This window comes from Meles meles, unplaced genomic scaffold (assembly GCF_922984935.1).
Source record: "Meles meles unplaced genomic scaffold, mMelMel3.1 paternal haplotype, whole genome shotgun sequence".
In the NCBI taxonomy this organism is placed as follows: Eukaryota; Metazoa; Chordata; class Mammalia; order Carnivora; family Mustelidae; genus Meles; species Meles meles.
This window is the reverse complement of record NW_025721222.1, coordinates 39-144,217: the sequence shown is the minus strand read 5'-3', so window position 1 is coordinate 144,217 and position 144,179 is coordinate 39. Positions and strand designations below refer to the sequence as shown.

General features: G+C 39.3%; 1 long non-coding RNA gene and 1 pseudogene across 1 annotated transcript; one reads left to right on the top strand and one right to left on the bottom strand.

Annotated features, from left to right (window-relative positions):
* Positions 1–2,844: 2,844 nt before the first annotated feature.
* On the bottom strand, positions 2,845–4,518 carry LOC123936125 (annotated as a pseudogene).
* A 73,445-nt stretch (positions 4,519–77,963) lies between these two features.
* LOC123936124 lies at positions 77,964–143,384 on the top strand. Its single transcript, XR_006817083.1, has 3 exons — positions 77,964–78,088; positions 141,946–142,017; positions 143,354–143,384. It is a non-coding gene; the product is annotated as an uncharacterized LOC123936124 (long non-coding RNA).
* The last annotated feature ends 795 nt before the right edge of the window (positions 143,385–144,179 follow it).

Sequence of the window (144,179 nt, the reverse complement as noted above, 5' to 3'; positions counted from 1 at the left end):
GGAGCAACAGGAATTCTCATTTATTCTGGTGGGAATACAAAACAGTGGATTCACTTTGAATGACTATTTGGTGTGTTTTTTTTTTTCTTTCAAGCTGAACATACTCTTCCCACACAACCTAGTCATTACATTACTTGATATTTACTCAAAGCATTCGGAAACTTATACCCCCACAACCCTGTTCTTAAATGTTTAGAGCAACATTATTCATAATTACCAAAACTTAGAAGCAACTAAGATGTTCTTTAGTGGGTGAATGGAGAAACTATGATACATCTAAACCATGGAATATTGTTCAGCACTATAAAGAAATGACTTATCAAGCTATGAAAAGTCACAGAGGAAAGTTAAACGCGTATTACTAAGTGAAAAAAGCCAATATGAAAAAACTATACACTGTATGATTGTAAAGATATTCTGGATAAAGCAAAATTATGGAGACAGTAAAAAAAGATCAGTGGTTGCCAGGAGTTGGGGGACAGATGAATAGGTGAATTACCAGGATTTTAGGGTAGTGAAACAATGCTGTATGATACTACAGTAGTAAATATATATCATTATACATTTGTCCAAACCCCCAGAACATACACCAAGAGTGAACCCTATTGTAAACTGTGGACTTTGGGTGGTAATGATCTGGGGTCCTCAGTTATAACCAATGTACTAATCTGGGTGGGGGGATGTTGATAATGTGGGGAGGGCAAGGAGTAGAAAGGAAATCTCTGTACCTTTCTCTCATATTTGCTTTAAACCTAAAACTGCTCTAAAAATAGTCTTTAAAAAAATTAAGAATGGCTCATATAATTGAAACACTGACTAAATGGGTCCACAACACGTTATTTTCTTTTTTGTTTGTTTTTTTTTTTTGTTTTTGTTTTGGGTTTTTTTCCCAAAAATTTTATTGGGGGGAAACTACAAAACATTTACAATACAATGTTTACAGTCACAATTTGTAGTGAACTGATTCCCCAAAATATATTACAACTCAAGTTGACGTATCTTGTTACATTCAAAAACCTACTTCTGTCAAAGTAGTCCTGAGTACATACATACATACTGCTCCAACCGTACCTACGTACAAACTAAAGCTACTGCTCATTCATCCACTGTCCAGGAAAGCATTCCTGCCTTTCTACACACGGGAAAAAAAAATATACAAGTTTTGGAATTTTATGTAATTAAAACAAGGCATATTCATGTACTACACCATTCTTAGTACTAAGAGGTGGCCTCTTTAGATCTATATAAGAAAGTGGTAAATATCTTCTCCTTTTGTGCAGTTGAACCCATCCTACATTCAAATTCTCTCAAGCACTGAGAGAAAAATACTTTTTTGGTTGAGGAAGATTTAAGGCAAGTTCTGGCCCTTTCCAAAGGCACTGTGAGACTAACCCCCCACCTCATTATTGCTACATGTCTTTAAACGCAGAGTATGTCACAGTAGAATTGGTGGGATAAACAAAAAACAAAATTTTGCTTCTTGCTAATTTAAAAAGCTGGAATGACAAAAAGCATGCCACATTTAAGCCTGCTTGCAAAGTATGTGGTCAACTTTTTTTTCTTTAAAGTTGGATGGGCTACACCCATTATACATTCTAAGAAAACTCATAAGATATTCCTCAAACTACTTCCACAGCATCAGGATAGATTTCTGTAAAGAAATCATGCAATCTTTCAAAACAAGGAAAGAAATTAATGAAATAAATATTACATACAATCTCTTAAATTAAGATTTTTTTACTCATTTACAATAAAATAACCAAGTGAAGTTACAAAAGGCATATATTACTGTGAAAAGAACATACACTCCACATTTTGGCGATTAATAATGGCAATCATAATTTAACATAATAAAAGAATATATATCTATTGCTTTTCATCATACTTGATAAATACAGTATGAACAAAAATTTCAGTGTATACTTTTCACAAAATAATAAATAGGTTAAATAGTTTTTTTCATATTGAGTTGGGGTGCAGTGGTGTGAATCAACTCAAAACAGCTAAAAATTCAGCAGTTATTCCCCCAAATGATTAGGAACTAAGCTCTGCCCAAGGCTTCCAGAAAGAGCAGAGAAAATGGTTCTAAAATTAAACATCCACTAAGTGATGGCAAAAAAACAGTAACCAGTAGGAAACTTTGGAATGCACGTTTGTTTTTGTTTTTTTTTCCAGACATAAAGAATTTTGTGTCAAACAAAAACCTGTGGAGCGGAGGACTACAATCAAGGCATATTCCTGATAGAATATTGGATTCCAGAAGCTTAGAGGTTTAGCAAGGTGGTGGCTGGCTGTTTGTTTACACTGGTCTGAAGACAAACGACAATTAAGAACTTCTCTCACATAAGAGTTCCCACATCTGGACTGTAACTAATGCTTTTCAAGTGAAGATACGGAATGGTGGTTGGTAGCTGCTGGTGCTGGGTTGATTTTTTTTCCCCCAAAAGTCCCAAACTCTTAGGAGACCTAAAAAAGTTTTAAGTGTTTGGTATCTTGTTCTGTTCGCATCACACCTACCCTGTTGTGAGTATTTTGTTCATCAATACAAAAGTTCATTGCCTTTTTTTTTTTTGCTCAACAAGAATGAAACTTCATAATAATAATAAAAATAATAAATAAAAAAAAAGAGAGAAAACCGAAAGGGGAGGGGTGGGGCCCCTCCCGGCACACAAGTTCGAGTCCAAGTGCTCGGTGGGGCCCGCAGACTCTGCTCATGGCCTGTCACCCCCCACTCCAGCGTCCCTCCCTGCCCGTAACAAGGACTCCAGGTGGCAGGGGCGCCCTCCAACAACCGACAGAACAGCCTTCCCCCTTCCTCCTCCTCCTCGCTGGAGCCCTCTTGCCTCAATCGTCAGAGATGGGCAGGCGGCGGCCAGGGTCGAGGCTGGGGGACTCGGAGCCGCTGAGACTGCCCGAGCTGAGTGAGCCGCTCAAGTATCTGTCAGGGTCCGACAGCGAGTCCGGGGTGCTAGGGGACGCGTCGAAGACGGGCAAATCGGACAGGCGGCGCGGCAGCTGGAAGTTGAAGGGCGGCGAGGGCGGCGCGGTGGCACTGGCAGGGAGGGGCGCGCTGGGCGGCGCCGGGGGCTGCACGGGGGTACCAGGCCCTGCTGCTGCTGCTGCTGGCTGGCTGCGATAATAGGCAGCGGCCACGGAGGCGAAGTTGTGGGTCTGGATGCCAAGCGGCGTGATGAAGCTGCTCAGTTCCGGGCCAAACGCAAAGGCGTTGTTAGCGCACGAGGCGGACCGGCAGGCTGCGCACCGAGCGCCGGGTGCCAGCAGGTCCTCCGCGCCCCCTGTGCGGTACAGCAATGCCGCCGAGGGCCGCAGCCGCCGCCGAGGCACAGCAAGTCCGAGCGCCTGAGGGCGTGGAGGCTGCGGAGGCGCATGAGCAGGACAGAGCGGAAGAGGAGCAGGACGAAGCGGCAGAGGAGCAGGAGGAGGCTGAGGAGCAAGAGGGTGGCGGCGGCGGTGCGCGACGTGGGCTGTTGAGCAGCAGCGGCGACTCGAGGCCCCCCGGGGGCTGGTAGTGGCCCGACGGAAAGCCTGAGAAGCTGAGGCTGTGATGCAGCTTGGGCAGCGGCTTCCGGGGGAAGCCGAGGTGCAGCGCGTCCCGCACGCTTAAGGCGCGCAGGTCCCCAGAGGCGCCCCCAGACGGCGCTGGCCGCCGCTCGTCTGCGTTGTGGATGAAGTGGCAGCGCGGCCAGTAGAGGCAGAAGCTGATGGTGTAGAAGGTGTGGCACAACTCGGTCTTGTACTTGCAGTGCCGGGTCAGGCTGGGTAGCTCCTGGAAGCAGTGCGCGAACTGGCACTTCTCGCTGTAGTTGCACGTGCAGCTCTCCTGGAAGGGCCGGCACAGCTCAGTCTTGTGGAGCATCGAGTTAATCTGGGAGCCGCCACCCCTGTGCTGCTGCTGCTGCTGGTGCTGCTGCGCTGGTGCTGCTGCTGGTGCTGGTGCTGGTGCTGGTGCTGCTGCTGCTGCTGCTGCTGCTGCTAGTGCAAGAGGTGCTGGTGCAAGAGGTGCTGGCTGTGCTTGCCCTTGCTGAAGGAGCGGTACTGAAATTTGTTCTCCTTGTTAAGCAGGGCCGTGCCTCCGCCCCCTGACAACTCCTTGAAGGTCCTGTAGGAGGCGGGGCCGCCCGCCGCCCAGCTGCCATAGTTGCTGCGGTTAGCCCCGCCCAGGAACTTGGGCGAGCAGCTGCTGGGCCTAGGCGCGGGGTGGGCGGAGAAAGCCCGTCGTGAAGCCCGAGCTAGGGGCAGCGGCCACGGGGGTCCCCACCGGCTTCTTGTCCAGCATGTTCAGATTGAGATTGGCCAGGGATTTCTCCGTCTTGCACAGGAAGTCGATATCGTAGAAGGCAGACAGAAGTGTCATCGACATGTTTCTGGATCTTGTAATGGTCGGAGTTGCAGGCACGGAGGTCCGGAGGAGCCCTCCGGGCGGCAAGGCCGGCTGGAGCTACGACGAAGAACGGGTGACCGGCGGGGGAGGGACCGAAAGTTTGCCGGGGGACGAGACAAGAGGGAAAGGGAAGCAGCGCGGCCTGATTTGAGGGTGCCCGGGGGTGCGGAGTGGGGGGAAAGAGGAGAGAGAAAAAAGAGCGCTCCTCCACTCCCCGGGGATGCTCGGCCCGCCCCCCACCACCAACCCGTGCGCGGAGCCGGCGACAGTTCCCAGACTGCTGGACCACAGCACGTTATTTTCATTTGTCATTTCATTTGTTTTCATTAACTTTAATCTAAATAAATGAGTTGGTGCCTAAAAATAAATGTCACACCACAAGGAAAACTGGTGTGAATCTTACCAGAGCTGCCGTTATGTGAAGCTCTTAGTATTTGGTTTAGAAGTTGGAAGCAAGGTAATATGGAAGGTAGAAATTCATTTAATTGATATTTATTGAGAACTAAGTTTGTGTTGGACACTGTACTAAGCTTTGAAATCAGCAGTAAATAAGGAAGATATAGTTCCTGCTCTCATGGATCATAAGTAATATATATTCAGTAGACCTATTTTCCCTTTTCTTAGAATGAAGAGTAGGGCAAATGATGGAATGAGGGCTTTAAACTAAGTCATAGAGAGTACTCTACCACAGTTTTCTAATTAAAGTATAAATGAATAACCTTAAGCAACCAAAATAGGAATCTGAACTTTAAAAATGATGATTTGACTCCAATTTTAACCAAAATTGTGAGTCAGAATAATCCCATAGGATATTTTCAATAATTAATGGCTCTGATGCTCATTAGGGTATCTTCCTTTTCCTTCTCCCCCTACTATCATTTCCCCTTATTAAAAAGAAAGTAAAACGAAACCAAAAATCTCTCAACAAATATTAGTAGTCAACATCTTAATTATTGGCTTGATTTTCAGCTTTCAAAAACTCAGTGATGTGTGATTATAAAAATCTCAGACCCCATAGTCCTGAGCAGTTGCCAGTTTGCATCACTAAAGACTCCTTATTGCCTCAGCAAGTGTCCATCCAAGTCATTCAGCACCAGGCCAATGGTAAAGAATCTGTCTTTTAATTCCACCTCTGATTTCCAGCAGATTCAAAGTTTCCTGAAACCCATTAAAACCCCAGAAGGGGGCACCTGGGTGGCTCAGTGGGTTAAAGCCTCTGCCTTCAGCTCAGGTCATGATCCCAGGGTCCTGGGATCAAGACCCACATCGGGCTCTCTGCTCAGTGGAGAGCCTGCTTCCTCCTCTCTTTCTCTCTCTGCCTGCCTCTCTGCCTACTTGTGATCTATATCTGTCAAATTAAAAAAAAAAAAATCTTTAAAACCCCAGAAGGATAGGCTCATGCATGGAGTGCTCCTTCCTGCTGTTAATCTCAGTACCAGAAAAGACATGTTGCCAGCAGTGGAATATCAAGCAGGAGATTTCTGGAGAATCAGTCTAATATTACTCCATATTTACCACTCCTTCCCTGGAATTGAAAATGTCTGGATTCCTGGGGGAAGACACTGTTACTCAGAACTTTGAAACTCAGGTCAGGGTCAACAGATATGGACTGCACCATTCCCCAAACAAAAGGAATATTAAGCCCTAAAGTCAAATCTCATACCGTGCTCATATTTAATATCACTTCACTTAAAGTGGAGCACAGATTTACACCTTTGAGCTGTCTCCCAACTCCACTTCGTATTCTTATATAGTTTGTACACTCTGCTTCCTCAATCAAAGTCTCTCCCCATGCTTGGACCACCAACTATTACTCTATGTAATTAGTAGATATACCCTTGCCCTCAACTTCCACCTTAAATGTTCCCAATTTAGATGGTATTGCAATCCCAAAGAGCAAATGTGAGCACCCTGAGATATTGGGCCACGAGTAGTTTCACTGGGAGAAGGACGCTTCTGATCCCCTGTACTCCTGGAAAATGAAGCAGCAGTTAGATTCACCTAGAAGCCACACAAGTTCGACTGCCTGCTAGACACTTCAGTCTTGCACACTGACTGACTCACAGGAATACTTAAGTGTCTGGGCAGCTTTATGCCTGTTTTGGTAGGATGATTTTTGGATTCGGTTTCAGGATAACATAATATTATGAAATAAAATGGAAATCTTGTCATACTAGTAAATTTATAAAACTAGGATAGATTTTTCTAAAGTCATATTCGCTTTTATTATAATAATCTATCCTCATATTTAAAAATAATGTCAATTATTATTAAAATATTATGTGATTCTATAGCTTATTGACACAGAAACGTAAGCCCTCAGACAACTTACAGCCCTCATACAGTAGTCATTTCAAGTCAACCAGGTGAGTTGAAGCTTACAGGTTTCTGTGACTCTTGAAATGAATTCATCAAGAAATTTACATTTCATTCTCTGGGTTTCCCTATTGTAATTTTGTGCATAGAAATCAAACGACTTGGTTATCTAGAAGCCCCAGAATATGCCGATCTCAATTTTTTGAGATAATGACCGAAACAAAACATTTAAAACCCTTTTTGAGACTTCTAGACTCATTGAGAATATATGTATGGATCCTTGCAAATTTTAAGAACCTTTCCATAGTTTATTTCTGCACAATCAAGAGCTCCATCTATCCTTGTCAGGATTGAGAGATTCCCATAACATGCCAGACTGATCCACAATCTTGATTGGATGCATGTTCTTACAAATCTTTTACAATTACCAGCTATAAACTTTACTGAAAGGTCTTTTTTCTGGCAGGATATGCTACTATTTAAAACATTACATAAAATACTGCTGCCTTTTTCTGATATTTAGCAATCCTACTCCCACCATCTATGTTAATCTTTGTTACATTATAATTATAGTTAAAATATAATAAAATCCAGTCAAAAATTAACACTAAATAAATCAAAATCCGGGCAAGGTTTTCAAAATGGAAGTTGATAATCTGGCTATAAAATTTGTATGATATTGGGAGGGAGACAAACCATAAATGACTCTTAATCTCACAAAACAAACTGGGGGTTGCTGGGGGGAGGTGGGGTTGGGAGAGGGGTAGGGGGTTATGGACATTGGGGAGGGTATGTGCTATTGTGAGTGCTGTGAAGTGTGTAAACCTGGCGATTCACAGACCTGTACCCCTGGGGATAAAAATACATTATATATTTATTAAAAAAAAATTGGAAGGGGAGGCGAACCATAAGAGACTATGGACTCTGAAAAACAACCTGAGGGTTTTGAAGGGTCAGGGGTGGGAGGTTGGGGGAACAGGTGGTGGGTAATGGGGAGGGCACGTTTTGCATGGAGCACTGGGTGTTGTGAAAAAACAATGAATACTGTTACGTGGAAAAAATAAATAAATTAAAAAAAATTTGTATGATATGCAAAAGGCCAAGAAATGGCATTCTTAGAGAAGAATTAAATAAGAGAAAGTATTATACAGATACCAAAACTTAATATAAAGCTATAAGAAGACAGTAAGAGTGAAACAAGAATAGAAAATAAACCAATAGAAAAGAAGTGTCCAAAAACAGACCCACGCATAAAAGGACACATCATCTATACAAAGGAAGTACTAAAGATTAGTGATAAAAATTAGTGTTGGTGCTAGGTCAATTATACAACCATATGTAAAAGGTAAATCTTGATATCTGTCTTATACCACCTACAAAAATCTATTCCTGAAAGAATTAGCTTGGAATTGTAAAAAATAAATGTTTTATAAGATAAATTATTTTTATAACCTTGAGGTAGGAGAGGTAGGAAATGATTTCTTACCTTTTTTTTAAGATTTATCTACTTATTTGAAAAAAGGGAAGGGCAGAGGGAGAGAAGCAGACTCCCTCTTAATCATGTGGAACCCACACAGGGCTCAATCCTATGACCCTGAGATCATGACCTGAGCCAAAACCCAGAGCTGGATGCTTTAAAAAAAAAAAAAAAAAAAGATGTTATTATTTTGAGAGAGAGAGAGAGAGGCATGAGGTGAGGAGGGGCAGAGTGAGAGTGAGAATCTCAAGCAGATCTAAAGTCTGAGTGCTGAGTGCAGAGTCCAATGCAGGGCTTGATCTCACAACCCTGAGACCATGACCTAAACTGAATTCAAGAGTTGGGTACTTAAACAATTTAACCACCCAGGCACCCTAGAAATGTCTTCTTGTACAGATTTTAAAAAGCAATAGCTATAAATGAGGAGACTGATAGACTAGACTACATTCAAATCAAGGATTTTTTAATCAAAGACACCATGGTGAGAGTGAAGAGGCAAGTAACAGTGTGAGTAAATATATGCAACACATATAACTGACAAAGGTCTCACATTCAGAATATGTAAAAACCTCCTAAAACTTAATAAGAAAAAGTCAAATGATCCAAGAGGAAAATGAATAGAAGATCTGAAATGGTAATTTGCAAAAGAAAGTATGTGAGTGATATTTACTTTCATTAATAAATATATCAGAGCAAATGAAAATCACAATAATGAGGCACCACCACACATACAACACTAGCTAAAATTGAAAAGACTGACAACCCTCAATGTTCACATGGATGCGGAGCAACAACTCATTTGCTGCAGGAGGAAGCACACTGAGTTTGGTGGTGTATTCTAGATCTAAAAATTAGCATACCCTGGAACAGCTGGGAAGATGAAAAGAATAGGAGGGCCCTAAGCACACCTAAACCCATAGATAATACTAAATAACACTTGCATCAATGTAAATAGCCCAGAAAATGACTCCAAGACTGGCAAAACAAACCCCACTAAACTAAGTGTAGAAGAGAGGCCAAATGGAAGAGCATAGGAAGGGCAGAGACATGGTTCCTAAACAGTCCCTTGGGATTATCCACAGCTGGAAGGGATGTCACAGGTAAAGAGAGGAGAGAGAAACAGGCCCTCACACTGGGGAACCTGAAAGGGCAAGACGAATCACCATAATATTTGGCTTAGAAAACCAGAGGGGTCAAATTTTATAAGTACTTATAATCAGTGGGACTTTAACCTGGGATTTAAAAAAATCAGTGGGCTTGGCTCTGGGAAAGATGGGAGGTCCATAGCAAAGAATCCCTACCCTTAAAGAGACAACACAACAAATAGTTCCACAAGATACAGCATAGAAGTAGCAGCTTGAAAAACGTGTGAAGCATATGGGGTGAGAGAGTTGTTTACTCATCTCAGAGCATGTCCGAGAGGGATTAGGTCACTGGCAGAATCCTGCAGGAACAAAGGAAATGGCAGGCACCATTTCCATCCCCATGTCTCCCAGCATAAACACACAGCCACCTCACTACCTAACTTGATTAACAGTGTGCCCCACTCCCTTCATCCAGGTGGGCCTCTGTCCCAGCACTGCAGATACCCTCCCCTAGAAGACACGTGTGAAGACCTTGCAAATAAGCATGCATCCTGCTTCCGTGCACACTGCAGATCTGTCTCCTCCAATACGTCTTGGCCAGAGACCAACCAAAGCAGTATCACAAAACTGGCAATGTGCAAGCAGCCTTGACAAGAGCCAGCACCCCTCCATACTGAGTCCTTCCAAGGAAGAGTGAAAGATAACTACACACAACAGTAAGACCACCCAACCCAGAAGTGGGCTGGTAGCAAACAGCTGGTCTGAATGTAGCCCCACCCACTAATGAAAGCTTCTCAGGGGAAAATACCCTGCAATTTTGTGCTATTATATCTCTGACAAACAACTGGGGTGACTCAACTTCAGCCCAAGGTGGCCCCAGACTAGCCTACTAACACCACAGGGACTGAAACATGCCCACAATAAGCAAAGAGAGCCATTACAGACAACTGGACTAAAGGAAAATTGACACAGCCATAACATCAGGGTACATACAACACACATAGGAAACACGCCTGAAGTATCAGGTTCTGGTGAACAAGGGACAGGACACTGCAGGGCACCATAGGAACTCTTCTTCATAAGGACACTATTTTAAAGAGAAGGGGACATAGCTAACTTTCTTAATACCTAGAAACATACATAGAGAGTTAGACAAAATGAGGAGAGAGAAAAAATATCAAAGAGGACAAAATCACAGCAAGAGAGCTAAATGAAATAGGGATGAGTAATATATCTGATAGAGAATTTAAAGTAATGATCATGAAGATACTGGGTTTGAGAAAAGAGTGGAGGACATCAGCAAGACCCTCACCAAACAGATAAAGAAGAACCAATCAGAGATGAAGAGCACAATAAATGGAGTTCAAAGTACACTAGATAGGATAACTATCAGACTAGAGGAAGCAGAAGAATGAATTAATGGTCTCAGGACAGAGTACAGGAAAATAAGCAAGCTGAGCAGGTGAAAAAAAAAAAAGAAAATGGACAAAAATGAGAATAGACTTAGGGAATCCAGTGACACCAGGAAACATAATGTCATTGACATTATAGAGATCCCAGAAGGAGAAGAGAGAGAAAAGGGGGCAGAAAATTTATTTGAGGAAATAATAGCTGAAAACTTCCTGAATATGGGGAAGGAAAAAAAATCCAGACTGAGAAGGCACAGAGATGGCTCAATAAAGTCAACCAAAAGAGGTCCACACCAAGACACACAGTAATTAAAACTGCTAAAAGGTAGTAGTAAAGAGAGAATTTTTTAAAGCAGCAAGAGAAACCAGTCCCATACAATGGAAACCCTGTTAGGTTGTCAGCCTGATTTTTTGTAAAGAGTTTATTTATTTATTTGAGAGAGATACAGATAGTGAGAGGGAGCAGGAGTGGGGAGGAGAGAGAGAAGTGTGCTCCTGCTGAGCAGGGAACCCAATGCAGGATTCCATCCCAGGACCCTGAGATCTGCTGAAGGCAGATGCTTAATGACTGACGACAGGTGCCCCTGTAAGCCTGATTTTTCAGCAGAAAATTTGCAAGCCAGAAATGAGTGGCATGATATATTCAAAATGCTGGGGGAAAAAAAACCCCAAAAAACAAAAAAAACACCTTGCAACTTAAAATAGTGTATCGAGCAAAGCTATCATTCAGAATAGAAGGAGAAATAAAGAATTTCCCAGATAAAAATTGAATGAGTTCATGACACTAAAACAATCCAACAAGAAATGTTGAAGGTGACTCTTCTAGTGGGAAGGAAAGGTCGTAAGTTAAGAAAAGCAGGAAGCACAAAAGCAGGAAAAGTAAGCATATTTGTAAAAATTAATCAAAGGACTCACAAAAGAAAAGGATGTAAAGTACGGCATTAAATACCTAAAACACGACAGGGAGATGAGGCAAAAATGGGTTCAGACTTAAGCAAACATCAACTTAATATAGACTGCTATATGCAGATGTTATATACAAACCTCTTGGTAAGGCAAAATCAAAGAACTATAATAGATATACAAAAAGTAAGGAGAGATAATCCAAGTAAATCACTAAAGAGAGGCAAATTATTATGAGAGAAGAGAACAAGGAAGAAAGGAACAAAGAAGTTCTATAAAAACAACCATAAAATGAGCAACAAAATGGCAGTAAGTACATACCTGCAAATAATTATTATTAATGTAAATAAACTAAATGCATCAATCAAAAGACGTAGGGTGATGGAATGGAAAACAAATAAAAAAACACCTACACGCTGCCTACAAGAGACTCATTTCATATACCTAAAGATACACACAAACTGAAAGGATGGACAAATATTCATCATGCAAATAAGTGTGAAAAGAAAGCCACAGTAGAGAATCTTATAGCGAATGAAGCAGACTTTAAAACAAAGATGATAATAAGAAATAAAATAGGGCACTACTTGATAATATAGAGGAAAACCCAACAAGAAGGTATAGCAAATGTAAATATTTATGCCCTCAACACAAGAATAAACAAATGCATAATATGGTTAATAACAAACATAAAGGTAGTAATCGGTAATAAATCGATTATAGTAGAGGGATTTAACACCCCACTTACATCTTTGGAGAGATCATCCAAACAGAAATTCAACATGGAAACAGGGAACTGAATCACACATTGGACCAGTGGATTTAACAGATACGCTCAGAACATTTCATGCTAAAACAGCAGAATACACATTCTTTTCAAGTGCACATAGAATATTCACCAGAATATATCATATATTAGCCCACAAAATAAGTCTCAACAAATTCAAAAATATCAGTCATACCATGCATATTTTCTGACCATAATGCTATGAAACTAGAAATCAACCACAAGAAAAAAATCTAGAAAGAGCACAGACGTATCAAGGTTAAGCAACAAGCTATGAAACAATGAATGAATCAACCAAGAAATCAAAGAGGAAATAAAAAATTTCATGGAGACAAAGAAAATGAAAACACAATGGTCCAAAATCTTTAGGATGCAGCAAAAGATGTTCTAAGAGGGAAGTTTATAGCAATACAGGCATACCTCAAGAAGCAAGAAAAATCTCAAATAAACAACCTAATCTTACAATCTAGAAAAAGGAGAACAAAATTGAAAACAAGTAGAAGAAAGGAAACTGTCAAGATTAGACCAGAAATAAACAAAATAGAAACTGAAAACAAACAAACAAACAAACAAAACAATAGCACAGATCAATGAAACCAGGAGCTGGTTCTTTGAAAAGTTCAACAAAATTGATAAAACTTTAGTCAGATTCATCACAAAAAAAAAAAGAAAGAAAGAAAGAGAGACAGATAGAGATACAGAGAGATGAGAAAGAGAGAGAGAGAAAATCAAAATGAAAGAGAAGAAATAACAACCAACACCACAGAAATACAAAGGATTATAAGAGAATATTATGAGAGAAAATTACATGCCTAGACATTGGACAACCTAGAAGAAGTGGGTCAATTTCTAGAAACATACAACCTCCCTAAACTGAATCTGGAAGAGATAGAAAATTGGAATAGATCAATTTCCAGCAATGAAAGAATAAGTAATTAAAAACTCCCAATAAACAAAAGTTCAGAACCAGAGAGATTCATAAGTGAATTCTACCAAATATTTCAATACTTGCAAATCAAACAACATGATACATCACATCAATAAGAGAAAGAACACAAATCATATGATCAATTTAATAGATGCAGAAAAAAACATTTGAAAAAATACATCCAATCATGATAGAAAGCTTGTAGGTTTAGAGAAAACATATCTCAAAAAAGTCTATAAATGAAAAACACATCACTTACCTCGGAGTCAATGGTGAAAAACAGAAAGATTTCCCTCTAAGGTCAGGAACAACAGAAGTATGTGTATTCTCACCACTCCTTCAACCTAATACTGGAAGTTATACCCAAGCAATCAGACAACAAAAAGAAATAAGAGGTGTATAATTGGTGAAGAAGAAATAGAACTTCCACCATTTAACAGAGGACATGATACTATATACAGAAAACCCTAAAGATGTCACAAAAAAACATTAGAACAGATAAATGAATTCAGTAAAGTCGCAGGATAAAAAAAAATCAATATACAGATATCCACTGCATTTCTATACACTGGTCATGAATCAAAAGAGAAATTAAGAAAACGATCCTATTTACAATTGCCCCAAATTAATAAAATACCTAGGAATAAACTTAACCAAGGAGTTCAAAGACCTGTACTGAGAACTATAAAACACTGTTAAAAGAAATTAAAGAAAACAGAAACAAATGGAAGTCATTCCATGCTTATGGATTGGAAGAACAAATATTACTAACATGTCCATACCACCCAAAGCAATCTAGAGATTTAATGCAATTCCTATCACAATGCCAACAGCATTTTTCACAGAACTAGAACAAACAAACCTAAAATTTGTTTGGAATTCCCACAGACCCCAAATAATCAAAGCAATCATGAAAAAAATAAATAAATAAAACAAAGCTGGAGGTAACACATTTCCAGTTTCAAGCTATATTACAAAGCTGTAGTCATCAAAATAGTATGGTACTGGCACAAAAACAGAGAGGATCAATAGAACAGAATGGAAAGCCTAGAAATACATCTATAATTATATGGTAAATTAATTTATGACAAAAGAGGCAACAGTATGCAATGGAAAAAGATAGCCTCTTCAACAATGGTTTTTGGAAAACTGGACAGCTACATGCAAAAGAATGAAACTGGACCACTTTCTTACACCATACACAAAAGTAAACTCAAAATGGAGTAAAGACCTATTTGTGAGATCTGAAACCATAAAAACCCTAGAAGAGAGCACAGGCAATAGTTTCTCTGATATTGGCCATTGCAACTTTTTTTTTCTAGATATGTCTCCCGAGGCAAGGGAAGCAAAAGCAAAATAAAGTATTGGGACTACATAAAACAAAACAAAACAAAAACCTGCTACACAGCAAAGGAAACAATACAACTAAAAGATAACCTACTGAATAGGTAAAGATATTTGCAAATGACATAGCTGATAAAGGCTTAGTATCCAAAATATACAAAAATATCCAAAAACTATACAACTCAACACCAAACAATACAACTTAAAATGGGCAGAAGACAGGAACAGCCATTTCTCCAAAGACGACATCCAAAGGGCTAACAGATACATGACGAGATGCTCAACATCATTCATCATCAGAGAAATGCAAATCAACATCACAATTACACCTCACACCTGTCAGAATGTCTAACATCAAAAAATAAGAAACAGGGGCGCCTGGGTGGCTCAGTGGGTTAAGCCGCTGCCTTCGGCTCAGGTCATGATCTCAGGGTCCTGGGATCGAGTCCCACATCGGGCTCTCTACTCGGCAGGGAGCCTGCTTCCCTCTCTCTCTCTCTCTCTGCCTACCTGTGATCTCTCTCTCTCGCTATCAAATAAATAAATAAATAAAATCTTTAAAAAAAATAAGAAACAGTGTTGGCAAGGATATGGAGAGAAAAGTACTCTCATCTACTGTTAGGAGGAATGTAAACTGGTATACCCACTGTGGAAGACAGTATGAAGGTTCCTTAAAAAATTAAAAATAGAACTACCTTTGATCCATAATTCCACTTCTGGTATTTCATATTCCAAAGAATATGAAAACCCTAACTTGAAAGGATCTATGCACCCCTATGTTTATTGGAGCATTATTTACAATAGCAAAATTATGGAAGTGTGCATTGGTAGATGGATGAACAAAGAAGGCGTGCTTTATACATATAATTGCATATTATTCAGGGATAAAAAAGAATGAAATATTGCCATTTGTAACAATATAGATGGATCTATAGTATATAATGCTAAGTAAAATAAGTCAGCCAGAAAAAGATAAATACCATATGATTTCACTGGTACATGGTAATTTAAGAAACAATATAAATGAACAAAGGGGAAAAAGGACAAAAAAAATACTCTTGGGCACCTGGGTGGCTCAGTTGATTAAATATCTGCCTTTGACTCAGGTCATGATCCCCACATTGTGCTCCTTGCTTGGCAGGGAGCCTGCTTCTCCCTCTCCCTTCTGCGTCTGCCTGCTGCTCCCCCGTCTTGTGCTCTCTGTCAAATAAACAAAATCTTTAAGAACAAACAAACAAACAAAAAACAGACTCAACTATAGAGAAAAAAATAGATGGTTACCATAGGGTAGTTGGCTGTTGGGATGGGTGAAATAAGTGATGCGGAAAAAAGTACACCTATTTTGGTGAGTACCGAATAATATATGGAATTGTCAAATCACTAATTATACACCTAAAACAAATATAACACTGTGTATTAACTGCAATGGAATTAAAATTTAAAGAAAATTATTATATCTTAGTATTCAGTTATTCTACTCTTTTGGTAATGGAAAACAAGGCATAGGTACCCCAAAAGTACGCATGTACAAGAATGTGTGTGTTCTTCTTTGTCTTAGAGAAAAAATACCTTGAAAACTGAATGAGACTTCTGTTTTCCAACTTGGAAGTCATCACTTCCAAGAAGAATGAAGCTGAATGAATAGAACACCAATGACTTTTTCTTAGATTCATCCAAGAGTTGTGTCACAAGGTTGACCAATGCCTCCCAAATTGGTGACAGGTGAATATAGAGAATCACAGCTTACTGGGAACAAAAGCCCTGGAGAAGCTGGCTGCTGGAGTCAACCAAGGTAGGAAAAATTAAATTATAATCAACAAATCCCTGGAAGATCAATATGCACAATGATGGAGAGTTAAAAATTAGGACTGGGAGTCTTAGGGGCCCCACACTTCCATGAGTTACCTCTATGAATCCCATCAGGAGCTCTAACTGAAGATCAGGCAGCTTCCTTTGGGGAAAGGAGAATTAACCATTCTGAAATATGCCAAGAGCATTTTGTACTTCTTAACACAAGCCTACCCTCAAAGGAAACTATTTCACCAGAACCTAACCACTTTGGGTTTTCCAGAGACTTGACAGTACTGGGGGAAGAGAATTATTGAACTCCAGTTTCCTCTAGTCCTCCTGTCTCACCTAAGCAGAGACGGGAAGTGGCTCAGAAGCACTTGGGAAGGTCAAAGCCCAGTGGCATAGGATCACTAAAAGATTGAGACCTAATCATGAGACTATAAAACACTTCTCCTCACCCCAGTCCTTACCACCACCTCAATAATGCTCCTGCACAAAAGATTACAAAGAGAAGACTATAAGCCTTAGTCCTATTTTAAGAAATTTCAAGGAAAAGACAAAGACTGTGAGGGATTAAAAATAAAAAAAGTGACACTGATGAAATTTTGGCCTTTAATACTTAACAGCTACAGCAAATAGCAAACACAGCTCAACTCCTAGCCAGGGAAACATAAAAACTTCTGCTCACGGCTTATTCACATAGATCCTTTTCCTGAGAACATTGTGTCCAGGTTTCAACAAAAATTTAAAAGTCATGCTAAAAACAAACAAAGAAACAACAACAACAACAACAACAAAACATAAAACAAAAAAACACAGCCTAAACAGATAGAGCTGTCAGAACCAGACTCAGATATGGCAGAGATTTTGGAATTTTCAAACTGGAAATTTAAATTAGCTATAATTAATAAAATAAGAGCTTCATGGGGAAAAGTGGACAACATGCAAATATAAGTAAGTAACGTAAGTGGAGAGATAAACTCTCTGAAAGAGAATCCAAAGAAAACAGCAGAAATCAGAAACACTGTTACAGAAATGCAAAATAAATTTGAGGGGCTCATAATTGGACTAGACATAGCCAGGAAAAGAATCAGTGAACTCAAAGATACATCAATAGAAATTTCCCAAATTAAAAAGCAAAGAGAAAAAAATAGTGAAAGAAACAGAACAGAGTATTCATGAATTGTGGAACGATTAAAAAATGTAGAACACAATGGGTAATGAGAATACCAAAAAGAGAAGAAGGAAAGGAACAGAAAAAATACTTAAAGGAATGGCTGAGAAGTTTCCAAAATAAATGACATACACCAATCCATAGATCCAGGAAACCTGGAGAACACTAAGTAGGCAAATATTAAAAAATCTACATTTAGGCATATTTTATTCAAACTTCATAAAATCAAAGACAAAGAGAAAATCTTGAATGAAGCTGGGGGTGAGGAAGAATGCCTACATACAGAGGGACAAGAATAAGAATTACATCAGACTTCTCTTCAGAAACCATGCAAGAAAGCATGAAAAAACCACCAACCTAAAAATCTATTTCCAGCAAAATTATCCTTCAAAAGTAAACAAGAAATAAAAATTTTCTGAAACAAATAAAAATTAAGGGAATTTGTTGCCAGTAGTTCTGCCAAGCAAGAAATGTTAAGAGAAGTTCTTCAGAGAGGAGGAAAATGATATAGGTCAGAAACATTTTTGTGGTAAAGATTTATCTACTTATTTGAGAGAAAGAGAGAGAGAGAGAGACAGAGCAGCAAGGAGGGCAGAGGGAGAGGGAGAGAGAGTTTTAAGCAGACTCTATGAAGAACGCAGGACCTGACACAGGGCTCAGTCTCATGACTCTCAGGACCTGAGCCTGATCACAAGAGTTGGACACTTAACCAAGTGTACTACCCAGGTGCCCTAAAAACTCCTTTCTACATAAAGGAGAATATTAGAGAAGGAATAAATGAAGACCCTTCTCGGTTCCCTCCCTGAGGTAATGGCACCACATCCAGCACCTGGACCCTCCTAATATATGCTGAATAATATGGACATGGAACACCATGGATTGTTGACTAAAAGAAAAAATAGAAGACTTATGCCCCTGACTCATGCTGAAGATACTGAAATGAACATGGTGAGTTCTCAGACTCCAAGAAGAATCTACTCTACAGGAACTGGGTAAAACTGTCAATGAAAAATGAAAATATGATGAAAGTTATTTTACTTTCTGCTTTATAAATGTGAATAATTTTTGTCTTATGCAAAAGAACATTTTGTTATAGCATTGTAATCCTAGTTAAATTGTGGCATTATTTTGAGATTAATCATTAAGAATTTAAAGAAAAGGGAATTGAGTATTTATACTGTGGACACTATGAACCCTTTAAAAGCCAAATATTAGTTTTGAACTGGTCATTTGTGGCTAAAATTAATTAGAATGGTATAGAAGTCTTTAGACAATAGTAAATTGTAGTTTGTTGATATTAATACTATTGTTATAAAACCAGCTCAAGAAAGTGATGGCTAGCGTTCTCTAAGACAAATGCAAATGAGAACTAATTCAACACTTAAAAGCAACTCAGAAAATAAGACAGTAAGTGCTTCCCTATTAAATACTTTTATTGCATTTATTTCTATAGAACCATCTCCCCTCTCCCATAAACATGCAAAAGAAAGGAAGAACAGGTGAAGGGAGAAGTACCCTGGGAAAAATAGTCCACCGTCTGAAGTTTCACCCAGCTGGTGGTAAATGATTGACTTGCAGCTAGTGCTGGCTGGCCCAATAGGCTCCTGTCAGTTCTTTAAACTTAAGTTTAGCAGTTCTTTTAGATACAATGCTTTTGAATTTCATGGGTTGCTGGATACCTTAATTTGAGCTCCATGGCGAGAAAGCAACAATCTGCACACCTCCATCCTCTACTGCTCAAATTATGGGAGAGGGGAGATGGTTCTGTAGAAATAAGTGTCTGAAGACTTCTATACCATTCCAATCAATTTTAGCCACAAATGACCAATTTTCAGACTGGGAAATACATGCTTAGTGAAGCTGAGGACCTTCTTGCAAATCACACAGCTGGTGAGTGACTGAGCTTATGCTGTGTGATTGTTCTCTCAACCTCAGTACTATATGGTTTTCCTCGACTCAGATCTGGAGGCCTCTAGAGTCCTGTTTTAAGGTTAATTATAATTGTGTCTCTCAAATGGACACTTCAAATTCACATGAGCGATGAAACAATCAAATTGCCTTGTGTAGCAATTTTTAGTGCTCTTTGTGAATTAATTTGCCTGCAGTCCCCTAGGTTGGCCTCTGCATAGGCAGGACATAGTACAAATTCTACTTGGAAAATGTGGACAAAAAAATGCAGCTATCCAGAGTGCTGGAAATGCTTAGACAGCATATAGAACCTCACAGTGTTTAAGTTTAGAGGCCCTTTGGCACACAGGTTGGCCTTCTTGGTATTATAGCTTTAGCAGAAGCCTAATCCAGGTCTAAAGCAGAGGACAGTGGCTAGAAAAATGTTCTCCTTCCCCCTCTCCTACTTCATATCAAAAATTTCTTTCAAACTAATTAGCAAAAGTGGAACAATGTCAGGAGGATGAACATTTCATATTTTCTCAAATTCACTTATTATACTAGAAGATTCACCTTTCCCTATCCCAATCCTTTTGTATTAATATATAAATTAATTTATCCAGAAAGTTAATATTTTGACTCTTGTGCAGATGTGAGCAGCTGGATATGTATAGAATATACACAAAATGTATTTTTGAAACTGTTATATTTATTGGATAGCTACTAACTTCTTGCATGGTGCTAGAATAAGAAATATGAGTAAAATATTACTTGTCCTTCAAGAGCAAATATATTAGTTGGAGATTTATTCCCAAGCATTTGTTGAATTACCTTCAAGTTCTAAGCACCAAGCAAGTAATAAAGAAGTATCTATTTACCTTTATTTGCTGAATGCTGAAGATAAGTGTGGATGAGGGACACTTGATCCATCCTGGGGGAGGAGAGAGTTTAGGGCTGGTGGGAAGTAGAGAAGGTGAGACATCCTACAGGACCCAAAAGAAGTGATGACCGAATGGTCTTAAAAGATGAGTGGAAGTTAGCTGGCTAAGGAAAGAGGGTAGGGTAGATCTTCAGAGTGCCGGCACTGAGAAAGACAACAGAGTATACATTTCAGGGGTATATTTCAGCAGTGAACACTGTGTCTATGGTGAAAACAGCACTCCTTTCATTCAGAAAGGTAGAGCAGAAGAAATAAATTCTAAACTGTTGGGGCTAATAAATTCAGAAAGTCCACTTCACCACTTTGTGGAGTTACCTAAAACATAGATATTAATAAGAAGATTTCAAATGCATAAACTCAACTCTTTCCAGAAGATGTTCTATAGAATATAAGATGTTTGTTATAGTAACAAAAAGCACTTAATAAATAGGTCCCAAGGTCAAACCAGTCGGGAAAATGTAAATATTCATTGTGAATCTTAAGAAGGGACAAAGTGTACAGTTTTCCAGGAGGTTTGGATAATTTTTCACCTGAGCATCTTGAGAAACTTGTTCTCAGAATACACACTGGGAAATGACACGTCAGGACATGGATGCTACCTGGCTAGTCTAATAGACGCCATTCTTCGAATACAAGCTGACTCTCCTGAGATCATTCAAGCTAGAAACAGGGTGGAGGGAGGCAGCTATAGATACATTAATGGTGGGAAGACCCCAAAATGCAGAGTGAAAGTTGTCTAGATAACTGGCTTTTGACTTAACTCACTGCTCATCTGCAGTGTGCTATATATTAGGTCCTTCAGCTCTCCAAAGTGCCAGCTTTCTGCTATGGCCAAGAAGCATCTCCTCTTGTCTTCTCTCACTTCTTTATATTTTTCTGACCTCTTTAGGCAGTACAGTGACTCACATGGATATTAGAATCAACACTTGCTTTTATAGCTAACCTATTAGTTGAGAGAAAGTAGGAATTCTGGATAGGGATAGGAAAGGTTGATTGGGAAATAATTTGATCTGTTTTGGTCCCTAGACACTTGAGAAAATTGTGCCCCCCACAAAAGTCTAGTTTTCAGAGTCAAAAGAAGGTAGCTAAAATTTTAAATGAAAGCTATGTAAGAGTTATCTCTCATCTATATTGGAGACATCAGGGTAATTGGCAAGGGCTGGCCTCTTAGAGAGGATCTGAACTACTTTTGGACATCAAAGGGGAAAAAATAATAAATTTGTTCTGATTCCACAGAGCCTTTAGTTTTATATCACTTGCATAAAGTAATTGCCCCATTTATTCTCCTGATGTCAATATGTATCTCCCAAGTGTTAATTTCAATAGGCTGTTCATATTTTTTATTATGCTTATAGATGTGTAAAATCCTATCTTTAAAAAGATCTTTACAGATCACAGAGGATAGTGCAGTAAGTTTGAGTTATTCCATTGTTCGTAGAGGTAGCCTTTATTGTGCATCTATTAGGATGCAGAGGATCTATATATAAGAGGAGGAAATGGTAGAGATGGAGGCACTTGGGGTATGTTGAGGGGAGTAGTTCTTGTGTTTGCCTTTCTCTCATGATTGACCGTGGACTCTGTGCCTTGTGGGACATGAGGTTAGGACAGTGCAGCAGTGATAGGGTGAGAACAATCACACAGGAAAAATGTATATAGAGAAAAATTTTATATTAAGCATGTTATGTCTACTTCACAGGATTGTGCTCGGTGTCAACTATGTCTAGCTTATACCATTAGCATCATTTTTTGTCCATATAGAAATTTATCATATAAATGCTTAACTTTTCAAAGTCACATTGTGGGAGAGGGGACAAAGATTGTAGAGTAGGAGACCCTAATTCAACCAGTCCTCTGAATTGAGTTGGATATCTGCCAGCCCACTCTGAACACCCACAGAATCAGCCTGAGATGTAAGAAGATATATCCAGATCTCTATAAACAGAATATCTCTGGTGGTTGGTTTTGAGGTATGAAGCAGGGAGCCATGGTTTTGAGGGCAAATATTGGAAGATAAATGGAAGGGAGAAGGAGCCTCCAGGATCCTGCACCTCTGGAGCACAAAAGCCTCCCCTCTGGGGACCAGGCACAAAGACCCATTAGCTAGCGGTGGGGAAAGGACTTTAGGGCAGCCCCCAGACTAAATCTGGAGCCGCGGGGGCACACAAGCAAACAGGGGGTGGCTGGCAGTTTTAGAAGCACAAAGGGCAGAGACTTGTCTGGACTTGGAAGTGAGCACTGGGAGTGGTACTGTGGGGTGTACAAACTAGGATGTTGCCCCTTTTAGCAGCACAAACAAAAACAGAAACAGTGTGGCCTACAGAGTTCACTGGAGAACAGAATGCGATTTCTCTGTTTTGAGACAGAAGTTTGGATATGGTCACTTCTGCTCTGACTCTTGGAAAGATGCAGAAAGTTGCCAGGGAAAACTGGCAGAGAACAAAAGCCCCTTAAAACCAGTTTTCGCTGAGCCTGTTCAACTCTGCCTAAACAGGGTTGCCTTAGTAATGGCATTACCAGTTCCAGTCCCAGAAGAAGAGGCCTACAACCTTAAAGTCCCTATAAAAGAGGTGCATATTGTTTGGGTTGTGCAATAATTTCAACTCTGTACATTAAGCCTAACCCATGCATGAAAAAGGAAATAATTAAGATTAGAGCAGAAATCAATGAATTAGAAACCAGAAACACAACAGAACACACCAATGAATCTAGAAGCTGGTTCTTTGAAAGAATTAATAAGTTCAATAAACCACTGGTCAGACTTATAGCCAAAAGAAAAGAGAAAGGACCCAAATTAATAAAATTATGAATGAAAGGGGAGAGATCATGACTAACACCAAGGAAATAGAAACTATTATCAGAAATTATTATCAATAGCTATATGCCAATAAGTTAAGTGACCTAGAAGAAATGGATGCTTTCCTGGAAACCTATAAACTACCAAGACTGAAACAGGAAGAAATTGATTAGAGACTGATTAGAGCAATAACCAGTAAGGAGATTGAAGTAGTGATCAAAAACCTCCCAATAAACAAGAGTCCAGGGACTGATGGATTTCCTAGAAAATTCTACCAAACATTCAAAGAAGAAATAATACCTATTCTCCTGAAGCTGTTTCAAAACTATAGAAACAGAAGGAAAACTTCCAGACTTTCTATGAAACAAGCATTACCTTGATCTCCAAATCAGACAAAGATCCCATTAAGGAGGATTTCAGACCAATATCCCTGATGAACATGGATACCAAAATTCTCAACAAGATCCTAAATAATAGGCTCCAACAGTATTTTAAAAGTATCATCCACCATTATCAGGTGGGATTTATCCCGGGGATGCAAGGGTGGTTCAACATTCACAAATCAGTCAATGTAATAGAACACATTAATAAAAGAAGAGAGAAGAACCACATGGTCCTCTCCATGCAGAAAAAGCATTTGAGAAGATACAGCATCTTTTCCTGATTAAAACTCTTCAGATGTAGAGACAGAGGAAACATTCCTTAACTTCATAAAATCTGTGTATTAAAATCCCACAGCAAATATCATTTTCAATGGGGAAAAGCTGAGAACCTTTCCCTTGAGATCAGGAACACAACAAGGATGCTCAGTCTCGCCACTATTGTTCAACATAGTACTAGAAGTCCTAGCAATAGAAATCAGACAACAAAAAGAAATAAAATGTGTTCAAACTGGCAAAGAAGAAGTCAAACTCTCTGTCTTCAGAGATAACATGATACTTTGTGTGAAAAACCGAAAAGACTCCACCCACAAATTACTAGAATTCATATAGCAATTCAGTAATGTAGCAGTATATAAAATCAATGCACAGAAATAATTTTCTTTCTTATACATAACAATGTAACTGTGGAAAGAGAGAATTGAGGGGCACCTGGGTGTTTCAGTGGGTTGAGGCCTCTGCCTTCTGCTCAGGTCATGATCCCAGGGTCCTGCGTTGGAGCACCACATTGGGCTCTCTGCTGGGCGGGGAGCCTGCTTCGTCCTCTCTCTCTGCCTGCCTCTCTGCCTACTTGTGATCTCTCTCTCTGTCAAATAAATAAATAAAATCATAAAAAAAGAAAGAGAGAATCAAGAATTGATTCCATTTATAATAGCACCAAAACCCATAAGATACCTTGGAACAAACCTAATCAAAGAGGTAAAGGATCTATACACTAGGAACTACAGAACACTAATGAAAGAAATCGAAGAAGACACAAAAAGATGGAAAAATATTCTGTGCTCATGGATCAGAATAATAAATATTATTAAAATATCTATGCTGCGGAGAGGAATCTATACTTTCAACACCATCCTGATCAAAATACCAATGGCATTTTTCCAAGTTCTGGATCAAACAATTCTAAAATTTGTATGGAACCAGAAAAGACCCAAATCACCAAGAAAACGTTGAAACAGAAAAACAAAGCTGGGGGCATCACGTTGCCCAATTTCAAACTATATTACAAGGCTATGATCACCAAGACAACATGCTACTGGCACAAAAACAGACTCATAGACGGATGGAACAGAATAGAGAGTCCAGATATGGACCATCAACTCTATGGTCAAATAATCTTTGACAAAGCAGGAAAATATATCCAATTGGAAAAAATCAGTCTCTTCAATAAATGGTGCTAGGAAAATTGGACAGCTAAATATGGAAGAATGAAATTTGACCATTCTCTTATATCATACACAAAGATAAACACAAAATGGATGAAAGACCTCAATGTGAGATAGGAATCCATTAAAACCCTAGAGGAGAACATAGGCAGTAATCTCTTTGACATAGGCCACAGCAACTTTATTCGACACATATCCAAAGGCAAGGAAAACAAAAGTGAAAATGAACTTTTGGGTCTTCATCAAGTTAAAAAAAGCTTCTTCACAGCAAAGGAAACAATCAACAAAACAAAAAAACAACCTGTTGAATGAGAGAAGATATTTACAAATGACACTATGAAGGGCTGATATCCAAGTTCTATAAAGAACTTCTCAGACTCAACACCCAAAAAACAAATAATCAAGTTAAAAAATGGGCAGAAGACATGAACAGGCACTTCTCCAAAGAAGACATATGGATGGCTAACAAACACATGAAAAAATGTTATTGGCAGCGATCAGGGAAATTCAAATCAAAACCACATTAAGATACCACCTTACACCAGAGAGAATGGCAAAAATTAACAAAAGAAGCAGCAGCAAATGTTGGCAAGGATGTAGAGAATGGGGAACCCTCTAACACTGTTGGTGGGAATGCAAGTTGTTAAAGCCACCTTGGAAAATAGTGTGGAGGTTCTTCGAAAAATTACCCTATGGCCCAGTAATTGCACCACTGGTTATTTATCCCAAAGATACAGATGTAGTGAGAAGAAGGGCCATATGCACCTCAATGTTCATAGCAGCAATGTCCACAATAACCGAACTGTGGAAAGAGCTAAGATGCCCTTCAACAGAAGAATGGATAAAGAAGATATGGTCCATATATACAGTGGAATATTACTCAGCCATCAGAAAGGATGAATACCCAACTTCTGCATGAACATATATGGGACTGGAGGAGATTATGCTAAGTGAAATAAGTCAAGCAGAGAAAGTAAATTATCATATGGTTTCACTTATTTGTGGAACCTAAGGAATAGCATGGAGGATATTAGGAGAAGGAAAGGAAAAATGAAGGGGAGGGGAAATCAGAGGGGGAGAGGAACCATGAGTAACTATGGACTCCAAGAAACAAACTGAGGGTTTTAGAGGGGAAGAGGTGGGGGGATGGGTTAGTCTGGTGATGGGTATTAAGGAGGGCACGTATTTCATGGAGCACTGGGTGTTATATGCAAACAATGAATTGTTGAACATTACATCAAAAACTAATGAACAAACAATCCAATCAAGAAATGGGTAGAGGACATGAACAGACATTTCTACAAAGAAGACATCCAGATGGCCAACAGACACATGAAAAAGTGCTCCACGTCACTTGGCATCAGGGAAATACAAATCAAAACCACAATGAGATATCACCTCGCACCAGTCAGAATGGCTAAAATTAACAAGTCAGGAAATGACAGATGCTGGAGAGGATGTGGAGAAAGGGGAACCCTCCTCCACTGTTGGTGGGAATGCAAGCTGGTGCAACCACTCTGGAAAACAGCATGGAGGTTCCTCAAAATGTTGAAAATAGAACTACCCTATGACCAGCAATTGCACTACTGGGAATTTACCCTAAAGATACAAACATAGTGATCCGAAGGGGCACGTGTACCCAAATGTTTATAGCAGCAATGTCTACAATAGCCAAACTATGGAAAGAACCTAGATGTCCATCAACAGATGAATGGATAAAGAAGGTGTGGTATATATACACAATGGAATACTATGCAGCCATCAAAAGAAATGAAATCATGCCATTTGCGACGACATGGATAGAACTAGAGCGTATCATGCTTAGTGAAATAAGTCAATCGGAGAAAGACAACTATCATATGATCTCCCTGATATGAGGACATGGAGAAGCAACATGGGGGGGTAGGTGGATAGGAGAAGAATAAATGAAACAAGATGGGATTGGGAGGGAGACAAACCATAAATGACTCTTAATCTCACAAAACAAACTGGGGGTTGCTGGGGGGAGGTGGGATTGGGAGAGGGGGAGGGGGCTATGGACATTGGGGAGGGTAAGTGCTATCGTGAGTGCTGTGAAGTGTGTAAACCTGGCGATTCACAGACCTGTACCCCTGGGGATAAAAATACATTATATGTTTATTAAAAAAAAAAAATTGGAAGGGGAGGCAAACCATTAGAGACTATGGACTCTGAAAAACAACCTGAAGGTTTTGAAGGGTCAGGGGTGGGAGGTTAGGGGAACAGGTGGTGGGTAATGGGGAGGGCACGTTTTGCATGGAGCACTGGGTGTTGTGCAAAAAGAATGAATACTGTTACGCTGAAAAAATAAATGAAATGGAGAAAAAAAAAACTAATGATGGGGGGGCGCCTGGGTGGCTCAGTGGATTAAGCCACTGCCTTCGGCTCAGGTCATGATCTCAGGGTCCTGGGATTGAGCCCCACATTTGTCTCTCTGCTCTGCAGGGAGCCTGCTTCCTCCTCTCTCTCTGCCTGCCTCTCTGCCTACTTGTGATCTCTCTCCTGTCAAATAAATAAATAAAATCTTTAAAAACAACAACAACAACAACAACAAAAAACTAATGATGGGGTGCCTGGGTGGCTCAGTGGGTTCAACCTCTGCCTTCAGCTCAGGTCATGATCCCAGGGTCCTGGGTTGGAGCCCCACATCAGGCTCTCTGCTTGGCGGGGAGCCTGCTTCCTCCTCTCTCTCTGCCTGCCTTGTGATCTCTGTCTCTTAAATAAATAAAATCTTTAAAAACAAAAAAACTAATTATGTACTGTATGGTAATTAACATAACATAATAATAAAAAAAGGAAAGTTACATTGTCTTGAAAACAAAATCTGGATGAATGTTGAAACCTTCAACTACCAACCCTTTCTCCCTTGTCCCCTAAAATCTCTCATATATATTGAACTATCCTTGAGAAGTGAGGTAATATTGTCCTGGAATTGGTAGTAAAGATTAATTAGATACTTCCTTGGTTGCTGAGACATGTGTATTAAGACACAAAAAAAATAGAACTACTCATCGTTTATTGTGTAAAGAAATGTCTTGCATTATTTTTAAGTAACAGTGTTGAAACATTGCAGTTTTTGGTGTCTCTCAGATGTGAAGTAAAAGATCTGAGACATTCATTAGTTTTAAAAGTGTCATTTACAGGAGAAGAACATAGAGACTCTGTACTTAAGAGAGTGATAATTCACACATGTATTTTTGGATTGTAATTTGAGGGAATGGGAATAATGTTTTTATTTAGGGCATGTATTTCTAAGAATAAGTACAATATGTTAACAAGGCAAGAGAGACCCAGAACACTACTTTCTCTTCCCTTTCTCCAGAATAGGCTAATGACATCATTTAGGGCTTACTCCTTTGCATTATCCCCTCTTTGATAATCAGAGCCCCTCTTTGGTAGAGTAGTATAGATGTTACTTGAGTGCACCCACTCCTGAGATACTGGCTCACATTCCCTATATAGTGTTCAGACAGTGCTGTTGACCCCTGAGCTCTGATGTGTGCCAGGCTTCTGTCCTCAGGTGTGCCCTGTGTCCCCAGGTGGAGGGCACAGAGATCTCATTTAGCTTGAGACTTTTGAGCTTCTTCAAGAGTAGGACTGTTGATGAGGTCATTGAACAGTCTTGGAAGGGTCCTTGGCTGAAAATTTTGTGGTATGCTTTCTTTCTGTATGTTCTCTAGACCAAGGAACAATGCTTTGACATGGACTTCCCTCTCAAATATTTCTAACAGAGTGCCTGGCATGTAATAAAGCTCTTTTTCCTGCATGAAACTTATTAAAAGAAAAAAAAAAAGAACTACAGGGAATTTTTAGGAAAGGGAGAGTCCATGTCTACCTGAGGTGAGGATGAGAAATGTTTTGTGGATGAGGCTGATTTGAACCAAGAACTGAAGAACAGGTTCACTTATTCATTTGACAGATGTGAGAGCCTACTTAGTACATTTCAGGTACTGCCGCAAATGAGAATATGATGGTAACCAAAAACAAACACAAAAGGTCATAGTCTGAGGAGGCAAATAAACATTCATCAAATCAGCACATAGATAAACATAAATTTTTATGGCAAGTGACCTAAATGTCCAAACTAATGCTGCAACTTAAATGTCAATGTAAATGGTGAAATAAATTATGTTCAACTTCATCTATGAAACTGCGGAAAATGCTTTAAATGATGTAAAATGATTACAATACAATGGATATTTAAAAATAGGTCACAAGGGGGCACCATGGTGACTCAGTCAGTTAAGCATCTGCCTTTGGCTCAGGTCATGATCCTGGTGTCCTTGGATCAAGTCCCAAGTTGGGCTCCCTGCTCATCAGGAAGCCTGCTTCACTCTCCCTGCTCTTGCGTCTTGCTCTCTCTCTCTCAAATAAAATCTTTAAAAATTAAAAGTGGGACATAAAAGTATAGGATATAATCCCTATTTTATAAAACAAATGCATGTTTGCCCATGCATAGGAAAGTTGATTATATACCACATTGAGATTTTGAAGCATAGAGGATGTTCTCATTGAAGAGTAATGTTTTGGAGTCCTTGGGTGGCTCAGTCAGTTAAGCAGCTACCTTTGGCTCAGGTCATGATCTCAGGGTCCTGGGATTGAGCTCCACATCAGACTCTCTGCTGAGCAGGAGCCTGCTTTTCCCTCTGTTTGCTGCTGCCCCTGCTTGTACTTTCTCTCTCTGTGTGTCAAATGAATAAATTAAATCTTTAAAAACAAGTAAAGAGAGAGGGATGTTTTTGCCAGGAGACAAGTAGACTTGTTTTACCATTGTTTGAATTTGCATTTAGAGCCTTTGCATGCTTCAATGAGGAACTAAAGTTTTAACATATATTCTTTCTCTTTTCATTGCTTCTTTTTGGTTTTGATGGGGTAAGGAGTAAGGTGAAGATCCTTGAGAGAACAAACATTAAAGTTGTGAATACAAATTCAAAGGGGTACATGCACCCCAATGTTTATAGCATTATCAACAATAGCCAAGTTATGGAAAGAAACCAAATGTCAATCTACTGATAAGTGGATAAAGGAGATGCAGTATGGAATATGACTCAGCCATCAAAAAGAATGAAATCTTGCCATTTGCAATGATGTGGATGGAGCTAGAGTGTATTACACTAAGTGAAATCAGTCAGTCAGAAAAAGACAAATACCACATGATCTCACTCACTTGTGGAATTTAAGAAAGAAAACAGATAAATACATGGGAAGGGGGAGAAGAAAAAATGGAGAGGGGCACCTGGGTGGCTCAGTCATTTAAGCGTCTGCTTTGGCTCAGGTCATGGTCCCAGGGTCCTGGGATTGAGCTCCGCATCAGGCTCCCTGCTTGGTGGGAGTCTGCTTCTCCCTCTTCTCCCCACTCATGCACTCTCTCACTATCTCTGTCTGTCTCTCTCTCTCAAGTAAATAAATAAAATCTTTTTTTAAAAAAGAAAGAAAAATGGAGAGAGGAAAACAAGCCATAAATGACTCATAAGGACAGAAAACAAACAGGGTTGCTGGAGGGATATGGGTAGGAGATGGGATAAATGGGTGATGAGTATTAAGGAGGGCACTTGTTGTGATGAACACTGGGTGTTCTATATGAGTGATGAATCACTGAATTCTCCTCCAGAAACCAATATTGCACTGCATGTTTACTAACAAAATTTATATTAAAATAAATAAATAAAAAGAATTAATGAACAGGGGCACCTGAGTGGCTCAGTGGGTTGGAGCATCTGCCTTCGGCCCGGGTCATGGTCCCAGGGTCCTGGGATCAAGCCCTGCATCGGGCTCTCTGCTCAGCAGGGAGCCTGCTTCCCCTCCTCTATCTCTCTGGCTGCCTCTCTGCCTACCTGTGATCTCTGTCTGTCAAATAAATAAATAAAATCTTAAAAAAAAAAGAATTAATGAACAAATTTAATAAACTTACAGGATACAAAATCAACATTCAGACAAAAATTAAAAAAAATTTTTTAAATGAATTGTAAATAAAACATTCTTTCAGTGGTCTTATTTGTGTAATAATGAATTAATACATTATTACCTGGAATTTTGTCTGAGAAAACAAAGGAATGTCAGATTTTACCTTTGGAAGAAATCCAGCTTCAAGAAAATTATGTTTTGGTGAATTTTTCCTTTGAAACTTGAATGGATATGACAGATACTACAATGTTCTGTTTCCATTCTTCTTCTGGAGCACACTCAGGGGAACTGTTCTTTCCTGACTGCTTATAGTTAGGTGTGTCCCTGGACCTAGTTCTGCCCAATGCTGAGGATCCTTTCTGATTTGGATTGTACAAAATGCCAGTAAGAGACCCACCTGCTCTGCTCATCCTTGTGAGGCAAATGTAGAAATACGTGTTAACATAAGACTCCTTCAACTCAGGTCCCTGAGTGACTACTGAGCAGAGACTCTTCAACCCTTCCTACCACCCCCACCTAATACCACCCCAGGCCCATGTTGGACTTGTTAACATAAGTGAAAGATACACCTTTGTTGTTTAAGCCACTGAGATTTGGAGCATTCAGTGTTTCCACAGTTAGCCTATCCTGAATGACAGGGACAGCAACTTGAGCTCCTTACTGACACTGGCTCGTCCAAAGATCAAAAGAGCCTTCTAAATATCCAAGTTTTCTATTATGACAGATTTCCATGATGTGGCCATTTTCAGTGGACAGTGGAACTTTCTTTTAGAACAGTACACAACATTGTAGTAGGGAAGATTACATGAAAATGCCTGGAGAATTATTTCCTTCTGTGATTTCTAAAGACCATGTGTATTTAGTGCCAAATGAAAAATTGCCAGATGACAAATGAAAAACTCAATCAAACATCTATGTGTTTTCAAATAGTATCTGGATCCTTCATATCAGACAAAACATCTGGTTGACTGCTGAACTGGAATGTTTTGCAGTGGATATTTAGCATTGTCCATAAATAGGACTAAAGTCAATAATGCAGTCCAAGTTTGGGCATAGAAATCCTCTGTTTGGTGAAGTGAACAAGAAATAGACATAAGCAGAAGCAGAAGCATTAGATGTTTTGTTAAATGCTTTGTAGCTCTAGAAGTTGGGAGATTTGTTCTCCTGATAAAAGATATCTCTTAAAAGTCCACTGTCAATAATAGACTAGTTCCTTTTTTTAAAACAGAAATTTTCTCTCTCTTAAAATGCAAATATGACAGAGGTAGTCACAACAATTTGTCAAATACATGAGCAAATAGGGGCACCTGGGTGACCCAATCATTTGAGCCCCTGCATTTGGCCTCAGGTCATGATCCCAGGGTCTGGGATCAAACCCCACACTGGGCTCTCAGCTCATCAGGGAGCCTGCTTCTCCCTCTCCCTCTAGCTGCTGCTTCCCCTGCTTGTGCTCTCTCTCCTCCATTCTCTGTGTCAAATAAATCAATAAAATCTTTAAAATACATACATGCAAATCATGGAAGGAAAGTTGTCTGGGCGTTTAGGCTAGAGTAAGCTATAAACTAGGAAATGGGTAATTAGAGAAAAATATGAAGAGGGAAAAGCAATTTCAGGAAGTAAGCAAGACCTCTTCAAATTAAGTAACACAGAGATTTCTCAAAGTTCTATTCTTCCTACACAGACAAACACTTTATCTTTTTTCTCCTAAAATGAGATTTTCATATAAAACGTGCAAATGGATTCTGGAATTCCTGAGAGAGGCACACACACACATAGATGCACAAAGACAGAGACAGAGACAAAGAGAGGTGAACTTTTTTCATAATCAAAGACACAGCAAGTATGCTATGAACAAGAAAACTGATAAACGGTACTTTTGCGGGGGGAAAAAAAGCATTGATGTTCACATGTTTATTTGGGCCACTTTTCCACAGTTAACTGTGTTTTAGTGCTAGCCAATGATTTCTACTTTTTAATGTACTGTTTTCCATAAATTGATACAGTTTAGAGAGGCAAGGAGTCCTGGTCTGCTTCATAACTGTGAGCCTTGTGTCTGCCTGATGTCAGCTACATTTGTTCTGGGAAATTTGCTGCTTCATTGCTGTTGGCCTCACAACAGGATCACAAAATACTTCAAGGTCATGTACAGTGTCCTCTGGAATGAAGTAGAGGAAACCCGATTTCCTGCTAGAATCAGTTGAGCTTCTTGTACAAAACGTCACTATTGGCTACAACCTCTCGTGTGGCTCTGGAACTCTCTGAGGGAACTGGTCCAACGAGACATGGGTATGGAGCAGGAATTGGCCTGTCGTTAATTTACTTGGCCTCATGCTGATGAATAATAATGAATTATATGTCATAGATTCTTATCTGATGGGAGCATAAAAGGTTTTAAATCCCCATACTCCCATCAACTCCTTTGCAACTAACTGAAACTTAAAAAACCGGCATTTTTCCCCCCTATTGTTGCTTAGGATGGCTATTTAATAGAAAATATGTAGAAATGTCTGGATGGAGATAATACTTCAACTGACTTGATAATAATCAGATTCCTGCATCCCTTCCTTCAAATCACTGAGGACAATTGTTCAGATTGATAGTTTTACATTGTATGTCTCAGTGTAGTTAACCCAATCTCATCATCATTATTAAGTATTAAAACTCCTGAAGACCCATTTCTCCACCTCCTCCTCTTCTCGCTTTGTTTTTCCTTGTGAGAAACCCACTGCTGCCTATAGACTTAAGCTGGTAATAAATATGTTATTATAGCCAGCAGTCATTTTTTTTCCTTTTTTGTTTTTTTTAATAGCCAGTGTCAGTATCAATTCCCCACCTTAGGTCACCTATTACTTCTGATCTCCAAACTTCAGTGTGCTATCACCTATATCGATCATTTGGCTTCCTGCCCATGGGAGATAGTCTTATTTGAGCTACTTGAGTTTCTACACGTCTTGCTGGGTGAGCCAAGACTGCAAGTCCCTATTACCCAGGCCATTTCTGATGTTTGTTTATGCATCTGGGAGCCTTCGAGATGAGTAATATTTGGGCATAGAGCAGAATAGCTTGTTTCTTGCTAAAAAATAAATGGATTCTTCAAGCTCCACTGATGTTTGCCGTGTTGTGAATAATAAAGCCCTTTGTTTCTGACCCAAGATCTTGTGTCTTCTGCTAAGCACCTGGGAAACTGTTATAAGCTAACTTTATAGCCTCTAAGTGGAATAAAACCAAATCCATATCCACAGTCTATACCACCTGGATTGCGTTTATGTATGTGCTTTTGCCCCCAAATAGTAAGCCCTTCAAGATCAAGAGTCCTCTTTGCACTGCCTTTCATAAACTTCAATAAACACTCAGAAAGTGTTCAGTGGCTATGGTGATATCAACTTATATCAGGAGGGGATGGAATTTTGATATCAACACAACAAGAATATCATTGTGGCAACTTGTAATGCCATAAGAGGATGCCACTTCTTTCTTTCCCCTTACTCATCATAACTCATGAAGTAGATGATGCCATGTTGTGGAGAGATTTTTCTGTAGGAAACAGATGTGAGGAACTAGACTGTAATGGAAAGATGCTGGGAATATCACAAACATGGTTACTCCACACTTCTGTCCCCGCCCTAGTAACAAAAAGCTTCAGCAGAACAGCCATTTGCCATGAAGAAGAAAAGCTCATGTCAGGAAAAAACAAGGCACAAAAAGAAAACAAAAAAGAAGAAGGAGGAGGAGGACAGGGAATGGAGCTGCTTCTTCTCTATATTAGTACAATAGCAAATCTTTGTCTCTCTCTTTACCGTTTACTGAGGAGGAACTGACAGCTTTCTTTGAACTGAAAACCATCATATGGCTTCCAAAGGAGTCCAGTAGGTGCAAAGATTCTCTGAGTAATAAGTTCCTTTATTTTTTTGAGGTAGGAAAGTCATTTCCCTGTCAAGTAAATATATGAACTAATTTCCTTCTCATTTAACCAGACATATTTGTTTATTTTTTAAAGATTGTATTTACTTCTTTGACAAAGAGAAACAAGAAGAGAGGGAATATAAGCAGGGGCAGTGGGAGAGGGAGAAGCAGGCTTCCCATTGAGCAGGGAGCCCCATGCAAGGCTTCATCTCAGAACCCTGGGATCACAGCCTGAGCCAAAGGCAGACATGTAATGACTGAGCCACTCAGGTGCCCCTGAACTGACATATTTGTAAGGCTAAATGATGCACCAGTAAATGCGTTGTACTGATTCTATGCCTGGGAAGGTGTTCCCAGGAGAGCAGACTCATTGGTGTGACCACCATAAGAATTCATGTTTCATATCTCCCATGGCAGGAAGCATCACTGACCTAAAGCCCAGCCACCTTCCTTTGACATCCATTTCTCTGTTTGGACAAAGCTCATGCTTCTCAGGCCTTGTTCTTGGACACTGAGTGTGGCAGGAATATTATAGCAGGTCCATTCCTTGGATGTGTGCTACTGTTCTGATGGGTGACTTTGGTTCAAGATGTCCCAGCAGCGTGTGGAACTCCCCTTACAAGTGAACTTCTACATGACTGTCTTTCCTTGTTTCTGTTCTTCTCTTGAGGTCAGACTTGCACCACAGTCTAATAGCTCTCCTACCTTCCCCCAACTCCCTCCCTATTTTCTCCTTAGGGACATTAGCCCTAATAAATTTCTAGCATGTTCAACCCTGTCTTGGTATTGGCCTCTTGAAAGATGGACTAACTAATGTGCCTTAGAAATTAACAATGCTATTTGTTGAAAGCATGGAGATTCTTAGAGCGGTTTGAGATGAACATAGTGTAATCTGAAATTATGAATATTCAGCTCATTTATAACAATAAAACTGAGAGTTCTAGGAATTTTGGAGGAAATTATAATAAAATGGCATTTATGCTGTGTACTTAGTATTTCAGCAGCTTTAAATTGTTTATTCTAACGCTGGTTATTTTTGTCAGGATAATGGTCTCCCAAATGCATCCTCGGTTTCTCAGACCATTCTTTTGGTTACAGAGGTGGTGTGCCCCTAATCCACTTGCTTTGTCTTCCTACAGTCTTCAATCCTTATTGTCTTATTCATCCTTTAAGATTGGTTCCCATTGTCTGTGAAGCCTTTGCAGCAGCCTCTTCCCAAGCAGAGTATTTCTCTGTGTTTTCCTTGCTTACAAAGGACTTTTATTTAATATGTTACTGATTTTACTCACTTCCTGTCATATTTGTTATATTACCATGAGATCCTTGTGCTATCTCTTGTGGTGGAAGTGTCTTTTGGGTGGGTTGCATTTTATGAATATGTGGGTCCCTCTCCTTTCAAGGAGAAAGATCAGTGCCCACCTCACAGGACACATTCTGTGCACACTTAGAGATCTGAGTGTAACTACTTTCTCAGTCATGGCTATTTAATAGGGAAGCACTTGAAAGTTTTGCAAGTTAGATCCCACCACTGGGGACTATTTTCGCTTTTTTTGCCTGACTCTTGACTGCTGAAAAATAATGTTAATTATAAAGTTACATGATGTTCTGTACTGATACTTTTTAAAAAGACAATAATGATTTAAGACCAGTCAATCGAATCTCTGAATGTGAAATTATAACTTCTTTCTAAGAGCCGGACAAATCTCACCTTTGACTTTTCGCTCTAATTGCTTCCAAAGTGAATGCTCAACTCCATATTCTGTTATCCTCTTCAATATGTTACAGCATTTTTTGGGTCACTTGAGTGGCTCAGTAAAGTGTCATGATCTCAGGGTCCTGAAATCAAGCTCTGAGTCCGACTCCCCAGCTCAGTGGGGAGTTTGCTTCAGGACTCTGTTTCTCTGTTCCTCTGCCTCTTTCTCTATATCAAATAAATAAATACATCTTTTTAAAAAATGGTACAGAATTTTCTATATTATCTCAATATACTGCCCCTCATACTGGAGTTGTTAGGAGCCATCAGAATGATTTGTGTTTCTGTGGAGAAAATCACCTTTCTTCCCCTGGGATTCTCATCAGTTTTCATGAGCCTTCTGCTAAAGGCCTGAGACTGTTAAAGATTTAATATCTGGACCCCTTTAAATTCAGAACGAGATCAGGTCCCGTCCTTTCATCTGGGCACCTATAAAGCTGGGATGTGAAGAGAGAGACTTCTGACTTTTGCCAAATTTTTGTTATTCTCCAGTCTCTTCCCTCTTGCCTACATCTGCCTGTCAAATTGCACTGGAGATAGAAAAGATTAGAGAATTTATTTGCATATAACAGTCTCAAATGACCATTTTGTTTTATGGCTTTGTAAAAACATCACATGAAAATATTGGTGTTCTTTTAAAATATCATGATCTAACCCCCAGTGAGTGCATTCAACTGTATTTGGTTGGCAACCATTGTAGAAAAGTTCAAATTGGGCTAATCTTCCAAATTAGAGAATGGTGAAATTTGGTAAGAAACTTTCAGCCATAAAAGTTTGCTTTGAAGCAAAGCAAAAAGAAACTTCACCTGTGTCTTCTCTATTCCCCCAAAATGCAATAGCTCCCTATTGAATGTATAAAATTTTATTAGACATAATTGAATATGTTTTGAACTTGATTTTAAATTCATTCATTGTAATAGAAACTCTGTATTTTTAGGGTGATTTACAATGTTTCATGTAAGTAGTTCAACAGTAATCCAGGCACTGTGTAAGGGTGGCTCAGCGAATATTTCTGAAGTTCTTCTCTGGCCCATATGCCTGTATATATATGATACCCTATATAGTCACCTACTCTACTATTTTTCAGGGTGAGAATGCATGAAAATTTCAGTGGGTTCTGTAGTTACCATGAGTAGAGAGGTAGCAAGCATAATACTCGGCCTTTTGATTTCAGACCCCCAAAATATGGAATTCTATCTCACTCTTGCTGGAAATTAGCCTGGAGGTGAGCATAGATTTCCTTTTTCTGAGACCCTCCCTGATCTAAAATCTCATTAATCTCCCTACTCTATTGAACTAGAAGCATTTTATCAAGTATGGGGAAATGGTGTGTTATAGATGACAGGGAATGTAAGCTTTACCCAACTGAAACTTGCAATATTTTTTTTCTTCTTTTTCATCTGAAATTAGTCTTCTGCACTAAATAGCCAGAATTATTGCTTTCTTCCCTGTTTCCTTTATTGCTCTTCCCAATTTAGAGTAATTATTGGTAGCTCACTGAGAAAAGATGACTTTGTGTGTCTTGGGGGAGTTCCTATAATAATCCACATGTCACCTTGCTTATGTCAAGATATAATCTTCAAAAATAAACAGGTAACTCATACCATATGCAATTAATTCAAAATGAATCAACTACATAAATATAAGGGCTAAAACCATAAAAGTCTTAGAAGAAAAGACAGTGTTAAATCTTCATGACCTTAGATTTTGGCAATGGATTCTGAGATCTGACACCAAAAGCAATAAGAGAACAGTAAGAGGAAAAAAATAGATAAACTGGATTTCGGTGAAATTTTAAAAATTGTGCATGAAAAGATATTATCAAAAAAAAGTGAAAAGATAACCTACAGAATGGGAGAAAATATTTATAAATCATTTATGTGGTAAGAGTTTAATATAGAGTGTATATAAAGAACTCCCAAAACTCCAGAGAAAAGACAAAAACCAATTTAAAAATGGGCAAAGACTTGAATAGACATTTTTCCAAAGAATATTTACAAATGGGTCATAAACACATGAACAGATACTCAACATCACTAATCATTAGGGAAATACAAATCTTAATGAGATACTTACTAAGATATACTACCATAACTTCAAGAAAATGGAAAAATAACAAGTGTTGGGGAAATTGAAACTCTCCTCCATTGCTGATGACAATGTAAAATGGTGCAGCTTTCCGTGAAAGAGTCTGATAGCTCCTCCAAAAGCTAGATGCAGAATTATAAGACCCAGGAGTTATGCTCCTATGTATATACCTCACATCATTAAAACAGGGATTCAAACAGATATTTGTATGCCAATGTCCGTTGGAACATTATTCATGATAACTGAGTGGTGGAAACTACCCAAGTGTCTATTAACAGATGAAAGGATAAACAAAATACAGTACATACCTCTGATGAAATACTATTAAGCCATAAAAAGGAATGAAGTTCTGATACGTGCTACAGCCTGGATGAACCTTAAAAATATTATGCTTAGTGACAGAAAGCAGATGGAGAAGGACAACTATTGTATGACTCCACTTAACATGAAATATCGAGAATAAGCAAATTCATATACAGAAAGTGGTCTAGGGTTTACCAGGATGTAGAAGGACAGGACAATGGGGAGTTATAACCTGATTATATAATCTCTATTTGGGGTGATGAAAAGGTTTTGGAAATAGATGGTGGTGATAGTTGCATAATATTGTAGATGTAACTAACACTGCTACATCATACACTTAAAAATGACTAAAATGGCAGTAAATAAATAAATACGTGGCTTTGTTCCCCTATACCAAATAGACAAACCAAATTTGGAAGATGGGTTTAAACATTAGTTTAAGCCTACTGAAAATTGATATTTATTCCCAGAAAAATAATTTAGAGTAGAAACATCAGTGTTTCATAAGAACCATGAGAAAAAATAAGTATTTAACCCTTTGTTCAGTAGGTTTCCTGTTTGTAGAAGAGAATTCTCTGAAAGAGGGACAGAAGTTTCCTTAAGCCTTGTTGTCATTGACATCTGATTAAGACAACCCACATTATTTGGGTTGGTGGAGTTTTCCATTAACTTCGTGTGAGTTTTTCTACAGGAATTTTAAATAAAAATTTTCCTTTAAAATTCTTATATATGCTTGTCTTAGTTACTAAATCTTGTAGTCTGTCACTATCAACAAAACATAAGAGCTCTCACTAAGGCAAGTCTCTAGTCAACTTTTCTTTCTTCTTATTTTTTTCCTGTATGAAATTAGTAATAGGATCTACTAATACTTTTAAATAATTACTTTATTTCTGCTTGGATGACCACCTGGATTAGGACTAAACCTTTCTAACTGCATAACACCTTTCTTCAGGGAAATCTTAAATCCTTGGACTTATTTCCATTCTAATTTGTTTTGTAATCTTAACCTTTTTGGAGGGTAAGGAAGATGACAAGAAGTGAAGAGAAATAGTAAGAAGCAGCCAATACCTAACTTTTTATCTTCTTACATGGCAACTGACAACACATTTAAAAAATTTCCAAAATTGTGCTTCTTGATGCCAACATACCCTTAGTTTGGATTTGCAATAAAATTTTTGCTGGAAGTAAAAAATTATTTGTAAGCTCAAGTTTGTGTAATCATATAAAAGTTTCATAATATAAAGTGGTATCTAGAGATAAAAACACACACACAGAAACAAATATAGGCACATCACAATCCCAGATTTTCTGGGACATGATAAGGGCCTGAGGGAAAGAGGGGGGTGCATTTTTAAACATAAAGTATACTTAAGTAACTTAAGGATAAAGTATTTATGATGTCAGAACCTAGGTAGGATAAGTAGAATTCAGTGACATGATAAGGGGATAAGATAAGGGCCTGAGAGGAAGGGGGGAAGAGATATATGTTAAACATAAAGGATACTTAAGTAACTTAAGGATAAAGTATTTATGATGTCAGAAATTGGGTAGGATAAACAGAGTTCAGTGACTTTGATTAGTCCTAGAAAGAAAACAGCTATAGTGAGCAGAAAAGAAGGGTGGATAAAGAAAGATGAGTCCAAAAAAATGGGATTCTTGGAAGAACTACATAAAATAAGTGGGAGTGGGGACACTGGTGACTTACTCATTCACTTTCAAGTGGCCAGGATGTTGTAGTGTTAGATTACCTGGGTCTTTTGCTTTTCAAGACTATTTCTTCACTTTCTTACCCCCACATATTCAGGGGGTATAGGTGTTCATGTTCGTGTCCCTCTAGTTTCTGCTATAAAGTTGTTGAAAGCCAGAATGAGGACTCCATCATATTCTAAGTGAAAAACTCCTCAGATACCTAGCCTCTGTAGCAACTTAAACATTTCAGAGGAGATTTTAACTGTTACAATCAAAACAACTTCTCCTTCAGAAGCAAATGACCAATTTGACCATTGCTTTATATGATCTTCTAATAAGACTGTTATGGGAATAGTGTTTTGTCATTGACTCATTCCTTGATTGATGCTACCATGCTGCTATACCTTACCTTATGAGTTCTTAACTAGTGACTTTTTTTAAAAGTAGGCTCCACATTGAGTATGGAGTCCAATATGGGGCCCAAAGTCACAACCCTAAGATCAAAACCCAAGCTGAGATCAAGAGGCAGATGCTTGACTTACTGAGCCACCCAAGTGCAACTACTTAGTGGTTTTTTGACATAACATATCTGGGAAAATTATACTACTTTTCAAACAATGACCTTTTCTCCCCAGAATAGCACAATTTTCACCATGAAGCACACTGGATAATCATGCTCTTAAGAAGTGGTATTTTGGGGCACCTGGGTGGCTCAGTGGGTAAAGCCTCTGCCTTTGGCTCAGGTCATGATCCCAGAGTCCTGGAATTGAGCCCCGCATCAGATTCTTTGCTGGACGGGGAGCCTGCTTTCCCCTCTCTCTCTGCCTGCCTCTCTGCCTACTTGTGATCTCTGTCTGTCAAATAAATAAAATCTTTAAAAAAAAGTGGTATTTTAACATTATGATTTCAGACAAAGACATGCTTATCAATTCATTCAAAACAAGTTTTTAGACAGAGTACAACATGTGGAACAAATTTAAATTGCATACTGTGAAGGATGCACCCAAAATATTTTCCTCTGTGTATGCAAGACAAGCGAAAGAGATGAGAACACAGCATCTTCAGCTAGTTACTCACATGGGTGATTTTGAAGTGTTCTGAAGCATTCTCATGGTTATTTAGTCTTTATTTCACCCTAAAAATATATTTCTGGGCTATAGCTTTGAGTGTAGATTTGTGTACTAGACAATGATGTACCAAAGAATGGTTGAAAAATTGTCAAAGAGAAAGATGGAGAACAAACCCTCCAAAGAATATATTTCCTACACCCCTCCTCTAAAACCCACCATCCACTATAGTCTTTTATTACATTTTAAGTATAAACTATATTTACTTTAAACTAGTTATTAATTACAAGAAATTATTTTCTTACAATTCAATTCATGTATTTTTCTAAGAAGATTGTTTGGGTATCTTTCCTTTGGTATTGATATAAAACATCATAAATTTCCTTGTTAAATTTAATAGATTTTTAATTGAATTGTCAAGTTGCTTCACTTCTCTGAGACTTCCTTTCTTCATCAAAAAGAGGGTTAATAAAACTGGTGCTGAAAGTGCTGTGGGGTTTTTAAATAATTAATTAATTAATTAAAAAAATAAATGTCATGAGTAAATAGTTTCAAGCACTTTCACAGCATTTATTTATTTACTGATAAATGTTTTGTTACTAATGAATCGCTCCTGGGCATCTGGGTGGCTCAGTCAGTTAAGCATCTGACTCTTGGTTTCAGCTCAGGTCATGATCTCATGGGTCATGATCTCACGGGTCATGGGATCAAGCCCCACATGGGGCTCTGTGACCAGTGGGGAGTCTGCTTGAGGATACTCTCCCTCTTCCCCTCCCCCCTAAAATAAATACATAAATCTTAAGTAACAGTAATAATAAAATCACACTTATTTACACATTAAAATGGTTATTTAGCATATGAGATATTCAAACTGCATTCTTTGAAAATTAAAAAAGATAAATTTAATGGTTTTCTTTTTCCTTTAATGACTCTTCACATGGTGGCAGCATTTCACAAATGAAGTAAAATCAGTAAGCAAAGGAAGACATTGATGGAATAAAAGATCCGAGTAAGTTATAGCCTCAGCCTTGAAGGAAATTGTACATAAGAATGTGCAGAATGTAAAAGTTTATGTACATTATAAAGAAATAGGACCACATTTTAAAAAACAAATAAGCATATCTGAGTTTATACACCAAAACTACAGTTATCTCCTTTAAAAATTTCCCCTGGAAAGTATACACTGTCATTCCTCAAAAACTTATTTGGTTGAAAGATAAGTTATGATGATAAAGTAATGGGAATGGTATCACAGAGAAGCACTAGGATATAAAATGCCCAGAACATAGATAAGCGATTTTTCTTTTTTTTTTTTTTTTTTTTTTTTTTTTTTTTTTTTTCCATTTTATTTATTTTTTCAGCGTAACAGTATTCATTCTTTTTGCACAACACCCAGTGCTCCATGCAAAACGTGCCCTCCCCATTACCCACCACCTGTTCCCCCAACCTCCCACCCCTGACCCTTCAAAACCCTCAGGTTGTTTTTCAGAGTCCATAGTCTCTTATGGTTGGCCTCCCCTCCCCAATGTCCATAGCCCGCTCCCCCTCTCCCAATCCCACCTCCCCCCAGCAACCCCCAGTTTGTTTTGTGAGATTAAGAGTCATTTATGGTTTGTCTCCCTCCCAATCCCATCTTGTTTCATTTATTCTTCTCCTATCCCCCTACCCCCCCATGCTGCTTCTCCATGTCCTCATATCAGGGAGATCATATGATAGTTGTCTTTCTCCGATTGACTTATTTCACTAAGCATGATACGCTCTAGTTCCATCCACGTCGTCGCAAATGGCAAGATTTCATTTCTTTTGATGGCTGCATAGTATTCCATTGTGTATATATACCACATCTTCTTTATCCATTCATCTGTTGATGGACATCTAGGTTCTTTCCATAGTCTGGCTATTGTAGACATTGCTGCTATAAACATTCGGGTACACGTGCCCCTTCGGATCACTATGTTTGTATCTTTAGGGTAAATACCCAGTAGTGCAATTGCTGGGTCATAGGGTAGTTCTATTTTCAACATTTTGAGGAACCTCCATGCTGTTTTCCAGAGTGGTTGCACCAGCTTGCATTCCCACCAACAGTGGAGGAGTGTTCCCCTTTCTCCACATCCTCGCCAGCATCTGTCATTTCCTGACTTGTTAATTTTAGCCATTCTGACTGGTGTGAGGTGATATCTCATTGTGGTTTTGATTTGTATTTCCCTGATGCCGAGTGACGTGGAGCACTTTTTCATGTGTCTGTTGGCCATCTGGATGTCTTCTTTGCAGAAATGTCTGTTCATGTCCTCTGCCCATTTCTTGATTGGATTGTTTGTTCTTTGGGTGTTGAGTTTGCTAAGTTCCTTATAGATTTTGGATACTAGCCCTTTATCTGATATGTCGTTTGCAAATATCTTCTCCCATTCTGTCAGCTGTCTTTTGGTTTTGTTAACTGTTTCCTTTGCTGTGCAAAAGCTTGTGATCTTGATGAAATCCCAATAGTTCATTTTTGCCCTTGCTTCCCTTGCCTTTGCCGTTGTTCCTAGGAAGATGTTGCTGCGGCTGAGGTCGAAGAGGTTGCTGCCTGCATTCTCCTCAAGGATTTTGATGGATTCCTTTCTCACATTGAGGTCCTTCATCCATTTGGAGTCTATTTTCGTGTGTGGTGTAAGGAAGTGGTCCAATTTCATTTTTCTGCATGTGGCTGTCCAATTTTCCCAGCACCATTTATTGAAGAGGCTGTCTTTTTTCCATTGGACATTCTTTCCTGCTTTGTCGAAGATGAGTTGGCCATAGAGTTGAGGGTCGATTTCTGGGCTCTCTATTCTGTTCCACTGATCTATGTGTCTGTTTTTGTGCCAGTACCATGTTGTCTTGATGATGACAGCTTTGTAATAGAGCTTGAAGTCCGGAATTGTGATGCCACCAACTTTGGCTTTGTTCTTCAATATTCCTTTGGCTATTCGAGGTCTTTTCTGGTTCCATATAAATTTTAGGATTATTTGTTCCATTTCTTTGAAAAAAATGGATGGTATTTTGATAGGGATTGCATTAAATGTGTAGATTGCTTTAGGTAGCATAGACATTTTCACAATATTTATTCTTCCAATCCAGGAGCATGGAACATTTTTCCATTTTTTTGTGTCTTCCTCAATTTCTTTCATGAGTACTTTATAATTTTCTGTGTATAGATTCTTAGTCTCTTTGGTTAGGTTTATTCCTAGGTATCTTATAGTTTTGGGTACAATTGTGAATGGGATTGACTCCTTAATTTCTCTTTCTTCAGTCTTGTTGTTGGTGTACAGAAATGCAACTGATTTCTGTGCATTGATTTTATATCCTGACACTTTACTGAATTCCTGTACAAGTTCTAGCAGTTTTGGAGTGGAGTCTTTTGGGTTTTCCACATATAGTATCATATCATCTGCGAAGAGTGATAGTTTGACTTCTTCTTTACCAATTTGGATGCCTTTAATTTCTTTTTGTTGTCTGATTGCTGAGGCTAGGACTTCTAATACTATGTTGAATAGCAGTGGTGATAATGGACATCCCTGCCGTGTTCCTGACCTTAATGGAAAAGCTTTCAGTTTTTCTCCATTGAGAATGATATTTGCAGTGGGTTTTTCATAGATGGCTTTGATAATATTGAGGTATGTGCCCTCTATCCCTACACTTTGAAGAGTTTTGATCAGGAAGGGATGCTGTACTTTGTCAAATGCTTTTTCAGCATCTATTGAGAGTATCATATGGTTCTTGTTCTTTCTTTTATTAATGTGTTCTATCACATTGATTGATTTGCGGATGTTGAACCAACCCTGCAGCCCTGGAATAAATCCCACTTGATCGTGGTGAATAATCCTTTTAATGTACTGTTGAATCCTATTGGCTAGTATTTTGGCGAGAATTTTTGCGTCTGTGTTCATCAAGGATATTGGTCTGTAGTTCTCTTTTTTGGTGGGATCCTTGTCTGGTTTTGGGATCAAGGTGATGCTGGCCTCGTAGAATGAGTTTGGAAGTTTTCCTTCCATTTCTATTTTTTGGAACAGTTTCAGGAGAATAGGAATGAGTTCTTCTTTAAATGTTTGGTAGAATTCCCCTGGGAAGCCATCTGGCCCTGGGCTTTTGTTTGTTTGGAGATTTTTGATGACTGTTTCAATCTCCTTACTGGTTATGGGCCTGTTCAGGTTTTCTATTTCTTCCTGGTTCAGTTGTGGTAGTTTATATGTCTCTAGGAATGCATCCATTTCTTCCAGATTGTCCAATTTGTTGGCGTAGAGTTGCTCATAGTATGTTCTTATAATTGTCTGTATTTCTTTGGTGTTAGTTGTGATCTCTCCTCTTTCATTCATGATTTTATTGATTTGGGTCCTTTCTCTTTTCTTTTTGATGAGTCTGGCCAGGGGTTTATCAATCCTATTGATTCTTTCAAAGAACCAGCTCCTAGTTTCATTGATTTTTTCTATTGTTTTTTTGGTTTCTATTTCATTGATTTCTGCTCTGATCTTTATGATTTCTCTTCTCCTGCTGGGTTTAGGGTTTCTTTCTTGTTCTTTCTCCAGCTCCTTTACGCGTAGGGTTAGGTTGTGTACTTGAGACCTTTCTTGTTTCTTGAGAAAGGCTTGTACCGCTATATATTTTCCTCTCAGGACTGCCTTTGCTGTGTCCCACAGATTTTGAACTGTTGTGTTTTCATTATCATTTGTTTCCATGAATTTTTTCAATTCTTCTTTAATTTCCTGGTTAGCCCATTCATTCTTTAGAAGGATGCTGTTTAGTCTCCATGTATTTGGGTTCTTTCCAGCTTTCGTCTTGTGATTGAGTTCTAGCATCAGAGCATTGTGGTCTGAAAATATGCAGGGAATAATCCTAATCTTTTGATACCGGTTGAGACCTGATTTGTGACCCAGGATGTGATCTATTCTGGAGAAGGTTCCATGTGCACTAGAGAAGAATGTGTATTCTGTTGCTTTGGGATGAAATGTTCTGAATATATCTGTGATGTCCATCTGGTCCAGTGTGTCATTTAATGCCTTTATTTCCTTGTTGATCTTTTGCTTGGATGATCTGTCCATTTCAGTGAGGGGAGTGTTAAAGTCCCCTACTATTATTGTATTATTATTGATGTGTTTCTTTGATTTTGTTATTAATTGGTTGATATAGTTGGCTGCTCCCACGTTAGGGGCATAGATATTTAAAATTGTTAGATCTTCTTGTTGGACAGACCCTTTGAGTAGGATATAGTGTCCTTCCTCATCTCTTATTATAGTCTTTGGCTTAAAATCTAATTGATCTGATATAAGGATTGCCACCCCAGCTTTCTTCTGATGCCCATTAGCATGGTAAATGGTTTTCCACCCCCTCACTTTAAATCTGGAGGTGTCTTCGCGTCTAAAATGAGTTTCTTGTAGGCAACATACTGATGGGTTTTGTTTTTTTATCCATTCTGATACCCTGTGTCTTTTGATTGGGGCATTTAGCCCATTAACATTCAGGGTAACTATTGAGAGATATGAATTTAGTGCCATTATTAGCCTGTAAGGTGACTGTTACTGTATATTGTCTCTGTACCTTTCTGATCTACTACTTTTAGGCTCTCTCTTTGCTTAGAGGACCCCTTTCAATATTTCCTGGAGACCTGGTTTGGTGTTTGCAAATTCTTTCAGTTTTTGTTTGTCCTGGAAGATTTTGATCTCTCCTTCTATTTTCAATGATAGCCTAGCTGGATAGAGTATTCTTGGCTGCATGTTTTTCTCGTTGAGTGCTCTGAATATATCATGCCAGCTCTTCCTGGCCTGCCAGGTCTCTGTGGATAAGTCTACCGCCAATCTAATATTTTTACCATTGTATGTTACAGACTTCTTTTCTCGGGCTGCTTTCAGGATTTTCTCTTTGTCACTAAGACTTGTCAATTTTACTATTAGGTGACGGGGTGTGGACCTATTCTTGTTGACTTTGAGGGGGGTTCTCTGCATCTCCTGGATTTTGATGCTTGTTCCCTTTGCCATATTAGGGAAATTCTCTCCAATGATTCTCTCCAATAGACCTTCTGCTCCCCTCTCTGTTTCTTCTTCTTCTGGAATCCCAATTATTCTAATGTTGTTTCGTCTTATGGTGTCACTTATCTCTCGAATTCTCCCCTCATGGTCCAGTAGCTGTTTGTCCCTCTTTTGCTCGGCTTCCTTATTCTCTGTCATTTGGTCTTCTATATCACTAATTCTTTCTTCTGCCTCATTGATCCTAGCAGTGAGAGCCTCCATTTTTGATTGCACCTCATTAATAGCTTTTTTGATTTCAACTTGGTTAGATTTTAGTTCTTTAATTTCTCCAGAAAGGGCTTTAATATCTCCAGAGAGGGTTTCTCTAATATCTTCCATGCCTTTTTCGAGCCCGGCTAGAATGTTCAGAATCGTCATTCTGAACTCTTGATCTGACATAGTACCAATGTCTGTGTTGATTAGGTCCCTAGCCTTTGGTACTGTCTCTTGTTCTTTTGTTTGTGGTGATTTTTTCCGCCTTGTCATTTTGTCCAGATAAGAGGATATGAAGGAGCAAATAAACTACTAATAGGGTGGCAAAGACCCCGGAAAAATGCGCTGTAACCAAATCAGAAGAGACCCCAAATTGTGGGGGGGAGAAAGGGGATAAAAAACAGGTTCTGAAAAAAAAAGGAAAAAAAAGAAAAAAAAAAAAAAAAAAAAGAAAAGAAAAAAATTTAAAAAATAAAACAAATAAAAAAATATAAAAAAGAAAGAAAAAATATATATATTTAGATGAACTAGTCAAAAAATGTTAAAAAAGAAAAGGGTAAAAGTTTTAAAAAAATTTAGCAGAAGAAGAAAAAAGAAAAAAGAAAAAAAAATTGAAAAAAGAAAAAAAAAATTGAAAAAAGAAAAAAAAAATTGAAGTAGCCGCAAGACTAAAGAATCATGGGGAGAAAGCCATGAGTTCTGTGCTTTGCTTTCTCCTCCTCTGGAATTGCTCTGCTGTCTTAGGAATTGAATCTGCTTTCTCCTTGATAGATGAACTTCGTCCTGGCTGGATATTTTGTTGATCTTCTGGGGGAGGGGCCTGTTGTAGTGATTCTCAAGTGTCTTTGCCCGAGGCGGGATTGCACCGCCCTTACCGGCGGCCGGACTAAGTAATCGGCTCGGGTTCGCTTTTGGGAGCTTCTGTTCCCTGAACGCTTTCCGTAGAGTTCCGGAGGACGGGAATGAAAATGGCGGCCTCCCAGTCTCCGGCCCGGAGGAGCCGAGAGCCTGGGGCCCCACTCCTCAGTGCGCCCCCAGAGGACAGCACCCAATCACTCCCGTATCCCCAGCCTCTAGCCGCGCTCCGAGCTCACCCAGCCCGCGACCAGTTCAAGGTAACCCCGAGCTGAGAGTTCAGTCCTCGGCTCTGTCTTTGCAGCCGGTTTTCCGTTCTAATACCTGCAAGCTCTCCGACACTCTGACACCCCCGATCCTTCTGTGACCTTGCGGGGCCTGGGGCCACGCTGGCCCCGCGTGGGCTTCACCCCGGTTTAGCCCCTGGAGCAATGTCCCTCAGTGGAACAGACTTTTAAAAGTCCTGATTTTGTGCTCCGTTCCTCCGCCGCTTGCCGGGAGCCGGCCCCTCCCCCCGCGGTCTATCTTCCCGTCGTTTTAGATTCACTTCTCCGCCAGTCCTACCTTTCAGAAAGTGGTTGATTTTCTGTTTCTAGAGTTGCTGTTCTTCTTCTCTTCACTCTCCCGTTGGATTTGTAGGTGTTTGCAATGTTTAGATAAGCTATCGAGCTGATCTCCTGTTACCTGATGTAGTCTCAGGCTGCTACTTCTCCGCCATCTTGACTCCCTCCCCTCGATAAGCGATTTTTCTAAAGGGGTGACTATTCTTAAGGATCTTTCCATGATCTATTCTCCTTTCAACATTTTCTTTATCTATCTATCATCTATCTATCATCTATCTATCTATCTATCTATCTATCATCTCTATATTCTTTATATATATATATATATATATATATATATATATTTCTTAATTTTTATTCTAAGTAGACTCCATGCCCAACATGGGGCTTGAACTCATGACCCAGAGATCAAGAGTCACATGCTCTGCAGACTAAGCCAGCCAGGTGCCCCTCAACATTTTCTACATAAGACTATAACAAGGTTCAGAAATGCTGATCCAAAGGAGCATTCAATTGTTAAAGTCCCATTCAGGAAAGTAGGTCAAGCTTGGATCCAACAGTGTGGACATTTTTGCAATGGGAAACAACCAACCACAAAAGGAACTGACTTTGAATACCAAGTGAATAGACTCATTCTAGAAGATACTCTTTTTCTTGCTTAAAACTGTTGTCGGGAGGCAATGGTGGGAGTAAGGCGTAGTCTCATACCTTCCTATAGAGCAGAAACAAGAATTTTCAGAGGATATTCGTGGACATACAAGAATATTCAAAAGGAGTTTATATGGCAAGAGAAATAAGGCTAGGGGGACCTGGCAGGCTCAGTCAGTTAAGTCGCTGTCTTAGCTCAGATCATGATCTCAGGGTCCTGAGATCAAGCCCTACGTCAGGCTCCCTGCTCAGTGGGAAGTCTGCTTCTCTCTCTCCCTCTGCTGCTCCCCCTGCTTATGTTCTCTCACTCTCATGCTCTCTCTCTCTCAAATAAATAAATAAAATCTTAAGGAAAAAAATGAAGTAAGGTTAATGAACTTTGTGTGTCTGGAGGGGTCTACAATCAACCATAAGCATGGTACATGTAAATGGTCACCCCATATGAAACAGGTCAAGATCCTAATTAAGTGAGATCAAGAATAACAGTGAATCAGGACACAAAGGAGTTCCTGAAAGTCATTCTAGAAGCTTCTGACCAGGTTCTTCAGTGTGCCCTATGATAATGTTTTGGTAATAGCTTCATTGCCATCAAACCCACTCATATATGACTTGGTATGTTTATTCCATAATGTGGGTTCATTTGTGTTCAACCAATTCTTTTTTGTCCCAAGTTAAAAAAAAAAAACAACCCAAAAGGTTTTATTAAGGGGGATTCTGAAACTGAAAGGACATTGTGTTTCTGATCCAAATGGACACTGTATACACTTAACACCCTGATTTGTTCACAGGTAGATAGAGTATCAGTCCCATTATAGAGTAAGCAGGGCCATTTGGTAAACATCCTTACATTAACCAAGGATTGTACGTGGTTAGTGCTTAAATTTGATTCCTTCAAAATAGACATACAGAGGTTTCTTTAGTACTATACTGACATATACCTCTATGTCAACATTATCATAATTCCTAAATGGGTCACAGTGGGGGAACTCAGACTTTGTAAGGTCCCCAGTGAGGCTGGTTATTCTGTGTGTGGGCCTCTTGTGACATAGCTTTTGCTCTTCCCCATCCTGCTTCATGCCCCAAGAAGCAAACCTGGAAGTCTGCGTTATCCAAATTCGTCTGCCCTCTGTCATTTGGTTGGGTTTGACAAATGCAATGCAAGAGATTAGAGAGTGAGAGGAGGAAGAGGTCAGAAATTTATTCCTGCTGCTCTCTGCCTGGTTCAGGAGCACCCATGTTCCTTTACAGATGGCCTCAGCACTTGGTCGGGTGGCTTCTCTCCAAGGGATACAGCCCTTACCATGCCCCAGTAGAGCTCTCCTTTGGGACTTCCTGCTGTCTCCTCAACATCCTCTGTTGGTTCCTTATCCTTGACAATCAGTCCCTACATCAAATCCTCTTTGATTTCCCCATTGGAATGGCTTCCTGCCTGAAATGTATATCTTCCATGTATTATTTTCTTATATATTATTTTTTTCTCATTAACACAAATATTTATTAACACTATTTATACACCAAAATAGGTTGAGTCTGAAGTTTGGATAACTTGAAGTCACCATTTGCTTCTGCACAAAGGGATTTTCTTATTTATTAATGAACATTTTTCTTTGTCATCCTTTAGTTTTTGTCCAGATATTGGCCACTGTCAAATATTTAAAAATTAGCTTAGTTTCTATTAAACAAAACTAAAAGTGATTCTGTGACAGTGACTGTATGGTAACCAAATACATCTGATGTCAAATGTCATTTAGAACGTTTCTTGGGATGCCTGGAGGGCTCAGTCTGTTAAGCATCTGCCTTTGGCTCAGGTCATGATCCCAGGGTCTTGGGATCCAGTCTTGCATCAGGCTCCCTGGAGCCTGCTTTTCCCTCTGCCTGCCACTCCCCCTGCTTGTGCTTTCTCTTTCTGAAAGATAAATAAATAAAATCTAAAAAACAAAAAACAAAACAAAGCAAAAAACCAACTTAAAAAACCCCCACCAAAATTTAGTAAACAAAAAACAAACAAAAACCAAAAACACCCCTGATTCTTGATCATCTCTGTCAGTTTGTGCTACTTATGACAGAGAGGGCTGGGATTTTATAAATTCCAAGCCTTATCTGAACAGTGTGCATATAAAAGTGGTCTTTTAGTTTATTAAAGGGGTATCCATGAAGCTGTGGACCTCTGCATTCTTGTCTCTACTCATCAATAACAGCCATCCTTCCAACTATCTTCTTTCAGGCAACCACAGGTTTTAGGAGCTGGCAAGGATCCACAAATAGGTTGTGCAAGTTTACTGTGAGGCACTGGTATACCCCCAGAAGAAGGGGAAGTGGGTCTCAGCAAGCCACTTCTCACAGTGGTTGTTCCTGCAGATCTGGTTGAAGGAGGGCTGTTGATATTGTTGGGAAGATTTGCTGGGACTGTGTACTCTGAGCCATGGGAGGACCCGGCTGGGGAGGGGGTTGGTATGAGCTATTGTTTCTTTGGTACCTGGAGAATGAGAGCCATGGTTTCTTTTGGTACCTGGAGAACTAGAGCCATGGTGGCTAAATGCTTTTACTGGTTGCTGGCAAGCCAGAGGAGAAGATACTGTAGGGAAGCAGAATTTGCCTGGAGAGATATGGCTGAAGCCTGAGGTTGTGTATGAGGTATTTCTCCATTTGACACTTGAAAATTTAAGTCACTTCTGCTGCTTTTCACTGAGTCAACTTGCATATTCGATGTTTGGGACTCTCATTCATTATTTAATATAATTCCCACAATGCGCTTGTTAGAAATATCACTCTAAAGATCACCAAAACAGAATCATACTTACCACAAAGTTGTAACTTAGAAGTAAATCTATATTTGACCATTTCTGAGCCTTTCTCCCCCATTTCATACAGTTTCCTTCTAGAAGGTTTGTTAATACTTACTTAGCAAATCATCCATAAATATGCTATTATTATTCCCGTTTTGCAAATGGAAACTAAAAATCAAAACCATCTACTCACTCCACCTCACATACTTGACTATTCACATTATCGTGATTTTACTCTGCCACTGTCTTTATCACAATGTCTTAACTAATGCAGGAAATTTTTGTCCAGAGAGCTAAAAGTTAAAAATAACTTCAATGTTCCTTTCAGGAACTTCCTGAAAAAGTCCATTTTTAATGAACATAAGATTGTTTGGCTTTTCAATAGATAGCATCCAATAATTCTTTGCTTTCCGATTTTTCCATACCTTTACCTCAAAGCCCTTATTTTTCTGTACCCACAAATCCTAAAGCATTCTGCTTTGATCTTTATCCCATCCTAATTAAAAGTCACCCCTTGCCTTGAAAGACTTGCCTTAAACCAAATACCGAAACTTCATATCACAACTTTGCTCTCTTCCTTCCAAGATGCTACTAATTTCATGGTCAAGCAGTGTTCTCCCTTACTGAGATAAGCAATAAATTCAGATTTACCTTTTCAACAGGTTATTTTGGTGGAATTTTTGAGGATCCAGCATTTGCCAACACTAACACTTAGGGACTTAAATAATCACCCAAGTTTAGCTAGATAGGAAGACGTGGAGCTGAGATTCAAACCGAGGCCTTCTGACCCTGGAGCCCTCCCATAAAGAGCACACATTTTTGCCTCTAATAAGCTATACTATTAAAAGAAAATGTGACAAATCACATAGCATAAATGTTACTAATTGGTCACTAGAGTGTTTAACACAGTCCCTGATGGCTTTGTATAACAGCACTATCTTTTCAGGTATTCAGAAAAAAATTATTAAAAATTAGTCTTTTTCTTTTATCATTCCCCAAAGCTTAAATTTTTAAGACTTGTGTTACTTAGATTCACAAATATATCAAGGTAATTAGCAAAAGTAATAGTATTTCTTTATATATCAACTTTTCATATGAAAATATTGAGCTGTGTTTTATCACGACATATAAGTAAAAATGGGTCTTGCCTTTACATGGCATTATGCATCAAAGTACTGATTTCCAATTTGTCTTCACTGTGCAGCACTGATTATTTTATCATCTGAATGAAATAGAGCAGAATTTTACTTGTTCTAAAAAAGTAGTTGTCATAATAAAAGTGGGCATTTCAATAAAACAGCGTATGATTTTACTCTTGAGATACCAAAGGCAATAACTCAGAGAGACTTGAGTAAGAATTATCATTTTTAAATTACATATTTGAAAGCAATTATGAAAATAGGAACTGATGAATAAACCAAAGGAGTCAAGAAAGTTACTAGAAAATTCTGGAAATAGATTCTCTTCCTCTTGTTTATTTTATTTTTCATGGTGACCTTTGGAAACTCTCAAATAAATCTGATGCAAACGGATGTTAATGTTTAATGTCTTTTTAGCCTGATAATATGGGAAGCAACTCACTAAGGCTTCCACTGAGGGGACTCTCAGGATTAACAGACTCTCTACCCTCTCTCTGTGAATCATACTGGCTGATTCCCACAGCAAAATGACCCTCAGCACTGCCATACTAGCCCCATTCTATCCTTGTACCTGTGCTCCCATCAGCTGAGTTGTATGCTTCCCTAGACTCAATTGTGTTTGATTTGAAACCTTGTCATTGTAATACTATAACAACTACATGTTAATACAACTTGACAACTACATATTACCCAAGATGACAGGTTGTAAAAGAAAAATGTTGCTGCTGTGAAAACTAAATTAAATACTTCAGAAAGCAAACTGCTTTTTAAAATGAGATCAAATCAAATAATTATAAAGAATTAGGGGGAAAAACCCTTTTAAGGCCTAGAAAAATTTTGCTGTTAGCTTTAAGATCTTTTTATCACTTGAAACATACTAGGAAATGTAGATGAATTAAGCGTATAGTTTTGTGAAAAAGACTATCTGGAACTCCAGTCACCAGATTCTTATTAAAAAAAAAAAAAAAAAAGCTTTGGGTCTACTACAAAAGGAAGGTAAGCAAATATGTATTTATATGTTTGATGTAAAATTCAAAGTTCCAATTTAATATGTATCTCTTTTATGACTGTCTAATATGACTGATATTTCTTGATTAACCAATTGTGATGGTTAATTTTTTTAAATTTATTTATATTCAGCATAACAGTACTCATTGTTTTTGCACCACACCCAGTGCTCCATGCAATATGTGCCCTCTCTATTACCCTCCACCTGGTTCCCCAACCTCCCACTCCCCGCCCCTTCAAAACTTTCAGGTTGTATTTCAGAGTCCATAGTCTCTCATGGTTCATCTCCCCTTCCAATTTCCCTCAACTCCTTTCCCCTCTCCATCTCCCCATGTCCTCCATGTTCTTTGTTATGCTCCATAAATAAGTGAAACAATATGATACTTGACTCTCTCTGCTTGACTTATTTTGCTCAGCATAATCTCTTCCAGTCCCGTCCATGTTGCTACAAAAGTTGCTATTCATCCTTTCTGATGGAGGCATAATACTCCATTGTGTTATATGTACCACATCTTCCTTATCCATTCATCCATTGAAGGGCATCTTGGTTCTTTCCATAGTTTGGCGACCGTGGTCATTGCTGCTATTAACACTGGGGTATAGATGACTCTTCTTTTCACTACATCTGTATCTTTGGGGTAAATACCCAGCAGTGCAATTGCAGGGTCATAGGGAAGCTCTATTTTTAATTTCTTGAGGAATCTCCACACTGTTCTCCAGAGTGGCTGCACCAACTTGCATTCCCACCAACAGTGTAAGAGGGTTTCCCTTTCTCCACAACCTCTCCAACACAAGTTGTTTCCTGTCTTGCTAATTTGGGCCATTCTAACTGGGATAAGGTGATATCTCAATGTGGTTTTCATTTGAATCTCCCTGATGGCTAGTGATGATGAGCATTTTTTCATGTGTCTGATAGCCATTTGTATGTCTTCATTGGAGAAGTGTCTGTTCATATCTTCTGCCCATTTTTTGATATGATTATCTGTTTTGTGTGTGTTGTTTTATAGATCCTGGATATCAACCTTTTGTCTGTACTGTCATTTGCAAATATCTTCCCCCATTCCGTGGGTTGCCTTTCTGTTTTGTTGACTGTTTCCTTTGCTGTGCAGAAGCTTTTGATCTGGATGAAGTCCCAAAAGTTCATTTTCGCTTTTGTTTCCTTGCCCTTTGGAGACATATCTTGAAAGAAGTTGCTGTGGCTGATATCGAAGAGATTACTGCCTATGTTCTCCTCTAGGATTCTGATGGATTCCTGTCTCACGTTCTTTTTTTAAGATTTTTATTTATTTATTTGACAGAGAGAGATCACAAGTAGGCAGAGAGGTAGGCAGAGAGAGAGAGAGGGAAGCAGGCTCCCTGCTGAGCAGAGAGCCCTATGTGGGGCTCGATCCCAGGACCCTGAGATCATGACCTGAGCCAAAAGCAGTGGCTTAACTCACTGAGCCACCCAGGCACACCGCACGTTGAGGTCTTTTAACCATTTCGAGTTCATCTTTGTGTACGGTAAGAGAATGGTTGAGTTCCTTTCCTCTACATATAGCTGTCCAGTTTTCCCACCACCATTTATTGAAGAGACTGTCTTTTTTCCATTGTATATTTTTTTCCTGTTTTGTGGAAGATTATTTGACCATAGAGTTGAGGGTCCATATCTGTGCTCTCCACTCTGTTCCACTGGTCAATGTGTCTGTTTTTATGCCAGTACCACACTGTCTTGGTGATCACAGCTTTGTAGTAAAGCTTGAATGTGATGGTTAATTTTACATGTCAATTTGACTAGGCATTGACGTGCTCAGATATCTGGTCAAACACTATTCTGACTTTGTGAGGGTGTTTTTGGATGAGATTAACATCTGATTAGGTAGACTGAGTAAAGAGACTGCCCTTCTTAATATGGGTGGACCTTATCAAATTAGTTGAAGGCCTAAACAGAACAAGAAGGCTGACTCTCCCATGAGTAAGAGGAAATTCCTCCTGCCTACTTGAGCTGGAATATCAGTCTTTTCCAACGTTTGCACTCAAACTAAAACATCAAACTTCATTTTGTCTCAAGACTATCACCTTTCAGACTAGAAGTTACACCATCAGCTCTTCTGGACTCACATTGGAACTGTACCATAGATTCTTCTGGGTCTCCATCTTGTTGACTACTGATCTGGTGACTTGTACTTGAACATTTAAAGGTGATGGCAAAAAGAGGAAGAGCAGACAAGAAAGACTGAGGACCAGATGATGAAGTAAAAGAAAACCAGGAGAATGTGGGATCATTCAACCCCTAAAAGGAGAATTTCAATTAGCAACCAGTTGTATTAAATGCCAAAATATCAAGGAATATGAGGTCAAGGCAATCCCCAATGTATATAGCAATATAGTATAGTTTGTTGTGACCTTTATGGAAGTAATTTCACTGAAATGATAAGAATGAAGTCAGATTATAAGAACTGAAGAGAAAATTATATCTCTAGTTAATGAGGTCTATCAGACACAAGTGGTTACTTCTGTCCATTTTATAACACCATTGAAAAGATAGCAAAAGAAGATTTTTCTAAAAAGTGATAAACCCAGAAAAATAATGATGAAATTCTAACAAGCTTTTGAAAGATGAGAAATGAATGAACTGTGGTTGTTGACTTAGCAATCTAGAAAAGGCAAACTGAAAGTGTGAGGGGCAAGCAGACAAAGAACAAGATGATTCATGTCTCAGAACCCTGGAAGAACTTGGTAACTTTAAGTCTTAGGGATCTCTGAAAAATCAGTTGGAAATTCGTTTATGAAACAGCTTTTCACATCTTCTCCAGTCTTTAGCCAATCGGTACCCTGTCCTAATACTACAGAAGACTGGAAATTCCCTATCTAGGCATGTTGAAATCTTTCCCCAAACAATATGAAAATTCTCCCAGCCATAATCAGGTGGGAGAATAGAGAATCACTGTCAGGGAAAAATCTGCCAGTGGTAAAAAAAAAAAAAAAAAACTGGAGAAATACTGATATTTGTGTGCCCTTCAATGAAAAAGCCAGCTTATTGTTAAGTGATGTCCACCAGAGACTTATTCTGCTCATGCAAATTGAACTCTGAACACGAAATACAACAAGAAAATTAAAAAAAAAAAAAGCAAACAAACTATTTTAAAAAACAACAACAGAAAATGTAGGGGTACATGGGTGGCTCAGTTGATTCTCTCTTTGGCTCAGGTCATGATCCCAGGGTCCTGTGATCAAGAGCCCTCTGCTGCTTCCCATGCTTGTGCTCTCTCTCTGTCAAATAAATAAATAAAATCTTTAAAATAAAATAGAAAATTCCAGGAGGATCAAGAAACTTCAAAAGATATTTTAATAGGATCTTCACAGAGGTGCAAGATGATATTGCATCCACAAACAAAAATGGAATGTTATTTAAAAAATTACCAAGCCTAAGAATGGGCTTTTGGACACCAAAAATACATGAGAAGTAGGAGGGGTGAAAGGTTAAGTCAGGAAAATCTTTCTGAAAATGGATAAAAAGGAAATGGACAATAGATGAAATTTAAATGGACAATAGATGAAAATTAAAACAAATTTAAAGATCTGTGTAGGAGGTCCAATATTTGAATGATATGAGTTCCAGAAAGAAATACAGAGGAAAGTATGAAAATGCCTTAAACCAAAAAAATTCCTAGAACTGAGGAACACAGGTTTCCAGATTAAAATGACTCACTGGGGGTGCCTAGGTGACTCAGTCAGTTACACACCTGACTCCTGATTTCAGCACAAGTCATGATCTCAGGGTTGTGAGATTGAGCCCACATCAGGCTCTGTGCTGGCCATCGAGTCTGCTTGAGATTCTCTCTCTTCCTGTCCCTCTGGCCCTCCCTTTCTCCCCCCCCCAAAAAAAAAGAAAAGGAAAGGGGAAAAAAAGACCCATTGAATGTGCAGCCATACGAATAAAGAAAGGCAAATAAGGACAAAAAAAATCTTAAAAATTTGAGAAAGAAAAAAAATCAGGTACTATACAAAAGATAGATTCCACATGTCATTCATAGGAATTCTGAGCAGCATTGAGAAGCCCTGTGATTTAAGGAAGAGCACATCCAATATAGAATTTCTAGATGACAGGGAAATCCCTTCATGGAGGCCATATAGTAAGGAAAGAAAGGACGTGAAATGTGTCAGGAGTCTTGATTGCTGTGATACCTGAGGTAAACAGGATTAAAAGGCATGATGAACTCATGACTGGCAATAGAATGGGCAATCAGCCTGGTCCTGATATAGCCCTTTGTATGGCGGGGCCTTGGCCAGCTGTTGTTTGTTCCTGTATCTCTGCTGAGGCAGACAAAGGTGGATTCTGTGCTAATGAAACTAAGCTCCAGCTATCCAGTGGAAATTACCCCCACCGGGAAATATAGTCCACTCTCAAGTCTTATTTTTGAAAGCTTTCTAATATGTGATCGCCAATGCCACCAAGAATTTCCTAAGGTGGAAAAATTCCCTCATAGGAACTACCTATTCCACAACTGCCTTTAGTCTCCATAATTACAGGTTACATGGAATATTATACGTTATATGACATGGGATTTTCAAGCAATTGGTTGTTTTCCTTTGTGACAAAGGCACACATTCGAAGTCCTAATGGAATTTATGTATTGGGCTTATTTTCTTAACAACCGGCCCCAGAGAGAGGAGTCAAGATGGTAGAGAAGTAGCAGGCTGAGACTACATCAGGTAGCAGGAGATCAGCTAGATAACTTAATCTAAACATTGCAAACACCTACAAATCCAACGGGAGATCGAAGAGAAGAAGAACAGCAATTCTAGAAACAGAAAATCAACCACTTTCTGAAAGGTAGGACTGGCGGAGAAGTGAATCCAAAACAACGGGAAGATAGACTGCGGGGGGAGAGGCCGGCTCCCGACAAGTGGCGGAGCAACGGAGCACAAAATCAGGACTTTTAAAAGTCTGTTCCACTGAGGGACATTGCTCCAGAGGCTAAACTGGGGTGAAGCCTGCGCAGGGTCAGCATGGCCCCAGGTCCCGCAGGGTCACAGAAGGATGGGGGGTGTTGGAGTGTCGCAGAGCTTGCAGGTATTACAACAGGGAAGCCAGCTACAGAGACAGAGCCGAGGAGTGAGCTCTCAGTTTGGGGTTACCTTGAACCCATCACAGGTTGGGTGAGCTCAGAGCATGGCTGGAGGCCAGGGATATGGGAGTGATTGGGCGCTGTTCTCTGGGGGCGCACTCAAGAGTGGGGGCCTGGCTCTCGGCTCCTCCGGGCCAGAGACTGGGAGACCACCATTTTCATTCCTGTCCTCCAGAACTCTACAGAAAGTGTTCAGGGAACAAAAGTTCCCGAAAGCAAAGCCGAGTGGATTACTCAGCCCGGCCCCTGGTGAGGGCGGTGCAATTCCACCTCAGGCAAAGACACTTGAGAATCACTACAACAGGCCCCTCCCCCAGAAGATCAACAGGAAATGCAGCCAGGACCAAGTTCACCTACCAAGGAGAGCAGGTTCAATACCAAGGACAGCAGCGGAATTCCAGAGGAAGAAAAAGCAAAGCACGGAGCTCATGGCTTTCTCCCCATGATTCTTTACTCTTGCAGTTAATTTAAATTTTTTTCAATTTTTTTCTTCTGCTGCTAAATTTTTTTTAACTTTTACCCTTTTCTTTTATAAAGTTTTTAACTAGTTTATCTAATATATATATGTATTTTTTTTCTTTTTTATATTTTTTCTTTGTTTTCTTTTTTTAATTTTTCTTTTTTTTTAATGAACCTCTTTTTATCCCCTTTCTCCCCCACAGGATTTGGGGTCTCTTCTGATTTGGTTAAAGCGCATTTTTCTGGGGTCTTTGCCACCCTTTTAGTATTTTACTTGCTCCTTCATATACTCTTATCTGGACATAACGACAAGGCGGAAAATTCACAAAAAAAAAAAAAAAAAAAAGAATCAATGCACAGAAATCAGTTGCATTTCTCTACACCAACAACAAGACAGAAGAAAGAGAAAATAAGGAATCAATCCCATTTACAATTGCACACAAAACTATAAGATACCTAGGAATAAACCTAACCAAGGAGGCTAAAAATCTATATGCAGAAAACTATAAAGTACTCATGAAAGAAATTGAGGAAGACACAAAGAAATGGAAAAATGTTCCATGCTCCTGGATTGGAAGAATAAATATTGTGAAAATGTCTATGCTACCTAAAGCAATCTACACATTTAATGCAATCCCTATCAAAATCCCATCCATTTTTTTCAAAGAAATGGAACAAATAATCCTCAAATTTATATGGAACCAGAAAAGACCTCAAATAACCAAAGGAATATTGAAAAAGAAAGCCAAAGTTGGTGCATCATAATTCCGGACTTCAAGCTCTATGACAAAGCTGTCATCATCAAGACAGCATGGTACTGGCACAAAAACAGACACATAGATCAATGGAACAGAATAGAGAGCCCAGAAATAGACCCTCAACTCTATGGTCTACTGATCTTCGACAAAGCAGGAAAGAATGTCCAATGGAAAAAAGGTATCCTCTTCAATAAATGGTGCTGGGAAAATTGGACAGCCACATGCAGAAAAATGAAATTGGACCACTTCCTTACACCACACATGAAAATAGACTCAAAGTGGATGAAGGACCTCAATGTGAGAAAGGAATCCATCAAAATCCTTGAGGAGAATGCAGGCAGCAACCTCTTCGACCTCAGCCGCAGCAACATCTTCCTAGGAACAACGGCAAAGGCAAGGGAAGCAAGGGTAAAAATGCACTATTGGGACTTCATCAAGATCAAAAGCTTTGGGGCGCCTGGGTGGCTCAGTGGTTTAAGCTGCTGCCTTCAGCTCAGGTCATGATCTCAGAGTCCTGGGATCGAGTCCCACATCGGGCTCTCTGCTCAGCAGGGAGCCTGCTTCCCTCTCACTCTCTCTGTCTGCCTCTCTGCCTACTTATGATCTCTCTCTGTCAAATAAATAAATAAAATCTTTAAAAAAAAAAAAAGATCAAAAGCTTTTGCACAGCAAAGGAAACAGTTAACAAAACCAAAAGACAACTGACAGAATGGGAGAAGATATTTGCAAACAACATATCAGATAAAGGGCTAGTGTCCAAAATCTATAAGGAACTTAGCAAACTCAACACCCAAAGAACAAACAATCCAATCAAGAAATGGGTAGAGGACATAAACAGATATTTCTGCAAAGAAGACATCCAGATGGCCAACAGACACATGAAAAAGTGTTCCACATCACTCGGCATCAGGGAAATACAAATCAAAACCATAATGAGATATCACCTCACACCAGTCAGAATGGCTAAAATTAACAAGTCAGGAAATGACAGATGCTGGCGAGGATGCAGAGAAAGGGGAACCCTCCTACACTGTTGGTGGGAATGCAAGCTGGTGCAGCCACTCTGGAAAACAGCAAGGAGGTTCCTCAAAATGTTGAAAATAGAACTACCCTATGACCCAACAATTGCACTACTGGGTATTTACCCTAAGATACAAACGTAGTGATCCGAAGGGGCACGTGCACACGAATGTTTATAGCAGCAATGTCTACAATAGCCAAATTATGGAAAGAACCTAGATGTCCATCAACAGATGAATGGATAAAGAAGGTGTGGTATATACACAATGGAATACTATGCAGCCATCAAAAGAAATGAAATCTTGCCATTTGCGATGACATGGATGGAACTAGAGGGTATCATGCTTAGTGAAATAAGTCAATCGGAGAAAGACAACTGTCATATGATCTCCCTGATATGAGGACATGGAGATGCAACATGGGGTGTTAGGGGATAGTAGAAGAATAATGAATCGAGATGGGATTGGGAGGGAGACAAACCATAAGTGACTCTTAATCTCACAAAACAGAGGGTTGTTGGGGGGGAGGAGGGTTTGGGAGAGGAGGACATTGGGGAGGGTATGTGCTATGGTGAGTGCTGTGAAGTGTGTAAACCTGGTGATTCACAGACCTGTACCCCTGGGGATAAAAATCCATTATATGTTTATTTAAAAAAAAGAAATAAATAAAAAAATTAATAAAAAAATTTCTCATAATCGAATATAAATAGATGTTGCAAGTTAGGTTAATCACTACTATTTAAATAGGGAATACTATTGGATGGGTTATCTTACAACTGTCTTCCAGCTCACATGTTTAATCCAGATAATTTCAATGTTATTAAACTATTCCAGATCATAGATTTTTTAGATGATTTCTCATTTATGGTAAGAATTCAGGTTAACTTTAATAATAAAATTTGTTAAGGAGAGCACAGAAAAGGAAAACTAGGGATCCAATGCTTTTATGAATATGGATGCACACTCAAATAGAAAATATAATCAAGTAGAACCCATTAATTTGGTACCACATTTTAAAAAATAAAATATGACTGAAATGCATACAAATGTGAGAGGACAGAATGTAAGAGCTGAGAGAATTCTGCCTGGGATATGCATATCCCCTTCCAGCTTTTTCTTTTTCACTCTCCCCACATCCCACAGACTACACATGTCAACCTGACCTGGGGTGCAACTGTAGAGCACTTTCAAAGCAGCAGCCAAACATAAGAAGTGGGAATACACAGAACCTCCTAGGGCTTCACAGTTGTTAAAGTGAGAAAATCCTCTCTGGCAGCTATTTAGGGAATGTATGAATGAGATCCTGGAGGCAATGAGACACTCTTCAGGGATCCAGATGTTTGTCTTCCAAGGCAGGCCCACAGATCATTCTGGGTGGCAGGTATGGCAAGTGTCAGAACACAGAGTACTTCCTAAAATTCTGGCTCCTCCACTGGACATTGACTTTTCTCTCTTTTATAGATGATTTTGCAGTCAGAGCTGTTCTTGTCACCCCCAAAGCTACTGTGCTTCTAATGGCAGGGACACACAGTCTTTTCCAGATCACCTGTGAATTCTGTGCCTTTGCCACCAAGGTGGGGCCACATACTCTCCTCTTCTTCCCCGTTTGTCCTTTATTTCTGCCTCATGTCTTCTGTCTTTCCAACTTTACCTTTCGGTTAGACCTTCTCTATACCCTGTTCTCAGTTCAGTTTAGGTTGGAACACAGTCCAGCACTTTGGCAGTAGCTGCAGCTCACGCTGAAAGTCATGATTACTGAAGCTATGGAGTAGTATCATAATGTTGGCAGCAATGGCTTGAAGTAATGGCAGCAGCGATTAGGTAGACTCAAAGGTGACAATTCTAATAGTTGCAAGTTGGCAAAGGTGCCAGCAGTTTCCATAGTGATAATGTTGGGTTCAAGAGAAGCAACAATGGATAATGGTCATGAACAGAAACTTTTCCAAGGTGAGTTACTAGCCTCCTCCCACCTGTCCTAGACATTGTAATTGCCTCTGTAGCATCCCCTTTACTCCTACTCCACTGGTTTCCATGAGATTGAACCCACCCTCAGTGCTAGGGATGACCTGGTTTGACCTAAGCCACTCATGACAACTTCTTGCTACACTAACTAGTTCAAGGAAAAGCAAAGATTCAGACCTAAGCCAATGAGTATACATAATTCCTTCAGTCACATTGATTGTTGAAGGAATGAATCTGTACCATTAAAATGGTCCAATAAGAGGGTCACCTTGGTAGCTCAGTTGGTGACGCATTGAACTCTTGATTTTGGCTCACATCATTTTCTCAGGGTTGTAAAACAGAGCCCCATGTCATGCTGGGCGTGAGCCTGCTTAAGATTCTTTCTCTCCCTTTCCCTCTGCCCCTCCCCAACCCCTAAAAAATGTTCAATTAGACACAAAGTTCAGAACTTCTGTTAGAGGTTGTTTTTAAAAATCCATTGCTCAGGGCGTGTGGGTGGCTCAGTGGGTTAAAGCCTCTGTCTTTGGCTCAGGTCATGATCTCAGGGTTGTGGGATCAAGTCCCACATTGGGCTCTCTGCTCATTGGGGAGCCTGCTTCCTCCTCTCTCTCTGCCTGCTTCTCTGCCTACTTGTGATCTCTGTCTGTCAAATAAATAAATACAATCTTTTAAAAAAAATCCATTGCTCAAGAAAAAAAAATACATTCCAAAACTTAGTGACTTAAAACATCAAAATTTATTATTTTTCTTAATTTTGTGAGTAGACCACGTGTTTCTTCTTCTTGTCTTGCCTGAGCTCTTTCATATGGTTGCAGTCATGTGACAGCTCACTTGGAACTAGAGTCCCAGATGTTATCACTCTCATGTCTGACAACTGATGATGACTGTTGGTTAAGGTACTTTGGCTCTTCTCCACGTGGCTTCCAATCCTACAGTAGGTTACTCTGGGCTTTTGTCTAGATGATGATCTCAGGTTTTCAAGAGGGCAAAAATGGAAGTTACAAGTTTTTCTAAGGGCTGAATCTCTGGAACTTATAGATCATCACTTCTATCACATTCTTTTGGAAAAGGCAATTCACAAGGTCAGTTAAGACTTAAGTAAGTGGGAAAAACGACTCTATGCCTTAGTGGGAGCAACCAAATTGTGAAATTATTAAATGATGTGGATATAGGGAATTCATCAAGGGGCATTATTTACCTACAATCATTGAATGAGATCAGTTATGCTGTAAAATACCACATGTTGTGTAACCCACTATCTAGTATTATCTTTAAAAACTTATGTAGGGGCGCCTGGGTGTCTCAGTGAGTTAATGCCGCTGCCCTTGGCTCAGGTCATGATCTTAGGGTCCTTGGATTGAGCCCTACATTGGGCTTTCTGCTCAGCAGGGAGCCTGTTTCCCCCTTTCTCTCTGCCTGCCTCTCTGCCTACTTGTGATGTCTCTCTCTGTCAAACAAATAAACAAAATCTTTAAAAAAAAAGAGCCATTTATTATTTTTTAAAAATTATGTAAACTCTTCCATCTAGTGTATTTCAGTTCCATAACTTTCCTCTTAGAACTCCTATTTGTTCTACCACATCTTGTGTGTGTACACTTATTTAAGTGTATGTATACATGTCGTTAATCAAGATATGAAGTCACCACTAGTTTTCTCTTTTTGGTAATACAGACTTTTTTATTTAAATGTTCCACTGGCATCAGTGTTACACAGAATTTGAAATTTGTATTTATAGATGGTACAAGATAACGGGCAGAGGGTATGTGTTTTTCCTTAATCCCTTCAAACCCCCTGCCAACGTTAGGTAAGAGTAAAAGAAAACACCCATTTCTGCAAAGGGAATGAAATAGAAACTTGAGCAGGGGAGAGATTTCCACACATTTATGAAAGATAAAAAGAGGATGGAAGATTTTCAACAAGGAAAAGAGAGTGAGGCAGGTGTAGAGCAGAAAACGGGAGAAGGTCGACCTAGAGGAAAGTTGAAAGGTGTAAAGCCAACAAGAGTGAGAAGAGTGGCATATCTGAGAAGGCTATTTGCACAGCAGCCTAATGTTTTCTTCCTGACATGCTCATTTCTTTGCTTTCCTTCTCTGTGTTTTCTGATGCTTAGTGTAAAAATCAAGCATCAGTCTCAGACTAAAAACACCTAAGGATTCTTCTCTAATAAGATGGAAGCATCGATATAGGCAGAATTGGAACTTTTGGTGCCAGCACCCCAGAGTAAAGTTCTCCCATTTTGGCAGTTGGAACCTCCACAGCTAAAGACCTGTTACCTGCCTGTACCCATTAAATAATTCATTTCATTTAGACAAGTCCTAGACACCTACATAAAGGTCTCAGTAAATGTCTATTAATGAGAGAAACCAAGTAGAAAAACAAACCCACATAAATAGAGGGAACACATCCCTGCTACAGAGAGAAACAATCCCATCCCCTTTTCTTAATTGGAATGAATATACTGTCAACATCACAAAAGGACTGGATAAAAGAAAGACAAGACAAAAGAAAAAAAAAGAAGAAAAAGAAAAAACCCAAAAAACCAACAACAACAGAAAAATTGTTGCTAGAAGAAACAAAGAAATTTCAGAGAAAGATTTGAGAAGGTAGTACCCCCGAGTACAAGAGCAGAATGCTACAAGAAAGAACAGTCAAGGTACAAATTAGAACATTTATTATATATTTAATTATATGCCAAATGAAATATTTAAAGAAGGGTTAGAATATAATGTGAGTAGTTCTCGCACAACATAAAGAAAAAAACAAAGAGATTGAATGAGACAGAGGCAACAACAACAAAACGAGGAGATTGAACACTTGAAATAGATAAGATATTCAGAGTATAATTCTAAGAGATCCAACTCAACTAACAGGATTTCCAGAAAAATGGGCATACATTAACAAAGTTAAAGAAATTTTAATTTTAATTTTAAATTTTAATTAAAAAATTTTCTATGCCTAGCATGGAGTTCAATGGGCTTGAACTCACAACCCTGAGATCAAGATCTGAGTTGACATTAAGAGTCAGACATTTAACCAACTGAGCCACCCAGGTGCCCCACTAAGAGAAAGAAATTTTAAAGAAATACTACAAAAAAACTTTCTCAGAGGTCAGAAAACACTATTCTGTTTGAGTCTATCAAGTTCCTAGTAAATTAAGAGAAAATTCACATGTAAACATATGCCTGAAATCTTTCTGTCAGAACACAAAAGAAAGAGAATTCCAAAAAACTTTCACTTAGATAAAACAGGTCACTTACAAAGGATAGAGAGTCAAAGTCGCACTGGACTTCTAATCACCAACACAACTGGTAAGAGAAAAATGAGCAATGGTATTTCCAGTTCTAATGGATAATAATTCTGAAGCAAATGCATCATGGCAAAATAACTACATTTTAGAGATCCCAGGACTCGGAAAATTTATATCTCATGCACTCTTCTAAAGGAAGTCATTTGAGATATAATCCAGTAAAATGGGTGTAGATATCAAGTGTTGTCAGTTGAATTGTATGCCCCCAAAAGATTTTGTCATTCTAGTCCCCAGTACCTATGAATGTGACCTTCTTTGAACCAAAGTTTTTCAGATCAATTTAAGATGAGGTCATTAGAAGAGACCATAATCCAATATGACTGTGTCCTTCTAAAAAGAGAACACAGACATGCACAGAAGAAAAACAATGTGAAGACATGGGGAGAACACATCTACAAGCTAAGGAATATCTGAGGATATCCAACAATAGGAGAGAGGGATGACCAGATTCTCCCTCACTGACCTTAGAAAAAATCAACCTTTTTAACCTCTTGATCTTATACTTTCAGCTTCCAGTACTGTGAGATGTTAAAACTTAGTTATGGCAGCCCTAGAAAATGAGTATACCAAGAGAAAAGACTCTAAAAAGAGAGATGGTGGAATTCACCTGCAGGCTTTGGAAAAACAATCCCAGGATGACAGTTTTTTTTTTTTTAAGATTTTTTATTTATTTATTTGAGAGAGAGAGAGAGATCACAAGTAGGCAGAGAGGCAGGCAGAGAGAGAGAGGGGGAAGCAGGCTCCCTGCTGAGCAGAGAGCCCGATGTGGGACTCGATCCCAGGACCCTGAGATCATGACCCGAGCCGAAGGCAGCGGCCTAACCCACTGAGCCACCCAGGTGCCCCAGGATGACAGTTTTTGATCAGGTACTTAATCAATCAGTCCAGTGTGGGAATGCAATCAAGGGCTCCAAGAAGAATGAACAGAATAAAGACAAAACAGAGCAACAGAGAGTACCTAAGGGGCTGGAGAATATTAGTGATTTTCCAAAGAAAGGATATAGTTCTTCTTTTCACAGAAAATTAGAATCTCTACCAAAAGTAGAAAATAAAACCAGAACCTAAGAGACTGTGTAATAAAGTCATGGTTCAGATATGAAAGAAACCCAATGTCATGCAGGTCTTTCAGCAATTGATGGTGTGTTATGAAACAGAACCCATTTAACCTAGAAGAGGTCCCTGAGTGTCCTGAGTGTTATGAATTTGGACCTAAGGAGAAGGAAGTACAATTTTATTGTACTACTTATTTATGCAATGAGCATTATTTAAGTAGTCATATCATAAATACATTGTTAATTGATTTTAAACTTTTAAAAAGAAACGTGGATGTCTCAAATGTAGTTACAGAATACAAGATAAATATTATCAATCCTGACAGTACAGAACTAAAGATACCAATTAAAAGGTAAAGGTGGAAGGTGGTGAGTCAGAGAAAGAAAGGCAGAATTGTTAATAGTCTCATGTAATAATACAGTAGGTAGTCAGGAGACATTGCATAACTTTTCTGTAACAGGAAGGAGTATTTTAAATGTGCTGCTTATTTACAGATGTCGCCAATATAAGAATTAAAACAACTATCAAAAATGGGCATACCTGGGCGCCTGGGTGGCTCAGTTGGTAAAGCAACTGCCTTCGGCTCAGGTCATAGTCTCAGAGTCCCGGGATCAAGTCCCACATCGGGCTCCCAGCTCTATGAGGAGTCTGCTTCTCCCTCTGACCTACCCTCTCATGCTCTCTCTCACTCTGTCTCTTTCTCTCTCTCAAAATAAGTAAATAAAAATCTTTAAAAATAAAAAAGGGCATACCCTCTCTCAACTTGATAAAGAACATCCTTGAAAACCTACAGCTAATATCATACTTAATGGTAGCAACTAGATGCTTTCCCACTAAGATCAAGAATAAGGCAAAGATATGTGCTCTCACCACTTCTATTTTATATTGTATTAAATCCTAGCTAATGCAATAAAATAAGAAAAGGAAATAAAAAGTATACAGATAAGGAAGGAAGGAATAAAACTGTCCTTGCTGTAGGATGACATGATTGTCTATGTGGAAATCCAAAACAATAACAATAAAAACCTCCTGTACTAGTAAGTGATTAAAACAAGCTAGAAGGATACGAGGCAAATATAAAAAGCCAATTGCTTTCTTCTATACTAGAAATGAATAATTAAAATTTGAAATAAAAAACACAAGACCATTTACTTGGTAAACCTCATGTCCACACAAAAACCTGCACACTAAAGTTTATAGCAGCTTCATTCTTATTTTTAGTACCAAAAATTATACTTAGGTATATTGTTAACAATGTATATGTAATAGCTATATGAGAAACATAATGAAACTCTGATGAAAGAAATCAATGAAGATCCAAATAAATGAAGAGATATTCTATGTTCATGGATAGAAATATTTCATATTGTAAGTACGTCAGTTCTTTCTAACTTGATATATAGATTCAACATAATTCCAAACAAAATTTCAGCAAGCTAACTTGCGAATATTGAAAAAACTATTCTAAAGTTGATATGGAGAGGCCAAAGACCCAGAAAAGCCAATCCGATATGGCGAAGAACAAAGTCAGAGGAGTAACTTTAAGACATGGTATAAATCTAGAGTAATCAATACAGTGCGGTACTGGGGAAAGAATAGACAAATAGATCAAGGAAAGAGAATAAAGAGTCCAGAAAAAGACCCACACTAACATAATCAATTGATCTTTGAAAAAGGAGCAAAGGCAATTTAATGGAGAAAGGATAATCTTTTCATCAAATCATGCAGGAACAACTGGACAACCCATGCAAAAAACAAACCAAAAAACCCCCACAAATCTAGGCAAAGACCTTACACTTCTCAAAAATATTAACTCATGGATCATGGGCCTGAATGTAAAATGCAAAGCTAAACATCTGAGAAGACAACCTAAGAGAAAATATGGGTGACTTTGGGTGTGACAATGATAAAGCCAAACATTTTTTGGATAGAGTGCCAAAAATGTGATCTATGAAAGAAAATCTTGATAAGTTGGACTTCATTAAAATCAAGATCTTCTCTGCCAAAAGACAACGTCAAAAGAATAAAAAGACGAGCCACAGACTGGGAGAAAATATTTTCAAAAGACACACCTGATAAAAGGACCATTGTACAAGATATACAAATAGCTCTTATAGCTCAGTAATAATAAAAAAAAACCTAATTAAAAATGGACCAAAGACCTTAACAGACAGATTATGAAAGAGGATATACAGATGACAAGTATGCATATGAAAAGATATTCAGTCTTGTATGGCACTAGGGAATTATAAAATAAAACAACAATAGGATGCAACTACATACCAATTAGAATGGCCGAAATCCAAAATCCTGATACTGCCAAAGGCTGGTGAGGATGTGGAACAACAAGAATGTTCATTCACTGCTGATGGGAATGAAAAATGATACAGTCTCTTCAGAACAGTTTGGCAGAAATACACTCTCATCTTGTGATCCAGCAGTCATACTCCTTGGTATTTACTCGAAGGAGCTGAAATGTTCTATCTGTATAAAACCTGCCCAATAATGTTCATAGTAGCTTTCTTCCCAATTGCCCAAACTTGGAAACATTCAAGATGTCCTTCAACAGGTAAGTTGATAAGCTGGTACATCCTGATAATGGAATTTTATTCAGTGATAAAAAGAAATGAGCTATCAAGCCATGAAAAGACATGGAGGAAACTTAAATGCAGATTTCTAAGTGGAAGAAGCCTGTCTGAAAATGTACATAATGTATTATTCCAATTATATGTCACTCTTTAAAAGACAAAACTACAGAGACAGTAAAAAGATCAGTAATTGCCAGGATGGGGAATGGAGAGAGGAGTAAATACATAGAGAGCAGGGCACTTTTAGAAATTATTTTCTGACCTGTAATGGTGGATATATGTCATCCATTTTTAAAAAGATTTACTTATTTATTGAAGAGAAAGAGAGCAAAAGAGCAAGGTGGAAGGGGCAGAGAGAGAGAGAGAGGCAGAGAAGCAGACTCTCCTATTAGCACAGAGCCTGATGCAGGGCTCAATCTCTGCACCCTGAGATCATGACCTGAGCCAAAATCAAGAGTTCGACATTTAAAAGACTAAGCCACCCAGGCACCCATATATCATACATCTGTTAAAACACAAAGAATGTGCAACACAAGGAGTGGATTCTAATGTAAACTATAGATTTTCATTAAAAATAATTTATACACATTGGCTGATTAATTGTAACAAGTGTGCCACACTAATGCAAGATGTTCACAATAAGAAAATCTATGTTGGGAAGGTGGAATATAAGGGGGTTTATAGGAACTCTCTAGCCTAATACATTATATATCTGTTTTCAGTAAACTTGCTTTTCTGCTTTGGTAATGTGATTTTTTCCCCCTGGATTTATTATCATATATTTCGTTCAGTTTTCCATGATTGGTTTAGGAATATGTATATGGATTTTAATTATGTGATTGCCACATTTCAGGTGAGATGAATGGTACTTCTTTGAGAATATAAGAAATGTAATATTTGTAGTTTCTTCTGGTCCCCTAAACAGGCTCATAATTCACAGACACAGTCATTTACATATACACCATTTTTCTCTGAGAAAATAAAAGAGTATCTATCTTGCCTTCCCCTGAAGAAATGATAGAGGAGAAGCAAAAGGCCACCTCTAAACAAAGACCATTTTTGTTTAGAGATAGAATGATTAAAGAGTTCCAGTGCAATTCATTCATTCATTTGATCAATAAATATATATTTAACAAGACTGTATGCCAGATTCTGGAGAAGCTGTGGTGACACTGTCTTTTCCTTCAAGATACTGTGGTCCTGTAAAGAATTCCATCAATTGATCTGGCAATTACAATGAACATAACGGATGCTATGATAAGGAAGAAGGACTGTGCTATGGATCTTGGCACTTAAGAATTCTGAAAGTACTCCTGCATGGCTGGGGTTCGTTTGCCAAGGTGGGAGTGGCATGAAATAAACCCCGAGAGGCTAGGTCATAAATGACATTTGCCTTTATCCTGAGGGATTTGAAGTAGATTCAAACCCTTCTTGTATTCCAGGAAAAACTCTCTTGACCTCTTCTCTTACTCTTGATGACCATGGATGCAGTTCCTCAAATGCCCTCACCAACTTCATACAGGAACAATCTAAGAGTGCCTCACCCTTCTTGCTTCCTGACTCCACTTTTATCTGTGCAAACCTCTAAGCATTCATGCAAGGGCACCATGCAAGTACAAGGTCCTATGAATGCCTTATGGAGCAATCCTTGACCATCTGGGGATAGGAAATAATGATTAAATGCTTCCCTCTTTCTTCCCCCAGGATAGTTCTGAGCTGTATTTCAAAAGACTACTCAGAAGGTCCTGTAGAAGAGAGCATCTAGTTTCCCACTGGAATGGTCAACTCTATTTTGTATTCTTGTATTGGTTTTCCCTTTTTCTCTGTTTCACTCTTTCTTCCCTCACTCTCCCCCCCCCCCAGGATCACATTACCTATATATTATCTTCACGTTAGCTATTGTCTCCTCTCTGCTTTCTAAGGAATCCAGGATAAGACACACAGGCAATGACATGAAAGACATATAATTTTTATAAATTACATATATTATATATAGATATTGATAATAATAAGATACTATTATATATATTATATATCTCATGTACATTTATATATATTAGAATGAAAACCTTGGAGGACACAAGAGAGGGTGTTAATAGAGGCAACAAGACAACCGGGTAGAAGTTTTTACGGGGAGGAGAGAAATAAGGTATAGCTTGAGGTTTATGAGGTTGGAGAGGATTTTTAAAGGGAGCTAAGCAGGCAGATGGTATGATGTAAGAATGATATTCTCCTGAGATTAACCATAGACAAAAACTGGCTGCTTATTTTGCAGGCATGGCTGTGTAAGGGCATATTTAGCCAGAGTGGCTCCACTTTGGTTGAACAGCCATTTTGTTGTTTATGCAGTAAAACTTAAACTGACCCTGCCCCCGCCCCCTACCCCCCCCCCCCCACGGGAACTTACTTAAAAGCAAGTCTGGGAAACCAGTAAAATATGATTGACCAGTTCCTGCTAACAGAGCCCAAATACAAGGGTGGGTCAGATCAGGTGGCAATAACAGAGCCCGAATTTAGGGATGAGTCGGGTCAAGTGGAGACATCCAATCAGTGGAGTATGCATATTGTCTCCCTAGCTACCAAGGAGTGTGGGCCCTGCCTTTTGGGCAACTTTTGGGCGCCAATTCTGACTAAGGAGATAGACTAGTTCAAATAGCTACTATGGGGTGAACTGTAATTCAATTGGCCACCCATGTGTGACCTACCATGACTGCAGCTTTCTCTGTGTGTTGCAATCTCATTGGCCACCTGTGTGTGGCCATGCTCAACCACATGGCCTTTGCTTTATAAAAGTTAGTCTGTGAGGCTGGGGGTGGCCGCCCTCTCTGTAAGAGGTGGCCCTGAACGGTTGGTTTGATTCTCGATGCTTGGCGCGAAATAAAGCTTTGCTTGACTTTCGCTTTGTATCAGTCTCGCTCCTTTGATTACGGACCTAACAGCTGTAGGTCAAGTTTCCATAATGAGGAAAGTGATTATCCATTACATGTTAGATTATGGCTGTGAGGATGATTTGGGTTTGATCAAGCTAGTGTAGAAAGGACCACACTTTTAAGAACTTGAGAGTCTTCCCAAAGGAATCCTATTCAAACATTTATTTAGTTTGCTATGCCATGAACATTGTATCTAAAATTAAAATATGGCTGTGAAACTAAATTTTGTCCTTTCAGGTAATACACATTCTAAAATCCTAAAGTAATAAGTATTTTTAGAATTATTTCTTGTCCAAGACTCCTAATTATGCTTTATACAGCTCCAACATACCTATATCTTTATACTAGTATAGTCTAGAATCATCTATTATAGGCTAGAGTAGTAAAGGAAATGCCAGAATCGATTTTACTTATAAATAAAAAAGTCTGACTCCTAGAATTCTCTGTTTAACAAGATGGCCATGCAATGAAGTGATCTTTCTTTTTTTTAGCCAGTGCTATTGTCTTTTGATGACTTCCACATCAAATCTGATTTATTACTTCACCTGGGCAAACACTAGTACCGGAATGGCAGGCAAGCTAAAATGATCTCTATCAGAAATACAAGCTGGGAACTCTTTTTTTTTTAGAGAGACCATCTTGGGTTCTTCTGTCCAGGAGTTGTTCTTCTCTAATTCTGACCAAAGAAAACCTACTGTGCATTGTACTTTGGCTCTTTGAACTGTATAATAATAGATTCTAACCCGAACAAGTTCATGCATATGAAATAAACTTAATGGCTGGGCTAGTTTACCACTTAGCCTTTTCTCACTATCTTCTTTTTTCCCATCCCCTTTTTATTGGATGCTTCAACCTCATTACTATTTCAGGAAAACCTGGGTCTTGTCCATCATTTTTGTTGTCGCTTTCTTTTTCCTGGCAGACAGAGCTTAAAGTTTCAATAGAGGAAGTGGGGAGGGATACAACACGTTCAGAGTTTATGAAAGACCTTATTTACCATCAAAGTGAAGGTTTCCAGATATGAGGGCCCTGTTTTCTTATGCTCTCAAGTCTCTGATAAGGAATTAAGAACTCCTGCCAGGGCTACAGAAGACACTGAGAGGTGCCTGGCAGAAGGCACTACATGGTGTTCTGAAGCTGTTTATTAATTACAAATGGTATTGAGGAATAATACACCGAGGAACAGAAGAATGGGGAGAAACTGTTACTATCATAATAATTTCTATGGGCACTTTTGAGAGACAATTGGATGTGCACACTTGAATATTTTTCTGTTAACGTCCTTGCACTTTTTTATTTTTTCAAAGCATGCCTTGCAGCTTCCTTTTAACAGAATTACTTATATTTATAACACTCTCCTACTCAATTATAATTCCTTAGAATGGTGGCTCTCAAATATTAGCAGGGCTAAGAATAATATGAAAACCCGTCAAAAGAGTTTAGGGCTTGCATCTCTGAGATTCTCATTCAATACATCTAGGATGAGGCCCAGAAATGTTTAACAAGACCTCCGTGTAATGGTCTGTGAAATACCTTCAGAAATATTTGCCTAGAGATCAAGTCTCTGTGGTCCTCAGGCCATAGGTCCATGCAATGCACATAGAGTTACTCAATACACACGTTTGTAGATTCAAGGCAAATGGTTTGGGTAGGTAAAACCCCACTGGAGATTCAAGCTCAATATATTACTCTCAGAGATAAGGCTGAAGCTCTAGTGGGTTGTATATAAACTAATTATTTTTGATAGAAGGATAATGGCATAAACAGCTCTCAAACTTGGGGGGGGACAATTGGTTAGAAATATATATAGATATGTATATATTTATCTATAAGAGTCCCTGAATGGAAAGCGTGATTTATTTACTCACTTTTTACATTGGAGAAGGGTGGATGTAAGGAGGAAATGCATTCATTCCTTGTGGTACATTGCGTAAAGGCTAAACCATGTTTGATTTTCCCATTCATTGCTGGATGTGTGTTTCCTTTGTCCTCCCTTGTTTCTTTTGTTTATTGTTTACTAGGGGTTATGAGATCTGCTCTTTAATGCCCCTCCTCCTTTGTTCTTCTGCCACAGGTGTGACGCCATTTGCTTATTTGTCCTTTGCTCAGAGCTACCTATAGATAGGCATGCACAAAACAAAGGAAAATCATATCTTGTCCATCAGCTCCTCACACATTCAAAAGCTGTGCCCTTAATAAAAGAAGAATATTTCACTCCCTCTTTGCTCTTTGAGGGATGTAGGGATTCATCATGCTCTGAAAAGATATCTCTGATAATTATTTTAATGTAAGTAATGTGGAAAATATCTTTTATTTTTAGAGTTTTGCTAATGCTTTCAACTATTGGAAAAAATTAACATGCTACTTTCTTTCATCAAAACCATTCACTCTTCAGTATATTTAAATGTCATTAGTGTGGAGTGCTTCAAGTTCTAAGTAGGAATAAAATGACACTGAAAAATCAATGTGGATAATATAAAGACAAAAATATATATGGATTATTCTGCTTGGAATTGTAAATGTTCAGTGCTCATTAGCTTCTGATTCTGTTTCCAAGTGAGAAAAGGCAATAAACATACACATTACAATCAGGACATGCTCTGTGTTTCTCTCCTTTTTCAAATCCTAAGAATATATCTGTATCTCTATACCTTTACGTATCTACATATCTTTTGATAACCACTCAATAACAGCTTTACACAAAGCTGCTCATTTAGTGACACTGTGTTAAATCATAGCACCTCTTAGAAACAAAATTGGCACGAGTATTTTTGCCTGTGATTAAATTCACATACTATCTTGCTATTGAAAAAAAGTCATAGGCATGCAAAGCACCCCTCCAAAACAGCACAGTGCAAAGGGGGATGCTTATTCTATCTGGAGTCTGTTTGTTTGGGCCAGGGCTGTCATTTTCCCATAGTGTCTTCATTTATTATGCTAACTGACTTTCCAAGGGCAGGCAGAAGGGTATCTGCTCTGTGAATTATTCTCGGTTGGGGGGCTTTTAAAAGCAAACCTATTTTGTGCCCAAACAAAACCAAAAATCAATGTGTTTCTTTTCAAAGATGGGAGGGTTAATACCATGGTTGTTTTGTTCCCATCCAGTTATGTAACCTTGGGAACTTGTTTCTTTGCTTTCAGGATTTGTACAAAACACATTAAAGCTAAACAATAGGCGGGAGTCATAGAAGCAACCCTGGAGCTGTGTCTTGGAGTTCGTCCTCCTGGGTTTGGGAATCTCCAATTAGTTCCATCTCAAGTGCTGACTCCCTGTGTGTGTGTGTGTGTGTGTGTGTGTGTGTGTGTGTGTGTGCTTAGTTAGCTGGCATGCAACACACTTCCCCAGGGTTGTTTCCTTTTTCCTGAGATATGGCGAAGGGTAAAGTGTCGGCGTCACATGGATACAAAGCATTTGATTAATGTCCAAGTCACCGCTGTGGCTGTCGGAGCTGCCTCTCCTCCAGCCCCGGCCGCGTGAGGCCAGAGCCATGGGGCTCAGCCTACAGGTCCCGGGCAGGGGCCATCTCCTTGTCTGCTCAGAGCCTCGCGCCTCCCGCGCTGGAGTTCCAGCTAGCGCACTCTACTCTCACAACACCCCAGCCTCTCCCCGGCATGTAAAGTCGCCCATACCCCCTCCGACTTCTCAGAGGCAGCAACTTTCCCCTCTGGCCGGTGCGGGGCGGGGCACCAGTCGGCACGCGGCATAGCGCGCAGGACCGCAGCCCTGCGTCCCGCCGCCCACCGTGACCAATGAGAGCCGCGGGGATGCCAGCGCCGAGAGCGCCCAGGACCTGGAGAAACAGCTTCGCCTGCGCCTGTTGCATGCTCAGCGAGCTCCAGAAGACCGAGCGGGACTATGTGGGCACGCTGGAGTTCCTGGTGTTGGTGAGTGTGTCCCCGCGCGGCGAGGCAGGGGGTGGCGGGCGGCGCGAGGCGCGGATCCCGGAGAGGCCGCTGGAAGCGCGCGTGGCATTGTCTACTGGGGACGGGGTACCGCTCCCAGCGTCGCGGGACCATGAACCCGCGCACGGACACTATGCTCGCCCGCGCGTGGACCCCGGGCGGGGCTGTTTCACGCCTGGACACGCAGTGAGTTTGCCAGGGCCTTGGAGATAGGCGGGCTTGAAAAGTTAGCTCCAATGGGAGAAGGCTCTTGTCCCCGGAATCCCTGCTTACCCCATCTTTCCTCACTCTTTACCCCGTCCCCGGCTGCCTTATGTAATTTTTTTACCCTCTTCTCTTCCTCCCCTGGGATTTTAAGACTTTGGCTTGGTGATTAAAGTCAGTTTACCACATTCAGGCACATTTAGTTAAAAGAAAAAAAAAAATCCTTGATTGCTTTAGAGCTTGAGTTCATTATTCAGATTAGATGGCAGCGAAGTCCCTTAGTTATAATAATCTTTGAAACATAGGATTCTGGCGGGGGCTAGAGAAGGAGCAGCGGGGTTATGATCTCTGGCGGCTGTTGGCTATTAAAGCCACCTGTGGTGCTTACCCTGTTCTAGCTCTGCAGTCTCCTACCCCCATCCTCCATCCCGGGTTTAAATTTGCTCCCCGCTCAGCTTCTGGATTCTCTGTTCACACTGAGCCCAGGAGAGTAGTATAATAAAACTAGTGTCAAAAAACTTCAAGATTTCATAGAAAGAACTGGCAGGAACTTTGTTTCAAAGTTTCAGCTTGACGTATTGGAAGGCTGCTCTGGAAACGTTTCATTCATTTTAGAGCCAGAAGGGGCAAAACTGAGTGAAAGAAACTTCTGAGACATCACTCAGAAATTGAATTTTTTCTATTCATTGTTGCAAAGACAAAAGAGCATTGGCTCCTTTCCACCCAGATGCCTGGGCGAGCATAGGACTGAGGAGCTCTTAGCCTTTGCAATCTAACTCACATCTTCAAACCTACTGCTCCTTCCACCTCCGTGTTGCATGCCCTCGTGGTCCAAAGGGAAATGTTTCAAAGGCCAAAACTTTCCGCTCAGTGTTCTGTAAGATGTAAACTTTCTGCTTATAATTATGGTAGAGGAATTCACTTCTTTGCTATGTCAAGAAGGAGAGAACAATGTTTCAACACAGGTTGACTTCTGGTTGACTTCTCAAATTAAAATCAGTATACCTGAGCCCCTGGGGCCACATTCTTTGGAAATATTTAGATATTTGAGAATATATGGGTAATTGGTGATAAATTGGATTGTTGTACACTTCCATGCAGCAATGTTCTAAAAAGCATGTTTTTAAGATTTGACTTTTTTTTACAAAGTTATTACAATATTATTGACTATATTCCCTATGTTGTATGTTTCTATGACATTTTATAATCAGAAGTGTGTACTTCTTAATCCTCTTCATCTATTTCACTTATCCTCCCACTCCCCTCCCTGCTGGCAACTGCTTGTTTTTTCTCTGTATTTATGAATCTGTTTTTCTTTGTTGTTGTTTGCTTGTTTTGTTTTTTAGATTCCACTGTAAATTAAATTATATGGTGTCTTTCTGTCTGACTTACTTCACTTGGCATACTACTATCTGTGTTGTCACAAATGGCCAGATTTAATGCTTTTTAATGGCTGAGTAATATTCCATTGTGAATTTCATATTCTATTCCATACCACATCTTCTAGATCAATTCATCTATAGATGGATGCATAAGTTGCTTACATACTGTAAATAATGCTGCAACAAACATAGGTGTACATATATCTTTTTGAGTTGGTGTTTTCATTTTCCTCAGGCAAACGCCCAGAACTGGAGTTATGAATCATATGATACTTCTATTTTTAATTACTTGAGGAACTTCCATACTGTTTTCCAAAAGGGCCCCACAAATTTACATTACCACCAACAGTGCATGAGGGTTTCCTTTCCTCCATGTCTTTACCAACACTTGTTATTTCTTGTTTTTTTGATACTAGCCATTCTGACTGATGTGAGGTGGAGATTTGACTTTTAATAGCTTCAGATTTGCCTTTCATGAAACTTCACTGGTGACAAAGTCCTTTGACTTTTGAAAAATCTGAGCCACTTCTTAAACTGTATTAGTTACTTCTTTCTAGAGGTATATGAAAAAAGTACTGTGTAGAGTCCTGAATTGTAGAAATAGAGATCTAACCTAATCTACATCAAAAACTAATTTGTTGATCTTTATTTAATATATGCGTTTTTCCTCTAACCTTAGCACTTGATTATTAAAATTGAAAACTTATTGCTAGATAGAGTTGGGTAAGAAATTGTGGGAGGGGACACATGGGTGGCTCAGTTGGTTAAGCATCTGCCTTTGGCTCTGGTCATGATCCCAGGGTTCTGGGATTGAGCCCCACATTGGAGTCTTTGCTCAGCAGGGAGCCTGCTTCTCTCTCTGCCTGCTGCTTCCCCTGCTTATGATCTCTCTCTGACAAATAAATAAATAAAATCTTAAAAAAAAAGAAAAAAAAAAGAAATTGTGGGAGGTATAAAGTAAATTAATTATATGTCCCTATTTACAAGTAGTTCATTTAATGATTTCATTCTTCTTATTTCATTCAGAAATTATGGACTCTTCCACTTTTATTTTTCTTTGTCCATTATTTTGTGCACGTACATCCAGTACTTATGCACAGACATGTTCACACACACACAAACACACTAATTGGCCTGTCATCCTAAACAAAAGTTTACCCTGACTTCTTTTTAATCATAATCATTGAAAGCCTCAGATCTACTTGTAATACACTTTTAGATTTTCTTTTCTGAGTATTTATTTTTTCATTATTATTTATAGTAACACTGAATATGCATGTATTATTACTTGTTCACCTTCTGTTGATGTAGTCAATCTAGTTCTAACTTTAACGTAAGCTAATAATATACCAAGCTTTAAAAATATTCAAACTCTTTGGCCCGGCAATTCTTTTTCTAGGAGTCCATCTTGAAGGACTGATCAGAAATGTAGACAAACCATAAAAGTGATTTTTAAAAAAAGTTAGCACTAGTATTAAATAAGGGGTACATTTGTTGTAAAAAATCTGGTAGTGCATTTCTAAGTCAAATGTAAATATTTGTTAGATTAGTCATTGTTTTAGATTTCTGTCATTGTTTCAGCCATTAACATGCAGTAAGGGTAACTCTTATTTTTATTATGAAGAGATAGAAAATGTATTTTTAGTTTTATCAAGAACATATTTTTGACTTACAAGCCCATAAATAATCAAACAAAATTGTATTTTTTCTCTTGATGAAATGATCATATGACCTGAAGGGGAAAACTTTTCATACTAAGATCTTTTTTTTTTTTTTTTTTTTTAAAAGATTTTATTTATTTATTTGACAGAGAGAGAGATCACCAGTAGGCAGAGAGGCAGGCAGAGAGAGAGGAGGAAGCAGGCTCCCTGCTGAGCAGAGAGCCCGACGCGGGGTTCGATCCCAGGACCCTGAGATCATGACCTGAGCCGAAGGCAGCGGCTTAATCCACTGAGCCACCCAGGCGCCCCCATACTAAGATCTTTTATACTTCTTTTTCTTTTAAAGATTTTTAAAAATTTTATTTGAGAAAGAAAAAGAGCATGTGATCATGAACCAGGGGAGAGGCAGAGGGAGAAGGAAAAGGAGAAGCAGAGTCCCTGCTAAGGGGAGCCTGACTGGGGTTCTATTCTAGGACTCTGGGATTAAGACCTGAGCATTTAACTTCACAGTTAAATCAGTTAACCTGAGCTTAACTGACAGAGTCACCCAGGTACCCCTAAGATCTTTTATACTTCTAATTCCTTTCTGTTCTCATTTCCAACCCTTTCATTTTTTAAAGTGAGAACAACTTTCCCACCCCACAGATAGCTGGTATATAGAGTGATTCTCGCTTCCCATGGGATCTCTGGCTTCTTTTATTTCTTACTAGCCCTTCTATCCTTTTGTATTCCCACTGGGCTTTCAGGGCTCCATTCCTTGAGGAAACTTCATAATCCTGTCCTCTCTGCTGTCCCCCCTACCCCATCCCAGGCTACAGTGCTCACTGCTTTGTAGTTTCTTCTTCCCTGCACCAAAGGAGACTTATACATGTATGTGTTTACTTTGGTCTCATTCTATTAGAATGTAAGCTTCTTGAGGACAGGCCCATATTTTACTTGTGTGTTTTTCCACAGAATTTTGTGCAGTGCTTGTGAAATCATAGGCCATACCAAGATCAGGATGTCTTCCCAGACCCATCTGAGTGAACAGAAGAAGGGCAGAGCAGGGCCAGCTTCATGGGTGTGCATGCTGTGCGCTTTGCTCTGGGCTTCGTACTCAGAAGGACCTGGAACTTGGTTTAGAACTCTGCTAACACTGTCTTGAAATTTGTGCTAGTTTTATCTTTGAACTTGTGTTTTACAAGTGAAGTCCACTGGGATAGTAGATTGTGAGTAGAGCTAATATATGAAAGAAAGAGAAAAGCTTTATATTTTAATACCTCTTTTTTTTAAAGACTTTATTTGACAGAGAGAGAGAATGAGAGAGGGAACACAAGCACGGGGAGAGGGAGAGGGAGAAGCAGGCTTCCTGCTGAGCAGGGAGCCCAATGCAGGGCTCAATCCCCTGACCCTGGGATCATGACCTGAGCTGAAGGCAGAGGCTTAACCAACTGAACCACCCAGGTGCCCCTATTTCAGTATCTTTAATAACACATTTCCCCCTGCTTTTTGAGCAAAAGGCCTCACACTTTTATTTTGCACTGGGCCTGGAAAATCTTGTCGACACATTTCACTCTGGCATTGTGGCCGGATGGCTGTGAACACTTTTGTCTAAAATGGGACACTTCTGAGGGTGAAAGGGAGTGTTATTAATAATTACACTGGGAAACAGATGTAACCCTGGAGTGTTCCTGGCAAATCAGAATGTGCTGTTCTTCCACATTGCGGGCACATGAGTTACATGTCTTGTCATAAACAAAAGATTTTGAAGTTTGTTACCTGTCTAGACGCTGACCTCAGATAGCCCAGAATCTGGGTCCTGTCTCTAATTTACTAGTTAAATTAGGAATGGACACATTCCTAAACTTTTCAAGCCCCATTTTCTTCATCTCTAAAACGGGGAACCAATAGCATTTCTCAAGGTTGCTGTAAGGATGAGATGATGGATGCTTTGGGCTCTGCCCAGTCCCTGACTTACGGGAGTGCCCTATATATGGTTACTGTTATTTCTTCTGATGCTACAGTTGCTACACAGAGGTACCCATACTGGTCAGCCTTAGTGTCTAATTTTTGCATGGGTGATATTCCTCTTTATACTTTCTGTCTCTGAGTCTCTTCTTTACTTCTTCCCCCAGTGTTTCCCCTTCTTTGCATGTAGTCCTTCTTCCCATGATATTCTTATTTTTTAAAAGATTTTATTTATTTACTTGTCAGAGAGAGAGAGAGCGAGCGAGTGCACACACAAGCAGGGGGAGTGGTAGGAAGAAGGAGAAGCAGACTCCCTGCCGAGCAGGGAGCCCAGTGTGGGACTTGAACCCTGGAATCATGACCTGAGCCAAAGGCAGACACTTAACCAACTGAGCCACCCAGGTGTGCCCCATGATATTCTTATACATACTCTGTTGACTTAAAACTGTAAGAACACTTTGCAGTCTATAAAACAACAACCATAGTTAGTATGCCATTTTACAGTTTATAGTAAATAGTTGCATATTTATTATCTGATTTGGGTTAATATATATGCCTCTTACTCTTTCAAATGGTGCTCCCTAGAGTTCCAGGGTTCTGTGGTTTGGCTTCAGGGTTCTGTGGTTTGGCTGTCATAGAGGGTGAGCAGGAACTGAGTTGGATGGTTTCAGGCTTTCCACTCAACCTCTCCTAGCACAGCCCCACCTTCTTCTGATTTGTGCCTTTGCTAAAGCAGTTAGAAAAGCCTCTTACCTAGATAGTAAACTCCAAGAGAACAGGAGTGGTGCATTTTTCTCTTAGGTACAGTTTTCTTGGCCTAAATATAGTGGTGTGTAAATAGGTACACAGGGAAACAAACAAATCAAACAAAAGCAAACACACAGTTTGAATGAGTCCAAAAACAACTTCCTTCAGTCACGGTCTAACTTTTTTCAGGCAAGGATAAATGAATTCAACACATTACCTTTAGGTTTGTGCTATCCCGGCTGAATTGTGTGATCGTCAAATTCATATGCTGCCATCCTAACCCTCAGTATACAAATAATTACAATGCCATGTGGGCGAGGCAATGATAGAGTAATAAGCAAAGTTGCATGGAGGCATTAAGGGGCCCCTTCAGTCCGGGGTCAAGGGAAGTTTTGGGAAAGAGGTGACGGATAGCTTCTGAGGGATGAGGAGAATATGCCAGACTGGGAAGACAGCTAACTATCCATCCGGAAAGAGCAGCGTGTTCCGTGTGACCTTCATATGACATTTTGGGGCTGCTGGCATGACGGTGCATAGGCGATGCTGACAACTCTTTGTTGACGGAGACTGATAAGTTCTACATGCTTTTTGGATACTTTTGGGTATTGGTAGGAGGTGAAGTAAGTTCAGTCCAGTTTGAGAAGGATTGTGTGTTTAAGAATTCTTTCTCCCAAGACAACTATCATATGATCTCCCTGATATGAGGACATGGAGAAGCAACATGGGGGGGTAGGGGGATAGGAGAAGAATAAATGAAACAAGATGGGATTGGGAGGGAGACAAACCATAAATGACTCTTAATCTCACAAAACAAACTGGGGGTTGCTGGGGGGGAGGTGGGATTGGGAGAGGGGGAGCGGGCTATGGACATTGGGGAGGGGAGGCGAACCATAAGAGACTATGGACTCTGAAAAACAACCTGAGGGTTTTGAAGGGTCAGGGGTGGGAGGTTGGGGGAACAGGTGGTGGGTAATGGGGAGGGCACGTTTTGCATGGAGCACTGGGTGTTGTGCAAAAAGAATGAATACTGTTACGCTGAAAAAATAAATAAAATGGAAAAAAAAAAAGAAAAAAAAGAATTCTTTCTCCCTTTCTTTCTTTCTCTCTATTTTTATTATTTATTTGAGAGAGAGAATGAGAGAGGAAGAGAGAGAGAGAGTATGAGGAGGGGAGAAGCAGACTCCCTGTTGAGCAGGAAGCCTGATGCTGGACTCGATCCTGGGACTCCATGATCATGACCTGAGCTGAGGACAGTCTCTTAACAAGCTGAGCCACCCAGATGCCCCAAGAATTCTTTTTTTATTTTTATTTTTTAAGATTTTATTAATCTATGTAAAAGAGAGAGTGGGGGAGAGAACATGAGCAGGGGGAGGGACAGAGGGAGAAACAGACTTTCCACTGAGCATGACCTGAGCCAAAAGCAGACACAACTGAGTCACCCAGGCACCCTTATTTGAAGAATCCTGACTTTAACTAAAAGTAGTAGGAAATCAATTGTGAGGGGACACCTACTGTCCTGTTAGTAATAAACAAATTTGAGAGCTCCAAAGTTGGCACCGGAAAAGGATGTCTTGTGGGATAAAGTTACTAGGCCAAGATTTCCTGAATCACTGTATCTGAATTTCACCTTGGGATTCCTTCTCTCTGTTCCCTATGTCTACGACCTCTCTGGTCCTCAGCAATCCACTTAAGCATACAGAGAAGACCTTTCCTTGCTTCTCTTAATCTGGGACATGTTATAATCTTCAAAACATTATTCTTGAGTAGGGAAGAACAGAGGCCAGTAATCCTAGAAACAACATGAAACACAAACATAGTCCAACTTGTATAATAGAGATTCCTGCTCCTAACAAGGTGATCTTTCAGGGCCGGAGACTCGGAACTATTTTTATCTTAAGTCCCAAGGTAGTTCCTAACTGACCCCCTGGCTGGGCACTACTCCTGGGCTGACTTGGGGGAGTGCTTTGTTTTCTAAACATTAACTTGAACATGTATGTATGAGGATGGCCTCAGGACACTGCCCTTAGGATGTCTTGAGTCTCGTAGTGAATACACCTTCATCCATAATTCAGATATTTGGAATATTAATCATTATGGCCAGAGCCTACTCCCTATACAAAGGAATGTATTTTTAGTCTTATGGTTTCATCTGCATAGTTGTACCTTATTATAATGCCATTAATATAAGAATAGTATCTACTGAGATTAGCTTTGTTTCCCAGCAAGAGAATTCTGTCAGTAGGATTGAGGAATGAAGACTGGAGTCTGGTTCCCATTGGGAGCTTCTGCCATTGTATTGGTCCAGGTAAGAAATGTGGAATGTCTGATTTAAGACGGAAGCAATGAAGAAGATAAAAAAAACAAAACAGAATAAAAACCAAATAAACCACAAACAGGAAAACAAGCACCCACAAACTAGGAGACATCCTTGGTTGGAACTTTTGGTAGGTGTGTTCATTCAGAAGTGGAGGTTTCTGTAGAAGGGAGAACATTGTGTGGAACTTCAGCCTGTAGTTTGAAAACAAGATGAATACAAGGGACAGAAGAGCATTGGGAGGTGGAAAAAGGTGAATTTGGTTTTGGACTCGCTGGGCTGCAAATTCTGCTGTTTTTGAAGATATGAATATGAAAGTTAAGAAAGAATTTGGGGGGCGCCTGGGTGGCTCAGTGGTTTAAGCGTCTGCCTTCGGCTCAGGTCATGATCCCAGGGTCCTGGGATTGAGCCCCACGTTGGGCTCTCTGCCCAGCAGGGAGCCTGCTTCCTTTCCTCTCTCTCTGCCTGCCTCTCTGTGTACTTGTGATCTCTGTCTGTCAAATAAATAAATAAAATCTTTAAAAAAAAAGAAAAAAAGAGAAAGAATTTGGGGCAAAAATTAGAGTTCTAGAAATTAACTTATCATATTTTTTTGAAGTCATCAGGTGGATGAGATGCCCTAAGGGGATGAACTTGAGGAAAAAAGCCATAGAGACACAGGGTAGGTTGTTGGAAAGCCAGCATTTGAAGGATGGAGGAAGAAGTAGATTGCATTGGTGACCCAGACTGAGCCATCAAAGGTTGAAACAAAGAACCGGGAAAGAGTGATCTCTTGAAATCCAAGGAAGGACTTAGTAGTACCCAGGAGAAAGTCTTCCTAGAACTTTTGAGAAGTAGGTGGTGGGAAGACTGAAAAGGCCCCTGGATTTGGCAATTAAATGCCTGTCATTGGGCTTTAGTTCAGGAGTGTGTGAGCAGTAGACTGACAGACAATGAGCTGAGACCCCAGTGGAAGCTGAGGGATGAAGACCAGTGGAGAAAAAACTATACTGAGACTTTGTCAGTAAATGTAAGGGGAGAAGTAGGTTAGTAACAGAAGCAGGTGATTTTGTCGAGGGATGTTTGAGGAACTGCCATGTCACTAGGAGATAAAGAGGATCCTTGGCAAGATTCACTGCCACGAAACACCCACAACAACACATCGTTGCAGACTGTAATGCCAAGAGTGGGCCGGCTGTCTTGGATACTTTTAAATTTCTGCTGCTTCTCTAGTGTAGCATGTGAGGAACTGCTGGGATGGCCTTTGTGCCTCCTTTTGCACACTCACCAGCATCCTGCTGGGACAGTAGGGTGTGGTGCATGGTACAGAGCATGGGTTTAGGGAATCTGATGACCTGGGTTAAAGTCCTGGCACTGAAACTTACAAACTGTGTGTAACTTTGGGCAAATTACATAGCCTCTTTATGCTTGGTTTCATATTTGGAAAATACATTTAATAATATCTCACAGGCTGGCCTCAAGTTCAAATCAGCTTCTGTAGGTATAGTGCTGATAGGTAGTAAGGCTTTCCTCTTTTTCCTTTCTCGTCCTGCCTCACAGACAGAGTCTGGTGGTTGTTGAGGCTACCTAGCCTGCTTCTGGGCCCTTTCTCTTCCAGCCTGGAAGCATACTGGAGGTTTTAATAGATAAGTTTTAATAGAAAAGTCCTGAGGAGGCTGGAGAGGCCTTCAGGATTGCTGGTGAGGTGTGGTCTTCCAGGAGGAGAGGGAGTGGTAAGGGTGTGGGAGATGCGGGTTGGGAGTGTGTGGAAGGTGCAGAGTAGTTTGCCTCTGGGAGGAACAAAGGAGGCAATGCCTAGAGTTATTTTAGAGGAGAGGGGAGTTGGAGGTTTCTGCCTGGTGACCTTTACTTTTCTATGAAATTGAACTATTGTTTTCTTTGTGTTCTGTTTTGTTTGTTTTTGCTGAGAGTAAGGCCTATGAAGACAGTGGTAAAGATTTGAAACATACACTTTCAAGAACAGTAAGGGGAACTGAACTCAGGTATCTGAGGTTGGATGTCTGACTGTCTTTGTGTAATCATTCTTTTATTTATTTATTTATTTTAAAGATTTTATTTATTTGACAGAGAGAGATCACAAGTAGGCAGAGAGACAGGCAGAGAGAGAGAGATAGAGAGGAAATAGGCTCCCTGCTGAGCAGAGAGCCCAATGTGGGACTCGATCCCAGGACCCTGAGATCATGACCTGAGCCGAAGGCAGCGGCTTAACCCACTGAGCCACCCAGGCACCCTCTTTTATTTATTTTTGCTATGATTTTTAACAATTTTATTTATTTATTTGAAAGTGGGGGGGAGAGAGAGCATGAGCGGTGGGGGGAGAGATAGAGGGAGAGGGAGAAGTAGATTCTTCTGCTAAGCAGGGAGCTCAACGAGGGTAGAGGGGGGAATGACTCAATCCTAGGACCCTAGGATCATGGGATCATGACTGAGCCAGAGCCAAAGGCAGAAGCTGTTTAACTGAATGAACCACCCAAGCACCCCATGCGTATTCTTTTAAAAGTGACTTTCTTAATGCAACATATAAATTTAGAAGTCAAAATAGAGAAGTAGCTTCACCTGATTTCTTATATTATGACTAGGTTCAAATATTGGAAATAATGACATAATCATTTTTTTAAACCATGACACAAATTGTGTAGAACTTCTGTATTATTACATTTAATGCACACAGCAATTACTATGCACATTCTTTTGAAAAGGAACATTGATTTATCTGGCAACATTTTGATAACATTACATTTTTTTCTCAGTACTGTCTTTTAGCATTGTTCTGTTGAGTGTTCTCTTATTATATACCTGGTTTATACTTTAATTCCAAATAAAATTGTTATATTTGAGTTTTGAGTACAATTAGTTTAACCTAAAAATAGTTGTTTCTGTTTACATGAATTCTTTAAAATTATTATCTATAATATTTACTTTTCATAATAGATGAATTTTTATTCTCAGTGTATTGTAATTGCATTAGCTATATTAAAATCAAGATTTCTTTGACTTATTATATTATTGCCTCAAACAATAACAAATTCAAAATCACCCCTTAATAAATGTTTCTTTGCTTAAAACTATTGTTGGGCCAATTTTCAAATGGTGTTCAGTATATTCATTCAAATCCTGAGACATCTTATAAAAACTTTTTTTTCAATTTTTCCCATTCTCTGAACAATCATTGAATTTTATCCAAGAATTCAATGATTGTAATTTTAAGAAAATTGATATGTTAAGTTGAGGTTATGGTTTTTAAACATCTCTAGTTAGTATAGATAACTTCAGACTTTGATTCCATGCATAAATTTGTAGTATTCTAGCCTTACCATATAGCTAAGCATACTGTACAAAAAAGGACCTGTGTTGTTGGAGAGTAGCTAAGCCAAGGACATTATGTTCTGTCATCAATGTGAAATGAGTATTTTCCATTAAAAGACAACCCCTTCACTTGGAAAGGTTAAATGGTATAATACTTAAGAAATGACGGCATCGGGTTAAATTTAGAATACTGACATAAAAATATTCTCTGGGTTAATAGCAAAAATACAGTAATATAGAATATGAATGAGTAAACATTTTTATTTATTTTAAAACTTTGTTTCTCTGGGAGAGTCGCCTAAGAGTTGATGTCTGTGTTTGACTTTGCTTTGCTACTTTTGTTATTTTAATTATCTATTGAAGTTGTCTTCTTGACAGTAGAAGAGGCTTTATAGATGGTGACACATTTTCAGTGATTGTGCAAGAAATGTGGATGTTTTCCTTTGCTGCCTGGTAATGCTTCACCTTGGCCTCGCTTTCATGCTCCTTTGGTTTCTAGTTTTTTTCTTGTTTGAGACTATTGCCCCAAAGAAACAAATCTTAGGATTCCAAAAATAACATCTCCCATTCCAAAGTTTTTTTTTTTTTTTTCTGTCAGTAGCACTTGGGGGAGAGCTATGGAAAGACATTTTATCATCTAGATGTTAGTCCCATACTTGCATATTCCAAGATTGCTTTAATAGTTCATTATTTCCCCAGAACTAAAATTATGGAAGGAAAGGGAATTTTCATTTTCTACACTGTGTGTCTGTGTGTTGGCTTTTGTGTGACTTTAATATATTTTTATATGTTATGTAGGAATATTTTTGTATTCATATATTTATTCTACTAAAAATTTTTGAATATTTTAAACACTTTATGCCGGGGTTTCTAGTATCTCTTGAATAATGAGATGTCTGGCAGAGATTTCTAATCGCTCCCAATGTCCAATATTCTTTTCTTCCATAGTGATAAAAGTTTTAGCTCAGGCCATGATTATCTAACTTAAGATTGCATGTCTCAGCCTCCCTTGCTGTTAAGTGTGAGCCTATGAATAGGGTCTGGGTAGTGGGTTGTGAGCAGAAGTGGCATGGGTAACTTCCAAGGTGTACCTTGATAATGGAGGAGTATGCACTCTCTCCCTTCTCCCTGGGTGGTGTGAGGATGTGATGGTAGGAAATGAGGCAGCCATTTTCGACAATGATTTCATTGAAATGGAGTCACATGTTGAGGATAACAGAACAACAAAACAGAAAGAGTCCATTTCTTTACTAAAACAGTCTAACTGGTATCCTGTCAAAAATGGGTCTGTAAAAATAAGTCAGTATTTACTTAACTCTGCCCTAACATCATCTTTTTTGACATTTTTACATTGTGCTTCCAATTTTTCACTGATTTATGCAAATTATTAATGAATTGGCAAACTTTAATCGATTTTTCTGCCTTTGTCTTCACTGAGTAATCCTAACGTTTTAAATTTATTTCTAGCTTTTCTTTAATGAAAGTTCACCAGTGATTTCCCTGGAATACACTAAAACTACACTCTCTTTTGCTCTTGGTAAACTTTCTTTTTTTGTTGTTAGAAAAAGAACAGTATATTTATTTATTTATTTTAAAGATTTTATTTATTTATTTGACAGGTGGAGATCACAAGTAGGCAGAGAGGCAGAGAGAGAGGAGGAAGCAGGCTCCCCGCTGAGCAGAGAGCCCGATGCGGGGCTCGATCCCAGGACCCTGATATCATGACCTGAGCCCAAGGCAGAGGCCTAACCCACTGAGCCACCCAGGCGCCCCAAGAACAGTATAATTTTTAACCTATGCTTCTATATTTTTTTTTCCTGAAGGCCAGGTTTTGTGTGTTTGTTGTGTATATTTGTAAGAACATTTGTTCAGCTGCTTTGACTGAGGTTAAACAACAGTGGTTTAAACAACACGGATTGTTTGTGACTATGAAAGCCGTATGTAATCAACATGGCTTTTTGTGTGTGCGTTCTGTCTTGGAGCTCTGCTTATTTAATTTTTCAATTCGATTGCCTAACAGTATTTCAGAGGAGTAAGCAGCTTGGCTCTATCAGGTCATTGAGTATCCCATTCCTTCTATCTTATTGCTCCACCATCCCCTAGGACCCATTAAATCAAAGTCTATAGGAGAGAGAGCCAGGCATCAGTATTTTATATAGTTTCTCCAGGTGGTTCCAATGTGCAGAAGGTTGGAGAACCAATACACGAGGGTCTTCTTGTCCATATGGTCGAAGCTGGCTTACAGACCCCTTTCTCATTTCAGCTCTAAGGGGACAGAGGCAAATTCCACACATCACTTTCAATCTCATCCCCTTGGCCAGAACGTCATTACATGGCTGAACCAGCTGCAGGGGAGACTGGAATAGTGCTATCTAGTTGGGTAGCCATGTATACGGCTGAAATTTGGGAAGTTCTGCACTAATATGAAGAAGTAGAAAATAAATATTGAGGAGCAAGGTGTAAAACTTAGGCTCCAGTGAAACATTAGGATTGGTTCTTTTTTTTTTTAAGACTTTATTTATTTATTTGACAGAGACACAGGGAGAGAGGGAACACAAGCAGGAGGGACGGGAGAGGGAGAAGCAGGCTTCCAGCTGAGCAGGGAGCCCGATGTGGGGCTCAATCCTAGGACCCTGGGATCATGACCTGAGCTGAAGGCAGATGCTTAATGACTGAGCCACCCAGGTACCCCTAGGCTTGGATCTCAGAAAATCATATATATTAATTCTTGGGTTCCTTTACTATAAGAATCTGTTCTACTTAACATATAATTTGGATTATTTCCCCCTAAACTAATATATTCTTGTCCACATAGAAATCTATCTAATATTTTATCTATCTCTTCACATATGTTTGTAAGAGCAATGTAAAGGGTTTTTTTTGTTTGTTTGTTTTTGTTTGGTTTTCGTGGTTTTTATTTTTGTTTTTGTTGTTTTATTTTCCCATTGGTTTTCACTACAGGAAGAATGAAGAGAGGGTTTGGAAATTTTGTAATTTACATGTTTGTAATTAAACATGTTTTTTTTCCTGAAGTCTCAAACAAATGATAAAACTGTCCCAGGAAAATCTGGAGATCATTTAATATGTCTTTGTTGTATGTCAGGCCCTGGATATTCATGTATAACTCACAACTCCTTTCAAGGCTTGTATCATTTTAACAAATACCTAAGTATAGTCTGGTTGGTTCCTCAGTGAGAGAGGGGGGATTCTGAGCCAATCCATTGTGCAGCTATTCCAAGAGGTTCTGCTGGTATTTACTGGCCCAGGCATTTCTAGATTGTGGGAGCACTGTGATTAATCAGGACTCAGAGAACCAAGGCAGATGTTGGGATCAGGGCGCAGAACTTGTTGACTCCGGAAGTACACAGAAGCTAGAAGTCGGGAAGGGACAGTAGTTCATTTCAGGCAAAGGAACAAGAGCAAAGGAGCAACAAGAATCGCCTGGTCAATCCAAGACAGGGGTCAGAGCCAGGCAAGCACTCAGGAGCCAACAATTACCCAGAAGTCAAGAGTTTCCAGGACAGAAATGAGGAAATGCAATGAATCATTTAAAAATAGACAACCTTAGTTCTACTGTTGGATATCTGTTAGTGTATATCATTGCTAAGGGTGATTTCAGTGTGGATCATTTTGGATCTCCATGTGCTTAATTACTTACTACTTACTCTTGGTTTTATGTGTTGAAAGTGGCTCATGGGTGTCCTCTATATGATTAAATCATATGCTATTTGAAACAGGGATTAAGTACACACATGCACACGCACACCCAGACACACATCCTCACTCTTCAGAATGTATGTATTGTTCTGCATTCAGTGGATTTTGTATAATTGGCGTTGGTAGAAAGCATTAATGTAATTAAAACACAGAGAAAGTGAACTATAATTCAAATGGTTGTTGTTCCTGGAAGTGCTCTATTTGCCAGGACTACTTCTTTTGATGGGATAGATGAGGGAGAGGAACAGGCATTGTGGTAATCCCAGAATGACGTTTGATAAATAAGCCACGTTCTATAGGTGGGGCCATTTTTCTTAGCTTCTAGCAAGGACAGTTAGCACAGCTGTGTAATCTTAGAGTCCAGAAGGGAATCATGCTATGGATAGATGAATATAGCTTTCAAATAAAATATGAGAAGTTGATGTTTCTCATGTATATTTTGAAATAATAATTCTCACATATAAATTGTACCTTCTCTGTATGGTGAAATTTTCTGAGGATAGCAAATATTCTTTGGGCTTTAGGGCTGTTTTTTTTTTAAATTATTTTATATTTAAAATTGACTTAATTATAAGGAATTTAATGAGTTATATTATCAGAAAAATTTTTTTTTTATTTGTTTATTTTCAGCGTAACAGTGTTCATTGTTTTTGCACCACACCCAGTGCTCCATGCAGAACGTGCCCTCCCTATTACCCACCACCTGGTTCCTCAACCTCTTACACCCCCGCCCCTTCAAAAGCCTCTGGTTGTTTTTCAGAGTCCATAGTCTTTCATGGTTCATCTCCCCTTCCAGTTTCCCTCAACTCCCTCTCCTCTCCATCTCCCCAAGTCCTCCGTGTTCATTGTTGTGCTCCACAAATAAGTGAGACCATATGATACTTGACTCTCTCTGCTTGACTTATTTCGTTCAGCATATCTCTTCCAGTCCCATCCATGTTGCTACAAAAGTTGGGTATTCATCCTTTCTGATGGAGGCATAATACTCCATTGTGTATAGGTACCGCATCTTCCTTATCCATTCATCCGTTGAAGGGCATCTTGGTTCTTTCCACAGTTTGGCGACCATGGCCATTGCTGCAATAAACATTGGGGTACAGATGGCTCTTCTTTTCACTACATCTGTATCTTTGGGGTAAATACCCAGCAGTGCAATTGCAGGGTCATAGGGAAGCTCTATTCTTAATTTATTGAGATTATCAGAAAATTTGAAAGTTTAGTTGATAACTTCAATAGATTCTTAATTTTAAACATTCACATTTCTATAGTTGAGTATTTGGTTCAGATTCAACTTTAATGGCATCAGAAAAATATATGCAAACCTAAATGAGAGGTCCAGGAAGTCAGCCAGGATATTTGAATAAAATCTTAAAAAAGAAAAAGTCTGCTAACTAGACTTAAAGAGAAAATTATAGCTTTACTATATTGTATTATATATTCTTTCTACAAACCATTTCTTTTCCAGCTTGTCAGTATTAAAGTTCCAATTATTCTGTGATATTCTAGAATTTTCTTTTCTAGAATTTAATTTTTGCCAAGTGAAATCTGTAGTAATTTTGTAATAAGTAAAGACAGAACTAAGCAATCAGTAAAAAAAAAAAAAAAAAAAAAAAAAAGGAATGGAATTGGAGTGATTTTTAAATTTATTTCAAAACCAACTTACATGTGAAAAACCTTTTAACAGTGCAATTTATGTCTCAGGTCAATTTAAAAAATACCTCTTTTAGGGGTGCCTGGGTGGCTCAGTGGGTTAAAGCCTCTGCCTTCAGCTCAGGTCATGATCCCAGGGTCCTGGGATCCAGCCTCGCATCAGGCTCTCTGCTCAGCAGGAAGCCTGCTTCCTTCTCTCTCTGCCTGCTTCTCTGCCTGCTTGTGATCTCTGTCTCTGTCAAAAAATAAATAAATAAATAATCTTTAAAAAAAAAACCTTTTTTATACTAGGCCTTATGATTTAGTCTCTTCAATAATTGTTTTAAAAGCATAAGATTCAGGTGTTTTGATTTTTTTTTTAAGATTTTATTTATTTATTTGACAGAGAGAGACACAGCAAGAGAGGGAAGAGAAGCCTGGGGAGTGGGAGAGGGAGAAGCAGGCTTCCCGCTGAGCAGGGAACCTGATGCGATGCGGGGCTTGATTCCAGGACCCTGGGATTATGACCTGAGCTGAAGGCAGATGCTTAACGACTGAGCCACCCAGGCACCCTTGATTCCTTTTTTAAAGACTTATTTATTTATTTGAGAGAGGGAAAGAGAATCTTAAGCAGACTCCCCACTGAGCACAGAGCCTGATTCCAGGATCAGTGGAGACCACCCCTGCCGAAATGAAGAGTCAGATGCCTAAGTGACAGAGCCACCCAGGCACCCCCAGATATATTTTTTTAAGATTTTATTTATCCATCTGAGAGCAAGAGAAAGCGAGAGAGGGAGAGAGCATGAGTGGGGTGAGGAGCAGAGAAAGCAGCAGATTCCTAGCTGAGCAGGTAGCCCCATGTGGGGCTTGATCCTGGGCCTCCAGAATCATGACCTGAGCCGAAGGCAGACACTTAACCAACTGAGCCACACAGGCCCACCAATTTTGATTCTTAATATTCCAGGGCATATTCATTAAGCACGTATTGCATGCCAATCACTGTTCTAGGCTGGGAGGAGGAGTTAAAAATCCCCTGTTTCATGGAGCTCCCTTTCTTTCTTTCTTTCTTTTTTTTTTTTTTTAAAGATTTTATTTATTTGATATATAGAGAGAGATCACAAGTAGATAGAGAGGCAGGTAGAGAGAGAGGGGGAAGCAGGCTCCCTGCTGAGCAGAGAGCCCGATGCGGGGCTCGATCCCAGGACCCTGAGATCATGACCTGAGCCGAAGGCAGAGGCTTAACCCACTGAGCCACCCAGGCGCCCCTGGAGCTCCCTTTCTAAAACAGTAGATACAAGATAAATGAGTGAACTATTTGGTATATTAGCTAGTTTAAATGGCAATGAGAATGAGTGAAGCAGATGGAGAATAAAAATTTGTGTATGTTTTTACATTTTATATAGGTTGGAAATTCAGAAAGTCACTCCTCTCTGCAAGGCTCTAAGAATATTTAAAAATAACTTTTTTATTTTTGTTTTTTGACACTCTTAACTCAGGCAGTACCTAAGAGGAAAGTGCTACTCAGGTCTCTTGTTCAGCTCTTCAGTATGATTATAATCTAATGATGAAATTAATTTAAAAAAAAATTTTTTTTAAAGATTTTACGTATTTATTTGACAGAGAGAGATCACAAGTAGGCAGAGAGGCAGGCAGAGAGAGTGAGAGGGAAGCATGCTCCCCGCTGAGCAGAGAGCCCGATGTGGGACTCGATCCCAGGACCCTGAGATCATGACCTGAGCCGAAGGCAGCGGCTTAAACCACTGAGCCACCCAGGCGCCCCTAATGATGAAATTAAACCCAGATATACATTGCTAATAAATTTAATGGAACAGATTAGCAATAGCTTAGTGAGTGTAAGACTTAAGGCTTTAACTAGTTAATTCTTTAGCTGTCATTTCTCGGTACACTGACTTTAATAGAGTAGGCACATGGTTTTTTGGAGGTTCAGCAAACTAACAATATATCTACCTCACCCTGTCACTGTTACATGTTTATGCCATTGAGAAGCTTATTTTGTAGAGTGTTTGTCAATACGGTTTCACATCCTGGCAGCTTTGTGTCTAGTGGGAATTGTAGCCCGGGTTAGAATCCATCACTGGTGGGAACCAGCCAGCTGAGCAGTGCACCACCTCGGGGAAGCTTCTGCTGGAAATGAAGTGTCCTTCAGCCGTGAGTGGACGAGGTGTGGAGGTGACAGGTTGGGGATCCTGAAGGTGCAGCAGGATCTCAAGCCAGTTTTATAACTGTTACCTTAGATAATCCCAGATGAGTTAAAGCTAAGGTATGGAATGCTTTTTTCCGTTTTATCCATTAAGGTCTTCCCCTGAGAGGAAAAAGGAAGGGTAAGGAGTGTACCTTGTAACCCCTCCCCATTCCTTGTTCGGATAGTATTAGCTCCCTTGTGGCCCTATAGAAGTGACTCCCTGGAGAAGTGTGGACAGCTGGAGGCAGCCCCTCTGTGGCCTATAAAGTGTCATTGGGAGCCACAGCCAGAGACTGTGGGGGAGGGAAAGGGTCACTTCAGGACTGTGGAAAACGCTCCCTTTCCCCTCAGCATCCTAAGGCCTTGTTTCTTGTGTTATTGTCAGTAGAGTCTGGGAGCTTGGATTCTGGTGCTGAAGTTTTTTTCCGGGTTAGTTCTATAAATGATATTTTTTAAGCAACCTTTTTGTGGAGTTTCATTCTTTAGTTCACTGAATTTGTAGCACAAAGGAACGGAAAGAGATTTATTGCTATCGTCATTACCAATTTCAGAATAGAAATTGGTGAGTATTATACTTACATTAGACTTTTAAAAAGTATAACTGAGGGAAAGGGATTCAGCTGGCTGTATTTTTTGATAAGGTTCTGTGCTTTCCTCTTCCGTTTCTCTTTAGAGACCGTTCTATGGCTAATACATCATAAATGTGAAAAGGAAGTGCAAACACAATTACCACAGAAAGTCAAAATCTCTTCCATTCACTTCTTTATGCTGTTTATGACTGTCTGCCTGATTGTTTCAAAGTAAGAAAAAGCTTGGGATTCTTATCTATCATTATCAGTGGCACTGGCTTTGAGTGTGTGGTGTGGTTCTGACAAAACTGGGACAAAATCAACCTTCATGCTAGCAGCCATTGTACCAAACTAATCACAAGAATGTGTGCAGAATATACACAGTGAGCTTTAAAGGCAAGTACATTTGTCTATGAGATAATGCAAGATACAATGCAAGGAGGGAGATCAGATATAGAATGAACATTCCGTTAACTCTGTAACAAAATATTCAGTGCCATCAGTAGCTCTTCCGTGGGGGCTTTGAGATTTTCTGCTCCACTCTGCTCAGTTTCTTAGTCCTCATCCAGTCCTGAAGCCCCCAGAGGAGGAGCTGAGAGCTGATGGGGCTCCTTAATCAAGAATACAGTGAATGTGGATGAAGTGATCCCTGGGAAACAAGGCTGGGTTTAGAATTTGGTCTAAGATAACATCTGGACATTTCAGAGGTCACAAAAGGAGTTGGGGTCAAGGATTAACACAGCTGAGGTCTGCAGTCTGTGACACAGAGCCAAGGAGCAGCTTTGGGGGATTTCTGCCATCTTTTACACTTGAGAAATATAGCTCCTACTCCTTAGCTCCTTCCCGTGCCCTCTGGTCTAGCCATACCCTCTCCCCTTTCACTTTCAGGTTCCTCTAGCAGACAGTTTTCCTGGACTGACCGGGTAGCTTTGAGTATGGGCTTCAGGCTTATGGTAACTTCTGAGGGGTGGATAATTCCATAATGATAAAGATTAGTATCAGTATTTGTAATCCAAGATGAGGTAGATTTTGACTGCTTTCATTAAACTTATTTCATTAGATGATTAGAATAATCATTTAAGCCATTTGGTTCATAGTTACTCCCTTAATGCATTTTTTTTCACCTAGAAAGGTTTACTAATGTTTTATGATTCTTGTATAATTTTGAAGAATATTTATCAGACTCAAAGAACTTCCCTGATAACTCGAGTCTGGTCTTAGCGACAAACTGTGCCATTTGGAAATGCTTGAAAACTTTCCTGACCACTTCTTTGAAGTTTGCTGTTTATTTTGATCAGCAGGTTCACTTGGCTACCCCTGTGGAAATGTTACAAGGGTCTTCTTTCAGTTCATTTCTGGTCCCAGGTTGACACAGATGAAGTGAGTTGCTCCAAACAGAAGCAACAGAGTTAGAGAATCTTCTGCCTATCATCTGAATCAGCCTTGCTTAACATCTTACAATTCCAGTTTCTATGGCTTGATTTGTTCTAATTCCCAGGACCTGGACTATTTCTTCTCCTTTTTATTCATACCTTTGCTATAATTTGTTTAGAAATTCAGGAAGTATGGAAGAAAAGTTAAGAGAGAAATCAGTTATCTCCATTTTAGGAAACCAAAGAGCAAAGTGGTTTTGTTTATTAATTTGATGTTGTATGTTTGAGTAACAGTTGTTGAGAGGTTAAGGTCTTTTTCACAGAGTCATAATCTCTGAATTTCACATAAAACAGTATTAGGTACAGAGAGAACTTAGTTTTCAAACTGCCACCCCAAACTGAAGACAAAAATGAGTAAAAAAAAAACAAACCCAAACCCCAAAACCTCAATGAGAGCTATTCCTATTGACATGAAGAAATACTGTAATGATCATCAGCCTTTCAACAACATGGGATTAATTATCCCAGTAAAAAGAACAATACCCCTAATCTATTTTCACGCTTCTATGTCTCTGATGGAACCAATTTACAAATAAAGGCTGACATTTTACTTTGCAGTTCTCAGCCTTGCCAATCCCCTGCGGCAATTGCGTTGGCCTGCCAGTTGGGAAAATACACAAAAAATAACTCAGAGTTAAGAGTTCTCACACTAGTAGCTATAAACTCATGTTTTCTCGATCAGGAGGTAATCCTCTTTTGATTTCAGAGTAAGTAAGAAATGCAAAATGCATCAAGAGAAGACCATTCTCCTCTTCTAAGATTGTGATACAATTGATGTCCTACACAAGGATCCTCAGAACCTGCTAGACTAGAGCCTGGAGGGTCAGGACAGAGACCAATGGTTCAGGGCTCCCTTCCTCCACCTGTTGACCTAGCAGAGTTTCCACTGTCTGAAGGATTTATCAGTTACGCTCTTACACTAATTTACCTAATGCAAACAGATTCTCCTTCATCTGTCATGCTAGTGCCAAAGAGGAAAGGCCTATGGTTTTTGAGTAGATTATACTGGAAAGACTGTCTCATTCTTTTGTTTTTGTAGAACAGTGATTAAAGTGGTCTGACCAAAGGATTGGTGTAGGGGAGTCGTGGGTGGTCAAGGTAGCCTAGGGTCAGATGGTTGAGTAGCCTTGAATGCCAGATTAGTTTAGAACTAGTGGTAGACAGTGGAGAGGTGGGGAGTTTTTTGAGCAGAAGTTATAGAATTGAGCCTTGATTCAAGAAGGGTCATCTGGCAGAAAGTCTTTTAGCAATAGGTTGTAGGAATGGCTTCATTGGGCACAGGTAAGACTGGAAGAGACCAACCGATGAAGCCCAACGAACGTCAAAAGATTAAATGAGTGGAGAATATGATGAGGCTCCCACTCTAGACCACCTTAATTAGAACCTTGGGATGGGAGAGAGAGTGGAGAGTCAGGAATTAGTATTTTTAAAAGGCTTCATAGCTGATTTGAATATGTAGGTAAGGTCAAAAAATAAAAGAAAATGAATAAAATAGCATTAACATATGTATCAATCAGGGATTGAGATGAATAATGTTTTTTCCAATATGCTGCTAAAAAGTCGACAAGTGTGGTTTAAGTTGTGGGCATGCTTTCTTGAAAAGAGATAGAGCTCTGAGATGACAGAGGCAAGATGTTGAGTTGAGGACTGGTATGCATTATGGAGTAGTTTAAAAACCACCACCACCAGAAAGACATTATTGCATCAGCCAAAATGATCAGAAATGGGGCAGAATGATCACACTCATGACCCAGAACAAACTTTTTCTGCAGTTGTTTAGGAATTTTCTTTCTCCCTTTTCATGCTTTGATCTATTTCTCCAGATACATGAATCTCTGTGGGGAAAAAAGGAGTTTTTTGTTTGTTTGTTTTGAGTTTAAAGTACTATGTGCGATAGTTAAGTTGGCTACCTGGTATGGTGAAATCTGACTTCTGGCCCTTCCGCTACTTATTAGGAAAAGTGAGAAAGTAATTGATGTGTGCCAAATAATTCCCATACAGTGGGAATTTATATACATTATCATTAACCTGCCCAATAGTCCTGTGATGTAGGGATTAACCTCCCAGTTTTATAGGAAATAAAAGGAGGCTCTAGCTTTCAAGAGAGCACACACCTGCTCTTGCTCCCAAGCCTGTGCTATTTCTTATTACCTGTCCTGTCTCAGCAGACATGAGAAAGAGTGGAGATAAACCATGAGTGCAAAGGTTAGTATTATTATTGTCATTTTCAGGTATTATAGAGATAACCCAGATGAATGGCTCATTCAAGGTTATGTGAAAGTAAATGACAAAGGAGAGGGTGTGCAGAGGAAATCAGAGTTCATGAGCATACCCAAAGAACAGAAAGAAGGTTTAGGCTGAAGAGGCAAGTAAATTCACTTCACTCTCCTCACATTTTTTTTTTCTGACCCCAACCCTGTGGGCTTTTATTTCATCACTCCACCAAATATATATTTATCCAAGTCACCAGTGCTATCCACATTGCTAAATCCAGTGGCCATTGGCCAGTTTTTCAGTCCTCTTTTTGCTTGACCTAAAGGAATGTTGGTTTTCTAATTGAAACACTTCCTTCCAGGACAGTATATATTGACTTTGTTTCTGACTCCGTACTCCACTATCTCAGTGTCCTTTGCTGGTTTGTCATCTTCTCCATGATAAGTAGCTATTGGAGCCACATGGTATCTATCCTAGAGATACAGGATTCATTGCTCTGACCACTTTTCTTCTTTACGTACATTTATTCCTTTGGTAGTCACCCTGAACTTCAGTCTTGAATGTCTGTGTCTCTCCATGGATGTCTAATACATGTCTCAAACTTAACATGGCCAAAATGAAACTGCTTAACACCTCACCTCATTCTTTCTCCCAGCCAAACCTCATCTTTCTGAGATCCTACTCTTGTCAGTAAACAACAACTTAATCTTTTCTCATTGATCACATTTAATAATGGCAAATCCTTTTAGCTCTATTAAAAAAAAAAGAAAATCCAGACTTTACATACGTTCATGATAAAAACCCTCAACAAAGTAGGCTTAGAGGGAACATACCTCAACATATGTAAAAAACCCACAGCTAACATCATTCTCAATGGGGAAAAACTGAGAGCTTTTCCCCTAAGGTCAGAAAGAAGACAAGGATGTTCACTTTCACCACTTTTATTCAACATAGTATTGGAAGTCCTAGCCACAGCAATCAGACAACAAAAAGAAATAAAAGGCATCCAAATTGGTAAGGAAGAAGTATAACTTTCACTATTTGCAGATGGCACGATATTATATATAGAAAGCCCTATAGACTCCAACAAAAAACTGCTAGAATGAATAAGTGAATTCCGTAAATTTGCAAGATATAAATCAAAGTACGGAAATCTGTTGCATTTCTATACTGAAGCAACTGAAAGAGAAATCAAGAAAACAATTCCATTTACAACTGCACCACAAATTATAAGGTATCTAGTAATAACCCTATACTCTAGAAACTGTAAAACATTGATGAAAGAAATTGAAGATGAACAAAGATAGGGAAAGACAGTGCATCCTCATGGATTAGAACAAATACATTAAAATGTCTATGCTACCAAAGCAATCTACACATTTAATGTAATCTCTATCAAAATACTAACAACATTTTTCAAGGAAGTAGAACAAACGATTCTAAAATTTTTATGGAACCACAAGACTTTGAATAGCCCAAGCAATCATGAAAATGTGAAACAATGCTGGAGGTATCATAATTCCAGATTTCAACCTATTTAAAAAGCTTATGTCATCAAAACAGTATGGTACTGGCATAGAAAATGGACACATAGATCAATGAAACAGGACGGAAAGCCCAGAAATCCATCTATGAAAAAGGAGGCAACAATATGCAATAGGAAAAAGTCTCTACAACAAATGGTATTGGGAAAACTAGACAGCTACATGCAAAAGAATGAAAGTGGACCACTTTTTTTTTTAAAAGATTTTATTTATTTATTTAACAGAGAGAAACAGAGATCACAAGTAGGTGGAGAGGCAGGCAGAGAGGGAGGGGGAAGCATGCTCCCCGCCGAGCAGAGATTCTGACATGGGGCTTGACTCCAGGACCCTGAGATCATGACCTGAGCTGAAGGCAGAGGCTTAACCCGCTGAGCCACCCAGGTGCCCATGGACTACTTTTTTTATACCATACTCAAAAATCAACTAAAAGTTGAGGAAAGACCTTATTTGTGAGAGCCAAACCATAAAAATCCTAGAAGAGAACACAGACAATAATTTCTCTGACATTGGCCATAGCAACTTTTTTTCTATGTATGCCTTCTGAGGTAAGGGAAACAGAAGCAAAAATAAATTAGCGGGACTTACAAAAAATAGAATGCATCTGATTAAAGAGGGCATGTATTGCATGGAACACTGGGTGTGGTGCATAAACAATGAATCTTGGAACACTGAAAAAAAATTAAAAAATAAAATCCATGCACAGAAAAATAAAGGTCCATCACTGCTGTGGGTAATTTTTCAAAATGCAATGGAGAATATAAATGTAACTCCAAAGTAAAAAAAGATCCAACAGTGTGTTAAACTACTGTAAAATCACAAAAATAAGTGTAAAGTCTACTGTGAAAAGAATAATATTTTTAAGAATCTTTTAAAGAATAAAATGCATCTGCATAGCAAAGGAACAATAAAACTAGAAGACAACATACTGAATGGAAAGAGATATTTGCAAATGACATATCTGATAAAGGCTTAGTATCCAAAATGTATTAAGAACGATACAACTCAACACTAAAAGCCAAATAATCCAATTAGAAATGCGCAGAAGACAGGAACAGACATTTCTCTAAAGAAGATATCCAAATGGCCAACAGACATATGAAAAAATGTTCAACATCACTCATCATCAGGGAAGTGCAAATTGAAATCAGAATGGGATATCACCTCAGACCTTTCAGAATGGCTAAGACCAAAAACAAGAAACAGCAGGTGTTGGTGAGGATGTGGAGAAAAAGGAAACTTCTTGCACTGTTGGTAAGGATGTAAGTGCTGCAGGGACTGTGGAAAACTCTGTGGTTCCTCAGAAAGTTAAAAATAAAACTACCCTATGATTCAGCAATCACACTATTGAGTATTTACCCAAAGAATAGAAAAACACTAATTCAAAAGAGATACACGTACCCCTATGTTTATAGCAGCATTGTTTACCAATACCAGGATATGGAAGCAGCCCAAGTGTCTATTGGTTGAGGAACGGATAAAGAAAAAGTGGTATATGTACGCACACACACACACACACACACACACACACACACTGGAATATTTCTCAGCCATAAAAAAAATTAAATCTTGCCATTTGCAAGGACATGTATGGAGCTAGAGAGCATTAATGCTAAACAAAATAAGTCAGGGAAAGACAAATATTGTATGATTTCACTCATATGTGAAATTTAAGAAACAAAACAAATGAGCAGAAGGGCCTAAAAAAAGAAAGAGAGACAAACCAAGAAATAGACATAACTATGGAGAACAAACTGTTGGTTACCAGAGGGGAGGTGAGGGGGGCATCAATGAAACAGGTGATGGGGATTAAGGAGTACAATTGCTATGATGAACACTGGGCGGTGTAAGGAAGAGTTTATTTATTTTTTAAAGATTTTATTTATTTATATAACAGAGAGAGAGAGCATAAGCAGGGGCAGTGACAGAGGGAAAGGGAGAAGCAGCCCCCCACGCCCATCCCACAGAGCAGAGAGCCCAATGCGGGGCTCAATCCCAAGACCCTGGGATCATGACCTGAATTGAAGGCAGGTGCTTAACCAACTGAGTCACCCAGGCGCCCTGATATATGGAAGTGTTGAATCACTATAGTGGACACCTGAAACTAATATAACACTGTATGTTAACTAACTGGAATTAAAATAAAGACTTTAAAAAATTCGAAATTTAACCATTTTTCACTACCTCTGTCCACTGCTGTTATCCTGACACAGCAGCTTCCTGCTTGGTTTCCCTGGATCCCTATAACCAAGGTAGCTGGGGTAATTCTTTATGAGCATGTCAAATCATTTCACTCTTTTGGTTTAAGCCCTTCAAATACTTTTCATCTCGTTCAGAGTAAAAGCCATGTCCCTCTAATGGCCTGTGAGACCTTGTGATCTGTGGTCTTCTCTGTTACATCTCAATCTCATTTCCTGCTCTTTTTCCAACGTGCCTTTCTCTGATCACAGTCACCCCTTTGCTGATCCTCAAAATGCTGGGCATGCTCCTGTGTCAGGAACTTTGCACTATTGTTCCCTTGGCTTGGAATGCTCTCCCCCCAGGTACTCTCATGGCCAGGTCCTTTGCTTACTTCAGATCTTTGCTCAGATGCTGCTTCTCAGTGAGGCCCACCCTGACCACTGTATACCAAGTTGTATCTCTTCCCTTTCAACACAACACTCCTCACCCACCTTTACTGCTTTAATTTCTCTAAAGCACCTGCTGACCTACTAAATACCTCAGGTATCTTGTTTGTTCTTCTCCCACTAGGAAGCGAGTTCATTAGGAAATGAAGGAGATCCGTGACTGCTTGTTTATGGCTATTCGCACAACCTCTAAAACAATGCTTAGCACATAGTAGGTGTTCATAAATGGTTTTTTAATCGATTGATGTGACTCATACTCAATATCATATGACATATATATGTGTATATGTGTGTGTGTGTATGTGTGTATTTAAACCCTTTGTTAAGAAAACTTCTTAAAACATACACAATGCATTGGAAAGGTATTAGAAATCTAGTAAAGGGTTACAAATTTGAGTCTGATCTATAAATGCTAAGAGTTTAGCAAAGTAGATATTGATAATAAAATGGATGATGAGAAGGGATACACTGAAAAAATTAACTCATAAAACTAAGAGGCAAGTAAACACTGAAGAAGAAACTAAAGAGAAATGAAATTAGCTAGGAGACTGCATTTATAAGGAGATGTCATTCAGTGATTACCGAATAATACTTTTTTAAATTACTGAGAAATACTGGAGTGGAGGAGATACTGTTAAACTTTCGATTTGTCTTGGAAAGCAGTCAACTAATTATTTTCCATGTGTCTGAGCAGTGTAATAAGACAACAGTGATTAGTGGAAAGTACTTTTGGTGTGGGAAAGGAAGTATACTACTTTGGGATATAAGGATGTTGTAGAAATTAAGATTTTAAAGTCTTAAGAGGATTCCCATAGGGGGCTGATGTATTTTCCAAAGTCCTTTGTTGTGATGAAATATGGAAGGTTATTTTCTAAGTACCAATTTGTGAACATAAGCATATGTATGCCAAGGGAGATTTGAAATTCAAGAAACTGATTTATATGAAACCACTTGTTTGATGTGATGTCCTTAATGATTTGGTTTTATTTTCATCCCATCCCTATGTCTAAACACATAATTAAAGTTCACCATTGTGAGAGGCTCAGATGTCCTTGCTTTTGGCTGTAATAGTAGAATTTTGATTTCCAGTACCAGTAATTCTTATAAATGAAGTCTACTGGTGATCTCCACAGAATGTAAGCTATTACTGTATATGAAGAGGCAGAAAAAGTGTCATTTTAGTTTATATCTTTCTATGGAAATACCTTACACTATGAGATTAGGCAGGTCTTTTAGTGTTGAAAAATATGAAGGAAACCTCCTGTGGATTCCATTGCTTCTTGTAGCTGCTGTGGAAATTCTCTCGCAATGCTTTCAGACACCTTGACCACACTGTTGTACGTATTTACTGTTGCACTGACTGCTTTCTTGCCTTCTTTGAAGCCTTTCCCAACCTGGCTTCTTGACCCTTCTTTTCAGAAGAAAGACTCCTAACCTTTTCCCATGACCATCTTTTAACCATATAGTTTAACTCTGCCCCAGTAGGATCTCCTTTTGCTTCCCTGTGGCATTTGATATTGCTCATCAGTGTTACTTTTTTGAAATTTCCTCCTTGGGTAGCATCCGTTGGGTTCACTGATGAAAGTCTATAATATCCCCCTTTGCTTTCAACTCTCATTCTTGGCTTTTCATTCCCTTTCTTATATAAATTTTATCTGTCTTTTTAATAAACTTATCAACTCATCATGACCTCTACACTTACCTTTACATAAAGTGAAATATATCATTCCAGTTAAGATGTCAAGTTCCAAAGTCATGTCTTCTATATACGGGACATTGCACCGTATGTTTCACTTTTTTTTAAAATATTTTATTTATTTGCCAGAGAAATCACAACTAGGGAGAGAGGCAGGCAGAGAGAGAGGAGGAAGCAGGCTCCCTGCAGAGCAGAGAGCCCGATGCGGGGCTCGATCCCAGGACTTTGGGATCATGACCTGAGCCGAAGGCAGAGGCTTAACTCACTGAGCCACCCAGGCGCCCCATATGTTTCACTTTTGCCTCCAATTCTGTCATTATTTTTCCTCTCTTGGGCCCTACTACCTTCTTATAATTGGCATTTTCCAATTTCCCTAGACTGGAAAACTTGGTGTCTTTTTGGTCTTCTTGTTTTTTATCCCCTATCAAACCAGTTTCTTTTCTTTTTTTTTTTTTCCATTTTATTTATTTTTTCAGCGTAACAGTATTCATTGTTTTTGCACAACACCCAATGCTCCATGCAAAACGTGCCCTCCCCATTACCCACCACCTGTTCCCCCAACCTCCCACCCCTGACCCTTCAAAACCCTCAGGTTGTTTTTCAGAGTCCATAGTCTCTTATGGTCCGCCTCCCCTTCCAATTTTTTTTTTTTTTAATAAACATACAATGTACTTTTATCCCCAGGGGCACAGGTCTGTGAATCGCCAGGTTTACACACTTCACAGCACTCACGATATCACATACCCTCCCCAATGTCCATAGCCCCCTCCCCTTCTCCCAATCCCACCTCCCCCCAGCAACCCCCAGTTTGTATTGTGAGATTAAGAGTCATTTATGGTTTGTCTCCCTCCCAATCCCATCTTGTTTCATTTATTCTTCTCCTATCCCCCCAACCCCCCATGTTGCTTCTCCATGTCCTCATATCAGGGAGATCATATGATAGTTGTCTTTCTCCGATTGACTTATTTCACTAAGCATGATACGCTCCAGTTCCATCCACGTAGTTGCAAATGGCAAGATTTCATTTCTTTTGATGGCTGCATAGTATTCCATTGTGTATATATACCACATCTTCTTTATCCAGTTATCTGTTGATGGACATCTAGGTTCTTTCCATAGTTTGGCTATTGTAGACATTGCTGCTATAAACATTCGGGTACACGTGCCCCTTCGGATCACTATGTTTGTATCTTTAGTGTAAATACCCCGTAGTGCAATTGCTGGGTCATAGGGTAGTTCTATTTGCAACATTTTGAGGAACCTCCATGCTGTTTTCCAGAGTGGTTGCACCAGCTTGCATTCCCACCAGCAGTGGAGGAGGGTTCCCCTTTCTCCACATCCTCGCCAGCATCTGTCATTTCCTGATTTTCAAACCAGTTTCAATGCCCTATTGATTCCCTCTTCTGATTGTGTTTAGACATTTCTAAATGTGTCCAGGATGCTGCTACTTAGGTAATGAATTGATCTTCCTTTGTTCAGGAAAGATGTAACAATGACAGAGCAGGCAGAGTGATAACCATGCAACAAACATGCCCAGATTAGTTTTGCTAAAATACTATTTTCATCTTTATATTTATTTATTTATTTTGCCAAAGACAGACCTTACCTCCTTGAGGCTCACACGTCCTAATTGCCCCAGCTGACATTCTAGAACCTTCATAAAAATCTCCTTACCATATCTTTTCACACTTACCATGGTAACAAATCTCTCCTGTAGGGTTAGTTTGTTTCTCAAGTAATCCAGTCAGTTATCTTGCTGACTTATCTGATTGCCTCTGCTTATGCTCTTCTTTCTGCCGGAATAAACTCTCCTCTCTTCTTGGACACCCATAGTTTACTTGCCTTGTAAGACTCGATTCAAATATCACATTTCTATAAAGACATCTCATACCTCTCTTACCTTTCATCACCTCCCAATGTTTTGTTATTCATATTACAAATTTCATCATTTTAATGCTACTTGTCTTGCATCATCATTTATTTGGTTTCTGATATTGCTATCAGCTTAGGTCATGATCCCAGGGTCCTGGGATTGAGCCCCACATCAGGCTCCCTGCTCAGCGGGAAGCCTGCTTCTCCCTCTCTCACTCTCCCTGCTTGTGTTCCCTCTCTTGCTATATCTCCCTCTGTCAAATAAATAAATAAAATCCTTAAAAAATAACAACAACAAATGAACTGATAGATCTGGTCAATGTTACGAGTGTATAGCCTGTGCTTTTCTGTCTCTATGTCCTTTTCATTGTGTTTTCTCTACGTATCTTTAAGCAGAAACTGTGCCTTTCTCCTATTTTTATTTTCTATAACTAGTACATAATGCACTGCCAATCCTATAGTGAACCTAGAGAATGAATGAATGACCAAATGCATTGAAAGTGAAACAAATAAATGTTAGTATACATCTTTTTAAAAAATCTCTTACATTTCCAAGTACATAAGAGTCTGAATAAACTATAGGAAAAGATGAGGGCAATGGAATTGAACAAAGTGTTGGATGGATATTATTATCAATAAGTAGGGCAAGGAAGTAGTGCCTAAGTATTATATTTTAGCATGTAATTATATCTTTTCAACCATATCTTATTCATTTAATGTTCCCAGTATTTATCAGGAATTCAGTAACTGGTTTTTGTGAAATGAATACATGAATTGTGTCTCATATATTTTTAAGTATTTGCTTAAATAATAATGCACTGCCGCAGCTGGTTTCCAAAGTTGTCTCCCCAAGGACCTTTACCTCCCAGTGGTCACACCTTTTTGGCATCCTTTCTTTGACTCTGAGCTGGCCCTGCAAGTTGCTGTTGACCAAAGACTCCTAGGTCTAGGTCATAAGAAGCTGTGCAGCTTGAAGAAAGTTTTGCTTTTGTGATGCTTTGCTTTGAAGCCAGTCACCATGTAGGAAGTGGACCTATTCTGAGACCACTGTGCCATGAGAAGCTTGAGCCATGTTAAGAAAATCACACGAAAGTGAAAACACAGTCACTGTACTATAGTGTAAAAATGTACCTGTAAGGAGAGCCATGCACTTAAACTCATGTTAAAGGTCAGCTGTTTTGTGTGTCCTATTTTTCGCATACCACTGTTTGTGCAATTTACCTGTAGTTTTTAAATTGCTATACTGTATCCCATTCTGTGAGTGTATCACAATTTATCCATTCTACTCTTGATGGAGGTTGGAGTAGTTTCCTCTTGTTGACTAATATGGCTAGTTTTGCGGTTAGCAGTCTTATAAATGTCTTTGATAAAAGTAGGTACCCCTTTCTGTTGGGTGGTTTTGAATTGTTTTATGGCTATTTTGCATTGCATTAGTTTTGTGTCTACAAGTAGCCTATATGCCATTTTAGAGTGTAATGACTAGGGTGTATGTGTTTCTCTTTCTTATCATAATGCCTACCAAGCAGAGTTTATAGTTTAATTATTCAAGAAATATACATTGATTGTTCATTTAGAAATTTTAAAGCACATCTGCTTGGCTTCTCAAAAAAAGTTCTAAATTAATCATGGAGTTTGTACTCCAGTCATTAAGGACAAAAAATAGGGAGACAAACCATAAATGACTCTTAATCTCACAAAACAAACTGGGGGTTGCTGGGGGGAGGTGGGATTGGGAGAGGGGGAGGGGGCTATGGACATTGGGGAGGGTAAGTGCTATCGTGAGTGCTGTGAAGTGTGTAAACCTGGCGATTCACAGACCTGTACCCCTGGGGATAAAAATACATTATATGTTTATTAATAAAAAAAAAATTGGAAGGGGAGGTGAACCATAAGAGACTATGGACTCTGAAAAACAACCTGAGGGTTTTGAAGGGTCAGGGGTGGGAGGTTGGGGGAACAGGTGGTGGGTAATGGGGAGGGCACGTTTTGCATGGAGCACTGGGTGTTGTGCAAAAAGAATGAATACTGTTACGCTGAAAAAATAAATAAAATGGAAGCATCAAAAAAATAGGGAATATCTTTTTAATTAGACATTCCTGTTGAATAAATAGCAGTTTGTTGGAAAATATTTCATCTCCCCAGAGCTATTGTTTATTGCTTTACAAATAACATGAGAAAGAAAATCACTTTTCTCATTATGATAAAAGAAAGGGTAGTAATAAACAACTGAAGTTTCTGTGTACTATTATCATACCTTAGGGTTCTAAGCTTCAATAAATCACTTGTTAGGATAGAGCTTATAAATTATCAGTGTGTGTAACTTGAGAAGAGTGTTAGAGTACATATTTTCTATTTGATGAGCTATATTTTAGAGCTGCATCATATCATTTATTATAGTATAAATTAATGGGTACTAAAATTACAACATTTTTTTCCTTCATAGCTAATCAACTTGAGGAATTTTCTTGTTTTTTGCCTCTTTGTCATAACACCTGGATTATTTATTTTAAAAATTACAATGATAAAACTATTCCAAATAGGCCAGGTCTGATTACTTTCCATTCCAGCAAATTTACTTTAAGTGCCAATACCATATGGAAAAGTTTGACTCTGATATACCAGACTTTTTTTTTCTTTTTTGGTAAAGTGTAACTCTTGAACAAAAAAAAATGAGTGACATGGAGGTTTAAATTAGTTTCAGATGGTTTATAGTTTGTGGTTTGTTGTTGTTAACTCTAAAGAATCTAAAGGATATATAAAAAGATTAAAGAATCTTTTCAACTACCAAGCTTAAAATATCCGTGTTTATGAACAAATGCCATGCATTTTCTATCTTGGTTTATCCTTGTTCCTTTAATTCCTAGTATTTTTTTTTTTTTGAATACCGTGATGTCTTTTGCATCTTCCCATTCATCTATTTATTCAAACATTTACTGAGTGTTTTTTGTGAGGTAAACATTACTGTGGGCCTCCCATTTTCAGAGACTTGGCTCTTCCCTGGAGGAGATCAAGTGTACTGGGAATACCAGCTATATAGATGGATACAATATAATATCAGTAAACCTGAGGAAAGTAGGATCAGAGCAACTCGTTCTGCTTAAGGGAGTCCAGGAAGTTGTACACAGCAGATAACATTGGAAGGGAGACATGAAGGATGTATAGTAATTTGAGCAAAAAAGTGGAAGGAAAGATCTTCTGTGCAAAGAGAGTAGTGTAATACAGAGGCACAGATATGAGAGAGGTTTGGCATATTCAAGAAACAATGATAAGTGTGGTTTTCTTAGAGCTTAAAGCACACTGGGATAAAGAAGAGGGGGAAGACTTGAGATGAAGAAGGTTACCATTTCCACTGCCAGACATGAAAAGCACAGCCTTCCCCCAGAATGACCCCCTCTTTTTTATCTTGGAACAGAACAGTAATATGGGAACTGGTAACCCTTGGTACAATTGGCAGGAATTGAATAAAAAGTAGGCTTTTTGATCAGCAAAGAAAATAGGATTGAGTTTTCTAAAAAAGTGTAAAAAGGACAAATGGGAGTAAAACCCCAGCATAGGCTCAGAGCAGTAAGTAACCAGTGGTCATTCCCAAAGTAGAGATGCTACAGCTAAGAAGGAAGGAAGCCTCCATTAGAGTGCCTTTGAGCACCGGGCATGGTTTTCTATATTTCTTCGTCTTCCTTCATCAACCTGGGTGAAACCCCAGAGGGCAACTGGATGGAATTAGGTAGACACTAATGTGGTTGATAGCAGAAATAGGCAACAGAGTGATTATGATAGGGAGATGGGCTGGCCTGAGAGTGAGAAAGTAAAGTTTAAAGGCATAAATCCAAACTTCTGCACTTCTACAATTACTGGGAAAGAGATGTTCTGTGTTTTAAACAAGCCCCTAAAAGAGGGGAACAGTATTAGAAGACTGTTGGGAAAGTAAATGTGGTCTTACCAGGACGATGTTGGTGAAGACAAGTGACACTGGATGGAGGCGTCACCTCCATTTCCCTTTGTCCTGGAGGCCATATTTTTAGAGATAATTACAGAGAAGAGAATGGCTGGGGAGGTAACCAGGGTGGTGAACGGTCTGGGAAGAATATTGCAGGCAAAAGAGACAACGGACCTGAAGCTGATCAACCCTCCCATGGAATAAAGGAGACAAGACAGTCAAAAGCAAGAATTGTCTAGAGTGAAGGCAACAACCACTAACTGGAAGTCCGAGGAGTAGATTTAGTTCTATGAAGAAATTTAGTTCTATGATCTTTCTTACGACTTTCATTGACAATAGGGAAATAAACAACTTTGGAAGAAATACCTCCAGGATAATGGGTTCTCTGTGTATTGGGAGTGTTCAAGCTGTGATGGGTGCCAACTTGTCAGTAATGCTGTGATTTGTAGGCATTTTGATAATGACCTTGAGTGTCATTGGAAGATGTCTGAAAATGTAAAATATGACACTCTTGATAGCCTTAAGATGTATGTGAACCAGATGGCCTCAGCTGGATGCATTTAGGAGCCCTGATGCCAGCGAGCCCTGGGCATGCGGTAGGGCTGTGTGCGAGCTTTCATTGGAGATCTGACTCGTGGGAAATGACCTAGTTGCTAAATTGAGATGAAATAACAATTATAGCCATTAGGAAATGAATGCCTGCTAGTGCCCAATTCTCAGCTGGGTACTTTATACACACTGTCTGACTTAGTCATCACAACAGACTTGGGTGGTGGAGTTTATTAAATATCCCTTCTTTTATCAATGAACAAAGAAAGGATTGACTAGATTGATTCCAGCTCCAACATTTGCCAGCTGTGTCACTTTGGAGACTTACGTTGTCTCCATGCCTCCGTTCCCCCATCGAAAAGTGTGGATAGTAAGAGTGGCTGCCACATAGATGAGAGTTAAATATGCTTAGTACATAGTAGATGCTTAATACAAGTTTGCTATCATACTTTAATTTTGACTATGGCTCCAAAGCTCATGTTGTTTTCCCTGAGTTGCAGTGGGTTGGGGGAATGTCACAGCTAAAGAAATATGAAAAAATATTAGAATCTTCATTCTTTACGGGGGGGAATATATATATTAAATATAATATTACCATATTATATTTTATATATATATATAAAATAAAAATATATTGTTCCACTTGGGAGTTTGGGAGAGAGCCAGGTAGCAGTTGATGATTACATGAGTAGTCTCGTATATTTATGTATAAGAACGGTGTACAGTATTGGAGTTATATATCCTTCAGGTTAACAACCTCTCAACACCAATCCAAAATGCTACTTACTTTATAAAATTTTTCCAGTCCTCAAACTGGAATGGGATTATGTTTTCCTTTAACTGCCCACCCCTGCACACACCCCCCACCCCCGACCCTGAATGTTCTTACTTGCTTATTATTTCCTGATTTATATCATGGTTACTTGTGTACTCTCCAAAGAACCTGAAGCTCAGTTTTGGCCTGGCCTTTAGCATCTCCTCTGTGGTATTTCTTGGAATACCTCAGTTCTGGTATGCAGGTACTCCAGTCTTTATTTGAATTGAGCCGCATTATTAAGTTTTCATTTTTATCCTTTTTTTTTTTTTTTTAACTGACCCCGTTAGACAATACTGAAAGGCATCCACAGAACATTTACTTTCTGTAGACCATAGAGTTTTTTTTTTAATTTATTTATTTTTATTTGTTTATTTACAGCATAACCGTGTTCATTGTTTTGGCATCACACCCAGTGCTCCATGCAGTACATGCCCTCCCTATTACCCACCACCTGGTTCCTCAACCTCCCACCCCCCACCCCCCCCCACCCCCCCTAGAGTTTGTTTTTTTTTTGTTTTTTGTTTTTTGTTTTTTTTTTTAGATTTTATTTATTTGACAGAGAGAGAGAGAAATCACAAGTAGGCAGAGGCAGGCAGAGAGAGGAAGAAGCAGGCTCCCGGCTGAGCAGAGAGCCCGACGCGGGGCTCGATCCCAGGATCCTGAGATCATGACCTGAGCCGAAGGCAGAGGCTTTAACCCACTGAGCCACCCAGGCGCCCCTAGAGTTTGTTTTTTTAAAGCAGATAGGCTAATTCCTAAAATTTTAAGTTTGTGTACTTCTTTAAAAACAAACATTACTTTAATGAAAATAGATCCTGAATCTGGTATCTGCATACCAATGATTATGAATCAGTGGGGGAGGAAAGAAACTTTATTTCACTCTGGCCCCAAATGGCTTTCATGCAAAAAGACTAAATGCTCCCTTTAACTGACTCAGTTGCACAGATGTGTGGATGTGTATGCCCCCCTTCATCACCCAGCCATGCTGGTGCAGTGATGCTCGAATGTGCACACGCTTTGCAATACCTTCCACCTCTCCATCTTCACTGTCACTTCGTTTAAATTCTTATACCTGAGTTATTGTACTAGGTTCCTCATCGAGGTGCCTGCCACCATTCTGGACTCAGGTAAGCCCCCACCCTTCGTGATCATGAACGTTCTATGCACAGAGCTGACCATGTTCATGGACCTAGAATGCCACAGGAGTTTCAAGCAGTGAAGCTGGCCTCAGGGTCCTTCTGAGATCTCCCCCTCCCCCCAACAGATTTCTAGCAGCAGTCTTTCTCTGTCCTTTCCCTTCTGCCAGACCCCTTGGATTTTATGCTCAGAAATATAGGTCGTTTTTTGTTGTGTTATTCACTCTTTGATAACCCCTTAAATGTTATTGTAGTTATTAGGGATGTGGGCTCTACATCCAAATTTTATTTCCTTCAACTTCCACAACTGTAAGATGGGGATTATGTTAGTGCCTAAGTCATAGGATTGTTATGAGGATTGAGTTAATATTTGTAAAGTAGTACATCAGTGTACCTCTGTGCTCTGTCCTGCTTTGGGAATGTGTGTCATCATGCCTTTATTCCTGTTCCTGCTGTTCTCCCTATTTTTTAAAAAGATTTTATTTATTTATTTGACAGAAAGCATACACATGAATGGGGGGAGGAGGGGCAGAGAGAAGGGGAGAAGCAGGCTTTCAGCTAAGCAGGGAGCCCAAGGCAGGAGTTGATCCCAGGACCCTGAGATCATGGCCTGAGCTGAAGGCAGATGCTTAACTAGCTGAGCCACTCAAGCACCCCTGCTGTTCCCACTGTCTTAAGAGTTCTTCTTCTCTACTTGAAGAATTTCTATCCATTGCTTTAGAACCCTCCTCTAAGACATCAGTCTCTTAGTAAAGCCTTTCCATGTTACCCTTTACATGCTCAGAAAGATCTGATACTCCATCTACTTCTGAACCTTGAAAACAAATTTATATGGAACACACTGTGATGCAAATATTTTTATATATATCAGTGTCCTCTACTGGATCATCAACCCATGAAGTCATTATTGACTTATCATTGGTTCCTCAGAAGCTAGCTCAGTGTCAAGCACATCATTTTTAATAAAATCATTGGACAATTTTTTTTTTTGACTGAACAGCAAAGCATTTTACAACAGAATGTGGTGGTGGTAGTATTGAATTTCAAGATTTCGTTTGGACTTTGGTCCAGAGCATGGTGTTCTTGTGTGATTCTGATAGGTATAGATACATATCTGCATATGTGTAGTTTTATTAGTGTATGCCTGATTGAATACAATCATTCCTGCCAGTTTGCATTTATTTAACTACTTCTGGTAGTTTATAAGAAATTAATCTTCTGACTTCCCATGTAAAAATGCAAGCCGAGAGTTGTGGTGATTCCGTGCCAAAGATCTGTTGCTGTTCACCTGGAAGACTGACGCGTCCTCTGGTTCAAGCTGTGCTTTAATAAACGGGAGCTCAAACACTTTGTGATGGGAAGTACAGCTAAGGACTCTTTGAAGTACACAAGCGGATCATGCTGAATGCTTTTCTAGGTCATGTTCATTTCATAAAAACAGTCAATTCCCAGCCATCCCAGAAGAGGAAATGCTGAAGGTCCCTCACTGCACTGCCGGGCTAGGAGGAAACCAAGGGCTGCGAGCGGGAGGGGCCCCACCGCCTAGCCTTTCCTTGACTAGTAACTGGTGGGCATGGAGCCCAGTCACACAGGTCCCCACACACAGCAGCTTTCAGGCTAAATTTGTGCCGCTGCTTCAATGCAGAAGTTTTTTTGTTTGGTTTTGTTTGGTTCCCATGTTGATTTCCTAATCATGACTTGTTTTCAAAGCCAAACACGATAGCATCCTGAACACTCATCAGCATTTGGTCAGCTTTGCTGCTTTGCTGCCAAGCTAATTAACAGATTTTTATTTAAAGGGATGAGAATAAAGGGGATGATTTTGGTAAAGAGGTACCATCGTGGGAAATTTGATTTTTCTCTTCTGTTTAAGGATTGTTATTTCTAATTTTTGGACATTATGTTGTAAATATTAATTCCACTGGCCATGTTTGCTTTAATTTGAACACACACAGTTTTCAGATTCTGCTGACGATTGATGCTGACACATTTGTGATGGATATTACCAAGTTATCTTTTTTTTAAAAGGTATTTATTTATTTGAGAGAGAGACAGTGAGAGAGAGGAGAAGGTTAGAGGGAGAAGTAGACTCCCCATGGAGCTGAGAGCCAGGTGCTGGACTCGACCCGGGACTCTGGGATCATGACCTGAGCCAAAGGCAGTTGCTTAACCAACTGAGCCATCCAGGCACCACCCCCAAGTTATATTTTTAAAAACCTGATGAGTTATTGAGAAGGTACCACTTTGGATCTAAATGCCAAGATCAGAGCAGCTACTTGTGCGCTGACAAAACTTATTTTTCTTTCTTTTCAAGGATGGGAAAACAACTTTTTAGTCTGGAATAGCAGGCCTCTCACTGCTAAGCCATGAAGCCTGAGAGTCCCGAAACCAGAGGCAGAGAATCCTGGGGAGGGTGCTTAGTGTAGGGGGCTAAAGGGGAATCAGGAAGGAATCTCTCTTCCCTGGCATGACCAAACATTTGGAAGGGAGAGGAGCAGCTAGGCCATTGGAGGCAATTTGAGTGCCATGTCCGGACAGGGCATTTGGGCTTGGCTAAGGTCCACAAATTATCTGGGGTGTGGAGCTGCTCCAACCTTGCATACAACCAGTGCTTCCCACCAGAAATATCCAGAATGATGTCTCTTTAATTCTGTTATCAGGACCATGAGGTTTCTAGCAGGGAACAGCTCTGCTGGAGGCTTTCAGGAAGCTTGATGAGTAAGAAGACTCACGTAGTGGTGGAAAGATCTCAGGCAGCTGTCACTTGGGAGATGGAAGTTCAAGGTTAATTTCACTTAGTTGGCAAATGTGTATTGAGAAAAAAGTTCATTTTCATAATGCTTCTTTTGGCTGGAGACCGGAGAAATGCAGGAAAGATTAACATTTTTCTAGGCTCTCTTTTGGGCTAATCAGGTTATACTAATGAAAATATTTTAGTGTGCAACGCACAGTATTAAGTGCACCATGTGTGTAAATTCTTTTAATTCTCACAGTAATCCCATGAGGTAAGTGCTCTTATTCTGCCTTTTTTACGGTTGGGATATTGAGGCACAGAGAGATGAAGTGATTGCCCCGGAATCACCCAGCTAAGTGGCATAGCTGGGATTTGAACCTCGTCTTAGAGTTGAGCTTCTGCTCTTTGTCAGGACACTGTACTGCCTGAGCATGCGGGGAGCATGTAGGTGCAATAGTTGGCTTGGTCTCTGAACTCTCTGTAACACTTCATGGAGCATTGATTTATCTCACTGGGTTTAAGCTATTGATTTCCATTTATATTACTTCTCTCCTTCTGTAACCTTCCAAAGGCAGGGGTTTGACTTTGCATCCCTGGCACCAGCTTGCGTTCCTGGCACCTTAGGAAATTCTGGAACACGGTCCCAGCAATCTGGGGTCCAAGAAGACCAGCAAGGCTGGGAAATTCAAGTGACCCTGTGACCTTTCCAGCTCTGGTCAGGGGAATAGAGATAATGTGTCAGAGTTTAGAAGTCACTGAAACCAAAGTTAAAGATGAATAGAATCACTCATTTCTGATGTGTTTATGTTTGCTCTCCTTTTATTATCAATATCTTCATCTTTCTAGAACTATGTAAAGGTGGTCAACATTTCCCAGAACGTAAGCTAGAGAGACCGTTAGCTAGCAATGCTAAATAGATCAATTCAGAGCCTCTATTGACACCATAAAGCCGGATTCTTTTTCTCTGACCTGGCTGGGCACCTTTAAGATATTTATTATTTCTTTCCAACCTGCCATACTTCTGCAGGGATTCTGAGGTTATCTCTGAGGCAAGCTGTGTGCATTGGGAGCAAAGGTTCATTTACTGAATGTGTCCAGAATGAAGTCGCAGACTGAGAGTTCCTCTCCAGGTATATTTCAAGTTCATCTCCTGCCTTGTTCCCCCAAGCCCCCATCTCGTGCACTGGACTGACTGTTCCCACATAGATCTGGTAGCTGCTAACCTTGGGTCTGACCTTTTCGATAATTGCCTTTTCGAGATACCAGATACCCCATTTCTTCCTCTTTTTGGAAACGCTTCTCAGTCTGTGATGTTCAGACTCCACCTTTTCTAAGCATCTGTCCAGAATCTCCCCACCTGCATTTGACTTCTTCCTTCCCTACTCTGATAATCCTTCTTTCTAGACTGTTCTTACTAAGGCAAGCCTCATATTAGGTATTTGAATGTGTCTGTCTTTTTCATTGGGAATTTTGGAGGACCAGAAAGTTGTGTGTGTGTGTGTGTGTGTGTGTGTGTGTGTGTGTGTGTGTGTATACATGTGGCTACTCCCACGTACATAAATATACCCAATGTCTTTGCTGTCCCATAAGGCAGAATAGCAGGTACTCAAAGATACTTTTTCCATTTGAATGACCACCCTCCATCTTCCTGTTCACCTTCTGCCTCCACACATCATGGATGCCTCATTCTGATACCACAGAAAATATTCGAACACTTCTGCCTTCTAGTCATACAGTTTTTGGATTGTCTCTCTTCCCATTCTTTTCATTTATGAAATGCTACAGAGTGCACAGCCACCTAGCATCTGCCTGGCCTCAGTTCTAGCCAGCACTCCTCCACTTGCCCCTGCAGTGGGACAAGGACTAGAATCAAAGCAGTAGGGCTGCTGATGATAGAGGTTTGGTGAAAGTCAATGCACTCCATATCAGACATTCTCCTGGCAACCCTTCTGTCATTACTCCAGGAATGTTGCCTCCAAGGAGGAAACTGAAGCTCATGGAGATGACGGAGTGCAGCTGGGATTCAAAGCCAGATTTTGCTACCAAATCCCATGTTCTTTCGCCTACCACTCCTTAAGCCTCCTAAGCCCTGAATGTGCGTGACACGGTGCACTCCTCATCATCCTAGGGACTCTTTACTGAGAGAGAAATTGGTAGCCCCATTATCCACAGAGAGCGAGCTCCACCCAAGGTCCCACCAATGATAGTGGGAGAGCCCATGATTCAAGCACAGATGATCCCCCCTCTTCTCTTTCCATTGAACCACACCATTTCCTGACTCCCCAAAATATATATAGGAGACTTTGCGTGTCTTCTTTCTTTCCCAGGGTTGTTGCCCGCCACTCGTTTTTTTGTCTTCTAGTCCCCCCCCGCCTTAGTTGTGGAGCCTTGGGCCCAAGTTAGGGGTCTCTTACTTGATTAGTTTATCCTTTTGTTGGAAACTCAGAAGCTTCCCAAGGTAAAGCAAGCAATGCATACATAACAAGCAGGTGGTGATAACTGGTCAGGTGGAGGGAGCCTGTGCCCCATCCAAAGGGGCAGCGATACTCACGTCCAGTCAACTGCTGCTGAAGACTGGGACCTCAATGTTCCAGAAGCTCCTGCTTTTCCAGAGTAAGCTGGGATTCTGGATTTTTATCTGAGTTTTCCAAATTTTTGAAATGCAGAACAAGCAAACCAATCATGTGTATGGACCGGATTTCCGGACTGCTGTTTTGTGGCCTCTGCCTGGGGACCTGACTCGTCGCCCATACTTTGCTGTTTGGTGTGATTTCCCTATCCTGTAGAGATCTGGGTTTGTGACCTTGTTTGGGGGAAAGGAGAAGGAAATTAGTACATGAGATACAGATATGGAAAAAGAAATTCAAAAGTGTTAATATTTGATTTAAAAGATTCATGCTAAAATAAGTGGGGCACATCTAAATTTACATTTAAATATACATGGCATCCTAATTTAGCGACCACAAAGAATATCAGATTTCCTCAAAATAGAGTTTTCCCCAAATTAGTTATCCCTCTACCTAAATTTTGCCTAAGAATGATCTTTAAATGTATTTTAAAAACATCTAAATCTTAGATATTTTAATAATTAAAAATTTCCAGATCTAATTAAAGACTTCTAAAGAATAATACTAATATTTTATTTTCTATACATGTAGTTTGATAAGCATTTAAACTGTTTAGCCAAATTAGCATAGAACTTACACATATATTAGCAACATTTTAATAATGTTGCTCTATATTTCCTGCAAAATTATTGATGATTTTGTTATTTTTAAGTAGAAAGCTATGACTTCATTATAAAAATTTAAAGTTGTCTCACTATTAAGTAAAACTAGCTTTATATGTCAACCTTTAATTAATTACTGTGGTATTGCTAAATTCAGTCACCTTCCAAAGACTCAAAATTATTGTCCCTCAGTCTGTGGAATGCACTTAAAACAGGCATTTAAAATCACTTGTGTGGGGATACACTTGAAGAAATACCACATTTGTAAACAGTGATCTTCCTATTTTTAAAAAAATGTAAATCACTTAATCCATAATGCAGACATGTTTACAAAATGAATATTGTCTGCCAGATGAATCAGTAATTTCTGTATTTTAATGCTTCCTAAGCTGCTCATTTTTAAAAATGTGAACCCCTTTGTTGGATCTTTCGAGAGTCCTAGACATGGCTGGGGAGGGCTGGTGCTCTCTGTGTCATGGAACAGTGGTTCTCAAGCCTGTCTGTACGTTAGAATCACCTAGGAGCTTTAAAGATACATATAGATCCACTTCAATAGATCTGACTTGCTTGGTTTGGTGTAGGGCTTGGGCATTGTTTTCTTTAGTTTCGAAACTCTCCCCAGGTGGCTGTAAAGTGTAGCTAGGTATAAGAACAGTCCTGGGACTTCGAGGAGAATGGCAGCCATAACTGATACAATGCACTGAGTTTCAGCCTGGGTCCACCTCACTCAAGGTCCCAAGCAGCCTACTGGGGCTGTGGCCTGTGTTCCCTTGGCCTAAGGCTGAAAGCTCCAAGTTTATAGCTCTATACACCTAATGCAGTGGGGCAGAGGGGGTTTAATCTAGCCCCACTCGTGTGTCTGTGTGTTTTCCTTAATAATAAGTGCATTTATGGATTCATTGGGCTCTGTACTTGATGTCCAAGTTATCTTTAATTTCCCCAACAACTCTAAAAGTAGTGAAAATTATAAATTTATAAGGAGAAAACAAAAGAGCAGGGAGAGGGAAGAAAGTAATATGCCCAGGGTCATACAAGAAGGAAGTGTTGGGATTTAAATCCAGGTATTCTAACTGCAGAGTTCACACGCTTAAACCAAAGGGTTTAAATAAAATGCTCATGAAGTAAGGCAAGGAACAAAAATGGCCAAAGCTGCTCAGGGGCAAACACTAGGGAGTGGTGAGGACTGGGGAGCGCAAGGAGGGCAGCACCCCTCTGCTCTACCCAATTGCTGCCAGGCAGCAAGTATAGTTAGCTCATCTAATGTTTTAAGAGGTACTCTAAAAAGTCCGGAATATTAATTTTTAAAATTATTTATTTATTTAAAGATTTTATTTATTTATCAGATAGAGATCCCAAGTAGGCAGAGAAGCAGGCAGAGAGAGAGGGGGAAGCAGGCTCCGGGCTGAGTAGAGAGCCCGATGTAGGGCTCAATCCCAGGACCCTGAGATCATGACCTGAGCCGAGGGCAGAGGCTTTAACCCACCCAGGCGCCCCCCAAATCTGGAATTTTTAATATGAATCTTCCTCAACTTTTAAACTAGCAAACCTCTGTTACAAATTATGCAATCTTCACTGTTCTTCGTTCTCATTAAGGGAAGCCCTGGTCAAGGACAGAGATACTGAAAAGACAATATGAGCAATGCATTAAGTTCTGTGAAAAGAAAGCATGTAGATTCTTTTGGGGAGGGACTTGGCTTTCCACAGACAGGACCTGCATTGATCTACACAAGCTCTTTGTGTTACTCTTCTGAAACTGATATATACTGTTCTTTGTGACACTAAACTAAGCTGCAGGTATGGGAATGTCTTATTGATCGGAAGGTCATAGCAAGGATATCTCTCCAGTTTCTTTGTCATCTCTGTGGTCTATGGTTCAGCACAGATGAGGGTATCATGATATCATAAACACAGGTGTTAAGATATAACCTGCCCCCATCAACTTAATATCCTGGTTTTGCTTAATTTTCATGTATAAATTTCTCATTTTTCTGCATGTGCATTAATGAGTCTCAGCTGGGAAGTATGATGAACATTGTCTTAGTATTTATTCATTCAACAAAGATACAGTCTGAGAAGTATTTAAGAACTTGGAGAAATAAAGTGTTTTATACTTTAAGGAACATTGCTTCAAATCTGATTTGGTCAGATATTGAGCCTTTCTAAATAATACCTAAGGTTAAGGAACATTAGTTATAAGCAACTTTTGAGACATAGATTTCTCCCTTAGTGTTCTAATACAGCACAATAGTTTAGAAATTCTTAAAACAGTGCAGTGTTTTGCAAGAAATGTCATTGTTAAGGGCAGTATAACCATGGGACCTGAATGATAGCACTTTGATTTAGAAACAGTCAAAAGCTTATTTTTCATAGCCTCTATAGCCACGGTTCAGATTCCATGAGTTTGAGTTATTCATCTGAACGTAATAGGAACTGTCTTTTTGTTAGAGGAATCAAACTGAGTTCTTTTAGGAGATGTAGGGGGTCATAACTGGTACCTTAGAAAAACAGGGGCAATGTAGTTAGTTATTCTTAAGGAAAAACTTCAGATGAATACATTTCTCTAGCAAAACCTAAGGTTATGAAAAAAATTGCACTGTTTATTTTAAAAAATAAGTTTTGAAGATGATGGATTGTTTATTTCAGAACTTGAACTGTTCAAAATTATCCTTGGCTTAAGTTTGTAAACAGATTTCAATATATTCTGTATTTTTTTCTTTTAATGATGAGGAAATAATTATTAAAATTTGTTCTAGATTTATAAGTATTTAGAGATAGGTGTTCTCCTGTTTAAGAATTCTGTTTCTTTTAAATACAGGTAGGTCCTGAAATTAATGCCATGCTTCAACTCGACTTTCTAACCGTACAGCACATTTTATTGGACTGTGTTCTTTTTCCAGATAGTAACATCCATTTGTAATCATATGATTGAAGATGAAATGTTCAATTTGTACATAAAATTCTAGTTTCTTTGAAAGAATACTAATGTCTAACTTTTTGAAAATTTAGAATTACTACTTCAGTTTGGTAGCTACGTATTGAGTATTTTATCTAGTAATTCTATTGGTTATCTAATTAAGAAATAAAAAATATGGGCCAAAGGATTGGAGGAAATCTTCTGGAAGGAAGTGGGCTTTGATCTAGGCCCTGGAGGATGGATTGAAACCTTCCTTCACCACTGCAATGGTGGCTGCAGTTCTTATCAATGACACTGGTGATTGAAGGGAAATGACTGGAATTAGAGTATGACTTTGAGACGAGGAATGGCTGAGCGATAATATTTAAAAAGGTAGATGAAGTTCTGTAGGAATGATTTATATAATTTTAAACTGATTATTGCTCATCTACTATCATCTGGTCCTGGGTGATTCCACTGGTTAAAGCATACATCTGGTGCAAGCCAGGTCATGCTTGCTGCTTCCTCTTCTTTTTTTTTTTATTAAGGTTTTATTTATTTGACAGAGATCCCAAGCAGGCAGAGAGGCAGGCAGAGAGAGAGGGGGAAGCAGGCTCCCCCCTGAGCAGAGAGCCCGATGTGGGGCTCTAACCCAGGACCCCTGGATCAAGACCTGAACTGAAGGCAGAGGCTTTAACCCAATGAGCCACCCAGGTGCCCCTCATGCTTGCTTCTGTCCCAAGGCTGTAGACTACACTTACTATCTCAGAAACCTGCAGCATGGGTCATCAAGCAGGTGGCTATTGACAGGCAACAGGAAAAAACCTGCATTAGCCAGCCCAGGAATCTTCTCTTTTGCCTTTGACAATTATTCGACATGGCATAGATACCAGAACAAAAATTCAGTAGGAGTTGCCTTAATATTGTCACTGAATGTATTATTCTAAGTTTTCTGGTAGAGAAGAGAGAAGATTCTTTCACTGATTACAGCCTTTTGATGTCGACTAATTGTTTCTCTTAAATCTTGAACGAAATATCTTCCTGTACTTGCAGAAGATAATACAGATGACTCTGAGTTATTTACATATAATCATATATTAAGCAGTTGTTGGAAAATTGGAATTCAAAAAAGGACACTGGAGAAATGAAATCGTTATACCCAATGAATTTAACATGTTAAATTACGCATGTAATTACGCATGTTACGCATCTGTTATGCGTGAGATTCTGGGCTAGATTCTGTGAGAGAACCAGGGAAACAGATTTAATCCTGGTCTTTAAGAATTTTATCAGTAACTACCATTGCTGACTCAGTATTCAGGAGAACTGCTTCACCATGAAGTCCAGATAATGAGTATGTGATAATGAGTATGTGATAATGACATGTGTATGGAGCTTGTGCTATGTGTCAGACCGTATAAAATCCAGGACACATTAAGAGTAAGAGCTGTGCCTGGAGAGGACACAGGGGTTAGACCCTAGAGGACAGTATATGCAAAGGAGATCTATACAATTTGAATATAATTTGATAGGTATATAATTCTATCCTAAAACTAAATTTTAAATATTTTGAGGGGAAGAATTGTTTCATCTTTTTTCTTTTCTTCCCTTCTTCCTGCTCCATAGTTTTCTCCTCTTCTTTTAGACAGTTTACTTAGTACACTCTTTATGTTGATTGCCCTCCGTACATAATGATATATAATAAAGTTTTACAGATAATGGGAAGTATAAGGTTTAGAGTTATTGTAAAGCTACCGAATAGAATTACATGGCCTTTCATGCTTAGATTCCTTAAAATTAGTATAATGCATAACATTTTCTTAATAAGCCTTTTATTATGGGTTTTAATTTTTTTATTTTCACTGCTTATGTATCACAGACAGACTGTGATATAAATTGCTCACCTGAAGATGATTGAGAATTGGCACTTTAACTTATTTTTAGAGTGTCATTTGTAGTCCTAGATAAAACCACATTCTCCCCAACACTTGGTATCGTTAGTCTTTATTATTTTAGTTCCTGGTATTAGTGTATCTTATTTTCATTTTAATTTGATTGTTCCTGATAACGGATGACCCAAGCTGCTCTTTTAAGCGTTTATCAGCATTTTTGTATCTTCTTTCTGTTCAAATGTTTACTCGTTAGAAAATTGTAAAGTATTTCTTTTTTTTATTATTGATTTAAATATTTGTATATTCTACATAAGGAACCTTTGTCATACTTATGTATTACAGATATTTTTCCCCAGTCTGTGGTTTGCCTATTAATTACCCTAATTAATGGTGTCTGGGTGCGGGCAAAACTTAGATTTAACATCATAAAAGCAACAGTTAGCTTTATGGAGAATGAATGCTTAGGATAATTATTATCATTATTAACTCCATTGGTCATCTTCAAAGGAGATTTTATGCTGTTTTGAATTCATTAGTACATTGTTTTGGATGTCTGAAGACTGATTCAGGGTTTCAGGGTTTGGGATGTATCCTATGTCCTAAACCCTTATAAGCTCCTGTATTTCTCTCTGTAGTAGTAATACAATAATTTTGGATGAAAACAAGGTAACTCTAAGTATTTAAATTCCTCAAATGGTGAAAGGCCATTTCCTATATTTTGTAGGTGAAACTAGTGGGTAGTATGCTAACCAGGCAGACTTTGGTCTGCCCCTGGCAACTGATGGAATTCGTTAGCTGAAAGTAGGTACTCAATTGTATTGTGCTCTTTAATGTGGTCTTAACTTACATGCTATAATTAGGTTAAGAGGACAGGATTTTCAGAAAATTGTCTTCTGTAAGCAATATTCTGTTACAGATACAAGAGCTTACTCAAATTCTGTGCTTTTTATTCATTTCAGGAAAAAGTCCCTACAATCAAATCAAGTAGCCTTAAGCGGAAGATTTCTGTGCTCAAAGATATGAGGGAGTGCCATCCTTTTCCAAAGCAGGGCTAGGAACATTGGAAATCAAATTTAGAAACTGAACTTTATTTGGTTTCTGTTTCAGCCTCTGCATGAGGTCTCCTGACCTGACTATTTTAATTTCCCAGTGGGGGAGTGTGGGTCTCATAATCCAGTGAGCCATGGGAGAGTTGGTGCTGAGTCAAGCAGGAATTTATTCCAGGCTCCCTCATATCCTGGCTGCTTGACCTTGGAGACCTTACTTCACTTCTTTGAGACTTAGTTTCTCCATTGCTAAAATTCAGCTAAGATTATACCCAAACTTAGAGGATTATGGAAACATTAATTGAGTTAATTTATATAACTGGTGAAAAAAAAAGGACACTTTATTTATTAAATAATTAATAAATTAAATATTATTGCTCTATCTGTGGTAGAAATAGTAAGTTTGAACAGTAACCTTAATTTTTCTGTAACCTTAATTTTTCAGTAACCTTTCTTTTTCTGGTCATGTGGCAATGGCTAATTATTTCATGTCCCTTTATTCATATGTGTTCTTATTAATTAATTCTTTAGTGAATAGGCATCAAAGCAGTTATGTCTGTCTTTACTTAGCCAACTGAGAATTCAGAGTTGTTTATATTTCTTGCCACTGAGAAAAGGGCCATGCCAATTTATATGAAATACTCTTATTTTAGCTTTTTTAGTTTAGTATTTAGGCAATTTACTTGATTAAAATAATGTTTAATATTTTTCTTAAACAGTCACAATCCATATATGAAAATATATAAAGCATTTCTCATTTCTGAACAAATATTCCAACGAGTGTGGACTTTTGACCCGGGGAGTTCATCATTCATTTCTATCACTTTGGAATGAGAAAGAAACCAGTATGGCCACATCCCATTTATTCTTCACTTAATGAAGTGATACATAAGAAAGCAATTGTTGACACAGTTTATAAGTCATAATTTTTGATGGCTTCCTTAGTTCAGTCTACAGAACAGAAGGGAATATTTAAATGAAAAAGAGAAACAGAACAGAAGAAATAGCCATGCATCTATTCCTTAACTGGCATTTTAAATGATTTTGAGAAATAAAAAATGGGATTACTTGGATCGGTGTTTATTAATTGAAATGGGGTGTGCTTGTGTGTGTGTGTGTGTATGTGTGTGTGCATATGGATATGTGAAAAACATTTGTAATTATGGTGGTACTAACAAAATTCATTTCACCGAATGAGAGATGCAGTAGCTTCATCACTCATCTTCCTGCTTCTGAGCTTGCATCTCATTTTTTATTATCAGAAAGGTACCAGAGTCCATCTAAAACATAGGCCAAGTCCTGTCACTACTCAGTTGGAAACCTTCCCCATTGCACTATGAGTAAACGTCGACGTTCTCATAATGGTCAACAAGGTCCTATACTCTGCCGTCTCCTTACCTCCTTACTCTCTGCTCTCATCCTCTACCTCTTTTCCTTCTCTATAAGGTGATACTATTTTTGGCCCCTGCTTACACATGAAGAAACAGAGTCTCAGAGATTTCTTAATCTAGCTTGCATTCAGTCCATTGTTCATTTATGAAACATTGAATTTCTACTTTGTGCACAGCACTGGCCTGTTGTTCTGGGTATAAAGGCGGTTAAAATACTGTGTTTATCCCCATCAGCTTCAAGCTAGTGGGGGAGAAGGGTGCATACATTTAATACAATCAAATAGTACATGAGGTACAATCATGAGAAAGTGCACAGGGCATTCTGGAAACCAGAAGAGCAGAACCAACGCCAACCTAGAGAATTAGCGCAAGGCTACCTACAGAAGAGGACCCTGAACCACTGTTAGGGAGGAGTAGAAGTTGACTAAATTTGGAGTGGAGGAGGGCATTCCAGGGAGAGGGCATGGTGAGGACACAGGCACAGAGTACGAAACAAGGTGATAAATGGACACTGGGAGGTGGCGGGTGTTTCAGGACCATAAACTTAACACAAGGCAATAAGCGATAAACAGACCGCATCGCCTCTTCCACCCTGGGAAGCAGGGTCTGGAATGAGTTTTACTGTCTTAGGTCCAGGGGACTGGGATGAGCAAAGACACCAATTCCTGAGTATCAATCTGATAACCCACCTCTACAGTGTGACTCGGCACTATAAAGTCACATGCTACTTCATTTCTGAATTTTATTCCAGTTCTTTATCAGCTCTAGGGTCCAAATCTAAATCCTATTGCATTTGGAAGAGGCCATGACAATAAAAATTATTCCCCGGTAGGTGCCATTTTCCCTTCCTCCCACCTCCTCTTCTCCCCACTCCACGTCAAAGAGCATCTGTATATACGTATAACTTTCAGACCAATGACAGCAGGACACATGCTCCCATATCCCTGAATAATATCATTGCTGCCTGACGTCTTCTTGCTGGGGGCACTTAGGACTTCCAGACAAACCCCCAAATATTGGATGTAGTTCTGATTAGATTTTAGTTTACTGTTTAGTTTGTTCTTTATATTGTTTGCATTTTCAAGCTCTAAGCTCTGCAAATAATTGCCCTAAACCATGTTAGTAATGTGCACTCAGCCTAGGGACAATTTCATGTACATCCCACTAAGGCTGCTTCTTGAGGATCTAGGATGATTTAAGTGTTCTGAAACACAGAAAGTACTGGTATTAGAGGGTGTTTGCTGTTTGGAGCAGTAAGCAAATCTCTTGTATCTTTGTGGTTATATAACAAAATTCATAAAGTTTTGAATGGACATTAGCTTTTTCTTTGTTATTTTACATAACCCAGGTCAGAAAAAAATGCATAAATTTTTGTTGTTATAATTGCTGTTTTCGTGTAAGGGAAGTTTTCTCGTTTACCTGCATCCAACTTGCTTCATGAATATTCAGCTGTTGATGGAGCTGCAAGCTAATATCTATGGAAATGAACTCATTAATAGTATTTTCCTGGCTCCTACTTGGTTCATGAAGTATACAGACTATTTATGATATTTCCTATTTCATTTTCCTCTTGGCTTTTGAAACAGGGTGCCTGGGTGGCTCAGTGGTTAAGCCTCTGCCTTCGTCTCAGGTCATGATCTCAGGGTCCTGGGATCGGGTCCCACATCGGGCTCTCTGCTCCATGGGGAGCCTGCTTCCTCCTCTCTCTCTCTCTCTCTGCCTGCCTTTCTGCCTACTTGTGATCTCTGTCAAATAAAATAAGAAAAAAAAAAAACAACTGATTCTTCTTGAACCTTCAAGAAGAATTAATTAGAGATTAAATGTACTGTTATTTAGAGATTAATTTAGAGATTAATTAATCTAATTTAATTAATCTAATCTAATTAATCTAAATTAATTAATTTAGAGATTAATTAATCAGAGATTAAATGTACTGTTATTTAATGAGAGTAACATCTGGCAAGTATATTTGGTGATATAAAATAGGAAAAATTAGTAGTTCTAGCTAACAGTGGTATATTGGTTTTTGATGTAATAGTTGCTTCACAAATATTAATTTCTTTAACCTTTGCATGAAGGCTATAAGAATAAATACCATATTATTCTCATTTTACAGATATTGGGACTGCATCAGGGAGGTAAATTTACTGGTGAGATGTCTTGTATCTAGCATTTGGTAGACCTGGGGTTTGAATCCAGGCAGACTGGCTCCAGAATTCAAACTTTAAACCACCTCACATTCTTTTTTTTTTTTTTTTTAAGTTGACAAAGTCTACAAACTGGACTGTCTGTTGTCTCAACACCTGTGCATTCCTTCCCCACTGATTGAAAGTACCACGTGCTTCATGGGGCATCTGGGTGGGTCAGTAGGTTAAGGCTCAGACTCTTGATTTCGGCTCAGGTCATGATCTTAAGGTTGTAAGACTGGGCTCCAGTGGGGCTGTGGGCCAGCATGGAGTCAACTTGAGGATTCTCTCTCTCCTCCTCCCTCTGCCCCTCTCTCCTCTCCCCTGTGCATGCTCGCAAGTGTGCTTTTTCTCTATAATGAGTAAATTAATTAAAAAAAAAAAAGCACCACTGGTTTCAGATACAGAATTCCCTCCTACTCAGAGTGTTTTCTGGGCTCTCTTCTGTTCCACTGATGTGTACTAGCCCCAAACTAACTGTTAACATTACTATACATTAGTTCCTTTTAGAAGTAGAGTTCAAATAGAATGAAAATGGAAAGGAAACAGAACTACAGACTGAGAAGTGGATGGTATGTTGAATATCTAGACATGAAGAAAGGAGAGAAGGGGGTATGGTAAGTCAGAAGGGGCAAAAGGATGTTGGTAGAAAAGTCATATGTATCTTAAGGATAGGAATGAACAATTTTAGGAGTTCTGAAGAAAAGGTAAAATAGATACAGAAATTTCTAAATAAAAAATTTAAATTTAAATTTAAAATTAGTTCAAGCATATATGTATCATGAAGCAAATTTAAAAAACCTTTCTTCTCTACCTTGTGGGATTTTTATAGTGAGCTAGAACAGAGTTTGAAAAAAAAAATGAGGTCTGGATACCAGGCAGAGATGAATCCTTGTGTTGGGATCCTCAAGTCATTTCTCTGGGTTATTTTCCAGCACTAAATACTTTTCCTTCCATCACTGCTACATTTTCTTTTCTTTCTTTTTTTTTAATATTTTATTTATTTGATAGAGAGAGATCACAAGTAGGCAGAGAGGCAGGCAGAGAGAGGGAAGAAGCAGGCTCCCTGCTGAGCAGAGAGCCCAATGTGGGGCTCGATCCCAGGACCCTGAGATCATGACCTGAGGCTAAGGCAGAGGCTTTAACCTACTGAGCCACCCAGGTGCCCCAGCTACATTTCCTTTTCATGGGACCTGAATTCTCAAATAACGACTTAAACAGGAATAGTGTTCTGCACTTTAAATTTGGGAAATGACCAGTTTCCTGTGCCAGAGAAAAATTTGTGCTTGAGAATATTATCTATATAGTGTGCTTTGTACTTCCTGCTTAGCCTTTTCTTTCATTGTGCTGTGTTTTTTAAGTTATCTGATATCACTGTGAATTCCTGAGCAGCACAATCTGAAGTATTATATTAGAACCACAATAGTCTCCTGGCATCTCTGACTAAATATTTGTGCAATATTAAAAATAAGTTAATTGAGCCGGCATTTTATTGAGGAAACATTTTCACAAGTATGTTCGTATAAGCTTATGAACGGCCCTTGGAAATTCATTTTATCCCATATCAATCACCAACACCGGAAACATACTTTTATCTTATTAAATGGCACCCCAAATTCTGAGATATTGGAAATACCCTTTTTTGTTATTAATTCAGAATGTAATGAAAGGTTCATTATTTTCATTTGACTTTGAGCTCTTTTACAAATATTATGACTTGTAATACATAAAGGAATAGATTTTAATTTTTGTTCTATAATCTCGCCTAATGCGCCATGTTTGTTTAATGGTTCTCTTGGTGCTATAAAGAGTTGATAGCATTCAGAAGAGCTAAGGCAGCTCCAAGGATATTAGTCTTCTTTTCTGTACCTGACTTTTCTGTAGAACTTTTTTTCAGGTTGGCCTGTCATTTTACTTTATTTTAAACTATTAAATATTTTTTAATAAAGTGACTTTTGGCAATAAATTTCTCTTGGCTTATATATTCCACGTATCATTTGATTCATGATGATCTTGTGTTCCTTTATATTGTTTTGGGTGATTGATGTCTTTTTCCGGAATGGTCAGTGATACACCAAACTTCAGGAAAAAAACAACTAAATAAATAAGATTAAGAAGTGCCCAATGTTTATAGTCTGCTGTTTTGAAACCCCTCAGAGCTAATCCTCCTCAACACACCTATAAACACCTACCACACACCTATGCAGATACAGTATGTCTCATAGGCAGGGAATGCAGCCAAGGCTCTGAGCCTTGGTTTCCTCACACATTAAATTAGGTTAATAATAATAGTACTTTGGGATATTTGGGTGGCTTAGTTGGCCGAGTCTCTTCAGTCATATTTTCTACACATTTCAGAAATTTAAAAACTAACAAATGCAAAGAAGGTAGAAAAAATTAATTCAAGACCAAACGGTAAGGTGTTTATAGAGACTGCAGCCCATCTATCATCCTTGAGAGGACTTAGAGCACAAAGTACTAAGAAAAGTTGAACAATGTATGTGGAGTAAGGCCACACTATGGCTTTGATTTCAGTGATGTCCTTCATGATCTTGGTATGGACAGAACTCACACAGGCTGATAAAGTAAAATGACAGGCCCATCTGAAAAAAAAATGTAAACTTTATGTTAGAATTAACATCTAATATAATTGTTAATGCCTTGGAAAAACAGATGTTAAGTCAATAGGCTCCAGTTTTCTTCATGCTTTTTCTTCAAGCTTTTTCTCTTCTCTTCGGGGGAATTTTTCACTCTAATACTTTAAGACCAAGTGCCATTTTAAAACTTAGAACTCTGGGGGCTCAGTCAGGGGACCATGCGACTTGATGTCAGGATGCTGAGTTCAAGCCCCCTGTTGGGTGTAGTGATTACTAAAAATAAGCAAACTTTGAAAATAAAATCAAATAGAAGTTAGAAGTGTGGAATTGTAAGGGCCTGGTTGGCCAGAGAGAGCCATTTCCTTGTGGGCTTGGGTTGACCCTGCCCCTCCCAGAGGAACTTGCTTGCAGGCCCCGGATATGGGGGCGGGCCAGGTTGGATGGAGACATCCAATCAGTGGGGTGCACGTATATTTGCTGTGGTGAATTGGGATTCAATTGGCCACCCCTATTGCTGACCCAGGGTGACTGTGCAGTTTTCCTTGTGTGTTGCATTCTCATTGGCCATCTGTGTGTGGGCCGGGCTCAAGCACCTCTATAAAGGTTAGTCTGTGAGGCGGGGGGTTAGTAATAGTCTTTGGGGTAGTAGTGGTAGCGTGGTAGTCGTCGGGAGCATGGTCCTTGGGACCAGCATCCTTGGGAGCATTGTAATCCTCAGGAGCAGAGCGTCATGAACCTCGCGGGGGAGCGGCCTCGCCGCCTCCCTCGCTGGGGAGCGGCCTAGCCGCCTCGCTTCCCCGCCTCCCTCGCTGCCTTGCCGCCTCGCGGGGGAGCGGCCTGGCCTGGCCTCGCCTCTCCCAGCATCAGGGGAGCAGCCTGGCCTCGGCTCGCCTCGCCTTGCCAGGTAAGGGGAGCGGCCTGGCCTCACCTCGCCTTGCCTCGCCTGGTAAGGGGAGCAGCTGGGCCTCACCTCGCCGCCTCGCGGGGTAAGGGGAGCGGCCTGGCCTGGCCTCGCTTCGCCTCGCCTGGTAAGGGGAACCTCCAGAGTCGGTGTCCTGGTTGTCATCGCCTCTTTGTAAGAGAGGGCCGCCACTGGTTGGTTTGATTTTCGATGCTTGGAAGTAAAGCTTTGCTTGACTTTCACTTTGTGTTGGTTTTTGTCCTTTGATCACGGACCCTAACAGAATGATTACTATTAAAGAAAGCTTTATAAAAGGTAACAGGGCCTTGGCAAAACCTCAAGATTATGTGCTGAAAATTTAAAGGGCCACAGAGATTTCTAAGTCACAAAAATCAGTAAAATGAATTTTATATAAATTAGATGACAATATTAGTGTTGAGAATAAAAAACAATTGCCATTTAGTTTTGGTCTGAGGGTAACAGGGAATAGTGATGACTGCAGCCTGTGAAGGGAACTTGTGGTTGCTTTTGCTCCAGGCTATTGCTACCATTCAGGATGTGGAACCTGTGTTGATTTTTTTTTTTTTCCTAGCATTTGAAGAGGGACTGTAATGATTGATTTTTTTATGTAAATGTTTTTATTTCCTTAAACAGTAGCAGTTGAAACAATATTTTAACCAATTGTGTTATGTTCAAAATACCTCTACTGCTTTCTATCTCCGCTTTAGACTCAACTCACTGCCTTAAGTCAATGGAAGTTAAATATCCAAGAAAGATGGCTATTATTTATCTTTTATGGGCTGAGCGGTGAGGATGAGACATAGGAATTGAAATCACAAAAACACACAAGAGAAAACCAAAAACTTAACAAAATAACAAAAATTGGCAAAAAAACACACTTCAGAAAAGCTTGGTATGCTTTGAAATCACTTAATAATTATTCTGATTCTTACTCTCCTTTCCATTTTATGCATCTCCGAGATTCCATTCATCATGGTTTTGGTTTTTCCTTCATCTTCTGTCCATTTTCACTAGTGGCTCTCTAACCACCTATTAACCATCCTTAAAATCTTGTGCCTTGTATGTGGTTAGATTACCGATTACATGCTGATCCTTCATAAATTCTTGCCCCTGAGAAGTCCTGAAGAGCACAGTTCTGTCATGCTGCCTTTTAACACATTGAGGTCAAACAGAAGACACTAAATAATGTTTTAATTATCCTCAAATCCTGGAGAAGTTTCAGCCAAGTAAGTTTAAAAAGTATGGTTGTATGGTGAAAAATGATCTTCGTCTAGATGTTGGTGATGTTAATTTTGAAATAATAGTTGTTTTGAGAAAGAATAAAACATCTTTTTGTGGGAAATTGAGTACATATTAACAGGCTCTCAACAAATAGGACGTAATAAATCCTTTTGGTTCTGAATCATGAAAAAACACCAACATTCCAAGATTTTTTCCTCTGGATATTGACATACTGTTTGGTATCCCTGTGATCTTTTTAGGCATCTATCTGAGTAACCCAGGGTGACATATATTTTCCTTTAATCGTTTGTAGAGAGATAGATGCCCAAGAGGGTTAGTCTTCAGTGCTACTGAACAAGTGACAAGTGATTTATTATTCTCTGTTTTTGGAGCTTTGTATGGGTGGAATGTTGTCATGGCAGTCTAGGGACAAACTCATATCTGTTCCAAAAGATGAAAACATGCTGCCCATACATTTTCTGTAGTGTTATATAGTCTGATGGAGAACAGACATGCAAACTCCAAGTATTTTATAATTGTTGTTCATCGTGTCTGAATTGAAACTATACAACAAAGGGAGCTTTAAAAAATCTGCTTTGTTTGAAAGGAACTTTAAATTCTGCCTAATAATTTTATAAAAATGTGGTGGACTTTTTACTTATAATCTAACAAAATCATTGAAATAAGAAGATATATGGAGAAATAGGGGACATTGCTTAAAACCCAGGAAGCCAGAAAAAATTATTTTTATCATGTAGCCCAGAGATGTTGATAATGCAGAAGCTTTTAGTCTCAAATTTGTGAATTTCCTTAATAGTGCTATAGGTATTTGGGGATTGTATATACCAGGGGCGCTCAACTGCACCACTGTGGGGGTGCTGAGTCATGGCAATGTGGAGAGACATTTTTGGTGGTTGCAACTGGGATGGTAGTTGCTGTTAGCATCTAGTCAGTGCAGGCCATGAAACACTTAAACATCCTACATGTACAGGACAAACCCCACAACCAACATTTTTCTGACACAAGTGTCCAGAGTGTTAATATTGAGGTACCCTGGTATATGATGATGAAAAAGAAAAGCGATTGTATGATATTCTTATATTCTAAGTTGCTGATGATTAGCTGTATTCTAATAGCTGGGAAGATAATACACGAGGGGAATTAATACTACACAGTCTGGTGGTCTTTAGAAACAAAGACCCTCTAGTGAAGAAAATATTTTTTACTTATACCACTAAAGTTATTGAGTGCTTACCAAGTGCCAGGTATTGTTGGGAGACACGGGGGAAACCCGAGTGAACAAAACAGGTAGACTGCCTTCACAGAGCTCTGGTATAAAGGTGGGGGACTAGTAAACAAATACATAAAATGGGACATGGAGGAGCAGGTAGTGCCATAGGGTAGATAAAGTAGAGTAATGGGGTAGGTAGGTAATGATGGGGGGTGGGAAAGGGAACACTTAGACTGGATGGCCATGAAAGACCTGAAGCTTAGGAGTGAGTGACAGTAGGAGGCAGCCAGATGAAGAGGGTTTTAGGCTGAGGAAGCAGGTTGTGAAAAGGTGCCAAGGTGGAAGTAGGCGTGGCTTGTTGGGGAGGCACAGAGAGGTGGCTGTGGTTGGGCAGTGGTCCAGAATGGGGAAGCTGGGATGAGACAGAATATGAGAGGATGGAGGGGCCAGATCATGCTCATTTCTTTTTTAGGTTGAGAATATTCCATCATTTGGATGTATTTATCCATTCACTTACTGAAGGATATCTTGTTTGCTTCCCACTTTTGTCATTAATGAATACAGCTGCTGTGAACTTGCAGGTGCAGGTTTTGTTATGGATAAATTTTCAGCTCATTTAGGTAACTTCTAAGGAACACGATCGCTGAATTGGCATGGTGAGAACATTTATGGTAAGAATATGCCAAACTGTTTCCCAAAGTGGCTGTATCAGTTTGCATTCCCACCAGCAATGAGTGAGTGTTTCTGATTATTCCCCAGCCTGACAGCCTTTGGCACTCTGAGTATTTTGGATTTTCTCCTTTCTGATAGGTGTGTAGTATTTCATTGTTCTTTTAATTTGTAGCTGCCTAATGACACAAGATTTGAACACCTTTTCATACGCTTATTTGCCATGAGTATATCTTCGGTGAGGTGTCTGTTCAGTTCTGCCCATTTTTAAATTTCATTGTTGAGTTTCTTATTGTTGAATTTTACTTTGTACATTTTGGACTATGATTCTTTATCACATGTGTCATATAATTCTTAGGGAAATACTTTCTGGTTTGTGGCTTGTCTTCTCATTCTCTTGTCATCACAGAGGAAAAGTTTTTAATTTTAATGATGTCTGGATTGTCAATTTTTTTTTTCATGGATCATGCCTTTGGTGTTACATCTAAAAAAGTCATCACCATATCATCACCTAGAAATTTCCCCCTATGTTAATTCTAGGCACTTTAGGCTTTTGTATTTTATATCTGGGTCTGATCCATTTTGAGCTAATTCTTCTGAAGGATGTAAGGTCTGTGTCTAGATTTTTTTTTTCTAATCTTTTTACATGTGGATGTCCAGTTGTTCCCAGCACTGTTTGTTAGAAAGACTGTCCTTTCTCCATTGTATAGCATAGCCTTTGCTCCTTTGTCAAAGCTTAGTTGACTATATTTGTGTGAGTCTGTTTCTGGGCTCTCTGTTGTATTTCATTTATCTATTTGTTCTTTAACCAATTCCATACTGTTTTGATTATGGCTTTATATTAAGCCTTGAAATCCAGTAGTGTCAGTCTTGTGACTTTTTCCTTATTTTTTTTTAGTACTGTTTTGACTATTCTGAGTCTTTCATTCTCCATATAAACTTATAATCGTTTTGTTGATATCCACCAAAGAACTTGCTAGAATTTTGATTAAAGTTGTGTTAAATCAGGTTGGGAAGAACTAGCATCTTGACATTACCGAGTCTTCCTATCCATTAATGTGGACTGCCTCTCTCCATTTATTTAGTCTCTTTTGGTATATTTTTATCAGAGTTTTGTGGCTTTCCTCCTGTTGTACATATTTTGTTAGATTTATACCTAAGTATTTCATTTTTGGAGGTGCTAATGTAAATGGTATTGTGTTTTTAATTTCAATTCCATTTGTTCATTGCTGGCACAGAGGAAAGTGAGTGAATTTTGTATATTAACCACGTATCCTGCAACTTTGCTATAATTGCTTCTAAGTTCCAGGAGGTTTTTTGTCGATTCTTTTGCATTTCCCACACTGACAATCATATCGTTTGTGAACAAAGACAGTTTTATTTTTCCTTTCCAACCTATAAGCCTTTTACTTCCCTTTTTGTCTTACTGTATTAACTAGGAAATGGAAGACAATGCTGAAAAGGAGTGGTGACAGGATTTGCCTTGGTCCTGATTGTAATGGGAAATTTTCTAGTTTCTCACCATTATATATGATGTTAGCTGTAGGGTTTTTTTAAAAGATTTTTTTTTTAATAATGTTGAGGACATTCCCTTGTATTCTTAGTTTACTGAGTATTTGTCATGAGTGGGTGTTGGAATTGTCAAATGCTTTTTTCTTCATCTTTTGATCACATCGTATGATTTTTCTTTTTAGATCGGTAATGAGATGGATTTCATTAACTGATTTTAGAATGTTGAACCAGCTTTGCATACCTATGGTAAATTCCCCTTGGTTGTGGAGTACAATTGTTTTTAGACATTTTTGGCTTTTACTTGTTAATATTTTGCTTAGAACTTTTTTCTTTTCTTTTTTTTTTAAGATTTTATTTATTTATTTGACAGACAGAGATCACAAGTAGGCAGAGAAGCAGGCAGAGAGAGGGGAGGAAGCAGGCTCCTTGCTGAGCAGAGAGCCAGATGCTGGGCTCGATCCCAGGACCCTGGCATCATGACCTGAGCCGAAGGCAGAGGCTTTAACCCACTGAGCCACCCAGGCGCCCCTGCTTAGAACTTTTGTAAAGATTGTATTTATTTATTTTACAGATAGAGATCACAAGTAGGCAGAGGCAGGCAGAGAGAGAGGAGGCAACAGGCTCGCCACTGAGCAGAGAGCCTATGCTGGGCTTGATCCCAGGACCCTGAGATCAGGACCTGAGCCTAAGGCAGAGGCTTTAACCCACCGAGCCACCCAGGCGCCCCACTTAGAACTTTTATACTTATAAGAGATATTGGTCTGTTATTTTCTTGTGAAGTCTTTGGTTTTGGTATTAGGATGATGCTGGCCTCATAAAACAAGTTAGGAAATGTTTCTTCTACTCCTGTTTTCTGAAAGAGATTGTAGAGACTTGGTATAATTTAAATGTTTGGTAACATTTAATAATAATTTTTTTCAATTGTGTGTAGATATGTTATTATTACAGTAAGTTCGTTGCTCAGTTTTAGCACCTAGCTTCTAGTACGCTGAATATGTTTATTATGTTTATTGCATATCGTCTGCCTCCTCCCACTAGAATAAGAGCAGAAATTCTTGACTATTTTGTTTATTGATATGTTTTATATACCTAAAACAGTGGCTCTCAACTGGTGCTTTGCAGGTTTTTGGCGTTTTGCAAAAATCCTTTTGGAGAATATGTAAGGTCAAAGCTATTCTCGTGGTAATACTAAGACTTCTAAGACTTCGTTTGCTTCCCCCCCACCCCCCTGACCCGCTACTGTGCTGTTGCTTACACTGGTGGGGGAAAATCAGTCATGTGTAAAACTGCTGATGTTTTAGTGTGAATCCAGCAGTGGCACCAAACTCTACTAGTAGCCACGACATACTTCCTGGTCCTCACTCATGAGGGAGTGACAAGGGGATGCCAATTTCACTTAAAGCTGTAAAAATTACGAGTTTTATTAAGTCCTGACTCTTGAGCATGTGTCTTTTTAATATTCTGTGTGATGAAATGGGAAGTATACCTAGTACTTCTGCTCATACTCAAAAATATGGTTGTCTCCAGGGACTAGAATTTGTGGTTGAGTTGCTATGGAACATTATATTTACTTGAAATAACAACTGTGAGATAAACTATGTTTCAGTTTCCTGGCATTCAGGCATTTGGCAGATAGTTTTTTTTCAAAAAGGATGAAGTAAGCTTGTCACCTCAAGGAAAACAACTGATAGTATTTGCTGATGATGATAAATTCAAGTTTGCAAGTGAATTTTGAGTTTTGGAAAATTTATATCTATGAGCTCGATACTTTCCTCATACTTACAGATTTTTCTAATGAGTTGGATACTGATACTAACTATTGTGATGTGGGTTTTCTTTGATATTAAATAACAAAATGTGTTAATATCTTGAAGATATGTTTAACTCCTAGTGCATCATTGCTAAAATACCTTATAGCATCAAGCATATATAATAGATCTCTTCAAACTGCAGATAGATCAGTTGGTGTTAATGCAACAGAGTGTGGAGAGTTCACTGATATGGTTGGTTTCAGATTAAAAATCATGACTACCCTTTAAGAAATGACCTGAGGTATGGTGTTGTATTAAAGAAGAATATCCACAACTATCTGAAAATGTTATAGCAATGAACATGTCTGTGTGACTTTTAAGAGTGATCTGCTGTGCATGCCTGACGGAAAGAGTGGGGAGGACAAAAAATGAGTTGAAGGAGATACATTTTTCATTATTCATTATTTCATTATTTTCATTATTCAATATTTCATTATTCATTATTCATAATTTTTCATTAGATTTTGGTGTTTTGTACTTCGCAAGACTTAGAAATTTAGGAAATTTTGACTCCTAACTGTTTACCACAGAACATTGAGATCGTGGTGGATAAATTTAGTTCATATATACATGATCACTTTTGGTCTTGCCCCCAAATTCTTTTTTTTTTTTAAAGATTTTATTTATTTATTTGACAGAGAGAGATCACAAGTAGACAGAGGGGCAGGCAGAGAGAGAGAGAGAAGCAGACTCGCCGCTGAGCAGAGAGCCCGATGCAGGACTCGATTCCAGGACCCTGAGATCATGACCTGAGCCGAAGGCAGCAGCTTAACCCACTGAGCCACCCAGGCGCCCCTTGCCCCCAAATTCTGAAGGATATATTCCCAGGGAGAAACCACTGTGAACCAGGGTTTCACCTTTTACAACTAAACAATTATTCTCAGGAGTTACTGGGTTTTTAAACTCTGGTTTCCTATAAAAAATTTAGTTCTAATCAACACCCTGTTATTTTATTAACCTAATGTTGCCTTCACAATATCTTTTTTTTTGTTTTTTTCATGCAGGTTTTCTTACACTGAATGAACCAGTGTGCTGCATCAAAAATTGATCAAAATGTAACAGAAGAAACAGTGAAGGTGAGAAGAGGCACAGTCTGCCCTCAACCCAAGCACACATTCCCTTTTAGTTAAAATTTCTTCTGTGGGATGTTACTCTAGGCTCTTGAGCTTCTCCTCAGTTCCACTATAAGTTCTGTGCCAGTCACTTGTGTGGACGACCCTGAGATAAAGGGAAAGAGGTTTTGGGAAAAGAAACAGAGTGATGAGGACGTAGAGGCATAGAAGACATGGAACAATTTTTTGCCGAGGCCTTTGGGCAGTTTGAAAAGAGGAAGAAAAACAAACACATGACCAAGAACCTCAGTGTCTGTGAGCAGGGGGGAACAGAGCCCTAAGTAGGAGCATTGCCTGAGGTGGCTTAGGAAGCAAGATGTGGACAAATGTGACTTCAGTCTTTGATCACCAAAGAGTAAATGATTTGGGTGGTCCCGTGGTGCAGAAAATGTCTGCATAATGTCTTCAACTCAGAAACACATGTATAAGCCTTTCCTTTTAGGAAAGGAAAATGATGAAGAGTTTTGTAAAGGGGGAGGAGGTACATGAAAATTAATTGCACTACTGTTATTATTCATTTAAGCTGCCTAAATTATTATTGATTATTTATTTTTGGTGCTGATTTGCTATTTTATTTTACAAAAAAAAAAAATTCCCAAGGATTTTTATAGACTCTTCTGACTATTTTTTTATAAATTAAAAATGAACTTTCAAATTCTCTTACCATGGGAGCATTTTAGTTTGTGTGCTTTTGGTCCCAAGCAATAGACACTTATTATTCAAACAAGTTGAAGACACATCAGCTCTCATTTGGGGACTCCAGACAGAAGAGAAGGTTCAGGACCTGTGACTCAGGGAGGTGGATAAGATTGCCAGGTTCTGTCTAGCTCTTCACTTTCATCCAGGTTATCTGCTTTGCCCCAGGGCTGGCTCTTCTCATCCCTGCAAAATGACCTTGTAGCTGTCCAAGCTATCACTTCCAGACACAGCACCTTTCCAGAGGGGAAGCTGTCCATTCCAGGATGCTGTTCCAGAGACCAAAGAAGCCTTTGCCCCCAAAAGCCTGCCAGCAAATCTGCCTGCACTATGTTACCTGCTGCCCATTCTCACTAATGGGTTGGGGACTGTCACGCTTGGATTTAGTTATTCGGGCTTTTCCTGAGAGCCAGGAATGGGTTCCTGGTTCCCAGAGCTGTGTAGGAGTAGAAAGGATGTCCAGACAAAATTGGTCCTCTGCCCTCTGCGTGGGTAGAAAGGATAAGCATGCCCTGAAATTTTCAGCTTGCAAAGAGAATACTATCCTCTCATGGACTTTTTTTTTGACCTGCTTCACTATTGCACTTATTATATTTATTTGTAGATGCTGTTCTCAAATATTGAAGATATCCTTGCTGTACCTAAGGCATTTTTAAAAGGCGTGGAAGAATGCCTGCATCCAGAACCTAACACTCAACAAGAAGTGGGAACCCGCTTTCTTCACTTTGTAAGATCAATTTCTGTTTATTTTAGAAGCTCTGCCCCATCCCCCAGATTTTAAGGTTTAGCTTTTGGCACAGTAGCATGTGAGAACTCAGTGTAGAAGTAAAATGTGACACCGAAAGTTTGGGGTCTTTTAAGGCCAATGAAATCTTCCACTGAGAGCCAGGAAAGGGGTGAGGTCCTCACATCATCCATTTTATTCAGTGAAGAACAAACAGCCTTTTCTTTTTTCCAGCAAGTTAGTTCTTGGCATCCTCTGTAGCTTTGAATCCTAATGAATATTCAGGCTGTTCATAATGAATGGATTTTTATGTTTCCCCCAAACATAGAGCATTTCCCTTTTGAGGGAGAAAATCCTTACTCTTACAATGGCGTGATGAGCCTTTTGTGAGTCAGAATGTTCCCTTGTTAATGGGCTGGTGACAAGCCTGCAGGTGAAGGAGCCCTGTCACTCTAGGTACACAGACGCCGGAGTCTCTTGTTTTTCAAGGGTAGTTTCTCAGAAGGTCGTACTGAGTGGTGCAGAAGAATAACCAGTCAGTCCTCCGTTGTTTCAAATTACACATCATGCTCCTGTAATCATTTTCGTCTCTTTGTTAAAAATGCAAAAGAGTATTTTGTCACAGAAGTCAATTTTTGTTTATTTTTATTTCTATTTAGCCTTTAGAAAGTTAACGGTATGTAATTTTTTTTTTAATTTTTTTTTA